This window comes from Leucoraja erinacea, chromosome 6 (genome assembly GCF_028641065.1).
Source record: "Leucoraja erinacea ecotype New England chromosome 6, Leri_hhj_1, whole genome shotgun sequence".
Taxonomy (NCBI): Eukaryota; Metazoa; Chordata; class Chondrichthyes; order Rajiformes; family Rajidae; genus Leucoraja; species Leucoraja erinaceus.
In genome coordinates, this window is record NC_073382.1 from 68,987,801 (window position 1) to 69,109,696 (window position 121,896).

Consider the following 121,896-nt stretch of genomic DNA (forward strand, 5'->3'; position numbering starts at 1 on the left):
TCTAGTAAATGAAGTTTGAAATTAGCTACAATTGGGTAACTAACTAATTATATGCTTTAATTTCAGGTCATCCAAGTAAGATTATTTTATATTTGTTTCAGAATGCTTCAATCTATGATAACTGAAAATTTCATTCAGTTCTCTTAATTTTTAAGAAGGTTATGGGCTTTTGACTGTCCTCGATCACAGCTTTTTTGTTATGTCCATAGAAAATCAATAGGGAACAAGATGCTAATTTCCGAGTATGAAAATGGCCATAACTTTGTTATTACTTGAGATATGAAAGTGAATTAGGTGTCAAATTAAACTTATTGTTATGCTTTATCTGATGGGATAAATTGCAGATTTGATTTTTTAAATCTCAAAATTTTGTAACATTGCAACATACGTATATGTTGTTAATACACGAAACGCGTACTTTCCTACCTGTTAAAAACTGCCAAAATGGTGACTTTTTGCGCTGTAAAAAATTGTGGAAGTCGGGGTAACCGTGAGAGACATCTATCCTACTTCAGAATTCCAAAAGTGAAGAGAAATGTAGGTAAAGAGAAGCTAGAGCTGAAGAGACAACAACAGCTAAAGTGGTTGGCGAACATTGGCCGTGCAGATATCAAATTGGAAAATATTGGGAATTATCACATTTGCTCACGGCCTTTCATCAACAGTAAAGCATTATGTATGTTTTTTCTTGATTCATTTGGTATCTAAAAAGTTTCAGAAGTGATAAATCTGACTGTAATTTTTTTAAATCGCCCATGGTTTTGAAGTGGGTTTTACATGCAAAAAAAAAACGCTTCTGAAGCTAAATTTATCGTTATAAAATCTCCAGACGTATGAGTGGTGTGTGGAAAAGTAAGTTTTCTATCATTATGCTATTGAGATGTATATTTTGGCAAATAATAAAATGTTCTGACAGCTTAAACACCCACTCCCTTTCAATAGGATATTGTCAATTTGCTGAGGTTGATTGTCCAATTAGCAGCTAACAATTATGTCATTCCTTGGTTTGCATCAGAGTAAAATGTAATTCAAAACCCACGTATGGTTTGCGACTTTTTTTTAATGCTAAATTTTGCTTCAGAGGTGTTTTCTTTTTGTATATAAAAACCCACGAGAACCATGGGCGATTTTAAAATTTTACAGCCAGATTTATCACTTCTGAAACTTTAATGCCAAAGGAATCATGAAAAAACCCCAAATATTGCCTTCCTATTGATGAAATGCAGTGAGCAAACACGATAATTCCCAATATTTCAAATCTTGATATCTGAACGGCCAATGTTCGCCAAGCACTTTGGCTGTTGTTGTCCCTTCAGCTCTCGCTTGTATCTACTGTAATTTCTTCTCACTTTTAGAATTCTGAAGTAGGATAAATGTCTCTCACACTTATCCCGATTTCCATACTTATTTATAGCACAAAAATTGGCCATTTTGGCGGGTTTTAACGGGCCCGCTACGCTGGACCCGACTGCCGTGCAACCTCCCTATTCCCCTGCAGCCTTTATAATGCCCCTTATTCTAAGTCTCTCTTCATTCTTCCTACTAACATGCATCACCTCACACTTCCTTGTATTAAACCTCATTAGCTGTGCATTTGCTCATTCCATCGGCCTTGCTGCCTGATTTTATATATTACTATCATCTTTGCAGTTGACAACACTGCCAAGGTTTGAGTCATCTATAAATGTAATAATTGTGGCTTGCTCTCCAAAGCCTAGGTCATTAAATAGGTGAAAACATATCACAGGGAATGCAGCTAAGAGCTTTCCACTGGATAAAATTAACCATCAATAATAATCTCATTTTGTCCATTATTTGTCAATTCCTTGTCCATGCTCTTCATGCGGTTTGGTTCAATTTTATTAATGAGCGTTACGTGGCATCTTATCTAAATCCTTCGGGAAGACCATGTACACAACTACATCACCCTCGTGAACTCTATCCATTAGTCATCAAATTAGTTAAATACAGGCCTCAATAAATCTGCTTTAATTAATCCTTTTCCCACCAAGTGGATATTAATTTTGTTCTGAATCAAGGTTTCTATAAGTTTTCAGAGTTAAATGGACTGGCTTACCCTTACTTCCTTTTTGAATATTTGCCATTATCCAGTCCTCTGACTCACACCCCACCCCATCCCTATTGAACAAGCATTGGAAAATGATTGCCTTTGCTCCAATCATTTCCTCTGTATTTCACAGTACTCCAGTGCTTCTGCAGAGCCAAGGTCAGCCATGTTTTCATCTCAGCTAGATTTGTCCTTTTTGTTTTAACTCTATTCACAGGTCTTTGGGGTAGGACCATGATTTAACGTCCAACCTATATATAGATCTTCAGTCCTGATTTAGTGTTGATATTGTGGAGGTGGTATTGTGGAGGTGGAATGCACTTGACAATAGTCTTGGCCAAACTCAGCATGAGTTACCATGTGTTACAATAATTTGCAAGCTTTGCCAAGTCTTTCCCAACCAGTCAAGAGCATAGTATTATGAACCCCGATTGCCAAAGAAAACATTATCTGCATACAGACCTAATTGTTGGTAGGCCGTTTGTAAAGAGACTGAACGTATCACAGCCAACGTTGAGCCTAGTGTTAGTCTGTGATTTATCTTACATTCAGGTGCAGAAATGGAGCTTGAATCAAATATCACAGAGGAATGTCTCAGTCGCCCAGTACGGGAGTACTTTTAACATATTTATTAATAATGATGCAATGATGTGGGAAGTAGTGAACTCTATGAGTAAACATTTATCTGCGAGTCATAGTCACACAACACGGAAACAGGATCTTCGGCCCAACTCGTCCATGCTGACCAAGATGCTCCATCCAAACCAGTCCCATTTGCCCACATTTGGTATACATGCCTTGAAATCTTTTTCATCATGTACCTGTCTAATTGTGGTTTAAATAGTCATTGCACCTACTGCAATTACTTCTTCTGGCAGCTCGTTCCATACACTCACCACCGGCTGTGTGAAAAATGTTAATTCTCAGGGTCCAATTATCTATTTCTCCTCTCACCTTAAATCTTTTATACCTCCCGATACCAATCAGAATTTCCTACTGATTCCAATATAATGCATGAGTTTTTAAAGAAACTGAACTTGTCAAATTTACTACATAATGAGTCTCTGTTGTTAGATGAACCCATCACGGAGGAAGAAATACAGAAAGCAATCCTTTCAATGAATTCTGGTAAAGCTCCTGGTTTAGATGGGTTTACAGTAGAATTTTAAAAGTATTTTTCAAGTTTATTGTCTCCCTGGTTATGCAAGGTTTTTAAAGAAGCCTTTTTAATGAATATATTACCACAATCCTTTTATGAAGCATCTATTTCTTTAATTCTTAAAAAAGATAAGGACCATACTGAAGTGACATCATATAGACCTTTTATACAAGGGCTATCATTGGCTTCTATTCTAGGGGCCTCTTTACCTTTTATAACTACGAGATTGAATAAATATACGACTAACCCAATAATAAGACATACATTTCGAATATGGTTTCAATTTCGTAAGTTTTTTGGACTTAATTATTTTATCTTATCGAGTCCTATCATATCTAATTTTTTCTTCCAACCTTCTAGTACTGATCAAGCCTTTCTGTTATGGAAGAGGAAGGGATTGGTAGCTTTTCGTGATTTGTTTTTGAATGGTTGTTTTATGTCTTTCGAACAACTCTCCAATAAATATAATTTACCTAATTCACACTTTTTTAGATATTTACAAAGTAGATGTTTTTTGAAGGCTACTCTGCCCTTTTTTCCTTTACCAAATCAAACCGAAATCTCTGAATTTTTTTTTTTACATTTGAACCCTTATCAGAAAGGATTAATAACGACTATTTATGAGTTGATTTTGAAATTAAAAATAGATATATTTGATAAAATTAAGAATGACTGGGAAAGAGAACTCCAAATTTCTCTATAGAGAAATGGGAGAGGATTCTTCAATTAGTTAATGCTTACTCAATGTGTGCAAGACACGCTCTGATACAATTCAAAGTGGTTCACAGAGTTCATATGTCAAAAGATAAGTTAGCTTGTTTTTATGGTCATATAAGTCCTACCTGTGACAGATGTAACTCTGAAGTGGCCTCACTGACCCATATGTTTTGATCCTGCCCACTTTTGGAAAAATATTGGAAATACACTTTTGATTTTATTTCTGTAGTTTTAGGTATTGATTTACAACCTCATCCTATTACTGCAATTTTTAGGCTATCAAAGTTAGATTCTATTCATTTGTCCCGTTCCGCCCATCGGATGATTGCTTTTACCACATTAATCGCCAGATTGATACAAATACATCTATTTGTGCTCCTGAACACATCATCAGTGATATAACCTTGGAGTCATTGGGTGTTTCGGGTCTTTCCACATCAGACACCCTCACCCAGGCGACCCAGCCGTGGTTGATCAGACCACGACTTGTGTTCAGGTGGCATTTGCTCCTCCCCATCGACTTTCTCTCCTGATCCAGAGCCATCTCAAGGCCTTCTCCGCTGCCTCTGTGGTGTTCTTGATGGCCGTTCACCTCACCACTCCGTTGATGCCCAGGGCTTTGTAGAGCGATTGCCCTGCAAAATCTCTACAGCCAACCTCGATGGGCATACACCTTGCCTTCCAGCCCTGCTTGCGGAAGTCTATGACCAGCTCTTCATACTTGGCCATCTTCCTCCCTGACGGATTCCTGGCTGCTGAGACCAGGAGGATATCTGCCTCAGGGTGGTCGTGGCTGTGTTATGGGAACTTCAGCTGTTTCACCAAGTCTACGGAAAGCTGCCAGTCCTGCGCAGTCGCCAGGATTCCTGACTCATTCCTGGCTGCTGTGGTTCTTGGCAGCTGCACTCCGGCCTTCCCAAAGGCAATCATCTGGGTGGTGGGGCATACTCGTCTGCAGCTGCTGATTCCCATGCTGATTGGGCAACAGCTCAGGATGTGTTCCAACAACCCCTTGCCTGAGCATTGCGGGCAATCTGGAGATTCTGCTTTGCCCCAGATGAAGAGGTTCGATGGGCTGGGCAGGACATCATACACTGCCTGGACCAGGAACTTGATGCGCTGTGGTTCAGCCTGCCAGAGCTCAGTCCATGTGACTTTTCGGTCCATGGCCTGCTCCCACCTTGTCCAGGCTCCCTGCTGCCTCAATCCAACTGCTCTGGTACACCTCTCCTCCTCCACCACTGCCCTCACTTCCTCCTGGACCAGCCTGCACCTCTCCTTCCCCTTGGCCTTGTCAAACTGGGGAGTTGGGAAGATTCCCAGGCCAGCTCTTCCCCGAATCACTGCTCCCACCAGGATTCTGGGGCGTATCCGAGACTCCACTTGCAGCACGGCTTCGCCGGCTCTCCACTTCCTCCCAGTTTTCACCTCCACCCCTGCCTGAGCCACCTTAGGGTCGCTGGAGTCCCTGTACAGCATCACCTCACTGGCCCGAGTCACCTTACTCCTCCAGAGACTTCAGGGGCAGCTGAAGCTTGGTGTTATTTCCGTAAAGGGCGATGCTGCTAAGGCTCCTGGGCAGTCCCAGCCACCTCCTGAGAAAGCTGCTGACTTTCCTCTCCAATCTCTCTACGATGGATATTGGGACTTCGTAGACAATCAGTGGCCAGAGTATCCTTGGCAGGATACCATGCTGGTAAATCCATGCCTTGAACTTGCCGCAAAGCCCCAACCGGTTGACTGCTCTCAACCAACTCTCCAGCTCCTGACAGGTTGCCTGGACTGATGCTGTATCCTTCAGGCTGCTGTTAAACACCTTGCCAAGACTCTTCACTGGCCTTTCGGAGACAGTTGGGATTGGTGTCCCTTCGATGCTGATGCGGAACCTGTCCATGACTTTGCCCTTCTTCAGCATCAGTGACCTTGATTTTCCTGGCTTAAACCTCATCCTTGCCCATCCAATCAGTTTCTTCAACCCCTGCAGGATCCACCTACCTCCTGGCACTGACTCGGTGGCGACAGTCAGGTCGTCCATGAAGGCTCTGATTGGTGGTTGGCGCATTCCTGACTTGATCCGAGGGCCCCGGCACTCTGACTCAGCAGACTTGATGATCATGTTCATCGCCAAGGCAAAAAGGATCAGAGATGGTACAGCCTGTGATGATCCCAACCTCCAGTCTGTGCCACTCTGATGTTACTGACCCTGATGAGACTCTCATGCTGAATTGGTTGTAATAGTCCAGGATGAGATCTGCCACCTGGCCCGGCACATGATGCTTGGCCATGACTGTCTGGATCAGCTTGTGCGGGATGGAGCCGTAGGCGTTGGCCAGGTCAAGCCAGAGCACTGTCAGGTCTCCCTTGTTCTCCCTGGCTTCTCTGATGAGCTGGGTCACCACTCCCGTGTGCTCTAGACACCCCGGCACTCCAGACAAGCCTCCCTTGTGCACTGAGCTGTCGATGTAGCCATTGCTGGAGAGGAAGTTGGTCAGCCGCCTCGCCACTATGCTGAAGATCTTGCTTTCAACGCTTAGCAAGGAGATGATCCTGAACTGATCGATCTTCTTGGAATCTTCTTCCTTTGGGATCCAGATTCCTTCAGCGAATCGCCACTGCTGCGCCACTTTCCCTCTCCTCCAGATGACTTTCAGGATCTTCCACAGCCGTTTCAGTAACAAGGGACAGTTCTTGTAGACCCTGTAGGGGACTCTGCTCGGGCCAGCGGCTGAGCCAGCTCTTGCTCTCTTCACAACGTCCTGGACTTCTTTCAGGAGTGGCTCTCTACTATCAGGATGTTGCAGTGGCCCAGCTCCTGCTGCCTGACGGGGTCACTGTAGGTCATCTGGATGTGCCAGTCGATCTCCTCCTTAGAGCAAGCCAAACTCCCACTGCGCTTCTGCCCTAGTAGTTGCTTGGTGAAGCCGAAGGGGTTGGCTATGAAGGATGCTCGCTTCCTGGCTCTTTCCTTCCAGCGTCTTCGGTGCCACTTAGCTCTACGAAGGGTCATCAGCTTCTTCCTCAGGATGGTTCGCAGCTCAGCCAAGGGGGGGACGTTGCTCTTTGCTGGCCTCTTTATTCTGCTTCTTGAGGGACTTCAGCTCCTGCTGGATCTTGTGGATCTTTGTTTCTCGTTGGTTCATGGTGAAAGGTGTTCTGGCCGGCTTCTTCTCCACTGCTCCAAACCTTTCCACAGCTAGGCTGATGATGATTGTCGTCATCCTCCACAGCCTTCGGTCCATGTCTCCCTTCGCTGTTGCTTCTAGCACCTTGTCGACGTCCTCGTCGAACTGATGCCAGACTGCCGTCTTGCAGGCCTGAGGCCATTTGACTCGAAACTTGTCCGGAGAACTGTTCCGAGGGACTAGTTGCGTCACTTGGAGGCTTCGGGCTCTATGGGGTGATTCCGGGCCCAGCTCCTCCTGCATCTCACCAGGTAAAATATCTGTGCGATGTGATTTTATTTATCTATTTTATTTAAATGGAAAGACTCTAACCCTCTGACCACACTTCATTGGTACTCTGAAACGATATCATGTTTAAATTTAGAAAAAATCAGGAGTTACATTGTTGAACCCTTGGTTAAATTTGATAAGACTTGGGGAAGATTTATTCAACATTTTCACACAACATAAATTGCTCCTTCTCCAACAGTTATAAAAATTATTTTACTTTTATATGGTGGAGTGGACGACGACAAACAGGGACTTAAATTGTTGAAATTCTCAGCTCAGATTGTTTTGCTTTTGTTTTCTAGTTTAGGGGGATTTTGTTTCTTCCTTTTTTCTTTTTATCTTTTTGTTTTTCTTTTTTACATACATTTTCTTTTAAACATTTAACTATATTTGCATAGAGACCGGGAGGTCTATATTCAATGTGTATTTTGATACTGGACTCATATTTATTCCCCGTTATTAATGTAATCCTGATCCCTATGTATCAATATCATTGTTATGTTTATCATAATTCTTTTTGTTTTGTTTTTGTTTTTGGGAAAAAAAGCTAATAAAAAGATTTTAAAAAAGAGAATGCAGTTGAGGAGGAAAGATAGGTCAGCCATGATTGAATAGCAGAGTAGACCTGATGGCCCGAATGGCCTAATTCTGCTCCTATCACATATGAACCTATGAACTCATTTCTTGCTGATGTACTCACAGCACTGAAAGTGCTGGACTTGTTGGCAGTTATTTACCTGTAATTTTCCTGACATCCCCAGTGTTAAAGTCCTGAATCCAGCAGCAGAGAAAACTTTGCAGAAATGTACTTGTTTTAATATTGGGGAAGCAGTGCATAGTTAGATCCGATGCAGGTATCGAGCCCCATTCATCTGGAGGACCAAGGCTAGTTTTAATAATTGTACATTTATGGCTAGATTTAAATATTTTCAGTTGTTTTAAAAAGTATCTATTATTTTCATATTATTTTAAAAATATTAATCATTCAAATTACGTCAGAACCTGCTGTAAAGTTCCAGGCTATCTGGAAAACAGTGGTGGAGCACAAAATTACTGGAAGCTCACCCATGCTGTGTCAGGTTGGATCAGGTACAAGCTCCATGAGCTTAATTCTGCCCCCCCCCCCCCCCCCCACCCCCCAAAATAAAAAACAAAAAGGACTTTTGCAAAACTGCTTTCACATAACATCTATCCATCTGTAATCTTCTGCAACATCTTCCTTGAAATCTGTATTCGGATTCTCCAGGGCTCTAACATTTTATGTGTAAGTCCAGCCCTGGTTTGACATCTACGCATCTGCCCACACTTGCCAGCTATGTATCCATCAGTGTACTCTGTATACTCTGACACTAGTTCCCATGTTGAAATTTCCTTTTTATTCCCCATTTCAAATTTGTTGTTGCTTAGATATTTTCTCTTTCTCTTTCATTAAGTAACTTAGTAATTTGTCTATATTTAAATTAATACTGCTGGGTAAGGGTCTGAAGAAGGGTCTCGACTCGAAACGTCACCCATTCCTTCTAGCCAGTGATGCTGCCTGTCCTGAGTAACTCCAGAATTTGTGCCTTTCTTCACTGCTGGATAAGAAATTTATTCCAGAAGAAAAAAAGTTGTTTTTCCAATTTTATTGAAACAAATTTATCTTCATTCCTTCTCAATAACAACAATGAAATCTCCAAATATAAATGTGATGTTTCTTTACAAACCAACTTCATCATTTCGTACCTATAATAGAACATCTTCAACCACAGGAATAAGTGCAGATTATCCTTTGGGTAGAGTGTATGGTTAAGAATGCACTTGTTCCACTGTTACTCGTGTCAAATTAAACAGAAGAAACTATTGTCAGTCTCAAGAGTCTTGCTCATCAAAGTGCAATGCAAAACGTCATCTGTATCAATCCCAATAGTTTGTCTTGTGTTTTTCCTCCAACTGATAAAAATTGAAAATATCACTGGGAAAAAAACCCCAAATTACCTTTACTTAAATATCTATCACAACCATAATCACATTTTCTGTATAAAATTAGAGGGAAAAAAAGCATTCAGAAAAGATGTTAAATAAAAACTTCTGCAAGAATTAACAGAGTTACAAAAATAATAAAATTCAAAACACCCTTTTGACTGTTGGTGACCACAGATTCACCATTCTCATCTTCTATTTGCAGCTACCTGGGATCATTTTCACCAATAAGTGAATTAACAAGAGCCATGTAGAAAAAAAATACTTTGTTCCCACACATTAAACACGATTGTGTCAAATACGGCAGGTGCCATCTTCTGCATTTACAATTGCTGAACCTTTTCAAAGTAGCTTTCTTCAAATACACTGCAAAAAGAAAAGTGGGTGGATCGAAACAGGTGACACTTGTTTCATGCAATGCAATATTTTGCAAACACATTATACAGCAACTTAATCATACAGTAACAAAGCACAATACAAGCTTAGTATCACGGTTGTTGTTTGATTATAAATGAGTGAATGTGCATAGTACCAAAGCATCCAAGATTATTTATAATACTGTTGGATAGTTAAATAGATATCACAAGATGATTTAGCTCACACCATAAAAATACTTGTTTCTTTTTGGAAATCTAGTATTTTAAATTGGAGTAATTACCACTTGAAACAAAGCTTTAATTTCTAGATGCACAATAGGAATATACATTCATTATTTGTCATTCATATAATACTTAGTCATCCAGAAGAGTAAGGCATTGGCAAATAGTTCAAGTTTTAATTCCATTTAAATTTAAATCCAGTTTTTTCTCCACCAGCACACATTAAAAGCTGGTCCTTTTGGTAGATTCAACATCCTCCTTAAGATGGTTCTTAAGACTTAACAGTTTTTGTTGTTTCTAAAATGAAAACATCAATGTTATGTGGATAAGAATCAAATGTATTCATACTCCATTCTACATACCAGACGTGTAAATAAAAAAGTGTGCATTTATACAGCAACTTGAATGACTGAGATATCCTAAAAAGTTTTATAACTAGTGAAGAACTTTTGAATTAATGTTATAATCTGTGGTACGCCATGAGAAATTTCATATTGGTTGTTTTACGACAAAAAACAAATCCTCCAATGCACTTTAAATTAGCATGCCAGGATGAAGCATCCTTGCACCAGGTGATAAATATGTTTTATGACCTGGAACCCCAAGCCCAATTATGGGCATGGTGTCTGATCCATGGATTTGACAGTGGCCAACACTTATTAATCCCTCATAGATTTCACTATATAATTAGCATATTTATGATTAATGTCAAAAAGTGTTAAAAATCAACAGATCCAATGGAGTTTACTTGTGCCATTTCCTAACTAATGGCAGTTACAGATTTGGCCAGAGAGTGATCTAAAGCAACACAAAATTTAAAAAGACAAATTTCCTCATTAAGTTGACAAGAGTACTTTTGGCATTCATTTGTGAAATAAAGGTCTGGCTCTCTTCCAGTCTCTATAAAGTGGGGGAGATGATGTTATCTCTGTTGTAGTGATACCAAAACTACACTTCCATTGTAAAATGAGGAATTCCTTTAGGTGGAAAATTGTGCATTAATATAGAAGCCTACTAAAGTTGGCCAAAAATACCAGTGAAAACAACACTTCAATGTGGGCGATAAACTGTAAATTCTGATTTCAATATTTTAACCTGAGCCTGTTGCATGGAATTTATACATTTGTGCAACATCCAAACTTGTTATTTTAATGTTGTCAAAAGTTCTACTTGCTGTTTTAAATAATTAAATGGCTGTAAATGCTTAGAGCATCTGCATCATGTTTGATCCAAGCTTCTGAAAGATATTCCATATATCATGAAAGCATCATCCTTGCCCACTTTATTTCAAATCAGATTTTTATTAATTATACAATTTGTACCCAAAGCTAATGATTTGGTCATCTATGATTTTTTTGGAAGGATTCAGTCAAGTGCACATCACAGTTCCCTAATTAAACATTACCTGTGGGATTATTGTTTTCTAGTTTGGGATAATTCTGGAATCCTAGAAAATGATTAGATATGGGAATATCTGTGGGGCTAAAGAAAAGGCAGACACGATTAAAATGTTATATATTTATAACCGACACCCCCAGCCAACCCTAAACACCTAACAATAGAACCATTTGATTCACTTAATCTAATCTCTGATCAAGATGGGTTTGCGTCATTCATTTTTTTAATATTAATTCTAGATGAAAAAAAAAATTAGGAAAGGTTGGCCAGCACAATGACACAACGTACACTCACTGTGGTCACCAAGACTTCAATCAGCTTCGAGAAAAAATAAATAAATGGGATTATGCCTATGAAGTGAGAAATAAAAACAGAACCCTAGTTTCTCTTTCAAACATTTAAGTGTTCTGGCCTAAACACTACTTAACTCTCAAAACATATTTCAAAAGTTTTAACTGCAAGAGCACCGTCAATTATGTCAGCAGATATTTTTGTTCATATAATGCTACAGAATATTTAAAAACTGTTCCTCAGATATTAGTGTTTTGGTGTAACTGCATGCTAAAGAGTTACTTCTGGTATCTTTGCTTCCATTGCCAAATAAGTCATACAAATAGCTAGTTTGCATAACCATAATTGTTTCTCTGATAAATGATGCAATGCAATTGGATAGGAGTGGACTGTTTTAAAAAAAATATTAATAGAATTTTATTATGCCAGCTTCAATTATTATTCCTGATTGCACCAATATTCCTAAACTAATCAAAATATACATCTAAAATAAATAACATGTAATAATTGCCATATTGTTCTGCTCTACCTCTGTTCGCATATTGAAAAGTGTTTCTCCCTAATTAATATCTCAATTAATATCTCAGTGCAAGTAGGAGTTAGTTTTGGTGAACAGGAATAATCCTCCTTCCCAAACTAAAGATTTACACTGGCATCTTCTAGGAGAATTCTGCTACCAACTTCAAAACATACATGCTACTTGATTTAATCAGCGCCGCATCTAGTTTTGAAAATTTTCAACCACCATTCGCTCAAATGCAATTGGTTATTGCTATGTTAACTCACAGAGCATCAATTTCATTTTAGGAAATTATAAACAATGTAATTTAATGGCAGCAACAAAGGCAAATGTGGGCAATGAAGTCAAGGAGGAATGTGATCTCCTACAAGTGTTGCCTGCTAATCAAAAGCAAATCTGATCCAGGTTTCAACAATGAATGCTAAATGTCCATCAATAAATGTCCATTAATGGTTATGAATCTAATGGTTTAGCAATCTAACTACATGTATTCAATTTGCTCAAAGTATACCACTTCTACCAGTATATCACTGTTTCTACAAAAACATTTTGCACATTACATTTCTAGTCTATGTAGAATGGGAAGAGGTATGAATAAAAATGATTGTGACTTGAACACAGTTCAGAATGGTCAGTATTTAAAGCAGAAATTCACAAGTTTCAGATAACATACACTCAAACAAACTCATTTATTTTAAACAATTCTTTAACTTTAGTGGGTCCAGTTCTTGCATCATAGATTAATTTAGCTCCTGTAGTTTATTTAGCTTATAAAAGACAGATGTGCAAATAGAATTCAACTACAACGCAAATAAAAAAAGTTCATAGAAGGGAGAACAATATCCATGCTAGATTTAAAGCAAACAAAACCTGAGAAATGTTTGCATTTTTCATTCACATTTTGGAAATTACCAAGATCCTTCTTCGCTCACTTTCTCTCACAAACCACTTCACATTACTCCTGACTGTAACAATTGCACAGGCAAACACATTATAAATGGGCTGTGAATTTGGCAAGTGATATCAGTTATAAGATTACTTTTCAGTGTTAAACTTTAGCAATGTTTCAGTTTTTCTACAGTCAGCACAAATTGCACATTATGGCTAATGTTTTGGACAATATTCTAGAATGGATTCATTGTCACTGCCCCAAAAATTTAGAATCAGCACTGGTTCAGCTTCCATTGCCAGCAAGTTCTTGGAGAAAGTATTTTTTCCTGACTTCAAGTCATGTAATGAGTTATAGCTCGTAGAGCATACAGGAGTTCTGCCTGCATACGTGCTTCCATCAACAGCAAATTAACATGGATCTGAGGAAAATAAAAAACAAACATTGATAAATGGTCGTGATTATTGCATAATTTGAGACAAACCAGATTACACTTGGATAAATGTATTATAAATTATCACACAGGCCAAAGTATAATCCATAATAGTGAAGAAATAAAACCATTTGTGAATTTTAATATAATTTGTAAATATATGTGAAATCAATCTTAAAACGTTCAAAAAGTATTTTGCCCTTTCATTCCTGGCTTAAAAAATTCCAGCACAGGTCCACCACTATTTTCCAGCACCCTTGGTTCCAGAGCCTTTCTGGACCATCCATTTTCTGGACCAACAGAGGTCTTGGCCTCTGAGAGGTGTCCAACGGTATGTCACTTTATTTGTCACATGTACCGAGAAATTCATTTTTGTATACAGTTCAGAGGTCTTTTATTGTCCCATGAACCAATTAAGGTAATGTTATGTGAATTACCATACAGCCATACGAAAACAAAAGCATAAGACAAACAACTACATAAAAGTTAACCACAGCAGATTCCCCACATTCATCACTGTGATGGAAGGCAAAATATTCCAATCTCCTTTATTCTCTTTAGTCTGGGCAGTCGAACCAGCCGTTGGGCAATCGAAGCTCCCGCGTTGGGGTGGTCGAAGCTCCTGCATCGGGGCGGTCAAAGCTCCCGTGGCTTGGAGCTCCCCGAAGTCTGTTTCTAACCAGAGATTGCTGGCTCCACGATGTTAAAGACTGCCGGCAATCTCTGGCAAAGCGATCGCGAGCTCCACGATGGTAAGTTCGCAGGCTCCCGCAATGGAGCTCCCGGTCTATCTTCAGCAGCTGCTGCCAACTCCTCGATGTTAGGCCGCAGTGCGGACAGAGATACAATATGGAAAAAAAAAAAATTGCATCTCTGTCGAGGAAAGAGATTAGAAAAACATTTCCCCCAACCCCCCACATAAAACAAGCTGAAGAACACTAAAAACATACATGTAACACATACTATTTAAACACAAAGGGACAGACAAACTGTTGGCGAGGCAGCCATTGCTGGCGCCACCTGGTGGCTTGTCCAGTACCGAACGGTCCATCTAGGCTGCCAAGGGACCAAGATACTGGCCGCAAATTCTGCTTGGAAGTCGGCTATGGAAACCCCGATCTCTCGGCTCTGGCCAAGCCTGAGATTCAGAGTCCCAGGCAAATTAGACCTGCTAATTGGCCATAGAAGTTGGCCATGGGAACAGATCTCCCAGATTCATCCATGCCGGAAAGCCACAGCCACGGCAGCATGGGGTAAATTCAACCCGCCGATCAGCTTGTAAGTCCTGATGAGGTGGCCACATTTTTCGGGGGGTCTTCCACGGGGAATTTCAAGTGTGCTCTCGTTACTTTGTCCAGATTAAAGGAGGTGCCGGGCCATCAGTTGCTGGGAAATCAGTGGCGAACCTGTACTTATTCTGCTTTTAATAGCTTTGATTGTATTGTATTGTATTGTATTTTAATGACCACACAGCCAGGCTGGTGGAATTTTGGGTAGTCAGCAGCGATACAATAATAAAGAACATACAACCACAATAAAAAATGTAACACAAACATCCACCACAGCATTCATCACTTGAGTGGAAGGCACAAAAATTTGGCCAGTCCTCCTCCATTTCCCCCCCGTGGACAGGACCAGAGTCCAGAGTCAGCCCAGGATCGGCTCTTCCTCACCGGAGACCGCGGCTTTAAGTTGTTGTAGGCCGCAGGCCGGCGGTCGAGATTTAAAGTCACCGCCGCAGCCAGAAGCACTGTAGACTGCAGGGCCGATGGTCGAAGCTCCCCTCCAGGGGTGTTGGTAAGTCCATGCCGGCCCCGCGGTAGAAGTTGGCTGCGGGCCGGCAGTGATGGCGTCTTCTTCCCCCGGGTCCCCCACGAGGGATCCCGGGCTGTAGACGCCGCACCAGCTAGAGCTCTGCAGACCGTGACTTCAGGCTGCGACTTCAGGTTGCCAGCTGCCCCGGGCCAGCGAAACGGAGCGCTCCCCTCCAGCGAGGGCTCACCCGCTCCACGCCGAGAGTCCACGCTGCGCCCGCCGCTGAAGCCCCGGGCGCGTCTTCGGGAAAGGCCGCGCCGATCCTTGATGTTAGGCCACGGGGGAGGCGACCTGGAAAAAAGTCGCCTCTCCATGGAGGAGGCGACCGAAGCGGTTTTCCCCTTACCCGCCCACACCACCCCCCACCCCCCACACAAAAAAAACACAAAATACATACTTTAAAACATACTAAAAAATAAGAAAAAGTTGAAAAAAAAACTGACATGCTGCTGCCAGAGCAGCGCCCCCTATTATTAAAGGAAATGAAAATATTATAACACACCATCAATATCAGTTCATACAGTTCTCTAATCAATTTAATTTCACCCAACAGACTACACACAGAGTACATTAGTTAAGTACCACATTAATTGCAAGAGGAAATCTTGAGCTGGATTTCATGTTTCGTAACTACAGCATCGAAGTGTGAGCTTGGCACAGTTGAAGATTTTCTTTTCGGTCAGAAAGTGGATTCCACCAATTGCCAGCTCAATGCTTTGAGTTGTTGCTCACTCATAAGGTCATAAGTGGTAGGAGTAGAATTAGGCCATTTGAACCATCAAGTCTAGTCCATCATTCAAACATGGATGATCTTTCTCTCCCTCCTAACCCCATTCTCCTGCCTTCACCCCAGAACCTTCAACACCTGTATTAATCAAGAATCTATCTCTGCCTTAAAAATATCCACTGACAGCCTTCTGTGGCAAAGACTTCCACAGATTCACCACCCTCCGACTAAAGAAATTTCTCCTCATATTCCTAAAGGAACGTCCTTTAATTCTGAGGCTATGACTATTCTGAGAGAGACCAGAGTCTCCCACTAGTGGAAACATTCTCTCCACATCCATTCTATCCAAATCTTTCACTATTCTGTATGTTTCAATGAGGTCCCCCCTCATACTTCTAAACTCCAGTGATACAGCCCAGTGCCGACAAATGCTCATCATAGATTAAGCTACTCATTCCTGGGATCATTCTTGTGAGTCTTGAGTAAACACAGTAATTCTGACCTGGAGGTGAGGTGCTGCTTCATTTGACCAGCAATCCACCCCACTCAAAACCCCACACACACCCCTTCACTGCTGGGGTTAATGATGCTACACTACTCTGATTGGTTCACATGCAATAACCAATCTACAACTGCTAAACACACAACTAACTGAGCTTAGCAGCAGTTTTTATTTTACATTTCCAGTATTTGCTCGTTTTTTTTTGCAGAGTTATAAACCAGATTTATATATGCCAACTTTACGCCAGTGCTGGTTAGCATACAAGCAGCAACTGCATTGAGGTGAGTGAGGTCGATGATCCTGTGGAAAATGGTATGTCTTTGAATTGTTATTTAATTTTAATTTAAGCATTTCAAATTACATGTCTTTAAAAAAAGAAAAAAAAAAGAAAAGAGAGTTTCAATCTGAACAGTTTTTAAATGCGGCTGACTTTCGGAGACAAATCCGTTCCAAAGCCTTTGCAAGCCACAAATTTATCAGGGCATGGAAAGATGGGGTCTCAGTGACATACCACCCAAAGCCACTTGCCACTCAGAGTCCATCTCATGGCACGCCTCTTATGGCACGCCTAGGGTGGCATGGTGGCGCAGTAGTAGAGTTGCTGTCTTACACCGACAAAGACCCAGGTTCGAGCCCGATATATATGGGTGCTGTCTGTATTGAGTTTGTACATTCTCCCCGTGACTGGGTGGGTTTTCCCCGGGTGCTCCGGTTTCCTCTCACACTTCAAAGATGTACAGGTTTGCAGGTTAATTGGCTTCGGTAAAAATTATCGCTAGCGTGTTGGATAGTGCTAGTGTACGGGGATCGCTGGTCGGCACGAAGGTTTTCTAAGATTAATATCTGTCATGGGCAGGTTATTTTATGATGGAAAGTGAAGGGATTTGATTGAAACATACATGATCCAGGGATCGCAAAGGAGTGGACAGGATATTTATTCTTGTGGGAGCAAGTACAGTAGTCTACTCATGAATTTCACACCCTTTCTTTTCTCTGTGGGCCACGAGTCATTAAAACTATCATTTCACTGCCCCTTTATGCAATGCCCTTTAGGGGCAGCAAGGTGGCGCCAGCATTGGAGTTGCTGCCTCACAGTGCCAGAGACCCGTGATCGATCCCGACTAAGCGTGCCGTCCCTATGGAGTTTTACGTTCTCCCTGTGACCTGCGCAAGTTTTCTCCGAAATCCTCGGTTTCCTCCCACACTCCAAGGACTTACAGGTTTGTAGGTTAATTGGGTGTATAAACATAAATTGTCCCTGGTGTGTGTAGGATTAGTATTAATGTGTGGGGATCAAGAGAGTCAAGAGTCAATTTAATTGTCATCACTGGTCGGCACGGACTAGGAGGGCCGAAGGGCCTGTTTCCGAACTTCATCTCCAAACTAAATAGTGACTGAATATTTTTGTTAAAGAGTGAGACCAAATCATGATAAACAAAGTGGAAGATTATCTGGGGTAGGCAGGAATTAGCCCAGGTCACAATCAGATTAGCTGTGTTCCTATTGAATACCAGAGATGGCTCAAGTAGCTAACTCCTAGCCCTATTTTTTTGTGATTTATTTAACCATATAACCATATAACAATTACAGCACGGAAACAGGCCATCTCGACCCTACAAGTCCGTGCCGACACAACTTTTTTTCCCTTAGTCCCACCTGCCTGCGCTCATACCATAATCCTCCATTCCCTTCTCATCCATATGCCTATCCAATTTATTTTTAAATGATACCAACGAACCTGCCTCCACCACTTCCACTGGAAGCTCATTCCACACCGCTACCACTCTCTGAGTAAAGAAGTTCCCCCTCATGTTACCCTTAAACTTATGTCCCTTAATTCTGAAGTCATGTCCTCTTGTTTGAATCTTCCCTACTCTCAAAGGGAAAAGCTTGTCCACATCAACTCTATCCCTCTCATCATTTTAAAGACCTCTATGAAGTCCCCCCCTTAACCTTCTGCGCTCCAGAGAATAAAGACCTAACTTATTCAACCTATCTCTGTAACTTAGTTGTTGAAACCCAGGCAACATTCTAGTAAATCTCCTATGTACTCTCTCTATTTTGTTGACATCCTTCCTATAATTGGGCAACCAAAATTATACACCATACTCCAGATTTGGTCTCACCAATGCCTTGTACAATTTTAACATTACATCCCAGCTTCTATACTCAATGCTCTGATTTATAAAGGCTAGCATACCAAAAGCTTTCTTTACCACCCTATCTATATGAGATTCCACCTTCAAGGAACTATGCACGGTTATTCCCAGATCCCTCTGTTCAACTGTATTTTTCAATTCCCTACCATTTACCATGTACGTCCTATTTTGATTTGTCCTGCCAAGGTGTAGCACCTCACATTTATCAGCATTAAATTTACGCAATTTATTTTCCAGAATTGTGGCAGGAAACAATTGGACAGGATTCTTGCTCCTCATCATTATTCAGATAGCATGCCCAGAACTGTAAATGGACATGATTAGACCCAACAAAGAGTTATGTTCACAAAGGTGGTCTTCCTGGTCGAAATGCTTACAGAGTCACTGAATCCTTTACTATCCACAACCACTGTAGCCAATTTACTTTAATTCAGCAAATAATGCTGCCATTTCCAGTACAATAATTGTCAATTACAGGCATCACTCGTAGCATATCAGACGCATCAGCTTTGTCAGATAGTTTAACAGGTTGAAGACATTTTTCACCTTGATGCCTGCATTTACCAGTGTATGCATGCAAAGCACGATAACCCCTTTCACCAGTGGACATTTAAGAAATTACATTTTGCAACCTGTTGTCATTTGAGATGAAACAAGAGTTCCAACAAGATTTTCTGCATTGGCATCAATAGAGTAACGAAGAGGGACACAGACACTCTTTGATTTTACAGGTTGCTGTCCAATACCCGACACCCAAATATTAATGGGTTTGAATTTTGGCAAAAAATTCAATGTTTAATATTGTCATCTAGTTTTAATCTGTGGGAACAATTCTGCAGCACTTTAAGGAAACTCTGAAGTGTGGCAATGTATTGAAGATGTGCTGGTTTTGGTAAGGTCCTGAGGAGGTTTAAGAGAACGATCCTAGAGATGATTGGGTTAAAGTATGAGGAACATTTGAAGTCTCCTGGCTTGCTGGAATGTAGAAGGACGAGGAGAGAATCTAATTGAAATCTACTGGGTAATGAAAGGCACAGATAGCATGGATGTGGCGATTATATTTTCAGTAATGGGAGAATCTAGAACCAGAGGGCACAGCCTTAGAATAAAAGGACGCACCTTCAGAATGGAGACAAGGAGGAATTTCTCTAGACCGAGGGTGGTGAATCTGTGGAATTCATTGCCACAGTCGGCTGTGGAGGCCAAAGCATTGAGTATTTTTAAAAACGGAGATTGATACGTTCTCGATTAGGAAAAGCATCAAAGGTTATTGGGAGAAGGCAGGAGAATGGGGTTGAGAGGGAACAATAGATCAGCAATGATTGAGTGATTCTGCTCTTCAGGTCTTATAGCGGGGACTGCAGGCAGTGTAAAGGCCCTGTGCCACTTACGTGACCTTGGCACGCAAATTACGCGACCTCGTCGTCGCGTTGAGGCGCATGGGCATCGTGTGGCCGCGCGGGGCCGGTCCCACTGAGAAGCGCGGAGGGGTATGGAGTTGTGCGCGGTATCGCGCGGCGCTCCGGGATTTTGTACCGAACAAAATCTTCGCGCGCCACCGGCCTGTCATGTAACTGACGGCCAAAGTGGGACAGGCCCAAGACCTTGGCGCAACGCAACGTCTCACCTCCAACAGCAGCAGAAGCAGGCAAATGATCGTCGAACTCGGCCTGGGGCTCACGGCCGTTGCGGATCCGGTCCACCCCCACCTCTACTCCCAGAGGGGGGCCAAGAAAATTGAAGATAGACAATTAAAGATAGACAGGAATGGATGACGTTTCGGGTCAAGACCCTTCTTTCAGACTGAAGAAGAGTCTCGACCCGAAACTTCACCCATTTCTACTCTCCAGAGATGCTGACGGTCCCGCTGAGTTACTCCTGCATTTTGTGTCCATCTTCAAATGACGTAACTCGCTCCAGACGGCTGTGCGGGGCGCATGAAGACGCGCGCGACCTTTGCAGGACCGTTGCGCCTCAACGCGATCTCGAGATCGCGTAATTAGCGTGCCAAGGACACGTAAGTGGGACTGGGCCTTTTTGTACAGAGCACTCCAACCATTCATTGCTTTGACAACACCTCGTGCGAAAGAAATTATAAACCTAACCTTAGGCAATCAAGATGTTGTTATGGTTTAATCATTCAAAGCTTATATGAAGCTAATCACACATTCACCCTGCATACAATGGCAGCTTTATTTACATGCACAGCTTCATTTTACATAATCATTACTTGGACAAGGAACTGCAGATCGCGAGCTGTGTAACTGTCCCGAAGTGAGGAATCAACCCCTTTGGCACAAAATGGGAAAAGAATGGTAAAATCAAAATGTTTAAATACAAAAAGGTATACACAAAAGGGCGATTTAAATAAAAGCATCAATGAGAAGAAAAAACTTCCAGTACAATAATTGTACTCAGCAAGAAATAATTCTCAGCTTGGAGGAGGGGGACGTGCAGCGCCGAGAAGAAAGAGGGACCTGGCGTGGAAAGGGGGGGGGGGGGGGGGGGGGGGGGGGGGGGGGGGGGGTGGGGCGCGCCCCCAGAGCCAAGAGGGAGCATTGCTTAGTTTAGTTTACAGATACAGCACGGAACCAGGCCCTTCGGCCTACCGAGTCCAGACCAACCCCGCACATTAACACTATCCTACACACACACTAAGGAAAATTTACTATTATACCAAGCAAATTAACCTACAAACCTGTATGTCTTTGGAATATGGGAGGAAGCCAAAGATCTCAGAGAAAACCCACAGGGTTACGGGGATAACATACAAACTCTGTACAGACAGCACCCGTAGTCAGGATCGAACCCGGGTCTTCTGGCGCTGTAAGGCAGCAACTCTACTGCGACTATTTTGACTACGCTGAACACTTTGTAAGTTTATCAGCGCCCCATACATGGCGACTCTTTGCATGCCTTCTTTATGGTAATGCAAAACCAAGAATATATCTGTGACATGTCACATGTGATAATAAAGCATGATTCATTCATTCAACTCACCTTTTCAGAATGTTTAAATTGCCGCCAATAGCTATCATACATGCGTTTTGTGGTTCTTTCAGGGTAGCAAGTCACCGTCTTGATATAAACCTTCAGGCTCCGTTCTAGCAACTGATTGACTTCACCATAATCATAATCATCATATCTTTAACAAAAATAATACAATCAATTTTGTTTGCTTTTAACTTCTTTAAAAAGATGGTGGAAATCTTTTAAAAATTAAAAATCAACACACTGGATACAAATCTCCTATGAAATACATTACTTTTGACAAATCAGGAACCATATTATGTGTGAACAGTCAGCATGAGACACCAGGGCATTGGACCATCGGTCAGCACATTCCCAGTGCACTTGGGGAAAGGCAATGTGCACAGAACTATTGGCATCAGCTATATTCCACTGAATTATGTCACCAACACAAAGCCAATGGAATGCAGCAAGTCTGTGCTAAAAATGGTTCTTTGCCAAGGCACCACATGCAGCTTTTGGATTATGTGTTGGAAAAAGGGTAATCACAGAAAATATCATAGGAGATTTGTATTCAGTGTGTTCATTTTTTTGAGACTTAAAAAAGCTGGAGTAAGCGGGACAGGCAGCATCTCCAGGGAGAAGGAATGGGCGACATTTCGGGTCGAGACCCTAGATTCACTGGAACGTTGCCATGTTTGAAGAAATACAATTAGGAAGAAACATATGGAACATTGTTTTCTCATTATAATAGATAGAACAGGACAGATAATTGGTCCGTTTAGGAAGCTTTGAATGGTGCAGAGTAGATGATGTGCAAGCTTTTTTGAATAGCTAAGGGATTATCAAGATTTTTGAATAAAATGACACAAAGCCTCAGAGTTGGAAGACCGAGAGCCACTGGTACAACAACATTCAAGAGTATATGGGTACTTTAGAAGTTGGAAAGGATGCAAGAGATGGGAACAGAATGGATTAATGTAACAAAGAGGATCTGACCACATCAGGGAAATTCCCAACGAGAACAGTTTCTATGCAGTAAATCACCCATGTCTTAAATCTTGGTCGTTATTAAATTTCTTACATCAACTAATATTTTCAAACTATCAGTTTATCTAGGTTATTTTAAGCAAGCTCAATTGAGTGCTTCTCTTGTTTCGCACTATTCAAAATTTGGTAAAGATTTAAAACTTTAATACTCAATTAATTTCATGAAGCACGCCACTTTCAGTTATGAAGCCTCACCTTATGCCAAACATGCAATGAACATAATTCCATATAGCTCGTCTTAAAGTGGTCGTATCCACATCTTCATGTATTGCCATGGTGTTGTAGGTCAAGTTACGAACCATGCGAAACTTTTCATCAAGCAGTTGACCAATATCGGAATAAAGTCGATTAACCAAAGAAAAACCATGATCCTCCCAGGAGTAGTCCTGCAAAGACAGAAAAAAACATAGAAGAGGAGAAAGGGAGGAAGAGAGGAGGGGTGGGTGGGTTGAGATAGGAAAAAAGTAAGGAGGAAGGGAGGAAAGAGAGGAGTGGTTATCCCAAGGGTTTATGGCACTTGAGGGAGATATGAACCAAGAGATATAAACCAGAGCAATAAAAAAAATCAACATTAACTCCAATTATTTTGTTTGTCAATGCAAGACTCTGAAAACAAATCTGAAGGTACGTTTGGACAGGGAATTGGCTAGCAATTTTGGCCACCGAAGATTGCTGGTCAATTCTTCCAGCGCAGTCCCAAGCAGTCTTAAGTTAGCAGGCTGACTCTCAGCATATTGGTATATTCCAGTGCACACAGAAATTTCCCTTACATAAGTCATAGTCGTATCCAAAATGACCTTTTCAACCATTGAGGCCCTGGCCCCAGGCTTGCCGGTGATCAAAGCTGGTCACTGTAATTGAAGATTTGCAAATGTCTGATGGTCATATGCTCATGATCTAAATTTGTCTATTTTTTAGAATGTTAAATTAAATCACGCATGGGAAAACGCTTTTTGATGATAACTGTGAAGACTGAACTACTGTACTCCTGCGCTCCATGGATACAATGCAGGCTAACAATGCAGGCTATATTTATGAGGGAGTTAGATGTGGCCCTTGGGGCTAAAGGGATCAGGGGGTATGGAGAGAAGGCAGGTACAGGATACGGAGTTGGATGATCAGCGATGATCATATTGAATAGCGGTGCAGGCTCGAAGGGCCGAATGGCCTACTCCTGCACCTATTTTCTATGTTTCTAACAGGGGCAGAGACAGTGGGCCAGACTACACCATGACCAAGTCCCTGAGTCATAGACACTAGATGTACCCCAAAAGACTAATGTTAATTCTGGCCTTATTGTGGGGCATCAAAGCCAGTTTACAATTAAAACTTTGTTTTAATATCAATACTTAAATAGTTTTTTTTTTGGGCGGCGCAACCGACGTCGCAGCGGCCTCTGCAGTCTGTCTGTGTATTTTTTTTTTTTGGTCGTGTTGAGGGTTTAGTTTGTAGCGGGTTTTTAAATGTGCATATGTGGGGGGTGGGGGAAACTTTTAAATCTCTTCCCTGCATGGAGACCCGACCTTTTCCCTGTCGGGTCTCCGTTGCGGCCTAGCGCCGTGGAGCGGCCTCCAACCGGAACTACCTGGAGGCTCAAGTCACGGAGCCTGTGGAGCTGCGGAGCTGCGGACCCACCTCCGTGGAGCTGGCCAGCTTCGGAGCGCAGAGAGCTGCGGTGGCGCGCAGCTGCGACCCGACTCCAGTGGATGGTGACACCGGGAGCTCGCGGGTCCCTAGTGGGATACTGCTTTGCGGGGCACCGGCAATGGCGACTTCTCCCGCCCGAATTGCGGGGTTGAGAGTGACCTGGAGCGGGGCCTTACAATGCCCGGCGCGGCTTTAATTTGCCGCGGACTTGCTAGCGCCCGCCGGGGGCTCCAACACCAAGACCCGGGGCAGGGCCTTACATTGCCCGGCATGGCTTTGAGTGGCCGCGGACTTGCTAGCGCCCGCCGGGGGCTTTGACCTCGACTTCGGGAGAGGAATGGAGAGCAGGGGAGAGACAAGACTTTGCCTTCCATCACAGTGAGGAGGAGACTCACTGTGATGGATGTTTGTGTAAATTGTGTTGGTGTGTGTCTTGGTTATTTTCTTGTATGGCTGCAGAAACCAAATTTCGTTTGAACCTCATGTGAGGTTCAAATGACCAATAAAAGGTATTATTATTATTATTAGAATAGTTGAGTGTCTCAATAAAACACTTAAAGCTTCATTCCTACACTTGGAGAGGTTCGTCCTGCTAATAAAATCTCAGGGCATTTAGTCTGAATATATTTGTCACTTTGAACTGTTTACTGGGCACAAGATGATGTCTTATGAGATTTCATTTATTTTCTATATGTGATGATTGGGTGTATTAAAACCTCAATTGATTTGTGAATTTTGGAGAAGTTTAATCGTTTAATTTCTCACCTGCTCTTGCTCTCCACTCCCCCCCCCCCCCCATTGACTATCCCCTTCCTTCATTCCCTGCTCCCCCCAATTCCAACAACTTTCCAGATGTGACTGGGATGATTTTTTAAATGTACTCTAAATTATTAGTCCAGACTACTGAATTAACTGGTTGAATTAACATAGGCTGACAATGCCAATAACTTGGAGATACAAGGAACTGCAGATGCAGGTTTACACAAAGAGTGCTGGCATAACTCAGGCAGCATCTTTGGAGGAAAAAAAGGTCAGGTGACATTTCAGATGCCTTCAGACGACAGAAGAAGGGTACTGACCAGAAATGTCACCTATCCATGTTCTCCAGAGATGATGCCTGACACATTGAGTTACTAATACCAATAGCTTTGTGGATGGTGGGCAACAAAATGGCTGCATCCATTGTTCCCCGAAACAGCGACACACAACCCAAGATAAACAGCTTTCAAACTGCTCCAGAGGTTCATATTCACTCGACACACAATTTGTTTTTACTGGTCTCCTGATGTTATCATTTCTAGGCCATGACCAAAACTCTAGTTACATTAGCGTTAGTTCAGATATTCATCTGATCCAAGCAATTTGGGTAAGGGAACTGCATGCACCCTTACAGATTCACATGTCACTATTCAATAATTTGAGATACAAATTAAAATTCATTTTCACAAAATTTGTAAAAAATAAACCAACATTTTATTCAACTCGTATTTCGTGACCAATGTGCAGATGATGCGACTTTCCATCATGCAAAATCAGGATATGTACCATTTTGTAGGAACCTGCTCTCCACACCACCCCACCCCCCCCACATAATACAAGGTCCACTGTATTGAACAAAAGCTGATATTTATAATCAATATTGTGCAGGTGTATTTGCAATACTTTGTTCTCCACCCTTCCTTCTCCATAGTAGGTATGTTGCAAAGCGTACCTGAAGCATCGCTGAAAATCTGTCGCTGCGGGTGTGCGCGATTTTGGCGCCGTTTAGAGGGGGGCGGGTTTAAAACGCGATTTTCCCTAGGCTGTTCAAATCGAGGATGTTCCGCCTAGTTAATTATTAACGAAAAATCGCTGGAAGATTCCGTCGCTTTAGCTATTATTACTTTTAAGGGCTTTATCTAATTGTTATAGTAGTTTAAAAATTAACCCCTAAACCCGCGACCACCGACAACGGACCAGATCTCATACAGGGGACAACAGAAGGTAGGCTGTTTATTTTTACATTAAAAAGGGCTTCTTAAGATCCCTTTATACAAAGTTTAATGTTGCGAGTAGCTAATTTGGGCCCCATTATATCCCGCAGTATTTTTCTGGGCATTTGAGGGCACAAATCTAGCGCAATGTGAACGTTCTAAACCTGCGCGTTCACAGGATCCCACTAGAAAGCCGATTTAAATGGACTTTAATTTACAGCAATTGAACACTAAATTCCTTCCATTAGGCCTATAAATTAATGTAAATGAGATTTAAAAATCATGTTTTATTGTGAATTATTTGTGAATATTATTTGAACACTTAGGCTATTTAAAAACGTTAATCATTTATTAAGAAATTGATAGGTTTAGATCTAGTAATTGAAGTTTGAAATTAGCTACAATTGGGTAACTAACTAAGTATATGCTTTAATTTCAGGTCATCCAAATAAGATTATTTTATATTTGTTTCAGAATGCTTCAATCTATGATAACTGAAAATTTCATTCAGTTCTCTTAATTTTTAAGGTGGTTATGGGCTTTTGACTGTCCACGATCACAGCTTTTTTGTTATGTCCATAGAAAATCAATAGGGAACAAGATGCTAATTTCTGAGTATGAAAATGGCCATAACTTTTTAAATACTTGAGATATGAAAGTGAATTAGGTGTCAAATTAAACTTCTTTTTATGCTTTATCTGATGGGATAAATTGCAGACTTGATTTTTTAAATCTCAAAATGTTGTAACATTGCTACTCCGTTCTTTGCTTTCGTAACCCATGTCTAAAAATCATGTCTTTTCAATAAAAGATTGGTTTTCCTTTAACAATCTGAATATAGTTTTTTTCTCCCCCACTTGTACATGAAGTGACATCCATGCAACTCCAATTCTCCATAGATTTGGCTATCATTCAAACAGTGCTTCTTTTGTTACGCTTGCTTTAAGGAGAATCTATTTTATAGTTCACAAATCAGAGATAAATTACCTGCGCTCGGAATGTAGGAAGCTGATCATCTCCTCGGCGGGCAAAATCTTTGTACCCAAAACTTGGGTCGTCTACATAGCGAGATATGCAAGAGGTTGGAATCCACTCATCTTCATAAGCTGTTGGGTCATTAAGTTCAATGCATAAGTAATATAAGCATGAAGGATAAATTCAGCCTCTTCCTACAGTAAAGAAAACAAAAAAGTAAAACTGGAAGGTTTTTTTGAAGATCGTTAGGAAGGTAGCAGAAAAAAAAAAGATTTTTCTGACCAACAGAACTCTGGTTCACTTACAACCATGCAGTTAAAATGATCAATGTACTTATGTAGATTTGAATAGCATTTACATCAATGTACAAATTTCAATCCAGAATTGTAAATAGAAAAATCCAAACGGCTACTAGTAATATTACACATTCAAGAATATTCATTATCATTCACAAAGGCGCTGGAGTAACTCAGCGGGTCAGGCAGCATCTGTGGAGGGAATGGACAGGTGACATTATCGATCGTAACCCTTCGACAGAGTCTGAAGAAAGGTCCTAACCTGAAATGTCATTTGTCCATTCTTCCACAGAGTCTGCCTGCCCAGAGTTCATCCAACACTTTGATTCTTGCTCGAGATTCCATCATCTCCAGTCCTTGTGCCATCAATGTCGATTACAAATCAAGCTTCAAAAAGTGTTTCAATTCATTTTATCCAACTTCTCTACATTACCAACTCAATGAGACTGTAGTTACTGGAGTTTATGAAGTTGTCTTGCTCTCCAATCTTTATTATTCCTCCTGGATATCAATTCCACTATCCACTAAAATGTGCCATTCTCAACCCCCCTCTAGTCTTATTGTGCATGCACATCCTTTTTCATATTTATTAGAATATGTAGCTTTGATGTTTACTATTACCTATAATTTCCCATCTGACTGAAGAGTTAAGCTCCCCCTGTATTGAAGGGCACTTATGACATGACACCAAGTTGCCTAGAACTGAAACTGCACCCAGGCTAGCAGACTATTAACTTTGGAGATGTTAATACAATTAGAGATATTATCCATCATCCCTTTTGCCTTGTAGCAAACTCAGACAAGAGAACCATTTGATCTTCTGGGTTATGTACAAGCCAGCCAGCACATGCTGACATATACCATTTGCTTAACCAAAAAAATGCTTACATAATTCTCAAATACAGACTGTACTTGTATGACAAAAAAACCAAATGTACTCCTATATCTGGGTACAAGTGTTGCACTCACACAATACATGAAAGCATTCAATTCAACATGAAACAATGACCCACATTTTCACAAGGGTGCCTTTGCTAATAAAAATGTCAGGGCAATATTAATATAAAATAAACCTTTAATGCTATAACTTGTATATTACAAGAGCCCCTCATGCAACATGTTAATAGCAAGACTCAGAGAGCATCTGTCTGAACGTCCCTGAAACTATCACAGAAAAGTGGATCGTCAATACCATAGCGACGTGGGAATTAAGCAGTAAATGGATGAGGTACAGGATTTGCAATGATCTCTTTGAATGTGGATCAGGTTCAGGCTGCATGGCCTGCTTCTAAATGGCCTGTCCCACGTGGCCATCATTTGCACGCCATTTACGCGACCTCGTCGTCACGTTGAGATGCACGGGTAGCGTGTGGGCTGCGCGGGACGGTCGCACGGAGACGCGCGGAGGGGTATTGAGTTGCGCGCGGTATCGTATGGCGCTCCAGGATTTTGTAGGGCACAAAATCTTCGCGCTCCTCCGGCGTGACATATCGCGTACGCACGCGGACATATTGCGGTCGTACGCAAGCGTCCTGACCTCGTACGTGCAGCGCGTGGTGACGCATGATTATGCCAATGGCCGCCCCGCGCCGCCCATATGCAGTCGGCCGCAATGAGAAAATAATTACCCCATAAACATCAATGCTTTCAGAGCAATGCCTTCAGAGTAACACCTCAATAAGTATTTTTGAAACATCTTTAGTTATGGATGTTTCAAAAGTTAACATCCAGGTAAGGATTGCCCTAGTAACCAAATTAGTTTTTTTTTTAAATGACCACCAACAATTTTACTAACACCATTTAAAAAAATGTGCAAACTAATTCTTAAGCTGGGTTCAACATGCTATAATGGAATACAATTTTGTGTTTGTTGGGAGTAATTCAGAAAGTTTAAAAGTAAATGATTTTTTCCAGCAAACAATAATTTTATCAATGTTTCACTTAACAAATGATGTCAATACGTTGACTCTACTTGCAGAGCAAATAAAATATTTGAAGGCGCATGATGATGCGTGTGACCGTCATGCAACTGTCGCGTAAATGACGGCCAAGTGGGACAGGACCTTAAGTTTTCAAAAACCACAGAGTTTGCTGGAGTTGTGTATGCCACATTGAGAAAATATACAGGGTGTCATTTTTCCCCCCTTCCATTCATAAATGCTTGCAGGTAGGGCGGCGCGACCGACGTCGCAGCGGCCTCTGCAGTCTGTCGGTGTTTTTTTTGTTTTTTTAATTTTTTTGTCCCGTTGAGGGTATAGTTTGTAGTGGGCTTTTAAATGTGTATGTGTGGGGGGTGGGGGAAACTTTTAAATCTCTTGCCTGCACGGAGACCCGACCTTTCTCTCTGTCGGGTCTCCGTTGTCATTGGGGCCTAACACCGCGGAGCGGCCTCCAACGGAACGACCTGGGGGCTCAAGTCACGGAGCCGGCGGAGCCGAGGACCTACCATCGTAAAGCTGGCCAGCTTCGGAGCGTGAGGAGTTCGGAGATTGGAGAGCTGTGGTGGCGCGTGGCTGCGACCCGACTCCGGTGGATGGTGACACCGGGAGCTCGCGGGTCTCCGGTGGGAGACCGCTTTGCGGGGCACTGGCAACGTCGATTTCTCCCGCTCGAATTGCGGGGTTGAGAGTGACCTGGAGCGGGGCCTTACATCGCCCGGCGCGGCTTTAAATGGCTGCAGACTTGCTAGCGCCCGCCGGGGGCTTTGACTTTGACTTCGGGAGAAGAATGGAAAGCAGGGGAGAGACAAGACTTTGCCTTCCATCACAGTGAGGAGGAGATTCACTGTGATGGATGTTTGTGTAAATTGTGTTGGTGTGTGTGTTGGTTCTTTTCTTGTATGACTGCAGAAACCAAATTTCGTTTGAACCTCACGTGAGGTTCAAATGATAAATAAATGGTATTGTATTGTATCATTTTGTAAACCAGTTAAAGCAATCTTGATAAGATTCTCTGGAAATTAGTGTCCTGAACTGAATAAACTTATTTGCCAGATCATATGTCTAACAAAAGCTATGAGTGATATGGGCCAAAAGCTGATAATAACTTATGAAATTAAGAATATGGGGCTTTAGTGACTAAAGTGAACCCGCACCAGAGCATGTAATGGAGGAAGACGAGGCATTTTAGGATGTTCTCTCCATATATAACCATATAGCAATTACAGCATGGAAACAGGCCATCTCGGCCCTACAAGTCCGTGCCGAACAATTATTTTCACCTAGTCCCATCTACCTGCACTCAGACCATAACCCTCCATTCCTTTCCCATCCATATACCTATCCAATTTATTTTAAAATGATAAAATCGAACCTGCCTCCACCACTTCCACTGGAAGTTCATTCCACACATCTACCACTCTCTGAGTAAAGAAGTTCCCCCTCATGTTATCCCTAAACTTCTGTCCCTTAATTCTGAAGTCATGTCCTTTTGTGTGAATCTTCCCTACTCTCAATGGGAAAAGCTTATCCACGTCAACTCTGTCTATCCCTCTCATCATTTTAAAGACCTCTATCAAGTCCCCCCTTAACCTTCTGCGCTCCAGAGAATAAAGACCTAACTCATTCAACCTTTCTCTGTAACTTAGTTGCTGGAACCCAGGCAACATTCTAGTAAATCTCCTCTGTACTCTCTTTATTTTGTTGACATCCTTCCTCTAATTGGGCGACCAAAATTGTACACCATACTCCAGAATTGGTCTCACCAATGCCTTGTACAATTTTAACATTACATCCCAATTTCTATACTCCGAAAAATATAAGCATGAAATATGGTTTGGGGAGGGGGGAAAAGTGAAACTGTGGTGGAGCGCTGCTGCGACCCGACCCCCGGAGATTCGGAGGCTACAACCGCGGGTCTGGCGGACGGCAACACCGGAAGCCCGCGGGTCCCTGGTGGGAGACCGCTTTTCGGGGCTTCCGCAGCGGCGACTTCTCCCGCCCGAGTTGCGGGGTTTGAAGAGCACCTGGAGCGGGTACTTACCATCGCCACGCGCGGCTTGGAATGGCCGCGGGACTTTGCGAGCGCCTGCCGGGGCTCTAACACCAAGACCCGGTGCGTGACCTTGCATCACCCGGCGTGGCTTTCATGGCCGCGGGACAATCGCCATCGCCCGCCGGGGGCTTTGACTTTGACTCTTACATCGGGGGGGGGGGGGGGGGGGGGGGGGGGGGGGGGATGAGTGCAGTGGAGAGATAAGTTTTTTTTGCCTACCATCACAGCGATGTGATGGATGTTTGTGTAAATTGTGTTGTGTTTCAGGTCTTTTTCGTTTTGTAATGTATGGCTGCAGAAACGACATTTCGTTTGGACCTCAACGGGGTCCAAATGACAAATAAATTGTATTGTATAAGGCATGAATGTTACCTCACACTGAGCAATCCACAGAAGGCACAAGAGACTGTAGATGCTGGAATATGTAGTAAAAAGAAACAGCTAGAGAAACTCAGTGGGTCAAGAAGCATCAGGGAAATGGAAAGTCAACATTTCTGGTTGAGACCCTTCAAGTAGAGGGGAAGCAGCAGTATAAAGAGGTGGGGAGGGGTGATGCAAGATATCTGCCAGAAAATAACATTCAGTCCATCCTCAATGTAGTCCAGGTCTTACTGCCTGTGGGAACAGGCTGCTTCATTAACTGAGGAACTAAGTGAAACCGAACAGTCTGCTACTCATTAATTAGAGTGGTTTGTTTTCACTATTAGATGACTGCAGCCTTCCGAAATGTCAGTCATCTATTGTTTGCCTTATTATTTACATAATGTACAACGTTGACAAGTGGTATTCCACATGGATACCAGTAACCCAGAAGCAGAGATATCATCAGCAAACCAGAAAACAGATTTTTGTTAATGAACCCAGCAGGTTCTTATGTCGGCATGGACAGAGTGGGCCGAAGGGCCCATTTCCGTCCTGTATAGTTCTATGCCTCTTATGGTACAAATTCATCACTGAGTTTGGGAAATAGATAAAAGCATTTAAATAGAGAACTGGTCATATACACAAAAATATATATATTCGGGGGGGAGGGGGCGGTGTATGTCTCTTTTCCTGTTGTAGTATACTTCAATTACATACAGTTCTGATCGATAGTGGGTGGCAAGGTCCGAAGCAGAATTGTAAATCATCCTGAAGATTAACATGCGATTACAAATAAAGTTTGAATTACCTCCAGTGACTACCATAAGACTCTCTTTCTTCTCTTTTTCAAAACGTGTTGCCATCTCCTCTTGCGATGCTTCCTCCTCTTCATTCTCCTCCTGAAGTCTCTTCATTCTCTCCATAAGAGCTTCCAATTCACTGACCGAGTCAGAAGTCTACGGAATCATAAACAAATCATATTTAATGCCACAAGGAGGGGACAAGTTGTGGTTGGAATTCATGTCTTTGGCTCGAGTAACTAAGTATTTGAATACTAAACACATAATACTTCAGCTACCAATAAGGGTGGGGAAATTAATTCCAGTGATATCTGCAAACAATGCAAAAAAGGAAAAATGCACATACAAAAGGAGAATAATTTCCAAAATATTGTCCTGAAAAAGACAGCTGAAAAGCATAGTCAGGGTAAAGGATAATTGAAATTATACTGTGAAAACAACATCCACAACCCAAGAGCGGGTTCAGATTATTAAAGGATTTTCAGGAGAATAGTTACGCAGAAAATTCAAATTTCTCTCTCGTGACTTCCATGCAACTGTTGTCCAATCCTAATCCAATCCAAACTAGTATGCCTTTTACAGATTTAGACTGCAGACAGAAAATAAACATGTAGCATTTGTTATTGTGTCTGTTTTGGCAAGTCTTGAAAAATGAGGAGCCAACTCGCTAAACTGCCTAACATAGAAATCAGAAGATCACACTTACTTCCGTCAACCAATTTCTTTCCTCACTTCTGAAAAGACCACGACACAGTTGCCTGGTGACAATACCCTACTACAGTGGCTTGGCTGCTTTAGCCTGAAGTTAAAAAGCACTACTGTAAATGCACTTACTTCCTGTTTGCACTGTATATTGATTTTAGATAAAACGCTACCACTTACGGCTGTGATTTTTGGCCATCTTACTCAGTCCCCCTCCGCTGAGCAGATGCAGAGAATTCTTCCCATCAATGAAAAATAAGTGTTATTAGTTTTTTTTTTAAATGTTGAGAATCTCTCTCCTGTCAATCACTCCATGAAAGCCACACCTTTTCCGGTGGGGGGGGGGTTATAAAAAAACCCGGGGGGGGGGGTCTCTGCAGGGGAGGATAAAACCCGGAAACTGTCTGTGGGTGTCGCTCAAATGTCTCTGCAAGATGGAGGAGGCACCCTGAGAAGTGGTGCACGACTCGGCTGTCTTTATGGATGACTTTGCACCAGCCCCCCCCCCCCACCCAGCTGGCCACCAATATTAGACATTGGTGGAGAGGTGGAATATTGCGTTGGATGACCAGCCCTCCTGTATGATGCTGGGACCCAACGGGCTCCACTTAGTCTATCTATTATAGATATCTATACATATCCATGTATAGGTCTGCATTTTACAAATTTGTAAATTTATGTGATGTATATGTAAATTATGTGTAATGTACCCATTAGTCACGTTAAATTAAAGTTTTCTTTTAGAGATACAGCGTGAAAACAGACCCTTCAGCCTGCCAAGTCCATGCCAACCAGCAATCATACATACACTAGTTCTATCCTACACACTAGGGATAATTTACAGAAGCCAATTAACCTACAAACCCGCACGTCTATGCGATGTGGGAGGAAACGAGAGCAACCCGGAAAAGTACAAACTCGGCACAAACAGCACTGTAGTCAGGATCAAACCCAGGTCTCTGGCGCTGCAAGGCAGCAACTTCACTGCTGCACCACCTCCAGAGGAATTTTGATGCTGCTGGGACGTGCAGAGTTGAAATTCTGTTTTTAAAACCAAGCAGAACGTGGTATCAATCCAGCATACTCTGGGTTGTGGGCCCGAGCATGCTTCCGCTGTGCCACTACGCTGTTAAAGCCAATTAACCCGACCACAGAAATTCCTCCTTATCTCCTTTTTTAAATTACATCCTTTTATTCTGAGGCTGTGCCCTCTGCTCCTGGACTCTTCCACTAGTGGAAACATCCTCTCCACGTCCACTCTATTCAGCCCTTTCACGTCATGCAAATAGGCATAGTTTTCCTCAATTTAACCTGCCATGGAAAACCAAAAATAAAGTCTTGATAGATGACTCAAATAAAAGTTGTCGATGCAACTTTCACTAGGCTACATCAAGACATTTCTAGCCTTAAGTTAAAAAGAAATGCCAGCAACTCGGCAGGTGGATGAAATATCAGTCCAGAAACATCTTGGAGACAGTGATCATAACTCTGCAAGATTCAAGGAAAGGGATGAGTTTGGTCCTTAAGTTAAGGTCTTGAATTGGAGGAAGTCAATAATGTTAGAGGATCTGATGAATGTAGTCTGGAGCAGATGCTGGTGGGTAAAAATAAAATAGCTGATAGAATCAGTCATAAAGCACAGAAACAGGCCCTTCGGCACAACTTGCCAACGCCAACTGCTAGGTGACTATTGTCTCAATATTGGTTGAGGTCAACCCTATATTTTACTGCCACTTCCCCCATTTAGCTGCTTATGATGAGTGCACAATTTCCATCTCAACCTTGTTTCTTTCTTTGTTTGGCAGTGGAAATGTAACACAGGGACTCAAACAGTAAAGAAAAAAGGAAATATTTAAAGAGTAGCAATAACATTGTGACTGGTTTCAGTTTACAGTCTCTCTCATCTGCTTTCATTTAGGCTCAATCACAATAGTTTATATGTGGTTCTCATTAAATAAATGAGAAAGAAACTGAGGGTGCTAAAGTCACAGATCAAAATGAACAGAGACTGTAAATACCTTGTGGGGTCCCAGTAGTTCCCAAGCAAACCTTAGGGAGTCTTGGGACCCCATGAGACACATGCTGTCTCCTGTGCAAGTGGTAAGGGCCTGTCCCATGAGCATGCGACCTGCATGCGGCAAGCGCAACCAAACCGGAAGCGGAGGCAACGCGGAGGTTGAGTGATCCCCGTACAGGGCCTGTCCCACCAGCATGCGCCTGCATGCGGCGAGCCCGACCAAACCGGAAGCGGGAGCCGCGCAGAGGTCGAGTGAGTGACGTGAGGTTCGAGTGAAGTGACGCTGCGCACGCCCGTTGAGGCAGTGCGTACGGCGTAGAGGCGGCTGTGGGCCGGCAGGCCGTTGCCGCGCGGAATTTTTGAACACGGTCTGTTTTTCGGAGCCCTGAGCGATGTCGGGACCAGTTCTGCACAATTCCATTCGGCTCCGGCGATCGAAGTGGGACCGGCCGTACGGCTCAAGCGACCATGTTAGGTCGCGCTAGCCGCACGGAGTCGCATGCTGGTGGGACAGGCCCTTTAATGTCAAAGTCCACAAACTATCATGACCAGAAGTCACACAGTTCAAACACACTGCTGCGTCATTTTAAATTATATTTTACATTTAAAAAAGTAATGTATGTAGTTTTGTTAGTTTGTTTCAACATTTGTTAGAATAATTAATTAATATCTTTGTTTCCTTGCACTAACCCCAGGGCTGCTGTGCACAGATATGACATCCTCCACATGGCTCTCATTGGTGTTACTGCACATGCAGAAGTTGCTGACAACTGGTGGTCTGAAGCCATGGCTGGTATCTTGATCAATCTCTGGATTAATGCCGCTTCCAAAGACAAAACTTGCCAAGGCATGGTAGTGCGCCAACAGAACCATGGCATGCACCAACTCAGCCAGAGACCAGCTGTTCTCTCCTGGTTTAAGTAATTTCTGAAAATAAAAGCAACATTTCTTATTTCCTGTGGACTCAAGCTCTTAGCAATGCACTAACCTTTGTCTCAGATACACAAGAATGATGCCAGTCAGTGACACGGCATGGAAATAGGCCCATTGGCCCAACTTGTCCATGCTGATCAAGATGCCCCATCTAAATTAGTCCTGTTTGCCCACATTTGACCCATTACTTTCAACCTTTCCTCTCCATGAATCTGTGCAAATGTCCCTTCAAATGTCATTGTACTTTCCTTAACCCTTTCCTCTAGCATCTCATTCCATATTCGTATGACCTTCTGTGTGAAAATGTGTCCCTCAGGTTCCTGCTAAATCTTTCTCTATTAACTGGCATACAGATTAAATATTTGATTTCCTCATGACAACCACAGCTTCACACTATCAGAGATATTCCTTTTGTCCTATCCATCTCTCCTTCACACTATCAGCTACTTAAAGCAACTTTGCTATCTCTTTCTCAGTTGACCAAGGTGAACTCTATTGGACTTTCCACTAACGCTGGTTGCTTGCTGAGGGGTTACAGCACGTTTTGTTACTGTTTCAGACCTCCAGCCTCTGCGAGTGGAGCACGTTTCCAGTGGTTGCCATCCCACAGGACAAGGGAGTCAATTCAAAAGGGACTAGATCCCTGCCAGACAGACAATATAAAAGGAGCGGGCAGGTAATTCAGCAGACTCAGACAGAGTCTAGCCCGCAAACCAGTTTTTAGTTTCAAATACCAAAGTAGTTCGTGGAGGGGGGGGGGGATGAGAGAGAGAAAGAGGGTTCCTTCAGGGAGAATAGCAAGAAGCAAAAGCATAGCACCATGGCAAACTCAGGTGTACAGGGAGAGTGGAGAAAGGTCACAGGACTAAACTAAAAATAACCGAGATAGGTAATTCTATAAGTTAGGGAGCAATCGTCCAGAGGTAAACACCCCACATTGGTGTCAAGGGTTCCTGAGCCTGGACTTGTGACAAGGGATTGCCTCTTTTTTGTTGTTGAGGTCCTTCTTTCTTAGTATATATAGTTTCGTTTCGGGACACAAGACTCTCAAAGTATAAGAATCGGACAATGATGCGTGTACAGGATGCGTGGCTGAAGAACGATGTGGAAGGGAGGGCAATGGGGTGTGGGGAGACGCAGAATGGTGAGGAGGAATGGGGAGGGACTGCGAAAACAAAAGGAATGTCTCCATTAGGGAGAGTTAAATGTGATAGATAAGAGTATAGTCCAATTCTGAGTTTTATGTTGATAATATCAGGGCAGTAGGACATGCCCAGCAGACCAGACTAATGGGGAAAAAAAACAAGCCATTGGGATCTGTTCTTGACCTGCCAAATAGAGAAATTACATAAACAACAAAAGGATGGTTAGCAAGAAATATAACATTGCATAATCACATAAATTCCATGCAATCGCTATAATGAAAGATAAAGAAACAAACAATCTCATCAACATTTGAACCTGAAAACAAATTGCCAGAAAAATACTCAATGGGTAGACAGTGTTTATATTACCCAGTCATATTCATCCAAGATTATAATCTTTAACAATCTATATTTTTCATACTTCTTTCTGAAATAAAAAGCTTTTGTGTTTCTAATAGTGCAGTCACACAAAATAAGAGGCTAACATGTGCAAAAGTCCACAAAGAGCTATGATCAATGAAAAGCTGAAGGATATCAATTTTTGTTACCTTAATGTGTTCCTTAGTGATCAGCCAAGGTCTGTGGGCAAGGATTTTGTTGACTTCATTGAGGTTTTTAAGTTTCTGGGGGATGTACTCCAAGCCACTTAGCCATTCACTGTCGCCACCCACCTGCAGGAACTCATTTATATGCATGTTTACCAGATAGGAACACTGGTGCCTGGCAGCAGCCTGGTTAGAAAAGATAAAAGATAAAATATAAAGCTAAAGAGCAGCTATATTATACAGTCAGAAAAATTAACGATCTTGGGAATGCTCACAGTTGTCTTTATCAAGCATTATGGAAAAATCTACAACTGCACACCAGAGGACACCATTAGTATTAGTACCATGCAGATGCAAATAGATCTTAATGTCCACAGTTTGAGAGTATCACAAAGTAATGGCAGCATTTTACCAAGAATTACAAGTTTTGCGGTCAGATAAAGAATTGTACAATCCAGCACATTCATTCCTGCAAGTACTTTGGCCAAACAATGAGGGGACCATTTATAGTTTGGTAGTGGAACTGCTTACAGGAGCGTTCAGTGCCATAAAAATGGGCAGACTTTTCTTTAAGTTTAGCTCTGTTTATTCCAATAAGAACAAGAATATGAAAGTAACAGATTTCAGTGAAAAACTGCAATTGGGTCATGTGCAGGCAGTGGAAATTAGTTTAAGTTGGCATCATGTTCGGCACAGACAAAAAGGGGCGATGGACCTTGTTGTACTGTGTTAGGACACAGTGAGGGCTCAATATGGAAGACTGTTCTGTAATATAAAACATCTTAAGATGCTTTAAAATGTAAATACCATTAGATATCTAAAGGAATACATTACAATTAATTAAATTGTCCTGGGTTTTTCCTTAAAAAAAAATTTAAGGCTGCCGTTTTGATTATAATGACCTAATGTTGGGTTGTAATTTAGGACCTTGCAGTAAACAAACCACTATCATAATCCCATTTTATACTTGGCTGAATGATCAATCAATTTTGTACCTTAAAACTAGTCTAAACAAACAAATTGTGATTTGCAAGCTGATTTTGGGACAAAGCATTTGCAATATCCAGTCACTAAATAATTAACCTGTGATGCACCTACATTACCCTACCCCACCTGGCAAGAGTAAAAAGCGCATGTTTTGTCCATTTTAAAATAAGAGTACACCTTGCAGATACATCTCTCAGTGCTACTTATTAATAACAGCCCAACCACAGGAAATGGCACGGTTATAATGGAAAACTACGTGATGTAAAAAAGTCTTCAGGCAGAGCAAATACAAGCTATAGTTTTCATATTTCTTTTGAAGTTTACTAAGAGGGATTTCCATGTGGTGTGCACATTATTTGACTGACCTCCACATGGACTCATTTTTAAACGTGGGTTGTAAATAAAACAAATCCTCTAAACCTCTTAATGGAAAAACTTGCATTTTTGCCACATCTGTTACTGCCAAAGCACATCCTAAAGTGTATTTTTTGGTTGAAAGTGGAGGTACATTTGTTACATTGGTAAGTGAAATGAACTTCATCCCTTGCCCGATATCACCAAAATAAACATTGGACAAGTCACCAAAGAGAATTCCTCCAGGGGAAGAAATCCAAGATGTTTTTTTAATGTTCATCTTGAGACTGGGTGAAGGGGCAGCTGCAGGAATGGTGCATTATTTGATGTCTCTTTCAAAAGACAGCTGCCCCAAGGACTTCAGTTCTCCATTGGGGATGCAAGAGACTGCAGATGCTCAATTCAGGACCAAATGCAGATCGTTGTTAACTACATAGAACACAATCTTTGTCCCAATACTACCCCGACACCACTCACTCTCGTTCCAGGCAACATCACGCAGATGCTGCCTCCTGAGGAACACGTCAATCTTATCACTTTCGCCATCAACTTTCACTTCACCCTCAAATTCACTTGGAAAATTTCTGACATTCCATTTCCTGGACCTCGGTCTCCATCTCAAGAGACAGATTATCTATAGTTTTTATACCTTTAAAAGTCTAATCTTGTATGTTGTATGTATTTGTATCTTCCGCAAAACACTACACGCTGGCGCTTAAATTTTTTACATATTCTCTCACATTTTCCCCCTCCACGCCGTAATTCATCCTATATTTCACGTTATTGATGATTAAAGCTTCAAAAATTGCAACTTTTAACAATATTTTTACTGTTAAACTCCTTCCTGCCAGCTTCCACTTCGATACAAAGTTGCAATACAGGAACACTCTGAACTTTTCATCTCAATGGAATATCACAGCAAGTGCTTCAACAGGAGGGGGAGGGCCAATTGGTATTGCAATTGGAACTGCTGCGGCAGGCAGGGGAAGTGCAGTTGCAATTTATTTTAAAGCCCAGTGCTGAGGGAGGCAGGGGAGTGCTTGAATCTTACGTTCAGGAATGGGTTCAATTGGGGGACCATGCCTCCCGTGGGGGCTATGGGTTAGTGGTGCAATATTGTGTTAAGAGAGCAGACCCAACGGGTCGGCACTTGGTCTAGTTTACCATATACGCCGACATTCACCATGAACCCGTTGACTCCCGTAACCACCTCAAATACACCTCTTCCCACCAGTCTCTTGCAAGGACAATATCCCTTTCTCCTGGATTCTCCGTCACTGCCAAAGACTATCTCAGGATGAGGTTTTCCATGTCAGGACATCTGAAATGCCCTGCTTTTTTCAGGAACTATGTCTTCCCCTCGAATATGGTTGACGGAGCCATTGCTCATATTTCCTCAACTTCTTATCTTGCCCCACCTTCCTCTGATAGAAGTTGCTCTGCTCCTCACCCAACACCCCAACAGTCTCTGTATCCATCAACTCATTCAGCTGCAGCAGGCTCCCTCCATTTTCTCCTCCCCACCCCTTTCTACTTTCTGTAGGCACCATTTTCTCCATAACTCCCAAAGCAGGTGCAACACTTGTCCTTACACATCCTCCTTCAACACAATCCAGGAACATCTACAGCGTTTCCAGGTCAGACAAAGATTTACGAGCACCTCTTCCAATCTCATCTAATGTATACTGTGCTCTCCTTTTGGCCATCTTGACACCAGTGTGACCGAGAGCACAGTAAGCAGCCACATTGTAGAATATCTGTGCCCTTCCACAATGACAATCCTGAGCTCCCAGTTGTACGCCAACTCCCGTACCCATTCCCACACTCACCTGCATCTCCTCCGCCTTCTCCACTAGCAAGGTAAGCCCAGATGCAAACTGGAAAAACGCAACCTCACTCTACCTTGGTCATCTACAATGCAGGGGTTCAAACAATGAATTTTCCAATGTCAGGTAACCCCCACCCACTATTCCCTTCTCTATCTGTCTGATTCACCCAGTTCTCTTTTTCAAAACCCCGCAGCCCTGTTACCCAGTTTTGTGTCACTCCTCCTCACAATTCCATACGCTTATTGCCCACACACTTAAACTACTGGGTCTCCTATCCCTTTCCACACTGGCTCCATCTGCCTATCATTTCTCCCTTATCTGGTTCTACTTACCACCTTTTTTACCTTTCAGATTCCAGGATCTGGTGCCTCGTATCTCTACTTAACTTCCAGCCTCCGCCCGGGTTCATTTACCCCCTTTATTTTTCCCTCTCTCTCCTTATCTGTGTCTAGCATCACCGACTTCCCCTCTACCATCAGCTCCCAACTCCACTCTTTCTCCTCTCCCATCTCTCTCCTTACCCGGTTGCACCCGTCTCCTGCCTCAGCCTCCTCACTTCTGTATAGCAGTTATCTACACTCTCCATCCTAATGCAGGATGTCAACATGAAATGTCGACCATCTCACTGCTGCCGTAGATGCTGCCCGAGTTCCTCCAACAATTTATTTTTCCTTCCATTTTCTATTAACCTCTCAGCCTAGAATAAGAACTAAAAACCTTTCAAATTGTGGGTATAGTTGTCAATTGAAACACGAAATGAATGATTTTTAAAAAGTCACAATACGTGCAGTTTTCTTCTGTCATGGCAATACTTAAATAGGTAGTGGCATGTAATAGGAGTATTAAAACCCATTTTATAATTTTAATGTCATTAGTTGATCAACCTGTAATGATACATTTTTGAAAATACCATTAAAAGGATAACATTTACATGCGTTTGACTTTACCATTATTGCCAAGTAATGTCTGTGTTCAAAGGGGAGTGGTCCATCCATACGCAGTATGTAATACTGTGTGCGGAGAAAAGACTCTAGGTATTGGGGGTGTAAAGCCATGATTTTTGTTGTATTGTCAGGGTGTCCAGTGGTGGAGTATTCTTCAAGAAATAATAAACTGGGATGTCCATCTACAGGATTGTCTTGCGCAATCTGTAAAAGGAAGCAAAGGTATATGTATAAATCAAATGAAAATACATAGACACACACACATGTTCATTACATACATATTAGATTAGTTTAGAGATACTGTGCAGAAACAGGCCCTTTGGTTCACCGAGTCTACAGCAGCCAGCAAACCCCGCACATTAACACTACGCGAGGGCCATTTTTTACATTTATACCAAGTCAATTAGCCTACAAACCTGTGCATCTTTTGAGAGTGGGAGAAAACCGAAGATGATGTGAAAACTCACGCAACGGGGAGAATATACAAACTCCCTACAGACATGCACCCATGGTCAGGATCAAGCCCAGGACCCTGGTGCTGCAAGTCAGTAGTTCTACGGCTACGCCACCGTGCTTAAGGCAGGGACTATCGCAATGTCCCATATATGGCTTTCATTTATAATATGTTTATTTCATGGGTACATTTGTGTATATATGCATATGGGTGTACACACACACATACACACGTTGGAGAAACTCAGCGGGTGAGACAACATCTATGGAAGAAGGGTCTCGACCCAAAACGTTGCCTATTTCCTTCGTTCCATAGATGCTGCCTCACCCGATGTGTTTTCCAGCATTTTTGTCTACCTTCGATATTCCAGCATCTGCAGTTCCTTCTTAAACTCCCTGAAGTAATTTATAGCCAAAACAATTTAGCTCTTTAAAATGTTAATATAGACCAAATTGGCTGATTGAACATTGTTTAAACAACACACACACATTTATTTATCTCTATATATGTGTATAGCGTGCATACATGCGTAATATACATATTAAATGAAAGCTATTTCTTACTTTGATAATCAAGTCATTATAAGGTGAAAAATGTTTCCTCAGCTCTATCATGGCCATGGCAAGAACACTGCATTCTCAATGAAAGTAGAGGAACTGCTGATGTAGTGGGAGTGCAGAGAAAAATGGCAATACTTATGAAAAGCTAACAAATCCTTGCTCAAAATTGTCTTTCAGCAAATTCACAACATATTAGAAACATCGGAGGCCCAAGAAACTGCAGATCCTTGAAAAGTGAGTAAAACAAAGTGCTGGAGGATCGCAGAGGGACAGAACATCTGCAGAGGGAATTGTGCACGACCCGCTCAGTTCCTCCAGATCAGAAACATTGTTTTAATTAGGAATAGCACAAAATCTTTCGCTGATGCAAACCTTTCTCAGACTGTAATCCAATTAAACCTACTCAAGAAAGATACTGCAACGTCTTTAAAGATTAAGAGAGAAGTGTGCATATTTACACAGCCTCTATAAAGATATTGCAAAACACTTGTAATGAAACTTTATTTTATTTTAATTTTTTTTTTTTAAATATAAATGTGATCCTTCTACCCCTTCTGCCTCCCGAGGGAATTCTCCTCCATCATCCTGACCGCGACCTACATCCCACCCCAGTGTGTAAATACAATGCAGGACTAGAAATTAACAGTTGCCCGGGTGCCAATGGCCACCTAAAGTCCCGCCAGGCAACCTAAAAGCCGTGACATTTTGCCCGGCTTGGCAAACACCAGGGACACCTGCCATTCACCTCGGAGCAGGCCCCCTCTCTATCTCTCTCTCTCTGTCACTCTCCGTCTCTGCCCGCCATATCGTGTCTAGGCCACCGGGACTACGCTCTCTGCTCCTCATCCGCCGGCACGGTCGGCCGCCTTGCACATGCACACAACCACGGCCAGCACATCATCGGCTGCCCTGCACATGTGCACTGCCACGGCAACTGGTCGGAGCCGGGCACTTTCTCCCTCCCTTTGCATTGTGGGAGATCTGGCTGCCATTGCTGTCAGTTCGCTGCCTTGCCACGACCGCTGAAAGCCAACGCAGATTCATTTCCTGGAGCAACTCTGGCTTCTTGGTTTCCTGGTCCTCCAAAAATATTCCAAATGGAATTTAAACTGGAGGTGATGGAGGGTCCATCACCAAAGTCCAAATTCTGAACAATAACAGCCTATTGCACTTATCTGTTTATTTATTGTGTATATATATACAGTCTATGGTATATATATATACGGTCTATGGTATATAAACACACTGAACTTTTACCTGCTGTTCTGTATTATGTTTACATGTTCTGTTGTGCTGCAGCAAGCAAGAATTTAATCGTCCTATCTGGGACACATGACAGTAAAACTCTTGACTCTTGAATTGGACTTAAGCAAAAAAAGGGTTCGGGGAAAAAAAAAAATAGAGCTTAAATTTAGTTGCGTCTGGTTGGGTAACAATGGTTGGGTGAAGACTATTCCATGCTTTAATTGTACGGGGCAACTCCATGGAGCAGCCAGCATCTCTGGATAGAATAAATTGGGTGACATTTCGGGTAGAGACCCCTCTTTAGACGCCCTCTGGTTTTAGTGTTTTTAGTTTAAAAGATAGTGTGGTAACAGGCCCTTCGGCCCACCGAGTCCACGCAACCACCAATCACCCATACACTCGTTCTATCCCACACATTAGCGATGCAAGTCAAGAGTGTTTTATTATCTCAAGTCCCAGTTAGAACAATGAAATCCTCACTTGCAACAGCACAACAGAATATGTAAACATAGTACTCTGTAAACAATGTTATAAACGAGAAAACAACAGCGTATATTTATATATGAATAAATAACTATAAGTGTGTGTGTGTGTGCGCATGTGTATGTGTTATATATATATATGCCCACACACACACACACACACACACAATTTCCTTCCTGGGATTAATAAAGTTCTATCGTATAGTATCGTGTGTGTAGGAAGGAACTGCAGATGCTGGTTTAAACTGGAGCTAGAGTAACAGAACAGAACAGAATCTCTGGACAAAAAGAAAATATTACATTTTGGGTCTGGAAAAGGTTCCTGCACACCTTTGGAATGTGGAAGGAAACAAGAGCACCAGGAGAAAACTCATGCAATCAAAGGGAAAAGGAGCAAACTCCATACAGACAGCACCCATATTCAGGATCAATTCCGGGTCTCTGGCACTTTTAGGCAGCAACTTTATGGCCAATGTACTGCCCCATAGTCTTGAACTTAATTAAAACATACAGTAGATGTAAATGGGGACATAGTGTCACTTAGAGATTTAAGACGGAAAGTGGATAGTCTATTTTTTTTAGTAACCAAAGTTATTATGGATAGTTATATGGATGGGAAGGGAATAGAGGGTTATGGTCTGAGCGCAGGTATATGGGACTAGGGGAGATTATGTGTTCGGCACGGACTAGAAGGGTCGAGATGGCCTGTTTCCGTGCTGTAATTGTTATATGGTTATATGGTTATCAACATTTAATTTTTTTTGTGTGTTGGAAAACAAAATAGTGGCACAGCTGGTAGACTTGCTGCCTCACATGCCAGAGATCTGTGTTCGATCCTGTCCTCGGGCACTGTCTGTGTTGAATTTGCACATTCTCCCTGCAAGCGTGTGGGTTTCCTCCCACATCCAAAAGATGCATTGGGTTTGTAGGTTAACTTGTCTGTAAAATTGCCCCTAATGTGTAGGGAGTGGGTGAGGAAAGTGGGATAATAGAACTTGGGTGAATGGGTAAGCAAAAATTCTGGAGAAACTCAGCGGGTGAGGCAGATTCTATAGAGCGAAGGAAATAGGCGACGTTTCGGGTCGAGACCCTACTTTAGACTGATGTGAGAGTGGGGGGGGGGGGGGGGGGGGGGGGGGGGAGGAGGAGTCAGTGGGCTGAGGGAGAGCTAGGAAGCGAAGGAGAAAGCAAGGACTACCTGAAATTGGAGGTCAATGTTCATACCGCTGTGGTGTAAACTGCCCAAGCGAAATATGAGGTGCTGCTCCTCCAATTTACGGTGGGCCTCACTCTGGCCATGGAGGAGGCCCAGGACAGAAAGGTCAGATTCGGAATGGGATGGGAAGTTGAAGTGCTGAGCCACCGGGAGATCAGGTTGGTTATTGTGAACCGAGTGGAGGTGTTAGACGAAGCGATCGGCAAGCCTACGGTTGGTCTCACCGATGTAAAGCAGCTGACATCTAGAGCAACGGATGCAATAGATGAGGTTGGAGGAGCTGCAGGTGAACCTCTGCCTCACCTGGAAAGACTGCTTGTGTCCTTGAATGGAGTCACGGGGGAGGTAATGCGACAAGTGTAGCATTTCCTGCGGTTGCAAGGGAAAGTGCCAGGAGATGGGGTGGTTTGGGTGGGAAGGGACAAATTGACCAGGGAGTTACAGAAGGAGCGGTCTCTGCGGAAAGCCGACAGGGGAGGAGATGGAAAGATGTGGCCGGTGGTGGGATCCCGTTGGTAAACAAAAATGCTGGAGAAAATCAGCAGGTGAGGCAGCATCTATGAAGCGAAGGAACAGGCCATGTTTCCGGTCGAGACCCTTCTTTAGGCTGATGTCGGGGGTTGGGAGGGGGGGGGGGAGAAAGGAAGAGGTCGAGACAGTGGGCTGTGGGAGAGTTGGGAATGGGAGGGGAGGGAGGGAAAAAGCAAGGACTACCTGAAATTGGGGAAGCCAATGTTCATACCGCTGGGGTGTAAACTGCCCAAGCGAAATACGAGTTGCTGCTCCTCCAATTTACAGTGGGCCTCACTCTGGCCATGGAGGAGGCCCAGGGCAGAAAGGTCAGATTCGGAATGGGATGGGAAGTTGAAGTGCTGAGCCACCGGGAGATCAGGTTGGTTATTGTGAACTGAGTGGAGTTGTTAGACGAAGCGATCGCCAAACCTGCGCTTGGTCTCACCGAGGTTGATCGTGTGCTGAATAATCCAACCACATTTTTGTTTGGAAGTGGAAAGAAAGAATAGAAATTGCATTAATTGCAACGTGTAAAAAGAGTTGAGATACTGTATTATAATTTTGCTGCATGTCATTGTGGTATATATCATGTCTTGATTGGTGAATCAGAAATAATATGTGAATGCTTCATTGACCATAACTCCGACTGGTAACTACGCATTTCGTCCAAGCACATTATCGCACGCGTCATGCAAGGTATCATAAATGACCAGCTAAACTGTCATTCGGCAACCTAAAATACTGCCGAGGTTGCCCGGCCGGCAACAGGGGAAAAAAAGTTACACACAAGCTGCCACAAAAAAAATAATCAATGGTGGTGAGCAAATAATCAATTTAAGTGATAAGTATTATTCAGGACGCAAAGGATATACTGTATATCCGCTGCCCTTCTCCAAATAGATGCCATGGAATCTATTATTGCCTCCCGAGGGAAATTACAGAACCTCATTTTAATTCCTCCTCTAAAATGGTGTTGCAATTACAGAATTTTCTCAGCTCTGCATTGGAGGATCTACTACAATGTCTGTGCTTAGCTGAGGTCTCTGTCCATTCCCCTTGGATATTCATCATCAAGGGTCATATGGATCAGATAACTTGTTTAATCTGCCCTTCTCCTGATCTTGCTAAAAATATAATCATAATCCAATCTTCTTGGTCCTGTGCCACAACCACTCATATCTAGTAGTCATAGAGTGATACAGTGTGGAAAGAGTGTGGGCCCAACTTGCCCATACCGGCCAACACGTCCCAGCTACGCTAGTCCTACCTGCCTGCGTTTGGTCCATATCCCTCCAAACTTGTCCTATTCATATACCTGTCTGACTGTTTCTTAAACGTTGGGATTGTCCCAGCCTCAACTACCTCCTCTGGCAGCTTGTTCCATACACCCACCACCCTTTGTGTGAAAAAGTTACCCCTCAGATTCCTATTAAATCTTTTCCTCTTCACCTTGAACCTATGTCCTCTGGCCCTCGATTCCCCTACTCTGGGCATCTACCCGATTTATTCCTCATTCCTATCTATAGGGTAATTCTCAGTAAAAACATCAACTTAAAATTATAAAGTAAAGGAAAGTTCTTGAGTTATAATGGTAGAAAATGTAAATATTTATTTGCTGCATCTCCAATTTTTGTTTTAACACGTCCCCAACCAACTCTTTTAAAAATCTCTGTGGCATACAAGAAGTGCATCGGCATTTCACGGAGACATGGGGGGGGGGGGGATCTGCCTCATGGTCAACTCTTCGTGGTGCTCAGACATGGCCGTCCTGTCTAACTCCTGCTCCCCGCATCTGGAACATCTGCCAGTGAAGTGCCGCCCCTTCTACCTCCCGAGGGAATTCTCCTCCATCATCTTGATGTCTACATCACACCCCAGGCAGACGTCCGTCTGGCACTGGAGGAGATGCACGCCGTGGTCAACAAGCACAAGACAGCTTACTCCGAGGCATTTACCACCTTAGTCGGGGACTTCAACAAAGACAACCTGCAAAAAAAACTTCCACCAACATGTCTCCTGCAGCACCAGAGAATTAAACACCCTTGACCACCCTACGACCATCAAGGATGCCTATCACTCTATCCCTCGCCCACACTTCGGGAAATCTGACCATTCAGCCAGCGGTGCTGCTTCTTCCTGCATACAGGAAGCAACTGAAGAGCACACCCCCAGCGGTGAGGACTGTACAGGGCTGGTTAGGCAGGCAGAGGAACTACAGGTCTGCTTGGTGTCTGTAGACTGGGCAATGTTCCAGGACTTGGCAACGGACACGCCATAGTTGTTAAAGACTTCATAAGGAAATGTGTGGAAGACTGTGTTCCATCAAAAACCTTCCAAGTGTTTCCTTTTTTTTTTTTGTATTTAATTTTTTATTATTGGAGATAGGTACATGATCTATTACATCTATTACATCATTATTACATCATTTTTAAATTGATAATATTGTCAGTTATTATTACATTGTCTCCAATACTTTTTGCATTTTTCTTCATTTTTTTTATAACTAGATAGGGCTAAAGGGATAGATGAAATAGAGAGAGGGAAGAAGGAAAAAGAAAACTAAAATAAAAAATAAAAAAAGGAAAAGGAGTGAAAGAGGTAGTTGAAGAAGAATGGAAAAATTTGTTAAAGTTTAAAAACATCATTCGAGATATGTTCGTACATTTCAAAGTATAGCATTTCATCCAATCTTTAGTCCGGGTGCTAGTCAGGTTCCTGTGCTGAACTATTCTGACCCTTTAAATAATCAATAAAAGGAGACCATGTTCCAACGAATAATTCCTGTTTATCCAACAGGGAAAATCTGATTCTTTCCATGTTTAAGGTCTCCGTCATTTCTATAATCCACATTTTGATTGTGGGGGCCGTAGGGCCTTTCCAAAATTTTAGGATTAATTTTTTTCCTGTTATTAAACTGTAATCGATAAAGTTTCTTTGTGTTATTCTAGGTGTTTGTTTTATTTTTAATATTCCGATTATTATTAATTTGGAGTTGGTTTCCAGTTTTGGGTTGTTTACTTTGTATATATTATTAAAAATTTTTACCCAAATTTTTTTAATTTTTGTACAGTTTGTAAACATGTGCGATAACGTAGCTTCTAAATGTTGACATTTATCACATATAGGTGAGATATGTTGAAAAATTTTATGTAATTTTGTTTTGGCGTAGTGTAACCTATGTATTACTTTAAATTGTATTAGAGAATGTCTCGCGTTTAGTGAACATTGATGTATGTGTTGTAGACTTTCTTCCCAAGTGTCTTTCGTTATTACCTGGTTTAATTCTTTTTCCCATGCTTGTCTGTGTAAGTCCGTCAAAGGAATGTCACTATCTAATAAGATATTATATATATAAGATATTAATTTTTCTGTATTAGGATGCTTATTCCAACATTCATCAAGAATCTCTGGGTTTCTATTTCGAAAATTTTTAGAATTCGATTTAACATAATCTCTGAGTTGAAGATATCTGAAATAATCATTTCCTCGAAGTCCATAAATCTGTTGCAACTCCTGAAATGTCAAAAAAGAGCCTTCTTTGTAAAGGTGTCCTATATTTTTAATTCCATTATTCTTCCATTGTGTAAAACCCCCGTCTAAACATGAAGGCTTAAACAATGAGTTATTCACAATTGGAAGAAAAAGAGATAAGTTATCTAATTTTAATGTCTTTTTTAATTGTTTCCAAATTTTTATAGCACTAAATATTATAGGGTTTTCCTTATAAATTTTCTTGTTTAATTTAGACGTAGCAAATAATATCGAACCAATATCATAAGGCATACAATCTTCCCTTTCCAGTTTTAACCAGTCTGGTTGCTGGTCTATTTCTCCCAACCAGAAGTTCATATTTTTAATATTAACTGCCCAGTAATAAAACAAAAAGTTAGGTAAAACCAAGCCTCCATTATTTTTTGATTTACACAGGTGTCTTTTGCTTATCCTATGATTCTTATAATCCCAGATAAAATCATTAACAATAGAGTCCAATTTTTTAAAGAAGTTTTTTGCCAGGTATATCGGAATCGTCTGAAAAAGGTATAATATTTGCGGTAAAAAAATCATTTTTATGGCATTAATTTTACCAACCATTGAAATAGGTAATGTTTTCCAGTATTGGATATTCTTATGTAATTTATTCAATAATGGGGGGAAATTTGCTTTAAATAATGATGTATATATCTTAGTTACATAGATACCTAGATATTTAAATTTTTCATTTACTACTTTAAATGGGAATTGTTGTATTATCTGTTTATTATGTTCCCTTATTGGCATAATTTCACTTTTATTCCAATTTATTCTGTATCCTGAAAGTGCACCGAATTGGTTTATTAGTTTTAATAGGTTTGGGATACTAATTTCTGGTTTTGTGATGTAAATTAATACGTCATCTGCATATAGAGAAATTTTATTCACTGTGTCTTTACTGTTATACCCATATATTTCCGGATGCCCCCTAATTCTTTCTGCAAGTGGCTCAATTGCAAGTGCAAATAGTAATGGAGATAACGGGCATCCTTGTCTACACCCTCTAGATAGACTGAATTTAGATGACAGTCTTTGGTTGGTAAGTATTCTGGCCGTAGGATTTGTGTATAGCAGTTTTATCCATGTGCAAAATTTCTCCCCTAGCTGCATTTTTTCCATCACCGAAAATAAATAAGGCCATTCGACCTGATCAAATGCTTTTTCAGCGTCAAGTGAGATTATTGCTAAATCTTCATTAATAATTCTCTTGGTATATATAATATTAAATAATCTTCTTAGGTTATAATATGAATACCGTTTCTGAATAAAGCCTGTTTGGTCAGGGTGTATTAATTTATTCATCACTGTACTTAATCTACGTGCTAGTATTTTAGTTAGTATTTTCTGGTCTGTATTCAGAAGTGCAATTGCTCTGTATGATCCCGGATCTTCCGGATCTTTATCAGCTTTAGGAATAAGCGTTATTATAGATTCATTTAAGGTATCTGGGAGTTTCTGTTGGGTGTAGATATAATCATATAGTCTTTGCAAGCGTGGGCACAGCAAATCATGAAATTTCTTGTAAAATTCTGAACCTAGACCATCTGGCCCTACTGCCTTACCATTTTTAAGAGAGCCAATAGACTCCTCAATATCCTTCATAAGGATATGTGTGGAAGACTGTGTTCCATCAAAAACCTTCCAAGTGTTTCCTAACCAGAAGCCTTGGATGAACCATGAGATCCGCATTTTTCTGAAGACCAGATTCCGGGCATTCAGGTCTGGTGACGCAGAGGTCAAAGGGGACCTGCTCCAAGCTGGAGGACGAGGCAAATGTTCAGCAACTGTGGCAGGGCTTGAATGCCATCACCTCCCAAGGCAAAATCAAGAGGCAGCTCAAACGATAGTGAAGCATCACTCCCTGACGAGCGCAATGCGTTATATGTGCTTTGATAGATAGAACACTGATGTGCCTTCGCGAGCCCCCATTCGCCGTGATGGTATTACATTCACAGTCAGAGGCCAACGTCAGAAGATCCTTCAGGAAATCACCTGCACCTGATGGCATACCCAGTCGAGTTCTCAAAACCTGTGCGGACCAACTGGCTGGAGTTTTTGCGGGTATTTTCAACCTCTCACTTCTGAGGTTTGAGATTCCCACCTGCTTTAAGAGGGCATCAATAATACCGGTACCCAAGAAGATTAAGGTGACTTGCCTCAATGACTATCGACCAGCGGTACTAATGTCTGTGGTGATTAAGTGCTTTGAGAGGTTGGTTATGGTGCACATCAACTCCTACCTCGACAAGAACCTCGACCAACTACAGTTCGCCTCCCATCATAACAGGTCAATAGAGGATGTGATCTCACGAGCTCTCCACTCCGCATTGGACCCCTTGGACAATAAAACACTTCCGTCAGGCTGTGTTTTAGTTGGTTACCAAGCTCACGGAACTGGATCTCTGCGCATCCCTCTGCAATTGGATCCTCAACTTCCTCATCCACAGACCACAGTCCGTTTGGTTTGGCAGAAATACTTCATCCTCAGTAACAATGAGCACGGGAGTACCTCAAAGCTGAGTGCTCAGCCACCTGCTGTACTCATTCGATATTCATGACTGTGCCGCCGGACATTCGCTGAGGCCCTTTCAGCCTGTCCCTGTCCATCTTTTTTATTTCCAGCTGCAAACCTGTGGACTGTCGGGATATCGGGAGCTCGCGGGTCCGGATGGAGACCGTTTTCTGGAGCTCCCGCAACGTGACTTCTCCAGCCCGTGTCGCGGGGTTGGAACGACCCGGAGCGGGGCCGTGCATCGCCCGGCGCGGCTTCAATGGCCGCAGGACATTCCAGCGCCCACCGGGGGCTCCAACTTTGTGACTGGAGCGGGGCCGTACATCTCCCTGTGCGGCCGTAGAACTTACCATCGCCCGCCTGGGGCTTCAACATCAGGAGAAAAATGGTGCAGGGGAAAGAAAGACTTTGCCTTCCATCACAGTGAGGAGGATATTCACTGTGATGGATGTTTGTAACTTGAATTGTGTGTGTGTCTTGTAGGAATTGTCTCTATTTGTATGGCTGTGGAAACCAAGTTTTGTTTGAGCCTCACTGAGGTTCAAATGCCATGTAATAAATATTCATTAGTGCGAACTCCATCATCAAGTTGGCCGATGACACCACTGTTTTGGACGAATTGCAGATGGTGCCACAATTAGAATTAGATTCCTTTATTGTCATTCAGACCTTTAGGTCTGAACGAAATTATGTTGCCTGCAGTCATACACAGAACCAATAAAAACAAAACGTACAATAAACACAAATTAAACATCCACCACAGTGAGTTCACCAAGCACATCCTCACTGTGATGGAGGCAAAGTCTTAGTCTCCGTCTCTTCCCTCCTTGTTCTCCCTCTGCGCTGAGGCGATCGATCCAGGCCGGAGATGCCGCCCTCCAGTCCAGTGGACCTCCGTGGTGATGTCGCCATCGCTGAAAGCCGGAACGTCGTCTGCTTGAAGAAATCATTTGCTGAGGACTTGCTCCTCAAAGGAGTATTTGTTGACATCGGAAGTATTGGAGAAGTCAAACAGCTCAACTGTTGTGTTTAAGAAGGAACTGCAGATGCTGGAAAATCGAAGGGGAGGAGACAGCAAGCCCTTGCTGTCTCCTCCCCTTCCCAGCTCTCCCTCAGCCCTCGGGCTCCTCCACTTCCTTTTTCCTTTCTTCCCCCCCCCTATCAGTCTGAAGAAGGGTTTCGGCCCAAAACTTTGCCTATTTACTTCGCTCCATGGATGCTGCTGCACCCGCTGAATTTCTCCAGCATTTTTGTGTACCAGCTCAACTATTGATCAGTAGTTTACATCTTCACTTGGTGTACTTTGGCCAGAAGGTATAAAACACACAAATATTCTTCTGTTTGTGACTGATATAGCTCCGTACATGTAAAAATCTGTTCGTGCTCTTAAAGTTTTATTCCCCAAAATGTTGCATTTGACATTAGCCCATAGAATTGCCGAGCACATAAATAGCTTGTTTCCAAATGTCGATCGCCTAGTTTCCAATGTTGAGAAAATCTTCCTCAAAGCACCGTCACGTGTGCAGTTGTTCAAGGAAATGGCACCCGAGATTCCGCTACCTCCTCAGCCCGTTTTGACTAGGTGGGGTACATGGCTCTCTGCTGTACTCTACTATGCTGCAAATTTTGAAAAGATAGAAGAAATTGTCAACTGTTTTGAAGAAGAAGAATCTGCTGCAGTCAGGATCATCAGTGAAATCATGCAGAAAAAGTCCCTCCACTGCGATCTTGTGTTTATTGCTTCCAATTTTGCAAACTTCACACAAGCTATCACTTCTCTTGAGAAATGTGGCGAAACATTAGTGAATAACTTGCAGGTTTTCAACAAAGTAACTGATGATATTCGCAAAGTTCCTGGCGATGTAGGTAAAGACATCAAGGAAAATGTGAGAGTGATTTTAGCTAACAAAGATCTAGAAGAAATACAAAACATTGCTAAAGTTCACAAAGGTGATTGTAATGCACAAGATATCAACATGAATATAGAATTTGTAGCTTGTTTTGGGTATGCACCAGTGACCTCAGCTGGGGTAGAAAGATGTTTTTCACAACTGAAGCATATTCTGTCTGACACAGCATAGTTTAACACAAGATAATTTGCTAAAAATGATGTTAATTATGTGCAACAAGGCAACTTTGGTCATTTAATGTAGTATACCTTTATAATGATCATTTTTAACCATATTTTGGTGGTGGAAATAAATGCCTTTTTATGCCTTTTTTGTCAATAAATGCCTTTTTCGTGCCTATTTTGTAATTTGATGATGCCTTTTTGCCTGCCTATTTCAGAGATTTTTAGCACCTAAACATCTTGGCTCGAGTGATGAGTCAGAGTATAGAAGTGAGATCGATCGATTGACCACATGGTGCCATCATAGCAACCTGGCTCTCAACATCAGTAAAACCAAGGAACAGATTGTGGACTTTGGAAGAGGAAGGATGAAGACCCACAATCCTGTTTATATCAATGGGATGATGGTGGAGAGGGTCAAAAACTTCCAATTCCTTGGCGTGCATATTTCCGAAGATCTTTCCTGAACCCAGCACACAGATGCAATTATAAAGAAGGCACATCAACGCCTCTACTTCCTGAGAAGATTACGGAGATTCGGTATCTCAACGAGGATTCTCTTGAACTTCTACAGGTGCACAGTAGAGAGCATACTGACTGGTTGCATCATGGCTTGGTTCGGCAACTTGAACGTCCAGGAGCGGAAAAGACTGCAAAAAGTTGTGACCATTGCCCAGTCTATCACCGGCTCTGACCTCCCCTCCATCAAAGGGATTTATCGAAGTTGCTGCCTCAAAAAGGCAGCCAACATCATCAAAGACCCACACCATCCTGGCCACACACTCATTTCACTATTGCCATCGGGAAGGTACAGGAGCCTGAGAACTGTAACGTCCAGGTTCAGGAACAGCTTCTTCCCTACAGCCATCAGGCTATTAAACACAACAAATAAGCTCTGAACTACAACATACTATCATTATTACTGCTGTACCCATCTAGCTATCCACACACTGTGTAAATATATATATACACATACATACATATATATGTATACATACACACACACACGCTGAGCTTTTTTCCACTCCCGTTATGTACTATATGTTTACATATTCTGTTGTGCTGCAGCAAGTAAGAATTTAATTGTCCTATCTGGGGCATACGACAATAAAACACTCTTGACTCTAAACTGTCACCATTACATTTCTATTCTTGCTTGCTCCTTATCCAAGTTCTCTCCTTGTTTGCAAAACCAAATCCTGTCCAAATAACTGAGACCTACGATCCTGATCATCGCCTTTAATGCGTTCACCAGATTCATGTTCCTAATTAAGATGACCATAAAGTGCTGGAGAAACTCAACGTGTCAGGCAGCATTTTTGGAGGAAATGAATAGGTGATGTTTTGGGTTGGGACAATTCTTCAGACCCTTCCCAGTAAAAAGCTGATAACTCACCGTCACCTAGAGTCTCCCACACTATCAGTCACTGTAAATTGCACCCCTCAGTCACCCTTTTGCATTGCCACCATCACCAGTATTTCCCCTCAACAGAAGTACATTTGAGCCCCCTGTCTCAGTGAGGAATTACCATATCTCCAATATTTATTTTTGCTACGTTCCTTTGGGTTTTATCTTCTCAATACCTTTGGTTCCTGCCGCAATTCTGAAATGAGCTGGTTTTAAAAAAGTCACAAAAATCATTGGGGTTTTTTTGGTTCTAAATGATTTACCATTTCTGTTGCAGCATCTAATTGCCCCATCTTCATCCAACATTTCACTGTCCAGCTCAGTCAGATTGCACTGGCTCCACTATCTACTGTCTCACAATAACCTTTCCTTGGCCTTCTCTACATCTACACATTTCCCCTTGGCAATGCAATTGAAAGGCTTAATGTCCGTTTCCAATACCCTGCTCTATACAAGTATTTCTTCATTCTCAAACCACTGGTCCAACGTCCTGTGATGACATAGATACATAGATACATAGAAATTAGGTGCAGGAGTAGGCCATTCGGCCCTTCAAGGCTGCACCGCCATTCAATATGATCATGGCTGATCATCCAACTCAGTATCCTGTACCTGCCTTCTCTCCATACCCCCCGATCCCTTTAGCCACAAGGGCCACATCTAACTCCCTCTTAAATATAGCCAATGAACTGACCTCAACTACCCTCTGTGGCAGAGAGTTCCAGAGATTCACCACTGTGTGAAAAATGTTTTTCTCATCTCTGTCTTAAAGGATTTCCCCCTTATCCTTAAGCTGTGACCCTTTGTCCTGGACTTTCCCAACATCGGGAACAATCTTCCTGCATCTAGCCTGTCCAACCCCTTATGAATTTTGTAAGTTTCTATAAGATCCCCCCTCAATCTCCTAAATTCTAGCGAATACAAGCCGAGTCTATACAGTCTATCCATGACGAACAGCAATGCTGTCCAATGTTTCGACTGTCACCTTTGAAAAGATCCACCAGGTCCATACCCTAGCCAGTGGATCCATACTCCTTCCTAGTCAATCTCAGACTGACGCAGACTGTTTATAACCTCTGCCGTTCTCAACTCGGTCACTTTTCCACACCAAACATCCACTTTTCATCATTGCCACTGATCATCCGCCCATCTGCTGATAAAATTCTCATCCAAATCTTTGTCTTTTACAAGCTTACCAGTCTAACTCCACCTGCCCCAGCCCCTGACCAACACAAATTTGTTGCAAAACAGCTGCTAATTTCAACAGCCAAAACTCTGCCCCTATTTCATGCCAAGTTAGGTCTGCAAAATCCTTGGCTTTCACATCCTGCTTGAAACTTCAAATTCTCACCATGCATAAACCTTTTTAATCGACCAGCCTTGCTCTGACATCTGCAATCTCTTCTAGTTCTAGAATATCTTGCCACTTAAATCTTCTGGAAGTTTAATTAATATATTAGTATAATGGCAGAGGATTATTATGATGAGGATCTCTTCTCAATTCACCAACCCATTCTCTTAATTATTTGTTGTTTTTAAGAGTTCCTACACAAGTCTCCATTCATGTGCTTCATACGGGAGCAGATCAATAGGGGGTCCCCATACTATTATTTTTCAATACTAATCATTTGTACAAACACAGATTCCTTAAAATGGTAATTATTTAATAATGTTACAGAATATATACAAAATTACCTCTTTTTCTGGTATGAAAGCAGTTGGTCCACTTGCCATAGGTTGAGGGACCCTTGCACCATTTTCCTGTTTATAGAAAGAGCACATTGATTAATTGCTCAAACCTGCTGAACATCCCAGCAGCACGATACAGATAGATACCTAGAAATGATAGTGCATACATTAGGGTGGGCTGGAATGCGAAAATATGTTACCATAACAAACTTTAGTTACAATGACAGATCAGATGTTGCACATTCTGTCCTGGTCTTCATCTCCAGAAAGATGCGGGAGGGAGGGCCGAGAGGAAAGAGGGTTTGGGGTGGGGTGAAATAAAGTGTAAATGTGACCTAAAGCACAGACCAGCGGATTGCCATGGAGTGTAGGCTGGGCCAAGAGTGCCCAATGACTGGCATTCCCAGTACAACATGCTCCTAACTCCACTACAATGTTCCTAAAGAAATTTGCACAGGAATATCACATCACCCATGGTCTGTGCCCAAGCAGAAATGACAACTGGATCGCAAGGTGATTAATAATGGATGGCCCGATAAATTTTCCAGAGTGATGCGCAATGATTTGAAGAAGGTGTCTCCCTCAGTGAGGGATGGTTTAGATGGCAAGGATGCCAAAAATTAAATAGCTTTCTGCAACTACACTTCCAGGCAACACTGAGATTACAATTGTTTTGCAGTAGATGCAATGGAGAAGAGACGATTGTCCACTTTTCGCAGAATATGGATTTGCAAAGAGAGTCTGGAGAACGTTACAAGGGTCTTTGTCACGTTTGTCCCTAACTGCTCTGTAACAGAGGACTAATTTACGGGCTGTTCCCAGGGCCACATTTGGAGATGGAATCAAGTGCTGCTGGAAGATTATCAACTCGATGAAAGTCTGCCCGAAACGTGTTGGTCTTCCAGCACAGGGAGATGTCCTTTAGAGAATGCATGCCAAACGTGGTTCAAGCATGCCAAGATTCTATGGAGGATGACCACCGCAGTCTAGGTTCCTTCCTCTGCTGGACATTAAGAGGTTGTGGATGAGAACAAGGGATATCATCCAGGGACCACATGGGTGGCAAGGGTGTTTTGTTTAAAGATAGGACCAAACAGTACTGACTGACTGAGAGTGTCTTAAGACATTTGTGCCCAGTTTTTTTGTACAATTTAAGAGAAAAAAAAATATACAAAAGAAACATTGAATCTTTATCTTTCATGGAATATGCATTCCATCTTTGTATCATCATGAATAGATTAGCCCTAGTGTAACTTAAGTAATTTCATTTTGGGGATATCTACCTGTATACAATGGATTAACCTTGTTGACAAGAGTCATTCTGAAAACTAGGCATAGGCAGACTAATTTCCAAAAGTTGCAACTGATCTTGTTATCATCAATTATTCATGAGACTTTAAAATTGTGTTTATAATGCATGAGCTGTTGTACAATGCCCTCTGCAGAACCGTTGTAAGTGAAACCTACAGGAATGCAAAATAGTCTGCACAAATAGAATTAATTTGCCAGCGTGGATTTTTATTTTATTTTTTTTAAATCATGCTAGACTTAAAAAGATTTCATTTTTATGAACTTTTGCTGCTATTTCGGCAACAACCACACTAGTCTGTGAAACCATGGAAAGGTACTGACAATTTCTAATTATATCTACAGTAGTCATTCTAGCATTGCAGTCTTTGGAATAAGACCATTGATTTTGGGTCAAATTATTGTATTTACAAGTCCACTGGGACCAATGAAATGACTAAGTATCTCCAAAATATTATCTACTTGAACATTAAACCAATATACAAGGAACAACACTTCCATCAGTGAAGGGTGGATTCCAAGGTGACATACCGATCGCCACCTTCTCTAATAGCAAGATTAACAGTAAACAGTAAAAAAAATCATCACAGGACAACAGGAATATTAACACAATTGCACAATAATATGAATGAACCACTAAACAACTCCAAAATAATTCTTCAGTTCAGTGCTCTACATTTGGGTTCCCCATGTAGACGTTCATAATTAATTTCTCTCAACAATTCATGCTTAATAGATGATCCATCTTCAGTTTCCCAATTAACTTGGGAGATATTGTATCCCGACTTCTAGTCATCTGTTTTTCTTAAAATATGAATGAATGTGGAATTATATATTTTTGTTCAGTTTACTCTGCATAAGCCTCCTTTAGTCAAATGATCAACTTCATTCTTTTACAAAGTGAGCAGATAAATTGTCTATAACCCAACTTTATACCAGAGGAATCTTCACAAAATTGCAGAAGGGAATTCAAAACAATGAACCTTAAACAAGTGTAGTCACTGATTAGTCAGCACCCTTTCCATAGGCAGCACGCTTTTCAGAGCAGATATCAGAACTACACGGAAGCATCAGTGCGGATTGGAGCAAATCAGTTGTGAGATTTAAACCTGCAAACGACATAGCTCTAAGAGGTAGCACTATATTTAGCATGGTTCATCCAAGCAATTTGCATTAGCTCAGAGAAAGGCCATGAGGTTATAGTTCTGAGAAACTAAAAGTCTCAAGATCAGTCTGAAATATTGATATCCCAATGTGGCAAGGGTAGAAACAGCCAAGTAAAAGGAACCATCTCAACCACGAATTTCACCCTCTCATTCCTCATCCTTACTCAAGTACAGAAACCCACTGCATTTCTGCCTTCTCCAAAATGCGTCTCTGAAAATGGCTTCATTCCCTTCATAAGCTTTCACCAGGCAGCGCCTCAGTGACAAACCCCAACCCACCCACCTTTTCTTTTCTAGCTTCCTCTTTAGTCAAAAGATCAACAGCACTCCTTTTAAAACAAAAAGGAGATGCAGATAAAATTAGGTGAGTGCACAAGGAACAGCAGATGCTGGAATCTTGAGCAAAATACCAAGAGCCATACTAATCAGGCAGTGTCTGTGGAGGCAATGGATAGGCAACTTTTCAGCTCAGGATCCGACAGTTTCCGAAACATTGTTTCTCCATTCCCTCCACGGATGCTGCCTGACGTACCGAGTTATTTCAGCAATTTGTGTTTTGCTTTGGATAAAATTAGGTAATTGGCTTTCACTACTTCCAATTCAAAAACAAAAAACTTAAACCTTTGGAGAACTAAACATAATAACTATTCCTTTACATCATGAAAATTAAATGCTCACCACTTTAAATCATCTAAATTGTTAGAATACTTTTTCCTTTTAAAAAATTATAGATTGCATCCTCACTTGGGACCCATTCCTCTGCATAAAACACAGTCCATGATGTTATTCTGACATTGAAGGTTAACGGCACATTACACAGGAACTCAAAGTGTGTATTATCTATATTACTAAAACTCTGTTCTTGACCGGTTTTGGCGATCTGTGCTGCGATTTCCGAGAGAACGCCGCAACCTATGGCCGACATTTTTGGCCACCTCGTTCAGAGCCCCCCCTCCGCCGCATGTGTGCCGAGAATTTTTCCAGTCGATGAAAAATGACAGAGATATTAACGATTTCACAAAATTCCCCATTCTCTCTGCTGCCCCCGCTGGCGGCAGGGGTGATGGACTATAAAACCAGGAAGTGGTGTGCCTCAATTAGTCTGCAAGCTGGAGGAAGGCAGAGGGTCATGTTTCTCTGAGCTGTGAATAACACTGAACACATGTCCACACAACTGTGAGTAAGTACCCTTAATGTGGTTTGAAAATGAAAATATGGTTAAAGTAAAAAAGCACTGCCTGCAAATGGTTGTTTGGGGGGTTTGGGTTGAAATAAAAAGGCACTCTCTTCCCCCCCCCCCCCCCCCCCCCCCCTCCCTCCCCCCCCTCTCCCCTCCCCTCTCCCCCGCCCCCCTCCCCTAAACCCCCCTTCCCTCCAACCCCCTCCCCGTACCTCACCCCCCTCCTCTCAGCACACCCCTCCCCCCCCCCCCTCTCCCTCTGCCTCCCCCCTTCTCCCCCCCCTTTTCTCCCCCCCCCCTCTCCTCTCCCCCCCTCCCTTCTCCCCTCTCCTCTCCCCCCTCTCCTCCACCCCTACCTGTCTTCCCCTCTCCAACTCTCCCTGCCCCCCCGTCCCTCCCCTCCCCCACCCCCCTACCCCCTCCCCCTCCACCCTCACCTCTTCACCTCCCAGTGCCCCCCCCCCTCCTCTCCCCCCTCACTCTCACTCTCTCCTCCCCTCCACCCCCACCTTTCCCCTCTCACCCCACCCTCCCTCTTCACCTCTCCACTCCCTCTTGCCCCTTCTCTCTCAGCCCTCACTCTCTAACCCCCCCCCCCCCCCCCCCCCCACCCCCCCCCTCTAGATGTGACTGCAAGTTGGGGGCTATGCGTCAGTAGATAGGGTTGTTATGGGGTAAAAGGAGCAAATTAATAATATGCTCCTTTTAATGTCAAGGGGGGTAATTAGCGTGAGTGCGGGGGTGGGGGGGGGAAGGAATAGTTAGTGTGTGACGCTGCATGCCGCCTCCCGCCTCCCCCCCCACAACCGCACGTTGGGGGAACAGACCCAACGGGTCTGCACTTGGTCTAGTTTAATTATATAGTTTACAAAATGAACAGGAACTGGCTTTTCAGCTAAAAGACTTTAAATCTAAATAACCATAACTGAGTGGATTACAGAGCCAGCAATAAATATTCCAATTGACTAGAAAATAGAGAGTTAACTCTTAAAACCAGTCTTGTGTAACACCAATCAAAGTTGGTACAAACAAAGAATAGTGTGATAGCCAAGAGTGTTATGTTATGGCAAGTTCTGGGGGCATGGACCTCTCGGTTAAAACTGACTGGTTTCCAGGTCGAATTACGGAACTATTTCTAGTGTGCGCTCCATCAGTAAATGTAACCAACCACGTCATCATCAGTTAGACAACAAAATAAACAACCGTAAGTAGTTCCTATGCCTTACCTTTACACCAGCTGGTAATATGGGAGCTGGAGGTTCATAGCTTAGCCTCCAAGCACACTGGCTTGTTTTCCAGTTGATGTGGGCTGTACCAAATATTGACACTCAAAGGTTTTGATTATGAACATATTTTTGTTGCAAAGGTTATTGCCAAAAGTACAAGTAAGACCAATCTGAAGACCTGGTCTCCAGGACATCACACAGATGACACTGGCATTCACAGCACCTAATCAGCCTCCGCGGAACTTCCGTTAGTCTGCAGCAAAATTAGGAAGACATGAGCTCTGTGAAAGGAATAAGCTCTTCTCTCCGTACTTTTCATCTTTGGAAGGGAGAGAGAGAGAGATGGAATGTGTAGGAGTGAGGACGCAGAGTCTCTATCTCCGCTACATTGACATCAGCATCAGGGCTACCTCCTGCACCCATGCAGAACTCATGGACTTCATTAATTTCAATAGTCATTTCCATCCTGCACTCAAATTCACTTGGACCATTCAGACAACTCCCTCCCCTTGTTTAAGAAGGAACTGCAGATGCTGGAGAATCGAAGGTTACACAAAAAAGCTGGAGAAACTCAGCGGGTGCAGCAGCATCTATGGAGCGAAGGAAATAGGCAACATTTCGGGCCGAAACCCTTCTTCAAACTCCCTCCCCTTTCTTGATCTCACTGCCTCCATCACAGGAGATAGACTATTGACTGATGTCTATTACAAATCTACTGACTCCCACAGCCATCTAGACTGCACTTCTTCCCACCCTGACTCCTGCAAAGACTCTATCCCCGCTCCCAAATTCCTCCGTATCCATCGCATCCGAGCCCAGGATGAGGTTTTCCAAGATATCCTCATTTTTGAGGGAATGGGGGTTACCCTCTATCATAGATGAGGCCCTCACACGACTCCTCAGTGTCCAGTAGCTCCGCTCTTTCTCCCCCTCCCCCCTTTGCATCTTAGGCCTCCTCCACTGTCAGAGGAGCAAGTTTTTAGTAGACACCCTGAAGGTGTTGGGAGTCTAGGAACGCATTGCCAGGAATGGTGGTGGAGGCAGGATCCAATGGTGGCATTCAAGAGGCTTTCAGATAGGCACATGGAAGTGCAGGGAATAGAGGGATATGGAACATCAGGCAAATTAGATCAGTTCAGCTCTGCATCAGGCACAGCACAAACATTGTGGGAGGATGGGTCCGTTCCTGTTCAATGTTCACTTTCTGGCAGTGACGGCGCTGCCCTGGCAGCAGCGGCTCGCCTGCAGTCCGTTTGTTTGTACATTTTTGTGTTGTTTTTTTTCCCCGTTTTGTCTAGTTAGGTTTTTAGGCTGTTTATGTGGGGGGGGGGGGGGGGGGGGGGGGGGGGGGGGGGGGGGGGGGGGGGGGGGGGGGGGGGGGGGGGGGGGGGTGGGGGGGGGCTTGCTGGCTTGCTCTCCCTTTGGGGGGGGAATGCGTCTTTTTTGTCGTATCCCCCTTCTCTGCCTCCGTCTGTGCCGAGGCCTAATGGCGGAGCTGGCGACCTCGAGACTCCGGAGGCAGAGCCAGTCAAGTCAAGTTTATTTGTCACATACACATACGAGATGTGCAGTGAAATGAAAGTGGCAATGCTCGCGGACTTTTGTGCAAAACACAAACAACCAAACAAATTATAAACAGAATCATAACACACATATTCTTTGACTTGCCCTGGGCTCGCTCCCGTGAGGGCGTTCCGGCTCGGGGCTGGAACGGCGCTCCCGTGAAGGGCTGCGACTCTTCCGTGAGGGCGGCCTGGCGCGGGGCTGAGACTCTCCCATGAGGGGCTGTGGCGCTCCAGTCGGAGCGGCCCAGCTCGAGGGAGGAACGGCACTCACGTGAGGGCGATTCGGCTCGGGGCTGGAACGGTGCTCCGGTGGCTGGGACGGCATTCTGGCGGCGGTGACCCGAGTCCGGGCCAGCGGCCGCGTCCGCTGGACTGGAGAGCGGCAGCTTCGACCACCCCGGGCCGCGGTGTTTGAGCCAGCCCGTTTGCGGGGTTCGGTGAGCCGCGGGACTGTTTGTACCATCGCCCGATGGGGTATCGCCTCAGCGCAGAGGGAGAAGAGGAGGGAAGAGAGTGCAGCCCTAAGATTTTTGCCTCCACCACAGTGAGGAGGTGCTTGGAGGACTCACTGTGATGGATGTTAATTTGTGTTTATTGTTGTTTATTATTGTATTATTGTATGTATGACTGCAGGCACGAAATTTCGTTCAGACCGTAAGGTCTGAATGACAATAAAGGTAATTCTAATTCTAAAATTCTAACAGCTTTTATTTCTCCCCCTTTTCTGATTAAATGGGCTTAATTTCACAGTTGAATTTCAGCTGACCGCTTTCTAAAATCGCTTTGCAATTTAAAATGCTTCATCTAGATTGTGAAGGACATCACTCTTTATGTCATCAGCAAATTGATTATTTTTATTTACTCCTAACTCAACAGTTCAAGACTCCAAGAAGCCATTTGATGCAATCCTTTCTAAGAGTCCACGGCAATATAAATCAACAGTCTACTACTTTTACTAATCATCTCGCAGATAATTCATTTGGCATAATTCACTTTACAAACCCAGTGTAACTCTGAATGATTAAGTTAATTGCGTAGGAAGGAACTGCAGATGCTGGCTTAAATCGAAGATAGACACCAAAAGGTGGAGTAACAGCGGGACAGGCAGCATCTCTGTTCATTAATTCCCGATTTAAAGCTTTACTCCCCTTAAGGTGCTATCACCTTACTCCAATATAAATTCTGCTCCAATGTAATTTATTCAACATCTTCTATTTACAATTTATCATCATGTCCAAGGAACTAATTGCAACAGGTACAATAACAACACTTAAAAGATGGACAGGTACATGGATAAGTAAGGTTTATAGTGCTGTGGGCCAAACGGGACTAGCTCGCACCAGGGTCTCATCCATACCCCGCAACACTGCTCTCTCTCCCCATCCCCGCACACGCAACAAGAGCAGAGTCCCCCTGGTCCTCACCTTTCACCCCACCAGCCGGCAAATACAACAAATAATCCTCCGCCATTTTGCCACCTCCAACGTGACCCCACCACTCGCCACATCTTCCCATCTCCCCCCCATGTCTGCCTTCCGCAAACGCCGCTCCCTCAGCAACTCCCTTCTCAATTCTTCCCTTCCGTACCACCCCCTCCCCGGGCACTTTCCGTTGCAACCGCAAGAAATGCAACACCTGTCCCTTCACCTCCCCCCTCGACTCCATTCTAGGTCCCAAGCAGTCGTTCCAGGTGCGACAAAGGTTCACCTGTATCTCCTCCAACCTCATCTACTGCATCCGCTGCTCTAGATGTCAGCTGATTTACATCGGGGAGACTAAGCGGAGGTTGGGCGATCATTTCGCCTAACACCTCCGCTCAGTCCGCAATAACCTACCTGAACTCCCGGTGGCTCAGCACTTCAACTCCCCCTCCCATTCCCAATCCGACCTCTCTGTCCTGGGTCTTCCCCATTGCCAGAGTGAACAACACCAGAAATTGGAGGAACATCACCTCATATTCCGTCTGGGCAGCTTGCGTCCTGATGGCATGAACGTTGAATTCTCCCAATTTTGCTAGCCCTTGGTCTCCTCCCCTTCCTCAACCCTCGAGCTGTCTCCTCCCATTCCCCCGCCCTTGGGCTCCTCCTCCTCCCTTTTTCCTTCCTTCTCCCCCTCACCCCCCATCAGTCTGAAGAAGGGTTTCGGCCCGAAACGTCGCCTATTTCCTTCGCTCCATAGATGCTGCTGCACCCGCTGAGTTTCTCCAGCAATTTTTGTGTACCTTGAGACTAGCTTAAAATGGGCCATCTTGGTCGGCATGGACATGTTGGACTAAAGGACCCATTTCCATACTGTACGACTCCTACCATTATGTAGAAGGTATAGGAGTCCAAATACTGTGGAGTACTGGTTCAAGAATAACTTCTTCCTAACAACCATCAGGCTGCACAACACTAACTTTAACTCGGAACTAAGGATTATCTTTGGTTACATAGAGAAATTTGTTGGGGGTTTTTTTTTTTTTTTTTTTTTTTTTTTTTTTTTTAATTGGATTGATGTTTCTAATTTAAAGAAAGTTTGTTTAATATACACTATATGTATATGGTGCTTGCAGGCCTGACATGTCGCTGCAAATAAGAATTTCATTATTCCGTTGTTGGTACCTGACAATTAAACAATATTCACTGATTTTAAATGATCCACGTGATCTTCTAATCACCAAAACGCATGCATATGAAAAATATCTACTTTGATATCCTTTGCACATTTGTTTCCACTCCGCCTTTTCACATTTCCTTTTACAGTTCTTACCGTTAGTTTGCACAGATAAATGTGTATCCCAGTATTCCCCGTGACCACAATGCAACCGTTACAATAAATCTGCAAGCTCTTCCTTTTGACATTTTCTAAAGTCCAATCCCTTGCTTGTTCTCACCCACCACAGATGTACAGCCGTTTCTTGACGGGTGTAAACTAATTGCCTGTAAACCCATTTCTCTCTATCTTTGGAACACTTTCCACTGCTCTGATTTTATTTGTTCAATTTTTTTTAAATTACTCATATGCCATATGTTAAAAAGATGGGTGTTAGCAAATGGAAATCAGTCGTGCATTAATCTAGAACCAGTAACACTTCATGTTTTTCTTTCAAACACTAGACTGATCTTTTATCACATTACAACTATGACTGCATAAATATTTTCACATTCTCATGATTGTTAACGAAACCTGGCTCATTACTTATTCGTTTGGCCTAATGGCTCAAGGAAAAATATGAACACCAAGCCAATGGAGAAATACAGGAAGGATTTAAATAGGGAGCAGGGTTTAAAGGATGGAATGCCTGCACTTCTAAGCTACCCTGATGCATGGCCAAGTATTATGGAATTAAGGAAAATAATGTACAAAACATTGCACAATAGGTGTGATGGGATTTTGGGCAGTACAAGGTTATTAAGAAGATGGGACAAGCCTGCACATGAAGCAAACAGCATCCATGGCAAGTGGCGCAGTGCATGCTAAGGTGCGGACATGAAAACATGATAGGACAGTAATGGGAGGCAAAGCAGGAAACTACTGGAGTACAGGTCCTCCCCTTGGTTACAAACATCCGACCTATGGATATATAAAGTTTATATGTACTTTATGATATTTAATATGCAATGCATTTTTTTTATGTAAAGTTGCCCCTTGTCTGGACCTCGAGTCCTTAATAAAGTTTATTATTGTTATTATTATTATGGACAGCCCACACTTACATAGAAACATAGAAATTAGGTGCAGGAGTAGGCCATTCGGCCCTGCGAGCCTGCATCGCCATTCAATATGATCATGGCTGGTCATCCTACTCAGTATCCCGTACCTGCCTTCTCTCCATACCCCCTGATCCCCTTAGCCACAAGGGCCACATCTAACTCCCTCTTAAATATAGCCAATGAACTGGCCTCAACTACCCTCAGAGAGTGGCAGAGAGTTCCAGAGATTCACCACTCTCTGTGTGAAAAAAAGTTATTCTCATCTCGGTTTTAAAGGATTTCCCCCTTATCCTTAAGCTGTGAACTTACGTTACAGCATTTGGGAGACCAGCAGGATGGATTTGCTGGTAGCTGCGATGCTGGAGGCATCTTCTGCCATGCAAGAACTCTGGTTATGGTAAACTGATTGTACCTTAGAGATCAGAATGCTTGATTTAAACACCCTGGTTCAAATACACACGCCCCTTGGTTGGCCTATATTTGTATTTACATTTTCATTGCCAGTCAATCACATTTCCAACTTGCAGCACAGTGGCGCAGCGGTAGAGTTGCTGCCTTAAGAGCTGTCCCACCTACGTGTCCATGGCCCTTCTTTTCAGACTGAAGAAGAGTCTCGACCCGAAACATCACCCATTGCTTCTCTCCAGAGATGCTGCCGGTCCCGCTGAGTTACTCCAGCTTTGTGTAGATCTTCAAATGATGTCACCCGCTCCAGACAGCTGTGCGTATGCATGTAGTCGCGCCTGACCTTCGCCGGACCATTGTACCTCAACGCAACCACGAGGTTGCGTAATTTGCGTGCCAAGGACACGCAAGTGGGACAGGCCTTTTACAGCGCCAGAGACCCGGGTTCAATCAACTGGAAGCTGATTGCACAGAGTTTGTACGTTCTCCCTGTGACTGCATGGGTTTTCTCCGGGAGTTCCAGTTGCCTCCCATATTCCAAAGACAGAAAGGTTTGTCAGTTAATTGGCTTTGGTAGAATCACAAAATGTCCCTAGTGTGTAGGATAGTGCTAGTGTACAGCATGATCCCTGGTCAGCGTGGACCAAAGGGCTTGTTTCCATGCTGGATTGCAGTGGCGACCACTGGCGCACGCAGGTATTGAACCCGGCGTTCGGGAGCCGCGGTCACGTGACTCGGGAGGGGCTGCTGTTTTCGGGCGGTTTCGTTTTCGTGCCACAGTTGTGTTGCCGTCCACTATTGTGGTCAGACGTGTTTGTGAAGAACTGCAAGCCAAAGAGCTATTTCGTGAATAAATAAGTTCACATAACTTGGTTGCCGTCCGTCATCCGTCAAAGGGTCTCTAAAGTCAAAAGCAAAGACAAAACTGTTTACATCACGAACAGTTCTCAGGAACAGAATTCTGTTGTGGTCAATGTGAGATCACAATATGCCAATAGAAATCTGATGACCAGCTTAAAAATACTCTACACATTTGATTAAAATAACACCCGAATGAATGGAGGCACAAGTGATATAATAATACTGAAAAATAGACTACGTTTTTAATGTCCATGATATATCCTTCAAAATTGTGGCTTTCAATATGTAATCAGTGCACAGATTACCAGCCAATCATATTTGCTTGGGGATAAATAAAATAATTCATGTTCATAAGACATAGGAGCAAAATTAGGCCATTCTGCCCATTAAGTCTGTTATCATTCACTCATTGCAGATCTATCTTATCCTCCTAACCCCATTCTCCTGACCGCTACACATAACCCGTACTAATCAAGAATCTATCTACCTCTAAAAATAACCATTAACTTTGCCTCCACATCTTTCTGTGGCAATGAATCCTGCTTTTTCACTGCTTCTCTATTTATTTATTTAAAATTCAATTGCTTTTTTTTTCCCTTTTTCCTTCCGCCCACAATATTAAATATGTAAAAGAATATGTGATTCTGTTCCATTCTGTTTGTAGTTTGTCTGTTTGTTTGTTTCTTTTTTTGCACAAAGTCCGGGTGCATTGCCACTTTTCATTTCACTGCACATCTCGTATGTGTATGTGACGAATAAACTCGACTTGATTCGACTTGAATCCACAGATTCACCAACCTCTGACTAAAGAAATTCCTCCTCATCTCCTTCCGAAAAGAGTGTCCTTTAATTCTGAGGCTATGACCTTGGGTCCTAGACTCTCCCACTAGTGGAAACATTCTCGCCACATCCACTCTATCCAGGCCTTTCACAATATAGGTTTCAATAAGGTGTCCTCTCATCTTTCTAAACCACAGCAAGTACAGGCCCTGTGCCGTCAAATGTTCATCATATGTTAACCCATTCATTCCTGGGATCATTCTCGTAAACCTCAGGACCCTCTCCAGCTCATCCTTCCTCTAATAAGGCGCCCCAAAAATTGCTCGCAATACTCCAAATGTGGTATTATTAGCACCGTAGATCCTTAGCATTACAATTTTGTTTTTGTATTCCAGTCCTCACAAAATAAGTGCTATTATTTATAATAATGTAGAGAACAAAATTGGACAAAAGTGTCAATGGACGATCTTCAAGAGGGGATATTATTAACAATAAGTTGCAGTTATGTTTAATCATTTTCACATAACCAAAAAATATATAATTGTGTCAAGCAATACTACCAAATGAACCAGTACTGAACTGAATCAGGAATAAAAGATTGAAGAAAGCTGGTTAAACACAAGCCAGGCAGTGTAGGGTAAACTTGCTACTGTTGCTGCTGGACAAACGTGAACAAATGGTTTGTGAACAGAATTAGCAGCTTTCATGGTGCAAGCTTAAAAATTAGCAATGTCAACCTGGCATCATGCCACTGTGGGAGCAACTGTATTAATGCCACAAGTTTGGGAGTCATGTGCGAAGGCAAAGGATGCCACAATTACGAAATATGGGCACTTCAATGCATTTACTATCAGTTTATGCTGCGTTCACAATCTATTCACCAAATACGGTTATTTGTTAACACTTACAATCACTTTGGTTGGTCAGAAAAGGGCACAGCAGCCTTATGCTAGGATACACAATATTTAATGTATATAGCAGAAATATTGATCTTCTGGCTTACAATAAAGTACAGTAAAACTCTGATAATCTGGCACCATCTGGTAGTAACAGACTGGCAGATTTTCTAATACGTTACTACTTCACGAGTCAAGAGAGTTCAATTGTCACATGCACCGACAGAACAAAAACATCTTACTTGCAGCAGCTTAGCAGGCCCTTAAGCATAATACACAGATTTCAAAAATCAAAATATGTCATTAAGTTAATAACTGTAATACTAGGTAACAATTATAGTGCAAAACCAAAGTCCTCAGTGCAACAAAAAACATAATCCATAGAAGTTCATAGTTGCCGAGGTTAACGTTGTGTAGTGTTCAGGAGCCCGAGGAGCAAAGGAGGAGGACGATTGACCTTTATTGCCTTCCACCACAGTAAAGAATGCTGTGGTGCATGTTTATGTTAAATTCTATTGTGTACTGTGTGGGGTTTTTTTCTATTGTATCGCTGCTGGCAAATTCATTTCACTGTACCCTAGTTGGTGCATGTGACAAACACATTTGTATCGTATTGTAGGTTGTTGGAAAGAAGCTGTTCTTGAACATGGCGGTCACAGTTCTCCTACTCTTGCAAATTAATTCATAATTTATTTTAAATGTATTATTTTTAATGTAACCAGCAAAAACCCACAGAGTTCAAAGGGAGCTTGGGAAAACAGTATGTAATAACTAGAAACTGCAGATACTCGTTTACACAATACTGGAGTAACTCAGTAGGTTGGCAACATTTCAGGTCGGAATCTTTCTTCAGACTCAACTCCAGCACCTTGCATCTTTGATGGAAAACAGGGCCTTGGTGAGTTTAAACGTCCAAGAGGGCCCCAGTGAGTTTAATAAAGGGAGCGGAGATAAACAGTAGCACCAGTCAGATGCCAAAACATCAGGATTTCCAAACAAACAAATAACAGAATAGTGGAACTTCTCCTTATGCAGTACCTGACCGCCTCATGTAGAGACAGTATCTCTGTGGCTGTTGTGGTAGAGTTTGTCAGTTGATGGTAATATTGGGGAACTTGCCGATGGTAGAGCCATGGAATCCCAAACGGTCAGTGATTTTAAAACTTTCTTGGAGTAGGGTCATTCTCATTACTAATCGCTTGAGCAAATTTTACATCACTTTTCAGGTCATACCTGGATGTTACCCAAATACTGTTGCTTGCTGGCGGATGGGTTCATTCGCTGAGATGTTGCAGATGGTATTGGATGTAGTGCAATTAGTGAACATTACCAGTGTTGTTTTACAATGGCAGGAATGTAATTGATGAAGCAACTGAAGATGGTTGGGCATCACTATCCCGAGGACAACTTCTTCACCGTTTTTTTAAATGGCCATGCATTATTTATAATTAAGTGTTGTACTGCTGCAGAATTCCCATCCGATTCTTCACAAGATTGTTCAGCCCTACCTATTGCATGCCATGTTTGCAATTGAGTTTGGATGGAATCCTGCACTGCAGTTTTACTAAGTTGACATCTCATCTTTATACATGTCAGGTACAACTGTTAGCATATGCCAGGCTGCAAGGTTATAACATGTAGCGTGCATTTCCGCTGCTGTTGTTTGCCAAATGTGCCTCATGACTGCCCAGTTCCAAGACGTCAGATCTGTTCTGAATCTTTTCCATTCAGCAGAACATTAGTGCCAAAAAATATACAATGCAGGGCAAGACAATGTCCATGCAAGGAGAGTGCAGTGGCCACTTCTAGAAATACCCTTGTGAACAGATGCAATGAAAATCATAAAATCATGAGGGGAATAGATCGGGTAGATACAGAGTCTCTTGCCCGGAGTAGATGAAGAGGACCTGAGGACATGCGTTTAAGGTGAAGGAGAAAAGATTTTATTGGAATCAGAATGGTAACTTTTTCATGCAAAGGGTGGTGGGTGTATGGAACAAGCTGCCAGAGGAGGTAGTTGAGGCAGGGATTATCCCAACATTTAAGATACAGAGATAAGGAATGCAAGGTGTGAAGACAAGACATCAAAGGAGGGAGATCAAGGAAAATGTAGAATAGATAATTGTTAGCTAAGAAAAGGTAACAAAGCAAACAGGTAAAATATAATCAGGGACAGTCAGACTGGTCGGGGAACTGGGAAGGGGGGAGGGATGGAGAGAGGGAAAGCAAGGGTTACTTGAAGTTAGGGAAGTGGGATTTTCCTGCATCCAAATAAAGTCTGTCTGCTGCAAGTGCATAGATTGCCTGCAGAACGCATTGCTGCACACCCTAGTGCGGATACTTGGGATCGTCCAAATTGATACCATCCCAAGCACCAAAATAGATCCCCAAAGAGAATGCCTTTGGAACATTTGGCATACTGCAAATATTCCATGGAATTAAGTATGCTCTGTAAATAGAGCTGAAGAATAAAGACAAACATCTTGATGTGCTAATTTAGTGTCCCATATCTATTTGTGCATCAAACCTGCTTTGTAATTGAAAGTGTATACACTTGTTAAAATACGAGGAGCGTTTTGTTCTTTTGCTGGCTGGCACAAGAAATTGTCATTCAACAAATTGGAATTGTATAGAATTGTACCTTTAGATAAAATGGCAATTTTGGCAATGACACAAGTATCATTTAAATGTTTTCAGTACACAGGAGACTGTTCAAACATCAACTTTGAATCAGAAGTAGATCATGCCAATATACAAAAGAAACATGCTATCACAATAAGAGGCACCACATACGAGGCACCTGGCCTCCAAAGATTTACCACAGAGGGCTGAATGACTAGTCAACAAAACGATGGACAGATACAAAATGCTGGAGTAACTCAGTGGGTCAGACAGCATTCAGAGACTGACATCGAGTGCTGCTGGAAGATCATCAACTCTGTGAAAGACGCTCTTTGGTCAGCCCGAGCGTTGTTGACCTCCCAGCGGAGTGAGATGCCCATTGGGGAATGTTGCCGACTGGCCCGCTGCAGACCCCAAGAGCACTTGCTGAGGGATGCACTGAAGCTCAGGGCAGCCAATGCCAAGGCTCGGTGGGGGAGGACCACAGACTAGGGTCCTTCCGCTGCCGAATGTGGGGGGGAGGGGGAAAGAAGGGAAGGGGATTCCTAGTCATTGGGCCACATGAGTGGCAAGGGTGGGGGATAAATTTGTGCAATATGTGTAAACAGTATTGAATGTATGTATAGCCTCCGAGAATGTCAGATGGAGTTTTGTGAGGATCATGTATTGTATATATTTATTTCTCAAATAAAGTCTCCTTTGAAATTTTTAAACAAAAAGCATCTCTGGAGAAAAGGAACAGGCGACCTTTCAGGTCGAGACCCTTCTTCAGACAATGGTATCTTTCCCTCACCCCTTCATGACATTAACCAGGCTGGGAACATTGAGTACAACTTCCCACTCAAACATGGGTCAGATTGGATACTTGTATTGTTTATTAACTTTGAAACATTAGATTGTGTTCTCTCTCGAAAAAACTAAAATGTATAATAACGTTCCATAATCTCATCAGCAGACCCCAGCGTCAGAGTTAACAACCTGGCCCAGTCAGATTTTCTGCTTCACCATGCAGACCTAATCCTGTCAACCAAAACAGGAGGAAATCAAAGCGAATGTCAACAATAAATAGATTTGCAGACAAGTAAGAAAATGGTAATCAAAATTAATTTCACTTATAAAAGACAGACCAGTCATTTGCAATTCTTTGTGGAAAATTACACAACGAATGAGGGACAGAAAGGGAGCTTTACATGGGAAAGATATTGCTTTAAATGGAAAAAACATGGAAATTAAAAATGGGAGCTAAATTATAATTATATAATGCCTTAATAATATGTTTCCATAAAGAGGTGTAGGGGGGAAAAAGGTGAATACTGAACCAAAGGAGGAGTTAAAAACTGAGAAAATGTTTCTCTGAAGAGAAATGTTGCAGAAAAGTCTCAATGTGGGAGGTAGTCCAGACACCGAGGCTTTGATGGTAATCAGAGTTGAGGTACAGGCATACAAGTGGAAAGAGACTGTAGTTTGGATGCTGCCCCACTTAGCCTGGAGGAAGGGTACAAATATGGAGAAGGATATTACCATGCAGGCATTTCAGTAACATCAATATTTCAAATTTGAAGTGTGAGGAACGAGAAGTCAATCAATCAATGGGATGATAGATGAGTGTGAAATTGCATGGGACATGATACAGACCAAAGAGTTTGGGTCAATTAACATGAATGGAACAGTGAGCAGATGTTGGAACATTGCTATTGGAAAGCAATATCTGGTCATCTCCTTTCTCAAGGTATGCCCTTTAATTCTCAGGCCAAGGCCTCTGGTCTTAGACTCTCGCACCAGTGGAAACATCCTCTCCACATCCACTTTATCGAGGCCTTTCACTTTTTGGTAAGTTTCAATGAGGTCCAACCTCATTCTTCTTAACCTTTTTGGCTCCAGTACGCGCATAGGCGATCAAAACACTGTATGTGGTATGTACCTTTGTTAGGTTCCTAAACATGGGCTCAACAAATTGATATGTTATTTGTGCCCCTTTCATGACCCCCAGCAAAGCCCCAAACGGGGGTCACGACTCCCAGGTTAAGAACCACTGCTCTTAACTCAAGTGAGTACAGGCCCACTGCCGTTAAACAATCATCAAATGTTAACATAGAAACATAGAAATTAGGTGCAGGAGTAGGCCATTCGGCCGTTCGAGCCTGCACCGCCATTCAATATGATCATGGGCTGAGCACCCAACTCAGTATCCCGTACCCGCCTTCTCTCCATACCACCTGATCCCTTTAGTCACAAGGGCCACATCTAACTCCCTCTCAAATATAGCCAATGAACTGGCCTCAACTACCCTCTGTGGCAGAGAGTTCCAGAGATTCACCACTGTGTGAAAAATGTTTTTCTCATCTCAGTCTAAAAGGATTTCCCCCTTATCCTCAAGCTGTGACCCCTTGTCCTGGACTTCCCCAACATCGGGAACAATCTTCCTACATCTAGCCTGTCCAACCCCTTTCGAATTTGGTATGTTTCTATAAGATCCCCTCTCAACCTCCTAAATTCTAGCGAGTATAAGCCAAGTCTATCCAGTCTTTCTTCATATGAAAGTCCTGACATCCCAGGAATCAGTCTGGTGAACCTGGTCTGCACTCCCTCTATGGCAAAAATGTCCTTCCTCAAATTTGGAGACCAAAACTGTACGCAATACTCCAGGTGTGGTCTCACCAAGACCCTGTACAACTGCAGTAGAACCTCCCTGCTCCTATACTCAAATCCTTTTGCTATGAAAGCTAACATACCATTTGCTTTCTTCACTGCCTGCTGCATCTGCATGCCTACTTTCAATGACTGGTATAACATGACACCCAGGTCTCGTTGCATATCCCCTTTTCCTAATCGGCCACCATTTAGATAATAGTCTGCTTTCCTGTTTTTGCCACCAAAGTGGATAACCTCACATTTATCCACATTATACTGCATCTGCCAAACATTTGCCCACTCACCCAGCCCATCCAAGTCACCTTGCAGTGTCCTAGCATCCTCCTCACAGCTAACACTGCCCCCCAGCTTAGTGTCATCTGCAAACTTGGAGATGTTGCCTTCAATTCCCTCATCCAGATCATTAATATATATTGTAAATAGCTGGGGTCCCAGCACTGAGCCTTGCGATACCCCACTAGTCACTGCCTGCCATTGTGAAAAGGACCCGTTCACTCCTACTCTTTGCTTCCTGTTTGCCAGCCTGTTCTCTATCCACATCAATACTGAACCCCCAATACCGTGTGCTTTAATTTGTATACTAATCTCTTATGTGGGACCTTGTCGAAAGCCTTCTGAAAGTCCAGATACACCACATCCACTGGTTCTCCCCTATCCACTCTACTAGTTACATCCTCAAAAAATTCTATAAGATTCGTCAGACATGATTTACCTTTCATAAATCCATGCTGACTTTGTGCAATGATTTCACCACTTTCCAAATGTGCTGCTATCCCATCTTTAATAACTGACTCTAGCAGTTTCCCCACTACCAATGTTAGACTAACTGGTCTGTAATTCCCCGTTTTCTCTCTCCCTCCCTTCTTAAAAAGTGGGGTTACGTTAGCTACCCTCCAATCCTCAGGAACTACTCCAGAATCTAAAGAGTTTTGAAAAATTATAACTAATGCATCCACTATTTCTAGAGCTACTTCCTTAAGTACTCTGGGATGCAGCCTATCTGGCCCTGGGGATTTATCGGCCTTTAATCCATTCATTCCTGGGATTATTTTGGTACACCTCCTCTGGACCCTCTCCAACACCAGCACATCCGTCCTCAGATATGGTCATGTGATAGGACCAGAATTAGGCCATTCCCAATCAAGTCTACTCCGCCATTCAATCATGGCTGATCTCTATCACTCCTAACCCCATTCTCCTACGTTCTCCCGACACCTATACTAATCAAGAATCTATCTCTGCTTTGAAATATCCATTGACAGCCTCCACAGCCTTCTGTGGCAAAGAATTCCACAGATTCACCACCCTCTGACTAAAGACATTTCTCCTCATCTCCTTCCTCAATGGACATCCTTTAATTCTGAGGTTATGACTAGTCCTAAACCACTAGTGGAAACATCCTCTCCACTCTATCCAAGAGTGACCCAAAACTGCTTATGATACTCCAGATGCGGTTTGACCAGTGTAAAGCCTCAACTTTACTAAGCTAAATCCCCTTTGCCTTTTCATGAGAACACAAAATGCTGGAGTAGCTCAGCGGGTCAGGCAGCATCTCTGGAGAACGTTAAGAGGAGATCTACCTATATCAACCCATTTCTGACCAGGCTCCGTTTTGCCCCAGCTTTCTTCCCCTTCCCCTCTACAATTAGTATGAAGGGTCCCAACCCAAAACAACACCTATCCATGTTCCCCTGAGATGCTAACTGACCCACTGAGTTACTCCAGCACTGTCTTATTAACACACCCATTCTCCAGATTTGTCCTTTTAAATCCTGGTGCCTTAAGGGCCTGTCTCACTTTCACGACCTAATTCACAACCTATTTTACTCGTGGACATTTTTCATCGTTGAAAAAAACGCCCCGACATACTTGATGCCACGAGTACCTACGACTAGCATCACAACCTGCCTACGACCTCGTGATGACCATGCTGCGAGTACGAGTCAAGGGCAAACTCGGCAGAGGTCGTGAAAGTGGGACAGGCCCTTTGGGAGAGCTGGCCACTCAATGCCAGTTAACAGAAAGGACACTTCACACGCTCGGTACAAAATGTTCTTCACACACTTACCTACCCCAATATCTACTATTCATTAACCAAAGTAGTAAAGCACTCATGACAACTCAGAAGCATTTAAACTCTCCTTTATGTTTTAACAAATGAATACATTGCAAATCTGACTAATAAGATTACATGACTGATGGAGCCCATTGTTCATTTTCTCTTTGCTAATCAGAAATGCAATTAGCCATATGTGGCTACCAGATAATGTATTGGGTAACACTGCTTCAGTGGATAAGCGCTCCAAAATAAACTGATTAGTGCAGTAGATACAAACTTTAAATGACTGGCAATAATCACATGGTGATCCATCATTGTTGGTAACAGACCCGTGTACCTGCCTGCAACACACTGCTATGTTCAGGAATCACCAATCAAGTGATGGAAAATTACAACAGGCCAAAGCAACTGCTCTGGTGTATTACTTAATTCATAATACTTAATTCCTTAGTTAATTTCGCTTCCACATTTTGACTGCATCTGTTGCAACTTGCAACTGAAACCCAACAATTACATTCCAATTTTTTGATTTTTTTTTTTAAAAAAAGGTTTAACTTCAATATCACAAACTGATTAAACTACACAGATAATGTTTAAAACAAATTCTCATTTGCCAAATTCGTTAAAAAACTTCACAAGTGTATTAATATATGGTGGTTAAGGTAATTGAACACAAATCTTTTCTCGTCCTTCGTATTTCAAGCTCAAGATCTAACAATTAAATATTCTATAGAACTGTAAAACCAACGCTGGCAACATCTGAACTCACAGTGAATTACATTTGGCTAATGCAAACACTGAATGGCACCAATGTAAATCCATTTAATTTAAGTTATTCTTAAAAATGCCAGCTCCCCATTCAAGGAGATGTACTACACCCGTTCCCACCCATCCCCCTGCCGCAAGTGTGGTCTTATACCAGCATAAATTAACCTAATATAGAATTGAGGAAAATGCAAAAAAAGGCTTCAGTTATTACTTAAAACAAAACATTCAGACTGCCTTAATTGACAGCATTGTACCCTTGACCAAAGCTGGAGGCAGTATGCCTGTTCAGGTGGACATTTGTGCTATTTTAAAGACTACCATGTTAGTTGTGTTGCTCAATTATTAATCCACATACACATTACCCAAGGAGATTAAAGGTCAATAAGAGACCTTGTTGTTTGCAAAATAAATCACTACTTTCTTCTACACAACAACAGTGACTACATTTCACAAAATTATTTATTTGAAAATATTTGGACACCCTGAAGATGCAAATCCAAACACTTTATTTAATAGATTAAACAATTCACATGCCCCTTACTTTTTTTCCCCACAAATTCATCTCAACTCACATGTCATACATGCTACACTAACAGATTGTGCCAATATCTGTATCCAGTCTCTAATACTCCATTATTTTAGGACCACCTGCTGAAGTCTTACAATGTTCCTTACTGGAACATTGTATGCAGAACTGGGGAGTGGGGGGGAACTAACTCTGCTACTTTTCAACTGCTAGGAAAATGGGGGGAAAAATAAAATCCCATCAAATGTTGCACAAAGTTCTTCATTCTGTTTTTGTATTGCTTATTTGATAAATCCTGAAAGAGCTGCAGCATTGCCTACTTGCTCCACTTCTTTTTCCTTCTCAACAACAAAGTTTTGAGTTTTAAAAGATTATTATTTTGTCCTGCTCCCAATCCACAAGATTTTAATTCTGATTGTAGATAAAGAACCAGATATTCATACCTTTGCCAACAATCACAATATTCAGCCAGGCACTGTAACCCATAGTTTCTTAAGACTACCTTAAAGCTGGACTTAGATTGACTATCCAAATTGATGTTGAATGTATTTTGAACTTCTCTGCAAATGTTGCCATAACAGTCAATCATTGCTTTACACTTCTGGCCAAAGAAAACCCACCCCACCCAATAAATGTTTTACAGCAGGACTCAAATGATCTCGGAATGTATATACTCCTTGGAAAACAGAGTAGAATGCTTGACATGGGCATGTCTTCCATGGTCCTAACATCACTCGCCACCTTCCACAGAATGGCTCGCTACATTGTGCCCGATATCCTGGTTTACTGCCAGGAAACTGGCACCGGAAGCAGTCCCCTTCCATCTCCAGTATATTCCTTCGTTTGGCTTCACAATTTGCACCTCTTCTACCCCTAGCTCCTTATCTCACATTTTGTCTCTGGCCTCTGTCCACCCACCTACTTATCATCCCTGCTGTATAGACCCATCAATGGCCAGGCGTTGTCCTGCCCCCACCTTTCTCCCCAACAATCAGCCTGAATGGACCCAACACAAAATGTTGCCAATCCATGTTCTCCAGGGATGCTGTCTGACCTGCTGAGTTACTCCAACACATCGTGTCTTTTTTTCGTAAACATGCATAAACACTCTAGCAGTTTCTTGGCCACTAGTTTCAAAGTCTGAAGAAGGGTTTCGGCCAGACTGGAAAAATGAAGAGGCGGAGACAGTAGGCTGCTTGAGAGCTGGGAAGGGGGGGAGAAAGCAAGGACTACCTGAAATTGGAGGTCAACGTTTATAATGCTGGGGTGTAAACTATCCAAGCAAAATATGAGGTGCTGTTCCTCCAATTTGCAGTAGGACTCACTCTGGCCGTGGAGAAGGCCCAGGACAGAAAGGTCGGATTCAGAATGGGAGGGGGAGTTGAAGTGCTGAGCCACCGGGAGATCAGGTTGGTTATTGCGAACTGAGCGGAGGTGTTGGGTGAAGCGATCGCCAAGCCTGCGCTTGGTCCGACTGATATAGAGCAGTCGACACCTGGATCAGCGGATGCAGTAGATGAGGTTGGAAGAGGTGCAGGTGAACCTCTGCCTCACCTAGAAAGACGGCTTGGGTCCTTGGAGTCGAGGGGGGGAGGTAAAGCGACAAGTGTAGCATTTCCTGCAGTTGCAAGGGAAAGTACCAGGGGAGGGGGTGGCTTGGGTGGGAAGGGACAAATTGACCAGGGAGCATTTTTGCAATGCAAAAGTGACATCACATTATTTGCAATTAAATAGAGATATAGGATAAACTAAAATTAAAGCTGCATAACTCAATTTCCAGAGATTGCTCACACAAGCGCAGCCACTTCCATTAAAAATAAACTGCTAGAGGGCAAAGAAGGTTTTGGATCTGGACTATTTTACAGAAGAGGTTGGCTGAAGAAGAGTCCCGACCTGTAATATTGTCTGTCTATTTCCCTCCACAGAAGCTGCCTGACCCACAAAGCCTGTTCACTGTTTTTGTTGCTCTAGGTTCCAGCCTCTGTAACCTCGTGTCTCCATTTTACAACTACTTGCAAACTTGTTCTCCACATTTAATTATTGCCATCTGTGCGTGCAGCACTTCGGCTTTCACGGTTAATGCTGGAGTAACTCAGCGGGACGGGCAGCGTCTCTGTGACCCATCATCAGATTTCAGGCTTCTGAAGGAGGATCTCATCCCGAAACAGCACCTATTCCTTCTAGCCTGAGATGCTGCCTGTCCCACTGAGTTACTCCAGCATTGTGTGTCTATCTTCAGTGTAAACCAGCATCAGCAGTTCCTTCCTACATCTTACCATTCTTGGATCTCCATTTGATTTTCCTCTCTTCAGTTTGCCATTCTCTCCTTCCCATCCCCCCACATCCTCCATTTCCCCTCTCCCAAATTCTTTAGGCACTGACCCACTTTTTACCTTTCGTCTCCCACAAGGATCCAGTTGTATTCAGGTCTGTAGCCAGCCATGAGGCACAATCTCCCGTTCTTCCAATCTCACATGCCCTCTCAGTGTTAAACACTCAATGTTCTTGAGTAGCTTGGAGCAGCAGAGAACCATTCAAATGGTAGATCAGAGATCACACCCCCAGGCTCTCCGCCCACTCCTGACCATCAAGGCCATCATTATCTGGTAGTCACGCATGGCTAATTGCATTTCTGATTAGCAAATACAAAATGAACAACCGCAAATCCAATTACAAAAATTCTCATTGTTGCAAGTGCTGCTTATACTTAACAACATTCACATAACAAAACAGAGCCTTGCGCTTGCCCTGTACCAGGCAGATCCTCCCTCCGGAACAGCAATGATAAAAGGTAGACAATCACCAGGAACGAACATCACCACCAAATATCTAATTTAAAAAAAAGGAAAAGCAGTAATGTGTAATAAGTAAAAACATCTGCCTCTGTACATTTTGTTTTAGTAATACAGTAATTATATGCAGTTTTCTCGAGTTTCTCAGCCAAAAAGTATCAATTCTCCTGCCAATTTACAAACTTCCTTCACTGGCAGCAATTAGCCTTAATTACTCTACTCTCGAACAGGATAAACTGATTCTGCCAGTGAACAGATCGACAGGATTGTTCTTGCAGATGGTTGGCATGCAGACAACGGACCAAGTGGCTTCCTTCCATGCTGGGACAGTTGTAGGACATTGGATTATCAGTTTGGTGCTATTTTATGCTCAATATAACACCAATATTCTCAATGTGGTTTAGGTCTGTCACATTAAAAGATTTATCATTAGAGGAAAATCATTACCAAGGCTACAATAACTTTGTGCTTTAATTTTGCCCACTAATCTCCTATGTGGGACCTTATCAAAAGTTTTCTGAAAGTCCAGGAACACTACATCCACTGACTCTCCCTTGTCCATTTCCCTAGTTACATCCTCAAATTCCAGAATACCAAAAACGCCCTTTCTTTGTAAAAGATCCAGATAAATGTTTTCTTTCAAAATAAATCAGTAACATCAGAGCTACTATTCAGATTTCCCAACCACCTCATTGGCATTTAAACTCACGTTTAGTTTTTAGTTTAGAGATACAGCATGGAACCAAGCCCTTCAGCCCACACTGACCATTGATCACCTGTTCAGGCTACCTCTGCATTGCCCCACTTTCATATCCACTTCTTACGCGTCAGGGGCAATCCAGAGCCCGATTAACCTACACGTCTGCATGTCTTTGGAATGTGAGAGAAAACCAGAGCAACTGGAAGAAACCCATGTGGTCACAGGGAGCAGATGCAAACTCCACACAGACAGCACCTGCAGTCAGTATCGAACCTGGGTTTCTGGTGCTGCGAGGCAGCAGCTGTAACAGTGCATCACTGTGCCGCCTTAAGTCAGGCCTTGAATATTGGTCCAGTGACACTAACTGAACACTCCCAATCTGGATGCTTCTGTTATTGTCCTTTATGAAATAGGTTGGATTCCCAAAACCTTGTACAGCAATATAGAATCAAGATAATGATATAGATAAATAAGAGATTCTTATGTCCATTTTCAAGACCAACATTGCACAGGCCCCTTTGCTGAAAGGCCACAAGGACCAGATAGTTTAACAGCAAATCCCAGCCCTCAGAAGACAGACACAAAATGCTGGAGTAACTCAGGGGGTCAGGCAGCATCTATGGAGAAAAGAAATAGGCAACGTTTTGGGTGGAGAGCCTTCTTCAGACAAAGTCAGGACCGAGAGTCAGTCCTACCCCCGAATTCGCAGTCTGAAAAGGGTCTCAACATAAAGAGTCACCCATTTCTTTTCTCCAGTATTTCGTGTCCATCTTCCTGGTAAACGACCATCAGCAATTCCTTCCTACACATCTAGACATCAGAAGATGGTCTGAAAACTCTGGTTAAGCCAACTCTTGCAATTTGGGTCTGTGCTGTTCATCAGTCAAAGGTGGTGAGAAGGAGAGAAAGAGGAAACACACAGGTTTATCAGTTTACTGTTTAATTTGATAATTTTAATATATCAAATTAATTCAGTGTTCTAAGCAACAAATTTAATCTGTTTGCATAAATTATAACGTCAGTCCCACCCACTTGCGTCATGGAACGGTGGCTTTGGAAATGCATGCTTTCAGTCACTGTATTTTAAAGAGAAAGGAGAAAGATCTTGCCTGTTTGTTGTATTGTATTGTATATCTTTATTGTCATTTCCTGAGTATTCGCATACCCAGAGGAAACAAAAAAACGTTTCTCTGGCAACTGTTGTAATACTGCAATCTCAAGGTTGAATATGGGATATATTTTGAAGACGAAAATGTCAACAATTGTAGAGTGGAATTTCTGATGGACTCCAGATGTCAAAGAAAGATTGATCACTAAGCAGTCGTTTCACACCCCTTGCGAGTGCTGCACAGCTCCATTGCAGCCGAGTTGCGTTTATAAATGCATGATCAGTTAAACGCATTACATAGGAGCATTAGAAAGTATACATTCCCCTCTCTGGCCACTGATGTCTACTGTCAAAGTAGCAAGGGGGAAAGTGATGCTGGTTTAGCATTTGTTTTACTGCTGAGCCTAACACAAGGGTTTTCTGGCGACTACTTCAACAAAAGCTCACTTTAGTTATATTGTGATTGAACACATGTTAGAATTTCAATGTCTTGTCCATTCTTAAATACTTCCATTTTGAGTTGTGTGTTCAGCTGGTCTCAAAAGATTCTATGCTTGAAAAATTACCAATGGCAAATAACTAAATTAAAATGAACTGATTTGTTAAATATCCTATCTATTTACCAGATGCAAATGACCATGCACCCATGGGCTTTTGTCATCCCCCAGTGCCCTAGCAGTGTCAGTGAGGAGCTTCCTTCGTGCAGTCCATTTGTTGTCAGATACAAACAAAAAATTACAGAATTTAACCCAATGACAATATAGAAATGGCTGCATAAATAAAGCAGGGAGATGGCTCTTTGCTGTCATCTCCAGCATTCTAAATAATAGAAATTGTAAATTGGAGAGCAGAGGCAAACAATCCTCAGTCTGAAGAAGGGTCTCAACCAGAAACGTCATCCATTCCTTCGCTCCAAAGATGTTGGCCATCCCACCAAGTTACTCCAGCTTTTTGTGTCTATCTTCAGTTTAAACCAGCTTCTGCAGTTCCTTCCTAACATATCCTCAGGGGTAGTAGATACATCCTGCGGATGGAATGCACTACATTTCTATTATGCCAGGGAAGAGGAAACCATTAGGATGGTAGAGAACAAGCGGCAAGCAAGCAAGCTGCTGGAGCCAAACTCATCCAGACAAGTGAAGAGTATTCCTACACACTCCCGAGGCGGCTTGTACATGGTAAAACAGCTCATGGAATCAATAATCGAGTTGCTCAATGCACAAAGCCCAGACTCTGAGATATCCTGGGCTTGATGAGAACACTTCAAAATAATGTTATTCTCTCCTTCAAATGAATTAGAACATTACATAAATACTGACAAGCTTGTCAAAACAAATTTAATCATCTTCAGATCAAATTAAAATTCAACAGCCGTTAAATGAATTTCAGCAGTAGTCTATTCAACCCTCCTGCATGTGACCAAGCAGCAGGTTAAGGCTTAGAATGTAGAAACTGCTGGTTAATACACAAAATGACAAAGTGCTGGAGTAACTCAGCAGGTCAGGCAGCATCCGTGGAGAACATGGATAGTTGGTGTTTTGGGTTGGGGCTCTTGGGAGAAAAGGCCGGTAAATGTATCAACACCATACAAGAGGACAAATTAAAGATCTTATGTAAATCTAATGATAGTTCCTATCATAAACATTTGCTATATACAATATTTTTTATCAGCAGCATAGCATCCACCAACAATGTATATCTAACTACCAATATTCAATTGTAATAAATGTTACAAATGAATAGAATGCTGAAAAAATTGCAAATCAAATTCCTTTAATTCAGGTTTGCTACATAACTGGATAAGCAAAGATTAAAAGATTTTCACAAGTTGGGAAAGGAAGTGGGGGAGGAGTGACATGCATTAATCACAACTGCAACGAGAAACCTTATCCCATTTGTTTTCAATTCCTTTCCTAGTTGCTACACTATGCCAACAGATGTTTAACTTTTTGTTTCAAACCAAAACAAATATTTGGCTGTTTATACATTTTTATAGGGACAGCAATAGGATTTGTTAGAGAAATAATACCTGGAAATTCAAACAATCCTTAAGTGGCTTAAAAGAGCCCTGATAACAACAGTATAGTGAAAAGTGAAGGATTTGAAATTGTTAAGCATTTGGGGACATTTAAAGTACTGTGCATACAAAAGGCTGTGGTTTTCACATTGAACCATACTTGCACCGTCCATTTTTTTTGTGTGGGCATCTATAAATGTACATTAAAATATCATTACAAAACTCTCAGAAAAGTAAACGTAATTTTTTCAAGTAGATCAAGAAATGCAATGCTTGATCATAATTTAAAAGTCAAGCATTCATAAACCAGGGGAGCTATCGTCATGCAATGTGTAGTGCGAGTAGCACTTGATGTGGATGAATTGTAGCTTAAGGGGCTGTCCCACTGCGGCGTCCTAATCCACGAGTTCTGGAGAGTTCTCCCTCGACTCATACTCGCAACATGGTAGACACGAGGTCTTTGTAACTCTCCTTCATGCTCGAGGGTAATCCCCGTGTACTCGAGGCCTCAGCTCGGTCGCGACGTATTTTTCAACGTTGAAAAATGCCCGCGAGTAAAAAAAAGATTGCCATGGAAAAAAAACGATAATTTTTGTACTGGTAGGTTTAGTCGAAGCAGGTCGTGGTAGATCGGCATGTTATTCGTAGGTAATCGAAGGTAATCGTAGATAGTCTCCTCCCAACTCCCTAAATCCTCCCTTCAGGACCTCTTCCCTTTTTTTACCTATGTCATTGGTACCTATATGTACCACGACCTCAGGCTCCTCTCCCTCCGATTTCAGGATATCTTGGACGCGTTGAGACACGTCCGAGACCTTGGCACCAGGGAGGCAGACCACCATCCTGGTCTCCCGACTGCATCCACAGAATCGCCTATCCGACCCCCTAACAATAGAGTCCCCAATTACTATTGCCCTCTTCTTTTTTTTCCCTAGCTTTCGGAGCAACAGGGCTGGTCTCTGTGCTGGAGGCCCGTCCGCTCGCTCAACTCGCTATCCCCGGGCAGGCTGTCACCCCCATCCGTATTCAAACAGGAGTACTTATTTGCAAGGTGTACCGACATTAGAGTACTCACTCGTCCCTGCCTCTGCCCCTTGCCCTTCCTTAGCGTGACCCACATGTCTCTCTCCCGTGGTTTTGGAGTGACCACCTCCCTATAACTCCCCTCTATGACCTCCTCACTCTCCCTGACCAGACAGAGGTCATCGAGGTGCTGCTCCAGGATCCTAATACGGTCCCTTAGGAGCCCCATCTCGCTGCACCTGGTGCAGATGTGGACGTCTGGAGGGAAAACAACTTTTCCAAAATGCCTTCAGCGCATCTGCCTTCATTTGTCTCTGAACTTTGTGCAATTTCTTCCCTCCCTGGTATTTTAGTCTTCCGTAGAGGTTTTTTTCCACCTCACGCCCCACACAAAAACAAATAATAGCAACAAGGAAACCATTAAGTTGTAACACGCAGGATCCCAATCAATAAGCAAGTCTAATCTCGTCAACGGGGCCCGGTTCTCATCCAGCTGCACGCTGTTAACCCATCTTAAGGCTACGTGACGTTCAGCTATGATCAGCCTGAATGGCGTAGCAGACTACTAATATTATTCCTGTTCCTGAGCATCATTGGTGTTTACACTCTGGGGAAGCTACAACGGCAGAACATTCCTGTGCATGCTCCCTGGGATTGCAGGAACATTGAGCAGTGCGGCACATAAAGAGGCCCTACAACCCAGGGTCTCAACCCGAAACGTCACCCATTCCTTCTCTCCAGAGATGCTGCCTGTCCCGCTGAGTTACTCCGGCTTTTTGTGTTTATCTACAACCCATAACGTCCGAGGAGACAGTTCTCAGTGAAGACCTTCTCAGGGAAAACCTGGCCTGCACATAGAAAAGTCTTTGTAAAGTCTGATCTCCATACTCCAGCTGAACAATATCGTGCTTAATGAACCCATGTTTCCTTGCACACGGTTCCCAGACTGCCTCCGATATGTGCTCCATCTTCGTAGTATCCAGCATGAGAAGAGGCCAAACCCAATTGGAAAGGAGTTTAGAGCAAAGAAAAATGAGTTGAAGTAAAGAAGATTCAATCTTAACTTTGAGCACTCTTCAGAACAAATAAAAAGTCCCCAGGATGGAAACAAATTTGGGGCATTTGTCGTCAGTTAAGATAATTTTATACCTGCAAGATGTTTCCATGCAAATAAAAATCCTGCTGGAAAGTCAGGGATGAAATTTCTAACCAAGGTGCTTGCAGACTTGGAAATGGGCTGCATGGTTAGTTTGCTCTGGGCCAATTCTGCACAACATCGTTTTTATTTGGAAATTAACATTAGTTTCACAACACTTGGACAATTATACTATAAATTGGATTATATGGCAGTATTTCTGCTGTTCACTGTGATTTGGTCCCCTTGACACCAAGATTAAGAACGAGCACACTGTTCTAATGGAGCAAAACAGACTTGTTGACCAGTCTAAGTACAGCTCCACCCTAGAAACACACGTGGAAAAGGCTGCAAATACTTGGCTAGTCCAGCAGCATCTGTAGAAACAAATAGAATGAATCCATCAGTCTGAAGTCATTTCCATCAGTTAAAATTCTAGGTTTTTTCCACAGTGCTTTGCTCTTGGATCTTCAGTAATTTATTTGAAACTGAAATTGTGCCAACAGTTCTTTAACTAAGCTACTGCAAATCAGTCGGGAATGTCAATATATCCAAAAAACACACTTGGAACTATTCCAAACTCGAGTGGCAATGATAATGCCCGTTCCAAAGCAAGCCACTGAGAACCTTAGCTGACATCAAGGCATACAATCTTAGATGAACGGGGACACCTATAGCGTTGTGTAAATTAAATTATTAAAACGCTAAAGGCGTTGAGCACTAAAAATGTAGCAATGGACATTAAAAAGATGAACATCTATCAAGTACTTTCCAATTTAAACAAGCCTCTTTCCAAGCCATTTCCTCTCTTGCAAACAAATTTAAGCAGACTGTTTCTCCAGTGAAATCTACACGTATATTTGGAGTCATGTTTAAGTTGGCCCATTCTAATAAATAAACCATACAGTGCAGTGTGCAACATGCCCGGTGGACCAGTTTAAAAAAAATAAATAAAAAGACATACTGGGTTGTTCACTTAACTAAAACAATGAGTTTTCTAAAAAAAAAGAAAAAACAGGCATGAAGGATTCTTGAAAAGAGATACAAAAAAATATTTTGGCCAAATAGTTAACAGGCTCACAATTCCTATGGCAGGATCTTTCAGGAGAAAGTAAGCAATTGTAATGAAAGACACAATATGACAAAAGTATCTTGAAGAGTCAAAAATAAAATAATGAACACATCATACCTACTTCAGTTCTTACAATATACAATACAAACAACACTGGATAAAACAAAAATATTGTGAAGGTGATTTCTATAATACCCCCAAAAAAGAGACACTGTTTTCACTTTTTCCTCATGGGCAGATCTCATTGTTTATATACATGAGAATGAGCAAGCAGCTCACCCCAATTCATCATTATTATTGTCACACCACAGATTAAAGCTTGCTTTCTTTTAAATTACTTTAATTCACACCAATGCACTGAATGAGCAAAATGTTCCTCAACTATAAAAAATGGGAAGATTGACTTTGTTTCCTGTTAAACCTTATTACTCTCTCTGGCATCAATGTGAAGCTCATTGTGTCCGGTGTCATAACCGACCAGTGATGAGTTTGTCACACATCTTCATTTCATTACCAAGCAACCCTTTCATTTTTTTGTTAAATCAAGGGCCCGTCCCACTTGGGCGTCATTTGCACGTCATTTACGCTACATCTTAAAAAATTGGTTAGCACGTCATGATGCGTGCATGGCACATGGTGAGGCGTGGTAGCGTATACAGTAATGCGCGGTGCCCCAGGATTTTGGGATGCTAAAAATATGTCAAAGTAACATGTAAATGTTTTAAAGTTTGCATTTAAAAAAAAAAAACATTTTAAACACATGCATAGGTGATGTGGCAACCCATTATAGAAAATTACCACAAGGGCCGTTCTCTAGGAAAGTAACTACCCCGTAATTCAGGAGTCGCCTGCACAATATGTCGGAAATAATGTGTCCTCCTCTACTTCCACACGCAGATCAGGTGATCACTTTTAGGAGTGTAGCTACGCACAGTCCATAGCAGTGACCCGGAGCTTCCGATTGCCTGTCCCTTTAATTCACCACCTCACTGCCAATTTGATCCCTCCTGCATCATTAGAACAAGGCCTAACACAACGAAAAACATCTCATCTTTCATCTGGGCATGTTGCAGCCTGCAGGACTGGATATCAAAACCTTGAACATTAAATAACCCGTTCTTTTTCTCTTAGGACTGATCATTTTTGCTTGCCATCCCCGATGTTCCCCCACCTTTCCTCGCCCTTCCCTTCATTTGTCAAGTCAAGTCAAGTCAAGTTTATTTGTCACATACACATACGCGATGTGCAGTGAAATGAAAGTGGCAATGTTCGCGGACTTTTGTGCAAAAGACAAACAACAAAACAACCAAACAAATTATAAACACAATCATAACACACATATTCTTTTACATAATAAATAATAGAAGGAAAAACGTTCTGTAGAGTTAGTCCCTGGTGAGAAAGGCGTTTACAGCCCGAATTGCCTCTGGGAAGAAACTCCTTCTCAACCTCTCCGTTCTCACTGCATGGCAACGGAGGCGTTTGCCTGACCGTAGCGGCTGGAACAGACCGTTGCAGGGGTGGAAGAGGTCTCTCATGATTTTGTTTGCTCTGGAGTTGCACCTCCTGTTGTATAGTTCCTGCAGGGGGGTGAGTGAAGTTCCCATAGTGCGTTCGGCCGATATGTATAATATATTACGGGGTATATGTATAATTTGTATAATAGAACCTGCAGGAACCCGAGATAACTCCTTTCCCTATGTAAAATATTGCCAATCTGCCTTTCACATTACTTTGCCTTGCAGGAAAATTCCCTTTGTTCCACTCCTCACCCTTCTCCACCTTCTCTGCTTCTAGACTAACTTGTTTCTCTCTCTTTCGCAATGGTAATGGAGATTTCCAAACTCAAAATATTAACTGTTTCTCTTTCCGCAGAATCTGCCTGACTGACCTACTGAGTTTGTCCAACGATTTTATTTCAGATTTTTAGAGCCTGCATTTTATTCTTTGAATTTCAGGACTTGCTTCCCCATTGGTTTTGTGGGTATGGAAGTGGCTGCAGAGGCTACTGTGGGAACAGCAGACTATGACACAGGTTGGGCAGCAGCCAGACCAACAACCCAGTATTGTGTCTAGGGTTGATAACCGTCCCATATTAACCAGCACTTCCCGTATATTGGGACCGCCCTTGTCCCGTATTTGACTGCTACTTGGGTCGAGGTGACTGCCAGGTCGGAGCGCCGCATCTGGCTCCGCCTCACCCGGCCCGACGTAGTGCAGCCCATGGAGTGCAGCAGCAGCGCCTGGCCCGTGGCCCCGTCGGTCGGCAGCCCAGCCAGCTGTCCAACATTCAGACCTTCACTTACCACCGACACCACCACCCCTCCTTCTCATGGCCGATCATCGGTTCACGAGTTGGATGGGGTGGCGAACTTGGCGCGCGACATCACGCGGGCCAAAACTCCTCAGCTGGCCCGTCTACTGGGCTTTGTGTGCAGTCCAGCACCCGGGCCAATTCATCATTCACCCAGCCAAGGCCGAGTCAGTCAACGAATTGCCGTCGGGAATTTGTCCCTTATTTTGACCTTTTGTCCCTTATTTGGGAGTGAGAAAGTTGGTGACCCAAATTGTTTCCCTAGTGTCCCATTCTGTTACATTGCTCATGCGTCATGAAGCTTGGTCAAATGAGGCAGGTTTAATGTTGTCGTCATCGGGTGGCACCGCGCGCGGCAGCCTCGCCAGCAGTCTGTCCGTCCTTTCATCCCGTTTGTTATTTTTAGTCTGTCTAAAAGTATGTTCCTGGAGGTTTCTTAGTCTTTATGAGGGAGGTGGGGAGGGGGAAAGAGGGGAAACAGTTTCCCAGTCACTTTCTGGTTGAGGATGCGTCTTCTCTCCGAGCGGCATCTTCACTCCCCCTCGCGGCCTACCAACTGGATTGACACGGCCTTTCCTGCCGGTGACCGGCCAGAGCTTCACCAGTGATGCAGCACTGGACTCCATGGTGGAGCGGGCGATGCCTTACCGGGGATCGCTGTGTGGAGCTCCGGAGTGTTGGGCCAGCTGCTTGAACATCGTGGAGCTGTGGTCTGTGGAGCTTCCAGCCACGGCAGTGCTGACTTTAACATCACGGAGGCCTGGGATACTTTGCCGAGGATCGTCGGTGTTGGGGGGGGGGGAATAGTGGATATGACTATTCAGTACTTTTGTTGGTGCCAAAACATGGCGACGCCTGTATATTGCCTCAGTTGCATGCAAAACAAAGCATTTTACTGCACCAAGGTGCCTGTGACAATAAAGTATTCATTCATCCCCCGCCCCTTTCCGCCTTCTGTATAGACTGTTCCCTCCGTAACCCCTTGGTTCATTCATCCCTTCTCACCCAAACCACCCTCTCCCAGTGACTATCCTCTGCAGCCACAGGAGAAGGGGGACAGATGATGGGGGGCGCCATTGAGTATGGCTGCCCCGCCTGCAGCAGGCTGAGCTTTCACCCTTTTAAAAATGTTTTAGTATGTTTAAAAGTTTTGTTTGGAGGTCTAATCTTTTTTAATGTGGGGGGTGAGGGGGAAGGAGGAAGCTGTATTTCTCAGTCACTACCTGGTCGGAGCCGCTTCTTTGCCCCTTCCTCGCGGCCTACCAACGGGACTGGAGCGGCGTTTTCTGCCGGGACCAGCCAGAGCTTCAGCTTTGGCAGCAGCGCAGCGCTGAAGCACCATCGTGGAATGGGCGATGCCTTACCCGGGTCGCCGTGCGGTAAGCTCCAGAGTGCTGAGACCGCCGACTCTCAACATCGCGGAGCTGTCGTTGCGGAGCTTCCAGCCGCAGCTGGAAGCTCTCCAACGACAGCTCCGCGCTGACAACACCGCGGAGCCTGGGGATCTCTCGCCGAGATCGCCAGTGTTGGAGCAGCGCGGCCTGTGGACTTCGGGAGCGCCGGTCTCTGGCAGCAAGCAGCCATTCCAGACACTCCAAGCCGCTGAAGAGTGTTCTCCCGACTCCGGAGCTCCATCATCCGGCGAGAGGGCCTGAAACATCGGGCCGCCGTTGCGGCGACTTCGTAGGCCTGAAATAGAGGATGAGGACTGGACCATGGCCTTCCCTCAGTAAACAAGAGGGGATGTTTTTATGTTTTATGTTAAATTCTTCTTTAAAGTGGTGTCTTACTTTTATTGGTGTGCTGCAAATGGCAAAACAAATTTCACTAAACCAGAAATGGTGTTTGTGACAATAAATGTCCTTTTGTTTTGTTGTTGTTGAGATGTAACATTGTTCTCTATACTTCCTACTTCACCTCCATCCAGGGACATCAGCAATCATTCCAAGTGAGAGAGGGGGTCACATGCATCTCATCTAAGCTCAGCTAACGCATCCGGTGTTCCTGATGCAGCCTCCTGTACGTTAGCAAGGCCACGACATGGACGTCAGCAACTCTTTTATGCTCAATCCGCCAAAGCCAGCTGGATGCTAACCATTTGCTAACCGCGGATGCTAGCCGCGATGCTGGTTCGAAGGGCCAAATGGCCTACTCCTGCACCTATTGTCTATTGCAATTTTAACTCGTCTCCCGATACTGACCTTCTCTCCTGGCCCCCCTCCATTGCCAAAGTGAGGCCAAAGGCAAACTTGAGGAACATAACCACATATTTTGCTTGGGTAGATTACAACCTAATGGGATGAACATTGAATTCTCTAATTTTTGGCAACTACAAACCCGTTTTCCCCTCTTCTTTCCCCCCCCCCCACCTCTCTCTACCCTGCATCCTACCCGCACTCGCACCTATTTTTTCCCTCCCTTCCCCCAGCTTCCCGATTCGCAACTCTTCGGTCCTTTTGTCTCACACCTTTTGCAATTTCATCGCTGGCCTTGGTCCCACTTACTGCCCATCAAAAGATCCTTCCCATCTGTATCAACGTAACATATCAACAAAATCAAGCAATGTATCCAACAAACCAAAGCTTTGTCTAGCCCTTGCTCTCTTCCAGCTTTCTATCCACACCTCACTTCCCCCCCCAATCAGTCTAAAGACAGATCCCGACACGAAATGCCACCTAACCACGTTTTCCAGAGATGCTGCCTAATCAGTTGAGTTACTCCAGCACTTTTTGTCCTTTGTAAACCAGCATCTGCAGTTCCTCCATTCGCTATTTTCCAACAAGTTTGCTCAAGACACGAGGAAATAATGATATTTTGGACAGAATATGAATTTATCTATTTTTGACAAAATCGCCAACATACAAACTGTAAGCTAGTGATTAGCAATAACAATGGATTAAAAAAATAGCAGGAAAAGCCAGGTCAAGCATTTTCTCGAGTGGGCTGATCTTACAGCCCTTTTACTTGCTCAGCTTGCTTACTTCCTACTGCAGTTTTGTAAACAAACAGTTTGGGATTACTTCAGTTAAAAACACCCTGTGTTGTGATTCTTGCAAACTTTTCTGCTCCAGTGTGCAAAAAGTCTTTCCAAAATTGATTGCTGGAGTAAACAGTCATGTGGCAACTCCTCAAACATCTTTCAACAACATGAAAGATGACTATTCTGTCCAAGTCTGCATTAACCTCTTTCTCACTGCAACATTCCCTCTCATAGAGCTAGTCATTCTGTGTGGTAACAAGCCCAACTTGCCCACACTGACCAACATGTCCCACCTCCACTAGTTCCACTTGCCTGAGTTTGGCCCATATACCTCGAAACCTGTCCTATCCAGATACCTGTCGAATTGTTTCTTAGACGTTGTGATAATCCCAGCCTCAACTACCTCCTCCGGCAGCTCGTTCCATACACCCACCACCCTTTGGGTGAAAATGTTACCCCTCAGATTCCTATAAAATCTTTTCCCCCTTCACCTTAAACCTATGGGTTCTCGATTCCGCCACTCTGGGCAAGAGATTCTGTGCGTTTACCCACTCTATTCCTCTCGTGATTTTATACACCTCTATAGGATCACCCCTCAACCTCCTGTGCTCCAACGAATATAGTCCCAGCCTACTCAACCTCTCCCAATAGCTCCGACCCTCAAGTCCTGGCAAAATCCTTGTAAATCTTCTCTGCACCCTTTCCAACTTAACAACATTTGACATCATATAACAGTGTCCAGAAACGAACACAATACTCTAATTGTTGGCTCACCAACGTCTTATGCAACTGCAACATGACCTGCCAACTTCTAAACTCAATACTCTGGCTGATGAAGGCCAATGTGTCAAAATCCTGTATAGCCTATCTCGCCGAATACGTTCAGATTATAGTTGTTAAGCTCACGGGTTTCCATTTCCCAGTACTTTTCCTACAGCCCTTCTTGCATAGAGGCACAACATTTGCCACTCTCCAGTCTCCCGACACCTCGCCTGTATTTAATGACGGCTCACAAGTTTCAGCCAGGGCTCCCACTATTTCCTCTTGTTCCTCAGTGTCCTCGGATATACAGTATCTGATCCGGCCTAGGAGATTTGTCTTACCTTCATACATAGTCACCAAACTCCCCTTAGATTCTTTTAATAATTAACCTTTAGGGGCAATCCAGTGGACAACACACATGACACAGACCCCCACTCTCCTCTCAAGACGCAGAGTCAATGAATGAGGGAGTTTGGTTTAGGTTAGTGATGCAGCGCGGAAACTGGCCCTTCGACCCACCGAGTCTGCACTGACTAGCGACCCCCACATATTAACACTACCCTACACGCACGCAAACCTACCCCGTTGGCACCCACCTCCAGGTGACCTGGAGCAGTGAGGCGTGAATCCACCCCAGCTCCGGGAAACCAGAAGCAGCAATCGCTTTACCTCCCCCCTTGACCATTCAAGGACCCAAGCAGTCATTCCAGGTGTGACAGAGGTTCACCTGCATCTCCTCATCTCCAACCTCATCTATCGCATCCGCTGCTCTAGATGTCAGCTGATCTACATCGGTGAGACCAAGCTGAGGCTTGCCGATCGTTTCGCCGAACACCTCCGCATTAACCAACCTGACCTCCTGATGGCTCAGCACTTCAACTCACCCTCCCATTCCGTATCCGACCTCTGTCCTGGGTCTCCTCCATGGCCAGAGCGAGCACCACCGGAAATTGGAGGAACAGCACCTCATATTCCGCTTGGGGGGGTCTATATCCTGGTGGCATGAACATTGAATTCTCCCAATTTTGTTAACCCTTGCTGTCTCCTCCCCTTCCTATCTCTCCCTCAGCCCTCTGGCTCCTCCTCCTCCTTTTTCCTTTCTTCTCCCCGCACCCCCCCCCCCCACCCCTCATCAGTATGAAGAAGGGTATCGGCCCGAAACGTTGCCCATTTCCTTCGCTCCATAGATGCTGCTGCACCTGCTGAGTTTCTCCAGCATTTTTGTGTACCAGGAGCAGCAGATGTCAGCGGCCCCCAGCTCCAGCAGTAAAGCCTGTAGCACATCCCAGCTCTGGGAATCCAGGAGCAATACAGAGGCCAGCAGCCCCATCCACATTTTGTTTTTGGAGATACAGCGTGGAAACAAGTCCTTCAGCCCAGAGTTCACGCCAGCCAGTAATCACCAGTTCTATCCTACACACTAGGGACAATTTTATAGAAGCCCATTAACTTACAAACCTACATGTCTTTGGAAAGCAGGAAGAAACCAGAGCACCTAGTGAAAACAAGGAGAATGTACAAACTGTGCACAGACAACATCCATAGTGGTGAATATAGAGGAGGTACGCAAGACGGAGAAATATGAAGCCCTCTTTGACTTCCTGTTGCATTGGTGGAAGCAACCGAGGAGAACATCCTCCAAGCTATTCTGACAGCAAGAGTCAAAGGGAAGTATGTCAACTAATGACACTTGCATCAACAACGCCTTCTGCGAACTGGAGGAAGGGATACGAAGGAGGAGCTCAGAGGTGAAGAGTCAGCAAGCCGCACTCTACCTTAGAATACACAAAGATAGTTTTCCGATCCAGAGTCTGCTCGATGAAACCCGTTTGTGCTTCTTCTAAAAAGTTCACAGGGGGAAGAAACACTGTGATCCACAGCTTTAAGAGGACAACAACTCAGTAACATCCTTGTAGGCCGATATATTGAGAATCTGCAGATTCTTCTGTTTGGTCCATATTACAGAAAGGCCACTTACAGCAGAGCCTCCCAGAACCTTTTGTCCTTTATCAAGAAGATCTTAGATAACATTTTAGATGAGAGTCTGGACCAACAATGATCCAAAGAGCTGACAAGCTCCATTTGTTCCTTTCACATGGAAGCGAATGCTTACCGGCAGAGTTGCACTGGACCTGCTGGAGGTGTATCATGTTATGCTTCTAGTAGCAGCACATCAGGGTCCAAGAGTATGTGCATCATCATCTACATCTACAAGCAGAACAGGGAGTGGATAGCATCAGGAATTGGAGACCCATCACACTGTTAAATGTGGACTATGTGGTAAATGGATAGCATACTCACTAAGTCTGCAGTCACATGGGGTTGCTCACTCTCCCATCTTGTTTGTGTGCTGTCTAGAATCCTTTGTTGAATCCATCAGGAACAATTAAAGGATAACAGGGGTGATATTGCCAGGCAGCGAGGGCACTCAACCTCCCCCCACCCCCCCACCCCCCAGGATAATGACGATGTCACATCTTCTGCTCAACTCCATGGTCGGTCTGCCGACTGATCAGCATCTGTAACCAGTTTAAGTTGGCATCGGGAGACCAAGTAATCTACAGGAGAGAGAAGAGAAGCCATGCTCTTCAGCAACTGGCCTGACCTGTCCTCCGTCCTCTTCACCATGAGGTATGACTACTAGAGGTGCTGAGGAGGGGCCAAAGCATGTGACGAATATTGGTTGCAACAGATAGCCAGCGGTAAACAAAGATTGGGACGGTAGGTGCAGCACTCCCTCAATAACTTGGTCATCAGGAATGACAGGTTGCTGTACATCTGCCGATCAGTGAAGGATCCATGGGTCACGGTGGACAGGTCCACATTCCACAAGGTCAAAGGTGCACCCAACATCAACCTCATCCTGATGGCCACCTTCAAGAGTGGCTGCATCAGGCTGTGCTTAGAGCCAAAGCGCATGGGCACCAAGTGTTGCTACATGCTGATTACCTGCCCTCAATGTTGCGAAGGATGGGCTTGACACCATTGCCATCCTACAGCAACCAGAGAGCAGTCCTGAACTACTATCTACCCCATCAGGAGCCCTTTGATCGGACCCTATTGGCTTTACCTGGCACTAAACATTATTCCCTTACCATGTATCTGTGCATTGTGAATGGCTCGATTGTAAACATGTATAGTCTTAACATGTTGACTGGTGAACACGCAACAAAAACTTTTCACCGTACCTCGGTACACGTGACATCAAACCAAGCTAAACTAAACATTGCAACGTAGTGTGTCACTGTCACACCACCTATCCTTTGTGGAAAAGTTCTACCAGACCAACACCTTTGACCACAAGTCCATTGGTCAAAGGTCAGCACGGAACATCCTGCTGGCATTACACAACGAGGCCTTGACGTGCCCTGTGGCGTAGTTCCCGAGCAGACCACACAGTTTCACCTGACAAAATACCTCATTGCCAGAACTCACCAACAGGCATCCAAACCTCACTTGGCGAGTGGCGAGAGGCCCACCCGGTCAGATACTTTCCTGCCCTCAGGACAGCTGCTATGGAGAGGGGATCACCGCCAACCTATTAGCAGATTGGGGATTTGCAAGGAGGGTCTGGCAAAAGATGCAAGGGCCCTTGTCATGGTTCATCCTGAGAAGCTGTGTAAAAGGGCACTCCAATTTACAGGCCGTTTCCTGTGACATACTCAGAGACACACACACACACACACCAAGTGCTGCAGGAAGACCATCAATTTAGTGGGGGCAGCCCTTAAACAAGGGAAGGGTTATCACCCCATGGAGCCACAAATAGCAATAATGCTGGGGTTTTTTTTCCATATAAACGGAGCCAACATCACAGTATATAAAACTAGCATCCTGCTGGCATTACATATTGAATGAATAAACACACTGAGAATGTATTGAGAGTTTTGCACAGCTTTTGTTTTGCATATATTATTATGATTTATTATTATAAATAAATTTTATTTTCTAAATTAAAAAAACCCACGCCTGCCAGCGCAGCTTTGGAATGTGGGAAGAAACCAGAGAACCCGGAGGAATGTGTAAACCCTACACATGTGGCACCAGAGGTCAGGATTAAATCGCAATAGCTGGAGGCACCAGGTAGCAGATCACATGTTGCATTACTGTGCCAACCAGTCAGTGACAACCAAATAAAGTCTGCCAACATCCAGTCAAGCTGCTATTGTCAAACTCTATTCAGTAACTATTTGTTTAATGGTATTCTGCAGCTGATGGAAGGGAACTGAAAATGAACTGCTGGAGTAACTTAGCGAGTCAGGCAGCGTCTGTGGGGGAAATAAACTGATGATATTTCGGGTCAGGGTTCTTCGGATGTTGGGGAAGTCCAGAACAAGGGCTCACAGTTTAAGGATAAGGGGGAAATCTTTTAGGACAGAGATGAGAAAGACATTTTTCACACAGAGTGGTGAATCTGTGGAATTCTCTGCCACAGAAGGTAGTTGAGGCCAGTTCATTGGCTATATTTACGAGGGAGTTAGATGTGGCCCTTGTGGTTAAAGGGATCGGGGGTATGGAGAGAAAGTAGGTACAGGATACCGAGTTGGATGATCAGCCATGATCATATTGAATGGCGGTGCTGGCTCGAAGGGCCTACTATGTTTCTGTGTTTCATCAGACAACTTTTTTTTTTGTATTTTTTCATAATCACTACTACAATTCATAGAAAACATAGCAAATAGGTGCAGGAGTAGGCCATTCGGCCCTTCGAGCCTGGCCTACTCCTGCACCTCCGAGCCTTATCTATTATAAATGTTTAAACTAGGATATTACAACTAAAATAACCAGTAATAACCAGCAGTTAAAGACTTTAGTTGTATGGATACAGAAACTGTTAGAGCAATGAGGTCAATGGAAAAAATAATGGTGCTGTTTAAGTTATGAAGGGTTTTGGTAAGAGTACATGAAAAACAAGTTTCTACTGGCAGAAATGGGCAGAATCAGACTTAAGAGAACAAAGGAACAATGTTTTCTCCCAATTTAAACAAAACAACTATACACCAAGAAATAAGAGGGGAGGGCAAACCTTTGTTAAACACTGGATAGATCACAACTTTTGTAAGGACACAAAGGCCTTCAAAAGGGTACAAGGCCTTCCAGAATAGTCCAATGGGTAAGAATTTAATTACAATGTTATACTCGGGACACTGAGCTGATTTTGAGCATGGGCAGTCAAGAGGAGATTTGATATACAGTGTCTAAGAACTTGACAGGTAGAGGGCAAAAAGTGAGATGGGCCTGAAAAGGATATACCTGTAATAAGAAGGAATGCAACAAGGAAACATCAGATTAGTCTCTCAACAGGTGTGTTTTTGTTAAATAGGGATATATTGAGTAAGCCTTGCCTCGGTCCTCTAGAGTATAGAAAAACAGGTGACCTGACTGAACATGAGAAATTCTGAAAGGAAATTAAAAGATAGATGCACGGAGATTGTTTTCCCCTGCTGCTGAGTAGTCTGGAACTAGGGAGGTCACCGGGTCAAAGGGAGAGTCCATTTACTGAGTGCCCAGAGGGCTGTTCATCAATTGGGCTAACCTCAAACCGTGCTACTAAAATACTGTCAGCGCGCCTCCTGGTCCCACCCCCCCCCCCCCCCCCCCAAGCCTCAACCACTGCTACACAATCAAAGACACATACCACACCATCCCTTGACCCGACTAGAAAATCTGACAACCTGGCTATTTTTTTCTTCTTTTAATTCCTTGCATACAAGCAGAAACTGAAACAGGTGGATCTGACATAGAAAGTCATACAGATCTGGTCCGAGCAAACGGATGAGATCCTTTGCCTCTGCTGTGAGTCGGTGGACTGGTCCATATTCCAGGACTACAGCCAACCTAAATGAGCATGCCAATGGCATCAAAGACTTCATCAGTAAGTGTGCACATAATGCGTGTCGAAATCGAGAATACGATAGCTTCCCCAAACGGAAACGATGGATGAACTGAGGTCCACTCCTGGGTGGCGTCCAAGACCTGAACGTTCAAGTCAAATGTTCCCAAGGACTACAAGAAATCTATTTACGACCTTCACAAAGCCATCAAGGATGCCAAGTGGGAATTACAGACCAAGCTAGAGTCCTGGGATAACAACGCAGACACCCATAAATTGTGGCAGGGCGTGCATGCTAATAAACGGACTACATAGTGAAGTCGGGCAGTTATTATATAACAGTTCTCCTTTCCGATGAGCTCAGGGCACTCTATGCTGGCTTTAAACAGGTTGGTGCAATGACATCAATCACCCTGACAATCCTGTGTGCACCTGGAGCCACGGTCACTGCTGCGGATGTCAAATGGGCCTTCCCGAGAATGAACCAGCAGGAAGCAACTGGCCCAAAGGGAGTTCCTGGCCACATCCTCAGGGCATGTGCAGATCAGCTGACAGGCAAGTGCGGATATCTTTAACCTCCCTCTACTGCATTCTGAGGTCTCCACCTGCACTAAAAAAGTCTATCAATCCAGTGCCAAGGAAGAGTAAGGTAACGTGTCTCAATGACATCTGTCCATTGACTCTGACATCCACCATCATGAAGTGCTTTGAGTGTTCATAGCACACATTAACCTCAGCTGTGACAGCCTTCATCCACTGCAGTTTGCCTGACATTGGGAAAGGTTTGTGTCCTTGGCCCTACACTCATCTCTTTAAGATCTAGATAACAATGACACCTACATCAGACTTACAGCTCTGCCTTGAACACCATATTTCCAACCAAACTGATCATCAAACTCCTGGATCTCAGAGTCAAGACCTGCCCAAGACCGCAAGAAATTGCAGAGTTGTGGATGCAGCCCAGTCCATCACACAGACCTGCCTCCCCACCGTCAACTCCATCTACACTTTACAAAGTTTTGGGAAAGCAGCCAACAATATGAAGGACAATTGCCACCCTGGTCATTCCAACTTCTCCGTTAGAAAGATACAAAAGCTTGAAAGCACATATCACCAGTGACAGGAACAGCCTCTCCCCAGTTGTGAAACTACTCAACGATTCCCCGCTGAGATGTATGGTCTCTTTGCAGACCCGATTAGACATTTTCCCCTTGTAACTGCAACTCTGCAATGCACCACTCTGCACCAGTATTTTTCTCTTTGCACTCTGTTGGACTAGTGTACAGCTCTCAAATGGTGTGATTGGGTGCCCTTCGTGATCTTGTCCACAACAACCTCAAAATGCTCACCGTCTTCTCAGATGTCCCTTCCTTATTTCGAGGTTAGACCTTTCAGCAATCTGGTGCCAGACATGGGGACAAGGGCTCATGCCCACCAGACCTTGTGGAGCAGAACTAGAAACTCAACGCAGAGAGACCATTGTCCTGAGAGGGAATATAATCTAAGTAGCGATAAGATGGGGGCATGTAATAGGTGAAAACGATTGAACAGAGATATTTCACCCTCACTGGCCTGCCCATTCCGCCAGTGGTCTGGAGGAGCTGGCATAAATTAAATTGATGATATTTTTCAGTATTCCAAGGTGTCTCCGAAGCTGTAGAAAAGTACGAGAGGGCAGGGATCATTGCTACTCAGTCAAGCATTTGCTTGGTGTTGAGTTTCAGTAAGACAAAGCCCTCAGTTACAATATGGAAACAAGGGCAAGCATTGCCAACAATTGATTGACATGCGAGGCAAAGAGCCACAGATATTGGTTTACAAAAAAAGAAGTAAAGTGCTGGAGCAATTCAATGGGTCAGTCAGGCCCCATCTATGGAGAACCTGATAAGATACATTTCCTGTCAGGACCCTTCCTCAGATGCCATTTACCAAGCAAAATATTTTAGTTACGAAGCCTTACCCTTAGAGTTACTTCCTTCTCTATTTCAGGAACAAGGTGTCTTTTTTCTACATTTCAAGTGTCAAGCCCAGGTGTCCAGCTTAAGTTTGACTTGTGGGGCTTTTGTACCACAGCAACAGTCATGGCAGAACAAGAACTAGCATTGCTCACATAACTAAGCAGCATAACTAAGTATGGATATCAATAATTCCCGAAAATAAAGTACCTCACTTTTTCCACTTCAGCAAGGCTGTTGACTATTAAGCAGTGCTAGCAGTCTTAATACACGTGCTTGCTGAATCAGCAAGTCTGTAAACACTTCCAAAATATGGCAAAGAACCAACGGGGAGGATCACTGGGAAACAATTGTGTGCTTATGCAACCTAACTGGTGGAGGGGCAGAGTGTGCGAGGGAGAGAGGGAGAAACCATGAACAAAGTTGTCCAAAACTCATCAGGGGCTCAGCATTCAAGCTAAATTTAAATGAGAAAAGCAGAAAATGCTGGAAATATGCAGCAGTGCTGATGAAAAGTCAGTTACCGGAAACATTAACTGTGCTTCCCTCCCCACCGAGGGTACCCGATACGCTGAGTACTCATACAATCCGATTTATGATGCCTTTTGTTTTATTAATGTCGAGTCGCAGGTAGTCTTTATATTGTACTGTTTAGATCAGCAAGATAATCAGGTCAGGGGGGGAAACAAATCCCTATTCTCCGGGGGTTGGAAATAGATTGCTGCAATTTTGGTCCGATCTGAAATGTCAATGCAGTTTGATGCCAATAATCATTTTTTATTTAATCGCGAATGACAGGGAAACTCTGCTTCTAAATGCAGTGCAGGTACATGAATCCAGCCTTTTTCCCCTCCCCAATGATGGACGGGTTTACAGCAAGCTGACCAGAAGATACACAGGGTGGAGTGGAGTGGCCACACAATTGGAAGCAATTCTGAACGTCAGCATATTGGAAGGCATTTAAAAAAAATGTTTAACTACTGGAGTAACTGCGGACAACTAAATGTGCTTAATCTCAAGTGAACTCTTCAGAATGGTGGCCAGAGCTGCAACGAGAATAGAAATGCCATTTACTAAAACCGGTGGCCAGGGCGAGTGAACAGAAGCAGAGCATTGGGACATTCCTGACTAGAGGTGGGCATATTTGAAAAATATATATATATGTACATGTAATAGAAAAAAGTCAAATGTCAGGCAGTGTGAGATAATATTAATATACCTATTTGGGAATTGGGAAGTCAGGGCGGGGGTTACAAATAGTTTGCCAAAACAACTCTGCATTTCTAAAGCGTCCATAGGGAGAAATATCCAGTTCATTGTTGCCACTGAAACTCTTAACGCGCAATACATAGAGTGTCAAAAGATATCGGATTTATCTAGATCCACAGAAGGAGTTTGGAAAAAACAACTTTGATTGACACCCCGGCCAGCCGATAGGGTGAAGGCAGAGCATAGCACGATTTAATGTCTAGCCCACAGTTTTAATTCGACAGAACCATTCCTCTTCATAAAAAACTACTCTGCAATGATACATGCCTACTGCAAGCAGCTTACAGTAAAAAAACGCTGAACTTGCATGAGCACTGCTTTGTGGCGCTTCTTTACAAGCAAGATACTTAAAACACCTTGTATTGACTTATTTAAATGACACCCAGGATACCACAAATTGTCCAGAGCAATGTTTTCTTATAAAAAAACAAGGCAAACCAAGGTGGGGTTGGCGTTAATAAACACATGTACACGTTAATAACAATCTCTTCTCACCCCAGCCATGTATACCAGACGTTAAGTCCAATTTGCATTTAAAACGTGCTAGCTGCACTAATGTTACCTTTCGAAGAACTTTCTGGTAGTTGGCGCAGATCATGTAGTTGGTAGATAGCTTTTCCGAATTCATGCCATTCCCTCTTTCTTTACAAGTTGGAGATATGAACATTGTTACACGGGGTTTTGGGGGAGTCACTTTCCTAATACAGCCGATATAATAAGCATTCCATGTGCGTAAGAGTCAATGGGAAAAGGTACATACACAGTTCCTTTCATGTAATTACCATAACGCCAGGGCTTCTAGATCGTTCTCAGTCAATCCCTCAACACCAACGAATAGCTACATCAGCTAATCCGCCCTCAACCCTACCAGCCGCCAGTTCCCACTGAGTTTAATGTAGCAATTTCACCGATGTTACCAAATTGCCTCTAACCAATCGCTGCTTGGGACCGTTACCAACCCCCATTCCACTGACCTGTCATTGCACAAGAATTTTACCAGCTCTCATCTTCCAAGCCAATCATTGCACAACATAATTCCGGCTAACAACCCCTTTACCAATCGCTATACAACTCCATTGACGCAGCCTGTTATAATGCACTGGTCTTAACCAGTAGTCACGGGCCGTTCTGCAGTTGCAACCAGTAACCTTGCAGATATTAATTGAACGCCCACCCTTTACCCAATCGTCCTCCGCTGCAACAGGAAGCCAGTCACACAGCCGCCTGCATTGACCAACCGCCTCGTCCCATTTACAGTCTCGGTCCAATCACTTCGTGCCTTGCAATAAAATAGTCAAATATGTGGGGGGTATTTTTGGCTTAAAATTAAAAGCGATTGGAAAAAATAGTTGTTTCTGTTGATCATTTGAGAGTGGATCTTTTGATGTTTGTGAAGTGAAGCTCTGTCTGTGTTAAATCACCACATTTGCACGGATGGATGACATGCCGAATTCATGTATGTTACTGCAACACATTAGGGGGACTGCATTTCCTGAATATACACTTTAATTTGCTTTCTGAGTTATTTTCGTTCAGAATGATCTGCGGTTTAAAATGTGTCCCATTAACCAACTTTAACCACCATTAAATATAAAATGTATTAAATTTGCAACGATTTGCCACTGTGGCCGATTCCTTTGCACCAAACGCTTGATCCTATAAAGAAATCACAGCCCTGGGCGACTGTTCCTATAAGAAACCGTTCCTATAAGAAACAGTGACTGCGAGTCAAAATCGTTGATAAAACAAAGAGCAGAAAGTAACAACTCGGTTTAACAATTTCTGAAAGCAAGCTTGTTATGAAAACAAATGTAGCGTGTTAGAAAATAATGCTAATCGTAATGCACTTCCTTGGACAATCAAATCTTAATTGTGCAACCAACATGCGTCCTGTTTAATCGGCTAATACACGATCGAAGGTCTTTGTGCATAGAAATCTATTACAGTTCGTTAATTGGACTAATTATTGGAATACAGAGACTTTTAAGTACGTAGTACAATTTAATTAAAACATCCCTTGCTGTAAATAGATATGCACACAGCGGGGGTTCAGTGAAACTCGCATTCAATAGCTAAATGAGACAAATCTCTGCAAAACAAACAAGCTTTGCCCCAGCAGTTTTCCACCCAGCAACAGAGTGATGTCAGCACTAACGTCCGAATATCCAATCGGAGGCGTAATTGGAGGGGTAAGATGTCTCTCTCTCTCTCCTGGCCGACAATAATCAGCTGTTAAGGAACAGGCTCAACATTTCCTTTCAAAGCTAGACAGGCTGACTCCGCCGTATTGATGGACCGCAGAATACACGCAAAATGCAACTAAAACGGAGCTCCGGTTGCACTGTTGTCCTAATACCACCGAATACTGCTTGAAAGTCGATTTTTAAAACCCATCTATCATCGTTAATGCTAGTTTGTTATTTTTTTCCTTTGTTTACACAAAATGCAGAATGCCAACATATAAAAAAAAGTTCCTCCCGATTAACACTATGTGAAATCAGATGTCACGTTTCAAAGTGTGTCTTTGCTTGAGGTAGTTCTTGCTGAGTGAAAGTTTAAAAACAGTTGAATCGTCAGATTAATTATCAGGGCAATTTTTAATCACAATTATCTGAAATCTGAAGACTCTTACCCAAAATATTCCTACAACAAAACAAGATGATATAAGATCAGAAGTAAAATCCATGAATTAATTGCCTACTGCGGGTTCACACTCACAGTTTGTTTGAGATTTCAAACATGGTAGAAGGAAGTGAAAATGTTTTCGCTCAGAATTCACCTGAGCTGTCTATTGGGAGTGAGAATGGCTTGCTTCCAAACTAGCTCTGCAGTAGCCTATGAGGCCAAGAATGTGAGCACCATCCACCATCAAGCTAGAATTCTGTGTGTTGCTGGAACTCCTTAAACCCACATTGTCCAAGCTAATCTTGATGTGTGCCCATCTGGGCAGAGGAGATTTACTAGAATGTTGCCTGGGTTTCAACAACTAAGTTACAGAGATAGGTTGAATAAGTTAGGTCTTTATTCTCTGGAGCGCAGAAAGTTAAGGGGGGACCTGATAGAGGTCTTTAAAATGATGAGAGGGATAGACAGAGTTGATGTGGACAAGCTTTTCCCTTTGAGAATAGGGAAGATTCAAACAAGAGGACATGACTTCAGAATTAAGGGACAGAAGTTTAGGGGTAATATGAGGGGGAACTTCTTTACGCAGAGAGTGGTGGCGGTGTGGAATGAGCTCCCAGTGGAAGTGGTGGAGGCAGGTTCATTGGTATCATTTAAAAATAAATTGGATAGGCATATGGATGAGAAGGGAATGGAGGGTTATGGTACGAGTGCAGGCAGGTGGGACTAAGGGGAAAAAAATTTGTTCGGCATGGACTTGTAGGGCCGAGATGGCCCGTTTCCGTGCTGTAATTGTTATATGGTTATATGGTTATCTCATTTACTTGCATCAGACCTTCTTGCATTTGAGGCAGCAGGGGTTATGTAACGCCCTCCAGGCGCTGTAGCCAGTTCAATGTGCTGTGGTCGAGGGTCGTGGGGTCTACCACTCCACCAGGGCGGAGGACAGTGCAGTCGAAAATGACGTGCTGCGCTGTTTGCTGGTCTGCTCCACACATGCAGACTGCTGATGAACGCAGTCCCCAGCGATGCATGTTGGCGTTGAACTGGCTGGTACGGAGCTGGTTCAGGGCGACCCACTCTTTGCAGGGCAGGTCCGAGCCGGGTGGGGCTGTGGTGTTCAGTGCAACAGTGAATTGAGGAGGTCGCGAAGTCTGTTCCCAGCTGGTTCTCCATGCTCCTATTGTGTTGAAACCGGAGCTACAGAACGTTGCTGCGTGATGGGAGAAGGGGCGACGAGATGACAGGCGTTGAGACCCCAGTTGCTGTGAGTCCTGGGCGAGGTGGTGCAAAGGATGTTTGGTATCCGATGGGGGCCTTGCACACCAGCCTGTGGGTGAAGTACTCTCTGTGAAGCTTGGTGGGTGCGATACCTGCGAGCATCGGCAGAAGATCCGTGGGAGTAGGACGTAGGCAGCCGGTGATGATCAGCTTGGTGTCGTTGAGGATGGCGTCTAGCTTGCTAGTACGAGCGCTGCGGCACCTTGCTGGGGCGGCGTACTCAGCGGTGCTGTACACGAGTGCAAGAGCACTGGTTCAGAGAGTAGATGTCCTGGCGCCCCATAACGATCCAACCAAGCAACGCAGGAGGTTGTTCCGCGCCGAGACTTTAGCACGGAGAGCTTCAAGGTGTTGCTTGTAGGTCAGCTGCCGATCTAGTTTCACCCCGAGGTTTGTAGGAAATGGGTTATAGGGGAGGGGTGACCCATTGACGGTGATGGTTAGCTGGCGTTGAGCTTCCTTGTTGTTCAGGTGAAAGGCCATTGTGGTGGTTTGTGCCACACTCAGTTTTAGTCTCCAGGTTTTAAGGTAGCCCGCAACAAGTTCCATATCCGCCCAGAGCACATCCTCCACATTTGACCAACTCCTGTCCAAGTGCAATAGGGCCAGGTCAACAGTGTATCCATACTGGTGCAAGGTCATGCGTGGCAGATCGTGGCAAAAAAACATACCCCTAACAAAACAAAAAAAAAGACAAAAAGAAAATAGACAGCGGACTGCAGGCGAGCCGCAGCTGCTTAGGCAGCGCCGCCACCTTACTTGATCATTGTTACTATTTGCCTATCGTTCATTCATTTGTTCTATACCACATCTATATCTCTCATTTTGTTACTTTAATTCCATAACCCAATGGGAGAATGCATTAACCAGACAACCATTATTTCAAAATGAGATTGTCACTTTCAGTTAACAATGGCCCAGCTTTATTTTTTTAATCTATTTTCTCAAGAATGGTCCAGACCAGAAATGTTACCCATCCAAGTTCTCTAGAGATACTGCCTTAAGGGCCTGTCCCACCGTACGAGGTAATTCACAAATTCTCCCGAGCTTTCCCCTGATTCGAACTCGCAGAATGTTCATAACGAGTACCGTAGGAGGACGTAGGAGTTTGTGGATGTTTCGTAGCGGCTCGTTATGCCAGCCGTAGGTACTCGGGGCATCAGTTAAGTTGGGACGTTTTTTCATCCCGATGAAAAATGTCCACGACTAAAAAAAATAGTCGGGATGACTCGTACAGTGGGACAGGCCCTTTAACTGCTGAGTTACTCCAGCACTTTGCATATTTTTTGTAAACCAGTATCTACAGTTCCTTGCATCAATACTTCAGCCGTACTTTGACTTTGTTGATTTGTCATTTCATGAAACTGATTGGTGGCTGAACACCAAAAACTGGCATTTGATGTTTATTTAATGATATGGTTACCAATTTCCAAATTAACAATGGCTTATCACTTCAAATGAATGATTGATTTCTGCCACCTTGCAGTCAATCAGTTCCAAAATAGAGACACAAGGAACTGCAGGTTTACAAAAAAAGACAAACAAAGTGCTGGAGTAACTCAGCCGGTCAGGCTGCATTTCTGGAGCACATGGATAAATGATGTTTGCGATCCCAATCTGAAACATCACCAATCCATGTCTCAAGAGATGTTACCTGACCCGCTGAATCACTCCAGCACTTTGTACCTTTTGGTAAGGCTGGAATTTGCTGCTACGGTTCCCAAACAATTACGTGGACCCTACACTCATGTAAACCAACATCTTGTATATTTTCCCGCCTTGTCCCACAACCAACGATCCCTGCACATTAGAAACATAGAAACATAGAAATTAGGTGCAGGAGTAGGCCATTCGGCCCTTCGAGCCTGCACCGCCATTCAATATGATCATGGCTGATCATCCAACTCAGTTTCCCGTACCTGCCTTCTCTCCATACCCCCTGATCCCCTTAGCCACAAGGGCCACATCTAACTCCCTCTTAAATATAGCCAATGAACTGGCCTCAACTACCCTCTGTGGCAGAGAGTTCCAAAGATACACCACTCTCTGTGTGAAAAAGGTTCTTCTCATCTCGGTTTTAAAGGATTTCCCCCTTATCCTTAAGCCGTGACCCCTTGTCCTGGACTTCCCTAACATCGGGAACAATCTTCCTGCATCTAGCCTGTCCAACCCCTTAACACTATCATACACACACTGGGGACATTTATTTACATTTATACCAAGCCAATTAACCTACAAACCTGAACATCTTTAGAGACTGAAGATCTCGGAGAAAATCCACGCAGGTCACTGGGAGAACGTACAGAATCCGTACAGGCAGCACCCTTAGGCAGGATCGAACCCAGGTCTCTGACGCTGTAAGGCAGTGGCTCTACCACTACGCCACTGTGCCGCCATGAGTTAGTCCATCAGTTTGTGTTTTTTTTGGTTGTAAACCAGCATCTGCAGCTCCATGTGTTTCCATTAAACCTGCTGCCATTGGTCTTGTTCCAACATCATAACTACCAAGCTTGCTTACCAGGAGCAGTTTTCACATTTTCATACGTTATCAATCAAATCAATTTCTTGGTGTTTTGCATTTGAATGTACAGTTTTAGTTTCAGTGTAATTTACCCCAGATTTCTGAATGTTAATCAGTAGTAGCAGCTCAGTTCTACAATCTTTTGAATAGTACATTGTAATTGTTTTCTTATTATCCATTTATTTGAATATTTGATTTATAAAATCCACATTTCAGACCATTACTAAGTTTGAAGAGCCAGGATCTTTGGCTCACACTGGACTATTCTATAAGTCACTGCTGAGCAGTTCATACAGTTACCATTGGAACTATTTGGGATATTGTGAGATTGTGAAAGCATTAATATAAAATGCTTATTTTGTCCTTTTTTTGTCAAAGTTACTAATATGAACAAATAGAAATTGAATATTAAGGTTAATATCACAGTAACAAGGTTGTCTAAATGGTCCAGGCAGCACTTGTGAAACCACGCTAATGCATTATAATAACTTGAAAACTGCAGATCATAATCGCATGATAAAACATTTCTAATACAGAAGAAATCCATGCAGCCCATGATACTTCTTCTTATCGAGTCCACACACAAGATTAGAAATTGTTCAGCCAGAGCTGAACACACTTCTCGGCATCTGCATACAATGGCGTCTGCTTGTGCTTCTTGTGTGTGTGGTGGTGGAAAGATTGGTGAAAACAGTGCCACGACAAGAACGCTCTTTCCTTGACCCCAGCCCATGATGCTGTTACTGGTGGAAAAGGTCCTGTACAGCTTGAAATGTCGTTAAGTCCACATCCAAGTTCCTTAAAGCAGAGAGTTCCAGACTCCTACCAGTCTCTCTGCAGTTTTTCTAATGTCTCCTCTAATCCTTTCACTTATTACTTTAAATTTATGGTCCTTCGATTTTGCTGTTTCTGATAAGGAATAAGCCCCTTTCTATTTATTTTGTATAAATTGCGCATAGTTTTATACATCTGAATTAAATCTTCCCTCAGCTGCTTTCAAAGAAAATAATACCAGTTTATCTAATCTTGCCTCAAAGCTAACGTTTTCCAGTACTGTCAACATCCTCATAAATCTTCTCCGCTCCCTCCCCAGTGAAGCCACGTCTTTTTTTCCCTGCAGTGGCTAGAATGGACCGCATACTCAAACCATGGTCCAGCTATCATTATATTCCGTTGTATTCATAATCTTCCTGCTCTTACATCCTGTGACTTGGATGTTTAAATATAGCATTCTCTGTGGCTCTTTGAAGCATTAAGCAGTTTTTCCACCTTTAGAAACCTGTAGTCAAACATTCCAATGTATTCCCCCACACCTCTCATTGTACCTTCATTTATTGTAGATTCTCCTGCCTTGTCACATGTTCACTTTAAGTTAGTGCTGTTAAATGCTGCATTGCCTGGTATTACATTATTGCATTATTGCTACTTACTAGAGATTTCATGCTCTACTTAAAACATAGCTTTGTTGCACATCAATTTTAAGTTTTTTGAAACCAAATGGATAATCATCTTGAATGTAGTATGGAGTACTAAGCGTCCCAATCTAAATTAAACCATCATTAGTCAGCTACATTTCAGTCATATTAATTGTGCTAAACTATGTTTTACAATTTTTCTAGAAAATAGATTATTAATTTAACCTATAGTCATGCGATGATTGAATATAAACAAACTAGTGTTCTGTGTTATCTGTGCTTTTCAAGAGATTAATATAATATGTTCTACATAGCAAAACTCAATAAATAAATAATAAAGGCAGATATTCTGAAATTCAGATTGCCTTTATTATTAAACACATGTAGTACGTTTTTAATTAATTTCTATGGAATAATCAAAATATCCTCAGTTCATCAGAATTTGGACCTTGAAGGTGCATAAAAGGAAATTGTGTTGAGCTTTCTCTTACATTTTCATTTGTGTTTAGAATTCTAAAAGATGTACTCACATCTGTTTCCTTCAGGAGTGCTCACACCCTCACACTTTGGTAAATGTTTCGGCCAAGATGAGGTTGTGTGGGAAAAGCTTGTAATTATCCCTGTTTTGATCTCTATGCCACAGCTGATTGACATAATGTTGTTGCTACCAGCACAATGGCACAGTTCTGCAACTAATAGCTGTGGTCCTTTCTTTTGCCAAAATGCAGCTCCATCAGAAACAGACTTGCTGTCCATGAAGTTTGGATTAGCATGAAAGGCATAACTTTACATTCTATGTTTGTTTTACTTATTTCAAAATGTGTTTGGAGTAAAGTTGAACGTCAGTTGTAACTATCTGAGGTAGAAGATAAGAAATATATGAGGGAAATGTTTATTTAAAAAAGTGTGGAGTGGGAGGTAGTTGGTAGTTATTTAATATCAGCATCAAGCAAAAAATGCAATGCTGCAACATCTATGCAGTAGTATTTGTAACTAAAACCAGTATTTACTCCTATATTGTAATTGTAATTGTAATTTATTTATTAGCCAAGAATGTAAAAACATACAAGGAATTTCATTTGCCATACAGTCATACCAATAATGCAACAAGACACCCAACCACATAAAAATGAACATAAACATCCATCACAGCGCACTGTGATGGAAGGCAATAATGTTTTATCTTCTTCCTATCTTTTCTCCCACGGTCAGGGCAGCCGGTGATCAAAGTTCCTGAGTTGGGGGCGATCGAAGCTCCCGCGGCTTGGAGCTCCCGAAGTCGGTCCCTAACTAAGGGACCGCGAGCTCCACGATGTTAAGTCCGCAGGCTCCCACGGTTGGAGCTCCTGAAATTGATCACCGGCAAAGGGACCGCCATTTCCACGAAGTTAGGCCTCAGCGCGGATGGAGATACGATACGAAAAAGTTGCATCTCCGCCGAGTAAAGAAATATAAATGCTTCCCCCACTCGCCACATAATACAAAACCAAAGATACACTAAAACATATATTTAACAACAGACTAAAAACAACAAATGAAGAAAAGGACGAGACACCTTCGTACAGCGCCACCTGAGGATGTGGAGGAAGGAACTGCAGATGCTGGTTTAAACCGAAGGTAGACACAAAATGCTGGAGTACATCTGCAGGACAGGCAACATCTCTGGAGAGAAGGAATGGGTGACGTTTTGGGTAGAGAACCTTCTTCAGACTGAAACGTCACCCATTCTTTCTCTCCAGAGATGCTGCCTGTCCCGCTGAGTGACTCCAGCATTTTGTGTCTATCTTACATAATAAGTATGTGCTATTAAAGACAGATGCCTACTATGAAAACTGTAAAGACTAAACTAATAATTCATCATGGATAAAAAAGAAAATCGTAATATAATATTCTGTTAGTCATTTTATTATTCCTTGAATTTCTTCTCCCTTTCACTTTTTCTGCCTGACGTTGTTTACCTCCACTTCAGTGATTTTCTTCCTGACCCCCAGTTTTCCCCATAGCTTCGCAAATCTCCACTTACTACCCCACCCCCATCCCCACTTCAAATCCTCTTCCTCCACCATGGTGATAATTTGAAAACAGAGGCGATCTTTTAAATGTACATATAACTATATAACCATATAACAATTACAGCACGGAAACAGGCCATCTCGACCCTTCTTGTCCGTGCCGAACACGTATTCTCCCCTAGTCCCATATACCTGCGCTCAGACCATAACCCTCCATTCCTTTCTCGTCCATATAACTATCCAATTTATTTTTAAATGATAAAAACGAACCTGCCTCCACCACCTTCACTGGAAGCTCATTCCACACAGCCACCACTCTCTGAGTAAAGAAGTTCCCCCTCATGTTACCCCTAAACTTCTCTCCCTTAATTCTCAAGTCATGTCCCCTTGTTTGCATCTTCCCTCCTCTCAGTGGGAAAAGCTTATCCACGTCAACTCTGTCTATCCCTCTCATCATTTTAAAGACCTCTATCAAGTCCCCCCTTAACCTTCTGCGCTCCAAAGAATAAAGCCCTAACTTGTTCAACCTTTCTCTGTAACTTAGTTGCTGAAACCCCAGGCAACATTCTAGTAAATCTCCTATGTACTCGCTCTATTTTGTTGACATCCTTCCTATAATTAGGCGACCAAAATTGTACACCATACTCCAGAATTGGCCTCACCAATGCCTTGTACAATTTTAACATTACATCCCAACATCTATACTCAATGCTCTGATTTATAAAGGCCAGCACACCAAAAGCTTTCTTTACCACCCTATCTACATGAGATTCCATTTTCAGGGAACTGTGCACAGTTATTCCCAGATCCCATTTTGTGTATTAACATTTTGTTGACCCAGAGACAGCATGAAATAATTTCTTTGCCTTTGTCAGCTCATTCTGTTGCTGTCAGTATCAACTGTAAGGTAAATAAAAATATTTTATAACCACAGTATAAAAAGATTTTATAACCATGGAAAATCTATCAAGCGAAATGTTCGTAAAAATGACACAAAGTGCTGGAGCAACTCAGCAAGTCAGGCAGCATCTCTGGAGAATATGTTAATATAAAGATAACATTGATCAAGTCACCACATAAAAAAGCTGCGTAACATAATGGCTTTTGAGTTCAAAGCAATTTGGATGGATTGTAAAATGGTTGGTAAATAACAATGTGAAGTGCTGGATGTATTCACGTAGCATCTGGAGAGAGAGAAAAATGTGTTATGTTTCACATCAATGACCCTTCATCAGAACTAGGAGCATGAGAGAATAAGGTATGCTTTAAGTCATAAAGGAGGGGCTGTAGTGAACAAGAGGGATGTTGATGATACACTGGTTACTAACTTAATGAAAACATTTTGAAAGAGGATAAAAAACCACAATGCAACTGAGAGATGCATAACACAGTTGCTGGTAACACAGAACAAAGACTACACTGGATATACCCTGCAAGTCAGGGAGAATTTGGCCCTCCATTGACCAATAGAAACCCCCTCATCTGAATCCATAAATAATTTGCTAGGCTTTGCCCTACCTCTCTTCCAGCTTTCTCCCTCCCTACTACAACCAGTCTGAACAAGGGTTCTGACTCGAAACTATGCCTATTCATGTTCTCCAGAGATGCTGCCTGACCCATTCAGTTACTTCAGCACTTGCGACCTTTGTGTCTTTTTAAAAAAATATAATCTTAGAGGCAGGTACATAACGTATTAAAAACATTTCATATATATCATTCCTACATTACTAATATTATCAATTGATATTAATTCTGCCTCTAGTATTATTTTTTTAAATTTGTGTCTTTTATTGTTTCTTTTAAAAATAGTCTTATGTTGTTAAAACACAACAAAACAGAATAAAATATGATGCATGCTACATCTCCATTCAAGACAGATGAAAGGACCGTGAGATCACCCAGAAAATTATAACAATGACACTTTACTTGGCTATGGTAACATGTAGACTCCAAAATTCAGCTTAGCATTACAAAAACATAGATGGTCTACATGGATGTATAAAGAGCAAAACATGTTTGAATTGATTACACTTTGAGAAAATCACAGCATATTTTAATAAGGAGAAATCTATTACGTATTTACATTTTTAACAAGCGCCACAGAAGAGATTTTAAAATATATATATATTGATAGAGGGTTAAATCTTGACTGTCAAATGATTAGTCAAAATTCAGAAGACCATTGAATATTTCCTAAGATTTTGTTTTTTGCATTTTCATGGCCGTAATTGGATGTAAAATTTCAAAGAAATGTAAATATCTTTTAAAATTTCATTTTATAATCTATTTCAATGTTTTGGGATGTTTTATTACATTAAAGGTGCTGTGTAAGTGCAAAATTGTAGTGGTGTTATTTTTGTAAAAAAGGTTAGTTCCTTTGGATGTACCTGGCTGTCAAAGAATATCCCATAAGATATGCAGAAGTATATCTTAAATGTTAACTTGTAGAAACACAGCCAGCTGTAAGACAATTCACAATCCATTTCCTACTTTTCCTGCCTGTGGTGGGTATTGTATTAGTATTATCTGTTATCCTGCATTAGCATCTGTGCCAACATTGGCCTTATTAATCTCGCAACAGTTGGCGGTTTTAAATTTATGCTAATTTTAATGGTAGCTAAAGGAAACTAGCACTGGATGTAAAATATTTGTATAGCCATTCCTCCCAGGTCAGCGCAGAATGCCTTTAAAATGTCTTCTGTGCAGGCATGAAACTTAGTATTAGCAGAAACATATGACACTGTAGCTGGATCTTAACCGAATATTCAGCAGCCCATGTGTAATGTAAACTATGAAAACATTTCATATTTGGGCAGCACAGTAGCACAATGGTTGAGCTGCTACTTACTGCACAGGAGATCCTATTTCTATCCTGAGTACGGGTGCTGTCTGCACAGAGTTTGTACGTTCTCCCTATAACCACGTGGGTTTTCTCCAGGTGCTCTGGTTTCCTCCCACACTCCAAAGACGTGTGCGTTTGCAGGTTAATTGGCTTCTGTAAAGTGCCTCTAGTGTGTAGGATACGACACTGGGATCACATAAAACTAGTGTACAGGTGATTGTTGGTTGGCACGGACTCAGTGGGCTGATGGGCCTGTTTCCACGCTGTATGTCTAAACAAAACAAAATGTCAGGTTATTAGAGGTGACCCCAAAGAAGGATATAAAAAGGATTATTTTTGCTTTTACATTTCATGTCATCTGTTTCAAGAAAACAGGACAGCTATCCTGCATCCTATCTGATATTTTTGCCCTACTTTACTCAATGATAAAATATTTGAATAATGCCAGATATGTGGCCTGGGGCTGGAGATGAGGTAATTTCTCCCCAGTTAATCTACAAATACTGTGGTAAAGGAAACTAATAATAAATTTAAAGTCAAATCTCATTATCTCTTCTTTCTTGTATTTAATTTTGTGTAAAGTATTGTATGATAAAATTATTTCTATTAACAAATAAAGCATTCCTAAATATTAAAAAATATCTTCTATATACTTGAATGCAACAATTGTGCAAAGCAGCATTAAAACAGAAGAGATAAAAGAAAACACACTTGCTTATTAGTGATTGGAGATTATTGTTGCCCTTTTTTCCCAATGGCGTTCTGAACACTTTGAAAACATGAATTGAGTCTGATTTTGGTTTATGATCTGGCACATGATCTATGCAACTACTTTAAATTTCCAGAGAAAAGGTGTACAAATTAGTTATGCAAATTTTGTAAGAGATTAAATGCTTTAAAATCTCCCTCAACTGGAAGCCTTGAATTATTGGTGTGTTGGGGTCCTAATATGGAATGAATCCAGAATTTGTACTTTATTTGATAAAGATGAAAGAATTGCTGAGATTATCAGATCTAAAAGGAGAATGTCAAATTTGTTCTTTATGGCTTATCTTACTACAATGTCTCAACTAATGATATGTAGTAAAGCTTTGTAAAGGATGGGCCTTAATTATCCATTCGAGGCCGTTTTGAAAGAATTGCAGTTTTCCCTTTGCAAAATAAAGTAATGATACAGGTCCATCACCGATAATCCGCCAACTGGTAGTCCGGCGCCTCCTTTAATCTGGAGACAATTACAAGAGTGTACTTGAAATCTCCCATGGAAGTCTTGCTAAAAATGTAGGGCCAGGGCTGGGTGAGGCGGCCGATCACCACCTCATTGGGAGTTCCGCAGCCATTGGGCACGTCCAATTTGCACCCTGCGGCCAGAGCCCTGGAACTCCGGCCTGGCCAGAGCCGGCAGATCCGTTACCACAGCCGACTTCTGAGGCCAACTTTGCGGGCCAATATCCTGGCTACTCGTCTATCTAGGCAGACCGTTCTGGTAACATTGGACTCCTGTCAGGGGCCGTTGGTCCAACGAAATGGATAATCCAGAAAGGCTCATGAACCAAGGGTGCCGGAAAATCGATGATGGGCCCTGTTTTGTTAATTCTGCTGGTAGTTTAAATTACACCTCTCAGGATCTATTGGAGATTCTCTCGTGTGTAGTATTATGTCATTTTATGGTTCAAGTTGGAGATCTTCAATGTATTGATTGCCTGTCTTAGTTAATGATTTAAGCCACATACTGTGAGCCTTGGATGCTACCAACTTTTCTGTTTTATACCTTTAATTTTTTCAAAATAATTTAATACTTTTGATTGTTTCATTCGTTACTCTCCAAGCTTTTGCAGCATCCAAGAAGTATATAATGGTCAACATTTTCTGACGAGGTTTATGTTCTGTGGTTATTTGTGGATTAAATAAAATCCAGATTCCAAGAATGCCCCTACAGGTTTTAGCACAGAGACCTGAGGCCTACTCTTTGTATTAACATAGAAACATAGAAAATAGGTGCAGGAGGAGGCCATTCAGCCCTTTGAGCCAGCACCGCCATTCATTGTGATCATGACTGATTGTCGCCCTATCAATAACCCGTGCCTTCCTTCTCCCCATATCCCTTGACTCCACTAGCCCCTAGAGCTCTATCTAACTCTCTCTTAAATCCATCCAGTGACTTGGCCTCCACTGCCCTCTGTGGCAGGAAATTCATTAAATTCACAGCTCTCTGGGGGGAAAAGTTTTTCTCACCTCAGTCTTAAATGACCTCATCTTTATTCTAAGACTGTGGCCCCTGGTTCTGGACTCGCCCAACATTGGGAACATTTTTCCTGCATCTAGCTTGTCCAGTCCTTTTATAATTTTATATGTTTCTATAAGATCCTCCTCGTCCTTCTTAACTCCAGTGAATACAAGCCTAGTCTTTTCAATCTTTCATCATATGACAGTCCCGCTATCCCGGGGATCAATCTCGTGAACCTACGCTGAAAGAAGGATTCAAAGCCTTTATGTTACATATTGAGGATGCTAAAGAAGAAGTGAAAACTAACGTCAACTAATGTCTGGTTCAGCATCTTAAACTGCCAATGATAACTTCAGCTGCTCTTTGGAAACATCAACCATACTAACGAGGCAGTCAGTAAAACAAGTGCGTCACATAATATATTGAAAAATGAATCCAGTGGGTTTATAACCATATTATTCTGGGTTATATCTCCAAGTGCCCTTCAGTGTGAGGAAGGGTCCCGACTGGAAACATTGTCCATCAACTCCCCTCCACAGATGTTGTCTTACTTGCTAAGTCCTTCCAGTAATCTGTTTTATTTCCTTGTGAGTAATCATTTTTCTTTTTTTTTTAATTTATTTTTGTTAGAAGTAAGTACAATACTGTGGTACCTTTTCAGTACCTAATACTTGTTGACATATTACATTTCATATACGACTTCTTATTTTTTAATTTAATAGCAAAACAGGAATAAGGAAGAAAAGAGTAGAAAAGAAGAGATTGACATAAGTGGTGCGTGAGATAGAAAGATAGTCCCAAAGAAGGAAGAAGAAAGAAGAAGAAGAAGTAGAAGGAGAAAGAGACGAAAAAGAGAAAATAAAAGAGGAAAAGGAAAAAGGAGATTGAAAGCTATATACCTATTTTATGTTCCAGGCCACTCGCCACCTGATTCTAAAACATTTTATTTCTATGGTTTTGTTGCACCATATGCTTATAAGAAGTTGATAAAAGGAGACCAAATCAATAAGAATTGGTCTGCTTTACCTGCTAGAAGGAGTCGCATTTCGTCCAGATATGCCGTTTCCGACAACTTTTCAATGAATAATCCTTTCTTTGTTTAGAGACACAGCATGGAATCAAGCCCTTTGACTTATCGAGCCAACGCCAACCATTGAACCATTTTTATGTTATCCCACTTTCGTATCCACTCCCTCCACATTGGGGACAATTGGGGACAATATGCTATGAATCACTATACACTTTCAAAAGATAGCTGTCTGGTGACCGAGCTGTAGTCTGGTTAAAAAACACAGCGGATGAGGCAGCATTTATGGAGCGAAAGAATAGGTGATGTTTTGGGTCGAGACAATTTAATGCTTTTGATTGTTTCATTTGTTACTCTCCAAGCTTTTGCAGCATCCAACAAGTATATAATGGTCACAATTTTCTGGGGAGGTTTATGTTCTGTGGTTATTTGTGGATTAAAAAAAAACTTATCTCAGGTTCCAAGAAGGCCCCTATAGGATTTAGCACAGAGAGTCTGAAGAAGGGTCTCGACCCGAAACGTCACCTCTTCCTTCGCTCCATAGATGCTGCCTCACCCGCTGAGTTTCTCCAGCATTTTTATCTACCTTTGATTTTTTTCAGGATTGGTAGTTCCTTCTTAAACAGCTGTAGTCTGTAATCCTTTTACTTTATGTTCATTTTCCATATTTTCCATATTTTCTTCCCACTCTCAGATAATGTAATAGAAGTTCAGGAAAAAATGTGGGTCCTGCAACCTCTGCCAATTTGTTCAGTTTAGACAATTAGCATGGAAACCAGCCCTTCAATACAGTGAGTTAATGCCGACCATTGATCACTCGTTCCCACCAGTTCTACGTTATCCCAATGTTGCATTCACTCCCTACACACCAGGGGCAATATTACAGAGGCCAAGTAACCTACAAACCTGCACATCTTTGGGATGTAGGAGGAAGCCAGCAGACCCGGAGGAAACCCATGCAGTCGGAAGAAGAAGTGCAAACTCCACACATAGAGTGCCCGAGTCAAGATCAGACCAGGGACTCTGGTGCTGTGAGGCAGCAGCTCTATCGGGTATGCCACTGTGCCACCCTTATGAGGAAGGAATTTGGATAAACTGGAGTGCAGTATACACAGCTGCAAAATCGGCATTGGTGGGAAAGGGATTGGGCTTTGTCCACAGGAATTTTATGTTCCCATTACCATGCCGACAAAGAGGACATTCCCTGCAGCATGGTCGAAGGTGAGGGAGAGATTTTAGGTAATTTTGCAATTTGATATTGAATATTTTAAATACCATGTCACTTGCAAATCAGATTCTTAAGATCCACATAGATTAGAACTGATATATAAAATCAATTGAATGTGAGACCCGTGGTTCCATTTGAAAGAACAAAGGGAATTGCA

General features: G+C 42.8%; 1 protein-coding gene across 4 annotated transcripts; it reads right to left on the bottom strand.

Annotated features, from left to right (window-relative positions):
• Positions 1–12,045: 12,045 nt before the first annotated feature.
• LOC129698273 (sestrin-3-like) lies at positions 12,046–105,618 on the bottom strand. Of its 4 annotated transcripts, none has more exons than XM_055637314.1 (10): positions 105,347–105,617; positions 57,902–57,967; positions 42,218–42,418; positions 38,104–38,286; positions 36,168–36,404; positions 32,767–32,914; positions 27,319–27,437; positions 22,907–23,097; positions 21,692–21,836; positions 12,046–13,476 (listed from the first exon to the last, which is right to left on the bottom strand). In XM_055637314.1, exons 1-10 carry the CDS (start codon positions 105,347–105,349, stop codon positions 13,390–13,392), a joined length of 1,380 nt encoding a protein of 459 aa, XP_055493289.1. In that variant the 5' UTR covers positions 105,350–105,617; the 3' UTR covers positions 12,046–13,389. The 4 variants fall into 4 exon arrangements, with proteins under 4 accessions (XP_055493289.1, XP_055493290.1, XP_055493287.1 ...); XM_055637315.1 differs by having other exon boundaries at positions 105,325–105,617; XM_055637312.1 differs by having other exon boundaries at positions 105,127–105,617.
• Positions 105,619–121,896: the final 16,278 nt, after the last annotated feature.

What these genes read in the sequence shown, in the direction of transcription:
- LOC129698273 (XM_055637312.1), bottom strand. Translation starts at nt 105,231, where the DNA reads ATGTTCATATCTCCAACTTGTAAAGAAAGAGGGAATGGCATGAATTCG. An exon ending in TCTTATGGTAGTCACTGGAG is followed by an intron (nt 27,438 to 32,766) that starts GTAATTCAAACT and finishes ATGACCCAACAG; the next exon opens with CTTATGAAGATGAGTGGATT. An exon ending in CATTGCATGTTTGGCATAAG is followed by an intron (nt 21,837 to 22,906) that starts GTGAGGCTTCAT and finishes TTTTTGTTAAAG; the next exon opens with ATATGATGATTATGATTATG.